This window comes from Mustela lutreola, chromosome 9 (assembly GCF_030435805.1).
Source record: "Mustela lutreola isolate mMusLut2 chromosome 9, mMusLut2.pri, whole genome shotgun sequence".
NCBI lineage: Eukaryota > Metazoa > Chordata > Mammalia > Carnivora > Mustelidae > Mustela > Mustela lutreola.
In genome coordinates this window covers 66,030,319-66,152,214 of record NC_081298.1, presented here as the reverse complement: position 1 = coordinate 66,152,214, position 121,896 = coordinate 66,030,319, and the positions used below count along the sequence as shown (strand labels likewise).

At 42.3% G+C, this 121,896-nt stretch overlaps 2 protein-coding genes across 2 annotated transcripts; both read right to left on the bottom strand.

Moving 5' to 3' along the window:
* Positions 1-2,236: 2,236 nt before the first annotated feature.
* Positions 2,237-41,571, bottom strand: STPG4 (sperm-tail PG-rich repeat containing 4). The gene is given in 8 exon segments (XM_059134544.1): positions 2,237-2,565; positions 5,170-5,274; positions 27,054-27,108; positions 27,324-27,388; positions 37,035-37,292; positions 38,604-38,663; positions 40,591-40,623; positions 40,625-41,571. Coding segments are annotated over 8 exon segments (726 nt in total). The 5' UTR covers positions 40,658-41,571; the 3' UTR covers positions 2,237-2,448.
* Positions 41,572-45,233: 3,662 nt separating this feature from the next.
* CALM2 (calmodulin 2) lies at positions 45,234-61,841 on the bottom strand. Its single transcript, XM_059134543.1, has 6 exons — positions 61,705-61,841; positions 55,032-55,062; positions 47,411-47,554; positions 47,213-47,319; positions 46,613-46,748; positions 45,234-45,875 (listed from the first exon to the last, which is right to left on the bottom strand). Exons 1-6 carry the CDS (start codon positions 61,705-61,707, stop codon positions 45,847-45,849), a joined length of 450 nt encoding a protein of 149 aa, XP_058990526.1. The 5' UTR covers positions 61,708-61,841; the 3' UTR covers positions 45,234-45,846.
* Positions 61,842-121,896: the final 60,055 nt, after the last annotated feature.

The window sequence follows — 121,896 nt, the reverse complement described above, 5'->3', positions numbered from 1 at the left end:
CTGTTCCCCAGTGGTTTTACCTCCAAGCCCCTGTAAACCTCTCCAACCCGTTCCTATAGGTGGGTGAAGACCTCCTTCCTTCCCTCCTCATTCTCAAGGAGTCTTCATTCCCTTCTAGAATCCAAGAAACTGCCCTCGACCCCAGTTACACACATGCCACACATCTGGGGCCCTGAGCTGTGTCCACAACAAGGGTCCCGGCCCTCTTGGCCACAGCTGAAGGGCCTGGGGGCCAACCCCTGTTCCAAGCTGGCCAACTGAAATCTCCCCCCAGGAACCTAGAACCAAGAGGAGCTGCTGACATTCTTTCAGCGTGTTGGCTCGGGAAATGACGTGAGGAGAGGCTGAGGCAGCCACATTACAACCTATACATGTGAAGAGGCAGTGAAGGTCGGCCTTCTGAGGGAGAAGCAGGCCTGAGAGAGAAGCAGTGGGGAGACAGAGGCAGAGAGGTAGTTCCTGCCAGCCCCTGGCTCCCACTCTTGTCAGGGAGGTACCCCTGTGCTTACACCTCTTGCTGGGATGAGAGGTTCCTCTCATTTTTCATCCACAAGCCCTCACACAGACATAGACCACCTCTTACCTCTCTCGCTTTCTAGAACCAACTGCTTCCCTGAGCACTGGGGCAACCTGAGCCACTGTTTCCTAGAGAAAACCCCCTCTGTCAGAAATGCCCGCTGTTACTTTCTGACCCTGCAGGGGACTCTGACCCACTTGGAGAATAAAATTTGGAACTCTCTGCCCTGCAGTCATCTTCTGATCAAAGTGGAACAGATCAGCCACCACCCCTGAGACACGTCTGATCTTAACAAGTACCTGTTTTCTATTCTAAAAGAATGCAACACAGGGAGTTTCTTCAACAAATGAGAAATTTGAATAAATTCAGTGAGATGACAACCTTCTCTTTTTTGCCTCCAACACCCCTTTTTGTAAGGCTTATAAGATAGGGAAGAGAGATGGGGGTGGTTCTCCTTTTAAAATACAACAAAATAGGGGTGCCTGGGTGGCTCAGTCTGTTGGGCATCTGCCTTCAGCTTGGGTCATGATCCCAGGGTTCTGGGGTCAGGCCCCATGTGGGGCTCTCTGCTTGGCGGGGAGTCGGCTCCTCCCTTTCCCTCTGCCGCTCCACTCCCCCTGCTTGTGCTCTCTTGCCCTCTCGCCCTCTCTTTCTCTCAAATAAATGAATAAATAAAATCTAAAAAAAAAAAAAACCCACACAAAATATAAGCATTTATTTTAGTTTTGTTTTAAAAGTTAGTTTTTTTAATTAAAAAAAAACAAAAAACGATGCCCTCCATTTATTAATGATTCTGGAATCTTTCCAACCAGATACTCGCTGTCATGCGAGGGAGTGTGTCTGGCAGAGGCTGCCTGAGCAGGTCTTCCCAGCACACAGGGCTGCGTGGGGCCCTGGCTTCAGACCAAGCCCGGCCCAACTCCGTTCCACCCTCATGGCACCTCCCACTTTCGTTGGGCCAGGCTCCCTCAGTCCCCCTCCAGCAAATGTTTATCCCTGCCTTTCACCCTCAAGGGGTCTTTGCCCCCAACCTTCTTGCCCCTCCTTTCTGCCCTTCTCAGCCCTCTGGTCACTTGCACGCAGCCATCCTTCACCGCTCATGGCCGCGGTGCCTCATCCCTGCTCTGCCTGCCTGTGGCCTCCTCTGTGCACCAGAACCAGTGACTTCACGGCTTTCTGAGATGAGTGACTGTCTTCCCAGTAGAACTACCATCACGTGAGGGCAGTCCCTGAGCTTAGACACAAGGGGACTGGAAGAGCCACATGGCACAGCTTTCAAAGCCTTCCTGGAGGCAGGCACTACCCCAAATTCCCTCTCTGGCATTGTCTCCCCTATAGCCCTCCCCAAACTCAGTCACATGCCTTATTCATCTTTCTGTGAAGCAACCCACCCCCAGTGCCCCAACCCCAGCACACCTGGCGCAGAGCAGATACTCAAATATTTTTGTTGACTTAAAACCACAAACACCCATTGGGTTGAATCAATATTATTCTTTTCAGGGACTTGAGAAAGAGAAAGAACCACCTGCTGGGATCTTGGCACACCCAGCATAGCTTTGGTTGAATGCTGACCCCCAAGGACACATCCGTGAGGCTGTGAGGTCCTATAGCCCTAATGCCCATGGCCATGCAGAGCACAGCCCGGACACATCAGAGTCTCTCCAAGCTGCCGCAGGAGGAGCCCAGGAGCACTGTCTTGGAATGTATCCTTGGACAACAAACAGAGTGAACACACTTTATTATTCAAGCCAAGACACTTTTGAGAGTGAACTGGAAATTATGCTGGGACTATTCCACAGAAGCGGGCAGGAGGGTCGCCTGGGCAATCCATGATGTTCTGTGTCAAACCCTTCTAAAGAACATAAAACAGAGTGTTCTAAACAGAAGCGCTTGCTAAACTCAAAATAGCTGAGGGCCAAGATGGTTTTATTTTAAAAGCCAATTGTGTTGTTGAAGAAAAGGCTATTCTCTCGGCCCATTTTGGCTATGGTGGGGGGCTGCTTGGGGAATTGCACTGAAGATGTGTATGCTCCTGGGCCGGGGGTTTTCTGAAAACAAAACAGAAAACAGGGACTGATGAGACCATGTCTCCAACACTCAGGGGCCCCCTGAGTCCAGCTGTGGGCTCAGCCCTCACTGGCAAATCCCTACTAGGGAAAATGAGGGTCACGCCCAACTACAATGGGGCACCCTTGACTTGGAGCCGGTCCTTGGAGCAGAGGCCTTCTCCCATCCATGGCTTTCTCCAGGACTCCAGAAGTGTCAAAAGAAGGGCAGACAAGCAAACACTGGCCTGAGCTTGCTAGGCAGCGGGCTCACATCCCACCTGCCCCTCAAGGCACACTTTCTCAGTGGGCACTCTGCCCAGACAGCTCCTGTCCCTGGGAACGCCATTGTCGTCCCCCCGCCAAGCACCTAGTCTCATGATAAGGTACTGGAGAAAATGGACTCTGAACCTGGGTGGTTGACCTCAAAAAGTCCAGACTCGGGTTTCTGTACCTCAAAGTCTGCAGACCCCAGGGTCCAAAGTAGTCTCAAGGGATCTACAAGTTCTCATTTCTAAAAGCAAAATGTTTTCCTTTGGATGAAATTCTTGAAAAAGTCATTTTGCCAATGATGTCAATGAAGATTCTCTTCTACAGTGATCGAATGCAACCGATGTCATTTCCATAGACTCAGGCGAAGACTTTGATTTCTTGGGTCAGCATTTCCCACGCCAGGGGACATGTACGGATTCTGGACGCCTGAAGGGATTTTATCTCGGGTCTATTGGTGAAGCATCAGTGTCTGTGTGTGGGGAGCCCAGGGAAGGGTTTTGACGTTAGACAGGCTTGAGTTCGAGTCCCAGTCTCACCACCAATGGCTTGGTGTGACCCTGGGCCCTGTGCTTCCTCAGCCTCACCCAAGACAGGAGGTAACGAGGCTTGCTGGAGGCCCTCCAGGGCGGAGAGCCCCAGTTTGGCAGCGACAGCTCTCGGCACATTAGCTACCAGCACTATTATTATTCCCTATTATCATGGGCTTGTCATTTCCATCCTTCTTTGCAGTGTGTTATCTCTCCAGGAGAGAGAGAGGGTGGAAATAGGATTACCCTGGAAGTGGGACAGGGTGGTCAGACTTGGGGTGGATGAAGTCAGTTGCCCGCAGAAGCTGCGGTCAGTGACAGGATGTCTCCTCTGCCGAAAGCAGAGGAGCAGCCTGGAAATCTAATCAAGTCCTGGCCAGATGTCAAAGGAAGCTGAAGCCTTTATTAGTGCTATTAATGAGGAAGCAACATGCGGGTGGAGTCCTAGAAAACCAGACCACAGAACAGCAGGTCTGTGGGCCTCCGTCTCACAAGGCTACCCCCCCAGGAGGCTACCCTTGCTGGCTCTCAGACCTTGAGAACACCCGGCTCTATCCCCCAGCCCTGATTTCACTGTCACTGAGCAAACTTTGGATTGTCCTTGGCTTCAGTGAAGAGTTTCCTATAAGGGGAGACACTCTATAGAGCAAGTGGCTCCAAGCAAGCCTGCCTGACTGGACATTTGTAAATTACTCGTAAAGCACACCTTCTGGCCTTTCTATCAGCTTCCTGGGAGTTTGGTTAGCATAACTCCAGCTTCCTGAAGATGCTCAGCCTTGGGAGCTTGGACAGAAGTCTGTGTCTGGATCTTGCTAATGCCACTAGCGTGCTAAGATCTACAGAAGGGACCCACCACCTCCTGCTGTCGGGTCTGTTTTTAATTTTACCAACAGGGACTCCCCAGTAGTCCTCCAGATAAAGACCACACTAACCCCACACCAGAGCTGGTAGCTCCGGAGAGAGATCTTCATGACACAGGCCTGGGACACCCACCCTTCCTTGAACCATGGGGATGGGCCCATTTTTTTATAGGCAGAACTTGTATTTCTGTCTTCCCAACCACCTTCCATAAGGTTACATACCAGTGAGTTCTGGGGACTTTCCAGTTGGGGTGCAGATGGGGAACAACAAGGCCATGGGAATTAAAACTGTCAGGATTTTTTAAAGAAAACTAGCCACCATTCATAAGCTTCATGTAGTGCTTTCGCAATTTTTCTTGGGTCTTCTCTAGGTCTCTGAGGCTCAAACGCTGCCACCATGTACCCGTGTCACACTGGGGACTTGACCCCCTTTGCTGTCTTTCCTGAATTCTTAGGGGCAGGATGACCATTCAGGCCATATTGGTCTCCTTTGGTTCAATAATAATGTTTCTGCTCTGAAGCCACACACACGCCTCCCCCAAAACCGTATACACAAAGAACTGTACGCGGATGGGGTCAGCCACCGCCCACTGCTTGCCTCAGTTTGTTAGATACATGTTCCCACAGAGCAGCCAGGTCACAACACTGATAGCTAATTACTATACTGGATGTTGTCAACTGGACCCCAAATTCAGCCCCCATCTTTGTGTCTGGAGTTCCTCTGAGCCTGAAACAGCCCGGGGGGCTTGCCAGATTTTTGAGCTCCACATTTTTTCCCACCCCGACCAGCAATTATTTGTGTGTATATGTGTGTGTGTGTGTGTGTGTGTGTGTGTATACACACATATACATACATATTAGAATTGTCTAGAACTTTAACCCAAAGCCCACTGCCCTCCCCAACCCCAATCACAAAACCTACAAACATCATCTTTTAGAGTACTTACAGAACAAGCAGGCAGGAATCGAGGTACTTTGGATTGAAAACAGGAAGTAATAGAATTTACTGGAGGTATTTTCAAGTCGTAATGACCAGGTCCTGGGCCTTCACGCTATAGGGGGAAGAAAAAGAGTTTTTTATGATTACTAATATTTGTTATATTTTAATGCTTTATTGACCTTCCACAAATAAACATACGGATCACTTGTGATAGGGTAGAAAAGTCCCTAGACTGGGGCTTGGAAATTATGAAGGTGTGCCCTAGCACAAGCCATTGTCAAGTGGGAATAATACTTGCTTTACCTGCTTTACCTGCCTTGTACGTGTCTGGGACTGAGGCTTAAGTGACCTGTAAAAGCCCCCCTTGGTCCTGCCTGGACCCGCCATCCCACACTGGCACACCCCACTCCATCCCTGTCCTTCAGACTATTAACGACTGCTGCTTTGAGTTGTTAGCTTCTTAGAACTCACGTGTTCTTTCGTAGGAGTATAGTATGTGTTATCTTAGTCCAAACAAGTCTTTATAGCGATTTGCTGACAAAAGCACAACGCTATGATATTCACATAAAATGAACACAATTTTTAAAAGACAATCATTCTAATAGAAAAATTAGTAAAAGGCAATTCACAAAGAGGAAATATAATTATTCATTTAGGAAATGGGGGGCTTTAACCTCATTAATAACCAAATAAATTTTCATTATAATAAGGATATGATTCTTGTTTCTGGGTCTAAAAAATTCACGAAGAAAGAAAAAGGAAGAAAGGGGAAGGAAAAAGAGGGAAAAGTAAAGAAAGAAGAGAACCCCCAAATCTTAACCACCAGCATCGACACGCCTCTATGATTCTGGTGCAAGCACAAATTTGCTTAGCTTTTGTGGAGGGCAATTTGGTAAGATATGAAATGGCTTGTAAATGTCTAGACCTATCCAGAGGGAGAGAAAGGAGGTTGGTTACCAGACTGCTTTAGGAATCAAGAGACAAATGAAGAGCCCTGAGCCCACATACAGCAGGGAAAATGGAAGGGGCCCAAACATCACAGTGGATCATGTGCACAAGACGTTAACCTCTTTTTTTTTTTTTTTTGGCAGTTTACTCTTTCTCTCCCATTTTATTTTATTTTATTTTATTTTTTTAAAGATTTTATTTATTTATTTGACAGAGAGAGATCACAAGCAGGCAGAGAGGCAGGCAGAGAGAGAGAGAGAAGGAAGCAGGCTCCCTGCTGAGCAGAGAGCCCGATGCGGGGCTCGATCCCAGCACCCTGGGACCATGACCCGAGCCGAAGGCAGCAGCTTAACCCACTGAGCCACCCAGGCGCCCCTTTCTCTCCCATTTTAAAATACCTGTACTATTTGATAGAAATGAGTCATTCTGCATGATGTCTGGGACCTGTTCTCAAATAATGCAGGGACTAGGGGAAGTAGGGGGAGAACACACTGACCAGGAGCCACAATTGTTCGATGGGTACGCGGGGGCTCGCTGGAGGATTGTGTTTGTGTGGTTATACGTCTAAAGTTTCTACAGTACAAAGAGAGGATGTATGTTTATTATTGTGACCCAGCAAGTCCTACATTTAGGAGTTCGTCTTAAGAAAACAATCGAGAATGGATGCAAGTATTTGGAAATCAACTAAATCACCAGTAATGTGTGTCTGGGTAAATACATCGTGATTCTTCCATCCAGCTGTCTAGTGATGAATTGTTACAGACATAAAGCTACTCCCAAATACTGTTAAGTGCAAATGCAAACTTAAAAAAAAAAATGTGCCCCAAAACATGGGAAATGGAATGTTTGCTGTTTTCCCCAGGTGGCAAGATATTGTTTAAAAAGAACTTCTTTTATCATAAGAATAGTAAGAACTATTCCTCTTACCTGCATTTTCTAAGTTTTCTACAATGGACTTGAGCGCTCTTGAGATATGAAAAAAAAAATTACACCTACCGTATAGATAAACGAATGTGAAAAATGAGCAAAGGAAAGAAAGATAAAATATACAGTAAGGCTAGAACAGAGAACCGTGTCCTGTGAGACCTTTCTCGTAGGTAAGGCTGGGTTGCAAATGAGCCCATCAGATACAGCGAACAGGTGCCCAGCTGCAGACCCACCGAGGGAGTTCAGAACCAGGCTTTCCCTTGTTCCCTCCCGTGGGTGGCAAAGCCGTGTCGTTGGGGCTGCCATTCTCAATTACTCCTCCGTGGATGGAGTCTGTTATTAACAGTCAAGTGCAAGTCGGAAAAATCAAGGGATGGATACGCCTCATAATTTTACAGCTCATGGCAGAGATGAAAACAGTAATACTTTGAAACTGATGCCTACGTGGGACAGAGATCACTACGGGGGTGAGGCTTTCTGTGTGGACTGACCTGTACACTCCTGCAGGAGAAATCTGAGCTGCCATAAAAGCCAAAGCATGGAAATCCAGGGGAACCCGATAGGAACAGTCACTGCGACACCCTCCACCCTCGGTTTGGCCATAATAATCACAGTACTTTCACATCAGAATGGTCTCTGCGGCAAAAGATGCTGCTAGGTGTGCTACCGTTGACTCTATGCCTTACAGCAACCCCTTAAAGGATGGCTAAGAAATGCCACTGCATGGCCCCGTTCCCCCAAGCCTGATGTGGCTTCCCTTTCTGAGTTTCCAAATCATGAGCTCCTTCGGAGTTCAGGTGCCAGGTTTGGTGAAGCACTGATGTAGGCCTGTGCCACCCAGCAGCCTCCCTATACAGGCTTGGGGGCTGGGTTATCTAAATCCAAGGGCCTAAGACTTGGGGCAGAAAGAAATGACTGCATGCTATTTGCCCCGCATGTGTCTGATGCAATCTTTCAAAGAGGCAACATTAGGGAAGTGGATCCAGGCCCAAATTCATATTCCAGAAGCCACAGGAATGTTCTAAGTGAAACGTTAACGATTGGGCCAGCATCCTGCAGTGGGCGGGTGGCAGCTCCGGCAGACTCCCTACTTTGGAGGTAAACGTGAGTGGGCAGTGCAGGAATGGGGGGAAGGGGAACACCCAGCATGGCTCAGAATGTGGGTTGAGAAAATGGATCCAGATCGATGGGAGGGTGTTTAAAACAAGAATATTTGACTGGTTAGGAGGGTTACTCCCTCAGTTACTGGGGATCAATGAGCATGACCTGGAGCTTTGGTTCACATTATGTGGGATGCATGGGTGAAGGGCGGCTCCCGGGTCCATCAGGCAGTACTAAGCACCTCTCACACCAATCAGATGAGCCATTTCTTAACCCTTGTTTTGGTCAGGGTCATGATTTGGCAACTCTGGGTTTCCCGAAGCTATACCATTCAAAGACCACTGACATTCGGAGCCAAGAGCGAACAGAATTGTCACCTTCCTAGAGTCCCAGGACCTTCTTCCAAAATAAACTACAGGAAACCTTTCATAGTTACCCACTCTTCTGCTTTGGGGTGTGATTACATCTCAACCCTCCTGACAAGATGATAATTACCTTTCTCTTCCCTTTGAAAAAGTCATTGAGTTCCTACTCAAGAGCCACTTTAAGCAATGGGGGTTACAGGGATGGCACAAATAAATAGAATACTACCTTCAACCTCAGAGGAGCTTATAGTCCAGGGAGGGATTCTTTTTATCCCAAAAGGTGCAAAGAGCGAGCACAGACCTGAGGGAGGGCTGAGCTAACTGCCTGGCTTCAAGACTCTACACCAGGTCCCACTGTTTCCGGTCTGTGCCAAGGGATAAGTGTGATCTCTGGGCCATGGGATGGTGGAGAGGGCGGCCACTTTCTACTTACTACAAAGGGCTCAGAATGCATGGGCCCTACTGACTTTTCTGGAGTGCTCCTAGGATGCTGTCATACCATGAAGGAGCTTCCCAATGGCCGTTAACTCTCAGTACCACTGTAGGCCTTTGGTAAGCCCTGCCATGCCTACACCGAGCTCACGTCTCCTTCAGGGCTGGGGGAGTGGGACTGGCTCACCTACGTCACACTGCTCTGGAACTAAGAGGTGTATCACTCTGGGGCATCCCAGAGCAGCAAAATGCCAGGTACCTCTGAAAGACTGTGCAAGGGTAGGTGCAATTATCCCAAGTTATTATGTGCTGAATTGTGATTCCCTCAAAATCCACAAACCCTACACATTTTTATTGTGTTGAATGGTGTCCCCCCAAAACTCACAGCTCCTGTCAATTTTGAATTACAAGTACCTCAGAATGTGACCCTCTATGGATATAGGGTCCTTACAGATGTAATTATTTAGGATGAGACCATTAGGATGGGCCTTAATCTGATATAATGCTATCCTGCATCAAGAGGGGAATTTAGGACACAGAGACATGCACACAGGGAAAACACCATGCAAAGACGAAGGTGGAGGGCTACAAAGCAAGGGAGGCCAAAGATTGTCAGCATACCACCAGAAGCTAGGAGAGGGGAATGGAAGATACTTTCCCTCCCAGCACTCAGAAGGAACCAACACTGCTAGCATGTCCATCTTGCACTTCCTCTAGAAATGGGAGACAATAAATTTCTGTTGTTTAAGCCCCTCAGTTTGTAATGGTAGCCCTAGTAAATGAATACATAAGTGCTCAGCTCATTTCTTCATTCGGTCATTATATTGTACACCCCACGGTGTGCTGGGAGTCGGGAATAATTCCCTACTCCCAATATCCATTGTCCATTGTAAGTCCATTATCCACTGTAAGTCTCCCAATATCCATTCTATCCTTTAGTATTAGAACAATTTTTAAGGGGCGCATGTCTACCGAGCACAAAGATTACATTTCCCAGCTTCCCCTGAAGCTGGGTGTAACTGGATGACTAACTTCTTGGCTATAGGACAGAGGTGAAGAGGTGTGTATGAATTCAGAGCATCCCTATGGAGAGGGCAGCTTATCCATCTGCCTCACCCTTTTGCCCCCTGGTTGGTTGGTCCCATGTTCTCTGCTCTCTGGGACCTTGAGAACGGAAGCCACACTTAGCAGAGCAGCACGCAGAAATGCGATGCTGCTGGATTGCCCCACCAGCCCGGAACTGCCTACTGCAGGAAATTTATACAAGGCAGAAATCCGTTCTTCTCCCATTTATAATGTTATTTGGAGTCTCTGTTTCTAGCAGCAGAACTCAGTCTTAATTGACATGATAGACATGTTCCCTACTCCCGTGGGGCTTACATTCTAGCAGGGAATATATATATATATGCCATGCCAAAAACATGACAAATATGTGGCATATGACACAAAGGGGCATACAGGATGCTGTGGGAGAGAATGTAAGAGGGTACACTGACGGGCCTGAGAATCCCTTAAGGAAGTACAAATGAGCTAAGACCGAATGAGTAAGGAGGGGGTGGAGTTTTCAGGGCAAAGGGCTGGAGGAAGGGTCTGTACAGAAGCTGTAATAGGAAAGGTTAGGGAAAGCTACCCAGGGAGGAAGATGCCATTCATTTTAACCATTCAGTCAAATTCACCACATTGCAGAAATAAAATAAAAAGTGCATAGGCTCCTGTCAAAAAAAAAAAAAAAAAAAAAAAAAAAAAAAAAAAAAAAGTTAGGGAACTGAAATTCAATTTTCTCCAGACAGTTACCACTTCACTGGTTTTTACATGTGTATTAACACTAAGAACCATTTATGGTTTAACTGCATAAAATGTTCAATGTGCAAAATGTTCAATGTCACCCTTGTATTCCCAATCTCTGCAAACCATCCGCCTCTGCAAACTGGGTTTGCGGGATTGGGGGCACCTCTCCAGCCGGCTCCATGGCTGCCCACTGCTGGCTCCCTTGGCTCCCTCACCACTGCCAGGGCAGCTGCCCATCCCTGCCCTGTCTCTAGCTCAGTACCCACTCTGGTCACCAGTGCTCATGTAACAGTCGAGAACTTGAGGCTGGGTGAGGGCTACAAACACACACTTGAGCACCTGGGTTGTGGGATCAAGAGCCAGTTACTGACCTTGCTTCTCACTGCTGGGAGGTATCACCACTCAGCTCAAAACTATTTTTCTTTAAAAATCACAAAGTTAAAGGGAACCTAGGAAAAGCACAAAGTCTGTCCCCATTGACCAAGGTACAACTTCTCTTTCCCTTGAAGAGAGAAAAGGTCAGAAATAAAATGTATGGCCCCAAATGTCTACCTATACACCTGTAACACACAAGTAATAAGCAGCATAAATTGAAATTATTAGATGGGGTGGTAAAAGGATCTCCCCTAAATTTGGCGACATGCATGTAATAGCTGGAACACGTTCCCCGCAAAAGAAAATAGGTGCCCCAGCAGGGACAGCAGACTCTTGTGTGTGGAGGTGGGCACAGAGACAAGCCAGAGCTGCCTGTCTGGGAATTCAGGAGGAGGCCTGTGGCAGAGCGTCTGCAACTCACGAAATTCTAGAATTCTGTAACCGCTGGTCTACAGGTTCACAGGAGAGAGAAAGGAGACATGCGTGCTGTTGAGTAGGGTAGACGCAAAACTTTCAGGCCAAAAGTTATTCACATTTGTGAAATTAGGAATTGACCATACCTCTTAAGTGTAGCTCGGTACTGTTTACTCCTGCCGAGTGAGAAACCACAGCAGTCCGGGGTTCCTGGCATGGGCCGGTGGGCAGGCAACACTCAATGATCACCAACCTGCCCACCATAAACACGCAGCTTTTACAGGAATGCACCTGCTGGGGACCCCCGGGCAATGCAGCATGGCTGTAGGTGTTCACCGGACCCATCCTCCCTTTCCTACCTGATCCCACGGCCACCGGACCCATCCTCCCTTTCCTACCTGATCCCACGGCCCCACCGGCCTTAGAAATCTAAGGCGGTACTTGCCTACAGGAACTTCAGCAAAACCGGCCACTCCTGGTTGCAGGAATTGGCCCAGCGCAGACACGTGACTGTCGCCTGGCCAATCCAAAGAGCCTGTATTTTCACACTCAGGTGGCTAGGCAGGCAGGTGCGCACCTGGGACTGCTCATGGGTCTTCTTGCCCAGCTCATAAACAGAGTATGCCCAACAGCCAGAGGAAGGTAAATCAGTGGCAAAAGTCCTAGAGTCTGTGTGCACCAATAAAGTCCATCCCACTTTTATGTTTTAATTGTTTGCTTAGCCAGGCCAGGATGGGCTTCTGTCACTTGCAACTGAAAAAAAATCCTACCAATTACATTCTTTTTCTTCTACCCAGTCAAGATACTGTTATAAGAAAGGAGAGCAGGAAATTCTTCACACTTGCAGCCGAACAGGGGTATATGACTCTCCTGGTGTTAATACCACTAAAAAAGTTGCACAAATTTTTTAGAAAGAAAAACTGCCAGGATATGTTTTCATTAAAAAAAAAAAAAAATCCTAGTACATCTGTAGCTATATTTAAAAGATTATATTTTTCAAAAATGTTACCTACCAGTGAACTCATCTTTGAGGAGATTGAGACTAGGACCTGCTTTAATCATCTTTCAGATTCCATTCAAGCAGAAATCAGTTTATGTTTTGCTTGATTCAATCTGACCATGTTTACTAATTATTTTTCTGTTCCTTGTGGAATTTCAAACTATCAGCTTAGGTTTTTAATTGAACTAATTTGGTAAATGCAAAAGCAGCTGGAATGATTCAGCAGTCTTTCAGAGTGCTAGTCTTAATGCAGAGAGTATGGCACAGATCTGCTATCCCCTTTTCAAAATGCTATTAAATGTGACTAAAACAGACAAATCATATAACGCTCATTCCTATTTCTACAGGCTCTTTCCTGTTTATCTAATCCTTTCCTTGTTCTTTATAGGCTTGTCAGGTTTTAAGAAATACAGAAACATGTTGAAATATTTCTGACATCAAATAAAAGAAACTCATTTTCACTTGATATTCTTAAGATTTTATTTCTACTGTCAGGAAAGGTGTGCATGTCTTGTTTTTCACTTTATATACAACTGTAGGAATTAATAACTGTAAAGAATCTGCTCAGCAAATCACTGGAAGTCCCAAATCATGTGAATGACTGAGTCCTAATTAAGTAGTAGTAGTAAGTGGTGCTGTTTTTATTTAAGTAACAAAATATTTTTATGTTGACTATTTTGATGGCACTTATTCTCAGATACTACTACCTCTGTTATTTTTTTTTTAATGCTACCTCTTTTCTGACTTCTTCTTTTTCTTTTTTAAGAGGGAGAGAGGGTGTGCTCATGAGTTGGGGGAAAGGGCAGAGGGAGAGGGAGAAGGAGAATCCTAAGGAGGCTCCACGCTGGGTGCCAGCCTATGCCAGGCTCGATCTCTCCACCCTGTGATTGTGACCTGGGCCAAAATCAAGAATCCGTCGCTCAGCCAACTGAGCCACCCAAGTATCCTGCCTCTTCTCTGGCCTCTAAAACTTGTATTTTCAAAAACTATAAAAGCAATGGAAAAGAAAGGAAGTAAACAACCGCCCTTAATCACAACACCTCAGCACAGCTACTAAGTGGATTTTGGTGCCTTTCCTGCTTTTTACACTCATACTTCTTCCTACATTGCTGCTATTTTCATCTAGTTATTAAGAGTAATCCCTTCATGAATTGGGATGATGAATTATTTCTGCACAAGATTATTACTTTAGAAGAGTTTTCTCAAAATATAATCAGCAGGCCACAAGATAACATATTGCCCAATTACCTTTCAAGGGGTTGTATTGTCTATGCTGCCACCAACAATAGATGAGAGAAGCACTGGTCCTGTACAGACCACATGCCTAGTAGATACTGGGGGGAAAAGGCTGGGAAAAGACAGAATCTTCCTTAGTCCCCTTACACTAATGGGAATATTAAGTAAAGTCATCATTGTCCTCAGTATATTCAAAGAAGTTGTGCAGAATCTCTGATGTCCTTAACGCCCACACTTGGAAACACATTCAAGAAGGAACAAAATCTATGCAATCTTTTGGTGGATCTAGAGATTTATTTGGGTCATTTATGAGAGCAATTAAATCAATTAAATAAAGGGAAGGGTAAAGGGAGGAGAAACCATAAATGACAAGTGTTACTTTGTCCAATTCCCTTGGTTGAGAATGATTGGGATTTGTTGCAGTTTTCTCCTCTTTAAAACAATCCCACTATGAAGCAACTGTACCTTTAGGTCTTGGGATTTGTGGAGCTTGGTCATTATTATCAAGGTGCTGAAAGGTGGCAGAAGTTGCCAATACAATTCTTTTCATGGATGCAAAAAGGCCCTTTTTATTTATGATGGGCCGTGACTTCTGGCGTCTATCCCAAAATACTCACGTAAGTATCTTCCTCACAGTCTTGTGAACAAAACAGTTGTGCCGATCCATAACCAATTATTATTACTTCAACAATAACTGAAATAGCCAAAGACTATACAACCTTACATTGATAATCTGAAGATGAAAAACTATTTTCCAACCCAACAGATCCCTTACCAACAGCTTCTCTTGAGAGCTACCTACACTTTGGGGACAAAACACAATTCACCAATTGAATCCGTAACACAAACAAGAAGACTGCGGGTTTTTATCGTTGTTGTTGGTTTGGTTTGGTTTGGTTTTTTGTTTATTTTTTTAAGATTGACTTACTTATTTGAGAGAGGGAGTGTGTACACATGGTAGGGGGAGGGGCAGAGGGAGAGAGAGAGAATCCCAAGCAGACTCCCCACTGAGTGTGAAGCCTGACACAGGGCTTGATCTCACAACCTGGAAATCATGACCAAGAGATCGTGATCTGAGCTGAAATCAAGAGCTGGATGCTTAACACACTGAGCCACACACTGAGCACCCAAGCTGCTGTGTTTTTTAACAAGGGAGAATAGCTGAGAGGCCTTCAGGCACTTATGATCCTAGAAAATCTTCAAATCCAAAGTTAATGTATTTTTTACAACTAAAAAACATGTAGTGATCTGATATGCATTCACATGGTCATTTACTTTTTCATGGTCTTTTAATGGGTTGCTCCTGGAGATTTTATGCATGAATGATTAAGAAATTTGAATGGACTACTTTTCTTTTTTTAAGATTTTATTTATTGGACAGAGAGAAAGAGACAGGGAGAGAGGGAACACAAGCAGGAAGAATGGGAGAGGGAGAAGCAGGCTCCCTGCTGAGCAGGAAGCCCAATGCAGGGCTCAATCCCAGGACCCTGGGATCATGACCTGAGCCGAAGGCTGACACTTAACTAACTGAGCCAACCAGGTGCCCACAATGGGTTACTTTTCATATAGGGCATACCTATATGTATCCATCTTTTATAACTTGCCTCATTATCAAAAGGTTTAGAGTGACTCAATGGGTGTCTATAGGCCATACTATATTGCACCAGATCTACAGGTCATATTTCTGGTGACTGTAAGTATCAGGTATACCAACAATGAGGCAAACTGTCCTAAGTCAGAAGGACTCAAATGACACCACAGCCTTACCATGCAACTGTATACAAAACACATTTCCGAGGAACCAAAGAACTATAAATTTTTTAAAGAATCAAAATGCCTAATACATGAAAGAAAATTAAAGTGAACATGTGGGGCACCTGGGTGGCTCAGTGGGTTAAGCCGCTGCCTTCGGCTCAGGTCATGATCTCAGGGTCCTGGGGTCGAGTCCCGCATCGGGCTCTCTGCTCGGCGGGGAGCCTGCTTCCCCTCTCTCTCTCTGTCTGCCTCTCCGTCTACTTGTGATTTCTCTCTATCAAATAAATAAAATCTTAAAAAAAAAAAAAAAGTGAACATGTATCTGGGAGGAATTTTTTAAGTGGTGGAAAAGAAAGATTTCATTCATTCCTTCAACACATTTTCTGAGCACTGTACTAGGGTCTGGGCATTGATGAATAAGAGAGGCCCCCCACCCCGTTCATGGAACTTACATTCCAGAAGGTGATGACAACCTCTCTAATTTGATGACATAACATTTTACACTTTAAATTTCTCTCCATATAAAAACACAAAACTAAAAGGCAAAATCCCTGGAAAGCTTCACCAAATACAAGTGCTAATATCTTTTTTGTTGATTTATACAAACTCTATAGTGAAAAGAATGTTAAAACTCCACCCAGTAGATAACTGGGTAAAGACTTCGACCAGAAAGTATGCAGGAAGGACCACAAATAATTAATTAACAAATAATTAGAATGTATAGTCTCAGATCCTACAGAGTAAATTAAAATAATGAGATACCATTCTTTTACTATCAAGTTAACAAATATTTTTAAAATTAAAGATAAACAAAATTTATACAAATTTTATGTAATGGTCACTCCCTTGACTGCTGATGAAGATGTTAATGGATGTTAATACTTTTTTTAAAAAGTTTGGTAATATAGATAGATGAAGAAGTCATATATCATCTCTAGTAAATACCATCTGTGATAATCCATAAAAAATGATGCCAAATCTTAGAAAAGATTTTATGAATTTTTATGTTAGCATTAGTCTCTTTTTTTTTTCAGCAAAATAATACTGAGTATTCAGTATTGTCCTTGCATAGCGAAGTGGTGAATATAAACAAAATTGTCATAATACAAAAGAGTTCTCCAATAACTGATCTCTTACAAAATTACATCCTATTCAAACATCTCTCTCTGCTTAATACTGGAATCTACCACTGCAGACAGATCAGTGTCTTTGTAAGTCAGTTTTTCTCTGTCAGCGTTAAATGATATTTAATAATACACTGCAAATAAAATGCAAATCCAAATTCAAAATGATAATGTAAATTTTACTAAAAATGTAAGATTTCATGAACTTGATGAAAATGATGGAGAAGTGCCCAAATCAACAGGAAAAGGCTTTCATTGCCCAATGAGGATCCAGCAAAGTTAAAGTAGCTACCAAAAAAAAAAAAAAAAAAAAAGACGATGACAAGGATTGTGACAGTATCAGCATTTCAGAAAAAATGATTTCAAATGTTAGAGGAGCTGCCCTTGGGAAAACTAATGATGCTTCAAATAATATTTTTTTCTAAATTGTGTTGTCTGTAATTTCATTGGAATGTCAAACATGATGTGAAGGATGTCACTATACTATCACAAGATATTGTCAGAAAAACTAAACACAGCCTCCTTTTTAATTTAGGAATTAATACATAGTTGTAATTATAGGATATTTTCCTAGTTTTTAGTTCAATTTCTTTTTTTTTTTTAAGGAAAGACTAAATCAAACTTTATTGACTACTTTGAGATTTTGATTCTACTTAAAGTGGGTTCACTTTAATAGGCATTTTTTTGGGTCAGGTTATACTTGGATACTAAAGACCCCTGCATATGGATGGCTCAGTGGGTTAAAGCCTCTGCCTTCGGCTCAGATCATGATCCCAGGGTCCTGGGATCAAGTCTTGTATCAGGCTCTCTGGAGCCTGCTTCCCCCTCCCCCCACTGCCTGTCTCTCTGCCTACTTGTGATCTCTGTCTGTCAGATAAATAAATAAAATCTTTTAAAAAAAGACCCCTATGTATGGAATAATGGAAAACAAGATTAGCCCTCAAGAGGGGAGTGGTTGAGGGGCATGTGGGTAGCTCAGTCGGCTAAACATCTGACTCTTGATCTCAGGGTTGTGAGTTTAAACCCCAAGCTGGGCTCCATGATGGGTGTGGAGCCTATTGAGAAAAACAAAAAAAAGAGGGGGATGGTTGAATAAATTATGATCTGATAACCAGATTATTTACCTAGTGAAAATAAAGTTTAAAGGAATTTGTAATAATATGAAAGTGAAACATGTATTAAGTAAACAAAAAGATATGAAATTGTTGTGCACCATGATCACTATTTTTAAAATTGCAGAGAAAAAAGGAGAAAATTAACATTAATGACTGCATATAAACAAGGACAAAATTTTTAACATAATTTTCTATATTTTCCAAATTACCTATAACTTATTCATTTATTTTTACTCTAAATTTTTATATATTTTTACTTAAATTTCATGACATTTTATTAAATTTATATAGAAATATAGTTTTAAGAATCAATCAGAACTAGGGTACCTGGGTGGCTCAGTCGGTTAAGTGCCTGCCTCTGATACAGGTCATGATCCCAGGGTCCTGGGATCAAGCCCTGAGACAGACTCCCTGCTCAACAGAGAGCCTGTTTCTCCCTCTGCTTGCCACTCTCCCTCTCCCCCTGCTTGTGTTCTCTCTCTCTCTCTGTCAAATAAAAAAATAAATTAATTAATAAATAAAATCTTCTAAAAAAATCAATCAGAACAAAAAGACATAATGAAAAAGAAGTCTGGTCTCATGTCTCTCCAATTTCATTCCCTAGGACAACTGTTATCTGTGTTTCGTGTTCAAGAGTGTGTAAGAGCATAGGATGGTGAACGTGAATATAGCATTTCACTGAAATAACACTATACTGATCCATTCAGGCAACTGGCACTCTTAGAAACACCTTTACACATATGTCTTAGGCATACATGTCTCTGAGCACATTCTAAAGAACCTAGGACAGGATGCCTGGGTAGCTTGGTTGGTTAAGCTCCCAACTCTTGATTTCAATTCAGGTCATGATCTCAGGTGTATGAGATCGAGTCCCATGTAGTGTTCCAAACGCTGGGCATGGACCCCGCTTAAGATTCTCTCTTCCCCTTCCTTCTGCTGAACCCCCTCTATAAAGAAAAAAAAGAGCCAAAGACAACTATTTTTAACTCTTAACTGCTCTTACAGATGTTATCTTGCGGGGCCTGGGTGACTCAGTTGGTTAAGCATCTGCGTTCAGCTCAGGTCATGATCCCATGGTCCTGGGATAGAGCCCTGCATTGGGCTCCCTGCTCAGCAGGTTCTGCTTCTCCATTTGCCTCTGCATCCCCACTACTGTGTGCACTCTCTCTCTCTCAAATAAATAAAATCTTAGATAAAGGGGGCACCCGGGTGGCTCAGTGGGTTAAAGCCTCTGCCTTCAGCTCAGGTCATGATCTCAGGGTCCTGGGATGAAGCCCCGCATTGGGTTCCCTGCTTGGCAGGGAGCCTGCCTCCCCATCTCTCTCTCCCTGCCTCTCTGCCTACTAGTGATCTTTGTCAAACAAATAAATAAAATCTTTAAAAACAAAACAAAACAAAAAACAGGGGCACCTGGGTGGCTCAGTCACTGGGCGTCTGCCTTCAGCTCGGGTCCTGGTCCTGGGGTCCTGGGATCGAGCCCCACATCCAGCTATCTGCTCAGCGGGAGGCCTGCTTCTCTCTCTTCCATTCCCCCTGCTTGTGTTCCCTTTCTGGCTGTCTCTATCTCTGTCAAGTAAATAAAAAATCTCCCCCCCCCCCAAAAAAAAGAACTTACCTTATCAGTAAATAGTATGTTCATATTGTTATTTCTTAATTTATATTTTAGAAATTATCTATTGATGGCCTCCTGGAATGAATGAAGATATGGCATTTGCCCTGTCCATTATTCCCCTCTCCTTATCCACTCACGGTAGTCTTTCATTTTCTTTTTTTTTCAAATTAGCATTCCAATTGTTTTTAAAGATTATTTATTCATTTTAGAGAGATGGAAAGAGAGAGCTCAAGCAGGAGGAGAGACAGAGGCGGAGGGAGGGAGAGTATCCTCAAGACTCCCCACTGAGGGCAGAGCCTGACTCAGGGCTTGATCCCAGGACCCTGAGATCATGAGCTGAGCTGAAATCAAGAGCTGGATGCATAACCAACTGAACTACCCAGGTGTCCCCAAAGTAGCATTTTAAATCCCTAAGCTATGTTTACTAAAAAAAATATTATTCCTTGCAGAGCCAAGTTACATAATAGAATTCCTTTTCTTAGACAGTCTTTTGTTTTATCTGTGGTTAATTAAGTGCCTTGTCTTTTTCACTTGCACATTTTGCTATACATATATATATATATACATATATATATATATATATATATATATATTTTTTTTTTTTTCCCTCCATGATATCAGTTGTTCTTAAATCCTTTTCCCTTAGAAACATTTCTTCTGGAGTTTGCTAGCTTCTTTCTCAATATGGATTGGCTTCTCAGCTGCACAGTGATTCGCCTAGAACATCTTTTAACTGCTCTCCCAGTCTGGACCCACTTTGTCTTAGATCCCATGCCTCCCTCCTTCTGGATTTACTCCTTTGTTTAGCTGGGGTTTTCTGTTTGTTTTGTTTGTTTGTTTTTGTTTTTCATCACCAGTGGCATCTTTAAAAAGGGTGTTCGGAAGGCAATTTTTAGGAGTTCTTGCATGTTGGAAAAATGCCTTTATTTTGTCTTTACAGTTGATTAGCTGAACACGGACTTCTACGTTGAAAATAACTTGGCCGTTTTCCTCTCTCTGTGCATGCTAACTGGATTTTTTTTTTTTTTTAAGATTTTGTTTATTTATTTGACAGACAGAGATCACAAGTAGGCAGAGAGGGGTAAGCAGGCTCCCCGCTGAGCAGAGAGCCGGACATAGAGCTCAATCCCAGGAACCCCGGGATCATGACCTGAGCCGAAGGCAGAGGCTGTAACCGACTGAGGCACCCAGGTACCCCGCTAACAGGATTTTTTAAAAAAATCTTCCCTCTATGCCCTGCATTCTGTTTTTCAACCAGGTTTCCATCCTTCTGTCTGCTTACTTCCATCTCTCATTCATGTTACAGGCTTTTCATACTTGCCTGGTAGAAGCTTGGGTATGTGGCTGGGATATGTGGAAATTAGACAACTGGATGGTGAGCCACTCTTTTTCCTGGGGTCCCCTGAATATCAGGATGTGGTTCTCTTTCCTCTAAGCTCATTTAGTTTTTCTAGAGGATAAATTCTACTATTTTTTTGCTTGAGGAGCAAATATCCAAAGGCCAGCATTTTACATTAGGAGAAGGGAGGGAGCCCCAAATTAAATGACTCTGTATGTACAATTTCAATGAATTCCCTGGTGTTCAACTAATTCCCTCTGCCTCACCTTACCTCCTCCCACTCAAGTCCTGAGACTCCCTGCAGTTCTAAGGAACAAATAGGCTCCCATCTCTTCTGCAGCACCCCCTGGGTGCTTTTTAGCCCGTGGCTTCCTCTACTTTGTCCAAAATTTGTTGAGATCTTCTGTCTGCCAATATTTCCTTTTCTCTCTTTATCCTTGTAGATGTATTTATTCTTTTATTACCAATTTTATGGAGATTTGAAAGTGAGAAAAGATTGATGTATGGCCAATTTGCCATACTGAGCAGCAAACCATGTATTACTTTGAGAATAGAGAACATAAACTTTAAATTCAAATAGCTATTATGACCATAATTACACAAAGCAAGGATATATATTTTTTTTAATTTATCTGATAGACAGAGATCACAAGTAGGCAGAGAAACAGGCAGAGAGAGAGAGAGGGAAGCAGGCTCCCTGCTGAGCAGAGAGGCCACTGCGGGTCTTGATCCCAGGACCCTGGATCATGACCTGAGCCAGAGGCAGATGCTTAACCATTGAGCCTATTTAATACTCATTCTTGCAGACTTGTTCTGAGACTGGGCTACTTCCGTTGTGTCAAAGTTGGATCCTCTTTTAAGAATCAACAGACTTACAAATATTATATGGAAAATGTCTATAAAAATTCCCAACTTAACAACTCTTTGTGAATTTTATTTTTCCTTATTTTGTAGATTCTTTTATGGAATTATCTTGAGGTTAATGTCAAAAAGTGTAACACATGTTTTGTGCACAGAACAGTTAATGATATAAATATCTAAAAACTGGAACCCCTTCTTATAATTCTCCCTCTTTTCAGTTCCTTTCCTTTATCCCAGGTACCCTAATTCTTGTCATCTCATCTATATTCCTGAGGATGGGGGGGTGGCAGAGGGAGAATTTAATAAGTCACTGTTTCCTTAGTATGAATTAAAACAATATATTTCTCCTTCTCAGAGCTTTTGGCTTTAAAAGAGGACTTGTGAAAAGGAGAAATCTCTCCAGGATTTTCCTACAGTTAAATCAAGAGTGGCACATGTCTCATGTCTTAGATCTTAGGCTCCCATATCAAAATCCTTACTATGAGGGTGCCTGGCTGGCTCAGTTGATAGAGCATGTGGCTCTTGATTTCTGGTGTTTTGAGTTCAAGGCCCACATTGGGTCTAGAGATTCTTTGAAAATAAAATCTTAAAAACAAATCCCTACCAAGGAGTTTCAGGCATTGCTGCCGTGGGTGGGAAGGTATAAAAACAAATTTACCTTCTTACCCCATCAACTAATAAATGACTGTGGAAAAGCCTTTGGATCCAAATCCTGAAAGGGCAGCTTGCCCTTTGGTTTCTTTGAGTTTGGCTTTGGATACAGGCTCTGAAGGGACAAGGATTGGTGTCCCTTTCCTCACTGAAGCCCTTTTTTCAGCCCTGCCCTTACCTCCTTCCTCAGTCAGCCCTTGCGAAGAAGCTTAGCAGTAAATGTATCAGAAAGTTCTGGAGATGGCTCTCCGAAGGAAGAAGGTACATGTGCTTCTATCAACAGATAATATTAAACTTGAGTCATCACTGTCTAATTTTGGGTTCCACGTTTCAAGTTGTACGTGCCAAGCCATTTGGTCTCACACTAGTCAGACACATGCATTGTGAATCCTGGACTCTCATTTCATCTGGGTAAGTTTCTATGTGCTTGTGTAGGGACACCTTGCTTGGGTTATTGACCTTAGTGCGTCCTTGCCCTTCGAGAGGGAAGGGAGAGCACCGGTAAAATGTCTCATTTGTCACTGAATACTCAATAATTCGCTACCTGGCACTGGGCCATACACATAGCCACCCAAAAGAGATGTCTAGAGCACATGAAAGGACTTCTAATGAAGTCAGCTAGACTCAGTTGAGTCCAGCTTTTTACAAAGAGACTTTGCTGAGAAAGGACTGGAAGTTCTAACATCCTAAAAGTGTTCCAGGGAAAAAATATGGCCAGTTAAAAAAAAGCCAGTGTAGCAAAGCTCCCAGCCGGAGCCTAAGCTGCCTCCATCCATTGTAAGGATCTTAGATGATCAGAGCGTAACAGGCAGGATGATAGCTGGCCCTCCCAGGACGGAGAAACCTATGAGCTCATCCTACTGCAAAAAGGGTCAAGCAGGCCAACCTGGGCCCATGAACAAGCCTTAGTCATCAGTGAGAAATGGTGACGCCAGAGACAACACAATGTCTGCCACTTGGATTTGACCCCAGACCAGCTCTAAATGTGCAAAGGCACTAAGCAAGTCACTTGATCATGCTCACACACTAGGCAGCACAGCTTAGAGCCCAGGTTTTGAGGTCACCAGAGATGGGGTCTAAGTCACAGCTCCACTTCCTAGATAACCGTGACGTCTGTAAACTAACTTCTATTTCCTGACCTGTGAAGGAGAGATGGAATATTAACCTGCCAAGTTGCTGTGAAGATTAAATGCACCTGCACCAGAAACCACTCAATGAAGGATGGTGGCCTTCATCATCAAAGCCAACGCTAATAGAATACAGTTGACCCTGTAACACAGAGTGGGTGTTGGGGCGCCAATTCCTGAAGAGTGGAAAATCCATGTATAACTTCTTACTCCCCCAAAACTTAACTACTAATAGCCACCTGTTGACTGAAAGCCTTACCCATAACACATATAGTGGATTAGCACGTATTTTATACGTTGTATGGATTGTATACTACATTCTTACAATAAAGTAAGCTATAGGAAAAATATTAAGAAGATCACAAGAAAGAAAAAATAAATACATTTTCAGTACTCTACTGTATTTACTTAAGAAAACCCACATATATGCGGTCCACACAGTTCAAATCCGTGTTGTTCAACGGTCAACAATAGCTCATTGATAAAGTTTCTTCCAATTCTAAGAGTCCTTAACAGTTTTGGGATTATAATGTTGATTTCTAGAACAACAAAACTGAATGATAAAATCAATGCAATTAGATTACCTGGATAAAAGTTAAGGGGCATATTATCTCCCCAGGCAAATAATATATTCTATGTTAATAAAAAAAAAAAGAAAATTTAAAAAAATTAGGTGGCATATTATAATGGCCTAAAGATTACTACGTTTATCTCAAAAAGGTTTGAGAATGGTAAGAAGTATTTCAGGACCATACCCACACAGCTCACCACCATCTCCCACTGTTGGGATCAAAGGAGTTTGCTTTCTACAGTTTATAAGTTTGTGGATCTAAACCAAACCCACATTCTGCTCTGGGAATGCATGTTTAGGACAGACATGAATCACAGCCCTGGGCTCTCTCTTTGTCTTAGAATATTTTCCATGAAAGTATTCTTTTCACTTTGTTGAAGGACAGGATGTTCTAAATCAGTGAATCACTTTTATTTATAAAATAGAATGGATGAGGTGACATCAATGAAAATGGCAGAATAAGGATCTTGAAAAATCTGCTCTCCACAAAAGCAATGAGAACAAAGGCAAAAACTGTCAGAACCAACTGGCTTGTGCTATTTCACATTCCAGGCTGCTTGTCCTGGAAGCCTAACCTGAACTAAAATCAAATTATTTTTGACTGAGTCCATCCTTACTCATAGTAAACAAATCATTATTAACTCACAGCATTCATTTAAAACCTATATTTCAAGGGAGACAGAGTTATTACCCAGTGACAAAAAATCCAGGTGTCTTGACTGCTTGCTGCCAAAGTCAACTATTTCCATTCCTCCCATTAAATAAGAAAAGTAGAACTAGCCACCTCCCATTCTGTACACACACAGAGCCAAGAGAAGAGACAATGGCCGACAGAGAGAACACACTGGGCGAAGACGTGAAGCACCCTGGAGAAATGGGACCTGATATGGCTCAGTGGAGACAGCTGAACTGCCAAGGGAGCAGGCTGATATGCTCCACAGAACCCAAGAGAAGGTCAGGAATTTTAGGCATGAGGCCCCTGTGAGGTGGGAATGTAAGGTGGAGAACTGGTAGACCTCCTCTCTCCAGGTCCCTCCACCTCCCCAGCTTCCTGCATCCTAAGCGGGGCAGGGGGTGCATTTCTGGGGCAATTGCACCAGACAACTGGATGCAGGAGTCCCAGGTACGCTGAGGGTAGGAGCCTTTACCAAAAACAGGAATTAAGTTAACTTCTCCACACACCAAACGGTGAGACCCCCGCCCCCCCCCCCCCCAGCCTTTTCCCTGACTCAGCTTCCAGAACACTGGCAACTGGCCTATACGCCAAGCCCTGGCCTATATGCCAAGCCCTGGCCTATACCCCAAGCCAGAGGCCGAAGAGTCATTTTGAAGCTACTGACATGTGCAAAAGAAAAGGCCCAGGGGATACCCAAAGGAAAAACCATGTCCTCCTCCCATCAATCCACTGTGAAATACACTGGACATAATCCCCATCTGCATCAGCGTCCTGTGCCCCCAGCTTCTAGGGAGGGCCACCTTCCTAGGCTTGTGGTCGCATCACTCCAACATCTGCCTCTGTGACCACACTGCCTTCTCCCCCTTCTCAAACCTCACCCTGCCTCCCTTTTATAAGGACACTTGTGAGTGCATCTAGGACCCACCGGAGAATCCAGAACCATCTCCCCATCTCAGGATCCTTCATGTCAGCAGGGCGGTCTCTGCCACATAAAGTAACATTCACAGGTTCTAAAAATTAGGACATGGCCACATTTTTGGGGCCATTATTCAACCCAGCACACCACCCACATACAAAAAGTTTTCAGTCAGCCTTTCAGTTTCTCACATTTGATTGTGGGATCAAAATTTTTTCACCTTTGTTGGCTATCTGAACTTCTTGTTACATGAATGGTCCACTTCTGGCCTTCATCTGTTTTACTTTTCTTTTGAAGTTTTTCCTCTAGATTGTTAAGAGAAGTTTAAATAAGGCCATTAGCCCTTTATCTGCTGGATATGTTGAAAATAAGTGTTCCGAATTAGCCTTGTTTACAGTTTGTCTTCTGATATACAGGAAATGTTAAATGTTGTGTGGTTAAATCAAATACTTCTTCTTTGCAGTTCACCCACTGTCCTGATCTCAGAAAATCTGCCTTACCCTAAAATTAGACATAGACTAATATATTTTCTTCTGGTTTTATGCTTCATTTAATTCTTTTATCAATATGAAATTTACTTCATTATGTGGTAGGAAGAATCGAACTTAATTTCTAAGTTATTTAACCAATTGCTCAGCAAAAAATATTCTCTTCCTTTCCTTACTGATTTGTCATACCATCTTTATCAAATACAAAAATCCTATATAGTCTAGGGTCTGTTTCTGAATTCGGTTATCTAAATTCCTCTTTCAGATGTTCACCGTATATCTTTGTCTCCCTGGGATTTTAGCTACAAATAGGTAACTCAAGCCATCAAACCACCCCAAAGTAATTTCATATTGCTTTAGTCCTTCAAAATATGTATATAATTATTTATTTTTTTGGCATTCTACTAGTTAATTATCTAAGGGAGTACATATTTACCAAAACACATGGCCATATATTTGGAAATCTGTAGAAACAGGAAGGCATTTTCACATTTTTGAAAGAAACCAGAGATACTTTTCCTTTTTGCTGTAAATGCAATGATCTATTGAACATCTCTGATGATTTTACTAATTAATTAAATGAATAACTACCATGTGCCAGCCATTTTTCTAGGTGTTATGTATACAGGACAAAAACAGACAAAAGTCTCCTCCTACCTGAAGCTTACATTGTGGGAGGAGACAGATAAAACAGGATAGATTAATGTCTGAGAGTAGTGTATCATATAGTGATGAACAAGATGGAGAAAAATAAACCAAGGAAGGGGGAACAGGAAATTCTGAACAGGTGACTGTTGGTGACTTCACTGAGAAGGGGATATGAGTCAAGACCTACAGAAAGGGAAAGAGCTTTTACTTTTCTTCTATACCTTGACACAAATGGGTTCTTTACTTTGAAGTTCCTGGTATATCTTCAGATATACTTTAAGTATATCTTAAATCAATTACATTAATCATTCATTGCTTATCTACTAAAATGATCAAAACGTTAATCTTGATATGTCAAAATGAACCACTGCATATTTTAAACATCAAATTCATCATGTTTTAATTGTCTGCAATATACTTACAGGAGTGAAGCAGCCTGTTGGAAATCTTTGAACTGTAGAACGAAATACGAAGCTCCTATGTGGAAAAAAAAGAAAAAAAGATGTTCTAAATCTATTTTTTAATATGGGAACATTGTTAATTTATTTCCTGTCTCTCACTAAATATTTGAAAATGCTAATCTAGAGATGATGGGCATAAATAAGGTTTAAAAGCCATTAGTATTGGTTAAATATATAAATTAAAAGGCAAGAGTGAAATTATTAAAAGCAACTTAATAGGTATATAGTTACCTGGAAGCGTGCTTGGGAACCAGTGCAGGAAGTAGATCGTCTTGCCCTGGTGAGAGCTTAACTGACTGCAGAGAATGGACGAGGACACCAAAAATAGATTAATACAGGTCTTAAGCTCACTTTATCTTATTACCTGTCATTTGTAATCCTTTATTTTATGACCATACAGTGTTCTGTCATTTATTCTCAACCTTAATAGTGGGAAAAGTTCATTTTCAAAGATGAAACCTGAAAACATTCAACAAATAGTCCTTCTTCATGGTAAACTTTATGATAGTGGGCCTGAGAGGGTGCATAGAAGAATTCTGTAAAATTGATCATATTTTAAATGTACTAGACCTAACAAATCCATTCAACTACCATTTGTTGAGCCTGCTATGTGGGTAGAGCACTGCTAGGTGTGGTGGGGAACATAAGGGTAAGGGAGATATGGCTCCTGGCCAGTAGGAGTGTGAAAGCACATACATAACAATTTTTTTTTAAGATTTTATTTATTTATTTGATAGAGCAATGAAGAGAGAGCACAAGTAGGCAGAGCGGCAGACAGAGGGAGAGGGAGAAGCAGGCTCTCCACTGAACAGGGAGCCCAACGTGGGGCTTGATCCCTGGGCCCTGGGGATCGATTAACTGACTGAGCCACCCAGGTGCCCCTATGTAAATAATTCTAATATAAAATACTATAAATAAAATGATAAAAGACAAATTGGAGACTTGGGAGTTGGGAGAGATTAAAACCAACTAATGACCCACACCTAATCTCACATACTCAGCGGTGAAAAACTAAAAGATTTTCCTCTAAAGTCAGGAGCAGGACAAGGGTGTTCACTCTTTCCATTCCTATTCAACATAGTATTGGAAGCCCTAACCAGAATAATTAGGCAAGAAAAAGAAATAACAACCTTAGTGTCCACTGATGGAGGAGTGGGTAATGAATATATACATCTGATAAAAATGCTATATATGTGTGTGATCCTATGTATGATCATACTTGTGCGTGTGTTTGTGTGTGTGTATCAAAGGAATATTATTCAACTGTGAAAAAAGAAATCCTGCCATTTGCAACAACAGGGTTGAAACTGGAGCACATTTTGCCAAGTGCATTAAGGCAGAGAAAGACATACTGTTTTGTATCACTCATATGTGGGCTCTAACGATCGTACCTCAATAAAGCCAGGGGTTGGGGCGGGATAATTAAATAAATAAATCCACCCTAGTGGTTTAAAGATGGCAAAGACTGAAATTTGATTGGGGTTTCAGGGAAGGCAGAACTTCCTCGAAGCGGCCATGGAGGACACTTTAAGGAGGAATGTTGCAAAAGAGACTGTCTGTCCATTGCCAAGCTTGTTGCAAAGTACCTGGGAAGCTCCGTCGTCTCTGGATCTACAGGTATTAACCCAGGAGTATGTGACTGAAGGGAGTGTCAGGAAGTGGTATGCACAGAGAGGGGTGTGTGACAGAGAGGAGAAAGAGAGGGAAGGAGAACTAGGAGCCAGGGGAAAGAAGACTGACCCAATCTCCAGAAATACCTAGGTTGAAGGAGCTGGCAAGAAGGACTTGTGTTACAAAATCCTGGAAAGAAGCCTCCTGGAAGTGAACAATCTCCCCCACCCCTATTATTTTAAAACCAGGTTTAGAAATACAAGGCTGCCTCTGCTGAAAATGAGGCATCCAAACCCTGGCATAATCTGCTACAAGGAAGTTCAGCTGTTATATTTTGTCCCACAGCTGTCTTTCATATATTAATACCGTTTTGATTGCAGGGGCAGCTTTTTGTGGCTACAGTGATAATATCAGTAAATACAGATTTTATGATGAAATACATACGTTGTCCTGATGCACCTGTGCCTTGTTAATTGTTCACTGGACATAATAAACACCAAGGAAACATGAGTTTGTTTGTTTGTTTAATCATACCATGGGAGCACAGGAATGTATTTTAAGCCAGCGCTTTCTTTGGGGTCATAGCATTTCAGTTCAGGTCACTATCTCAGAGTCCTAAGAAGGAGTCCAACCACAGGCTCCACGCTCAGTGAGGAGTCAGCTTGAGATTCTTTCTCCCTCTGCCCCTCCCCCTGCTGGCACACTCACGCTCTTCCTCTAAAACAGATAAATAAATCTTTTTAAAAATACACAATGAGTTGTTCCATCTACATTTTGCATTTCATTATCCTAACATTTAAGTCTCTAGTTCCCTATAATATTATTTGTCAGCCCCTCTTTGGGCACAAGTTTTCTCTCCTTGGATATTTTGTCAATGCAAAACCATTCTGTTGAAAATTCCACCAGCCATTATTTTTACCATGCAATGCTTTTCAAATTAACGTGTCTTCAAAGACATCATCTTCACAGCTATAAACACAGCTAACAACGATCAATGAATCACCATATTTTCTCAACATTAGTCGGCTCAAGTCATGATCCCAGGGCTGCAAGATCAAGCCCTACATCGAGCTCTCTGCTTAGCAGAGAGTCTGCTTGGGATTCTCTCTCTACCTCCCCACCTCCATTCTCTCTCTCTCTAAAATAAAAATAAATAAATCTTTTTAAAAATTAAAATAAAATAGGGGCACCTAGGTGGCTTAGTCGGTTAAGGGTCTGCCTTTAGCTCAGGTTATGATCCCAGAGTCCTGGGATTAAGCCCTGTGTTGGGCATCCTGCTCAGTGGGAATCTGTTTCTCCCTCTCTTTCACCCTCTGACCCTCTCCCCTGCTGTGCCCTTGCTCACTCTCTATGTCTCTCTCAAATGAATAAATTTAAAAAAAAATTTTAAATAATAAAAAATTCAAAAATAAAATGGATACTTTGGCTCATTTCTTCCCTTTGGCTCATTTTCTAAGTTAATAGGGGTGCCTTTCCAGCCTGACAATCCCCCTTTGACCTGAGAGTTGGAAGAGGCGGAATCGCCAAATTTGTTTCCTTTTATGTGAGCTTCATCTTCCAAGGCAAAAGCCTGGACAGAAGTTTGAAGCAATTTAAAAATTTTGTTTCTGATTTTCATGGACATGTTCCCAACCTATGAAGTAAATAAGATAAGTTTTAAAATGGAAAATGTAATGAGATAAAATAGAAAAAATGTTGGAAAAAATTTTGATTTCTTTACAAATGAGCATGATTGGAAAGAATATTACTTGCTTGCATTCAAAGTCTACAGAAAGAACAAAATAATGGGAAGTCTCCTTGTGCCCTATGTAACCCTTACTTCTCAAATGGAAATCACTGTTAATGATTGCTTAAATAACTCTCAAGAAAGGAAGCATTTAATATCATATATAGGTATATCTGTTTTCATTCATACAAATGAATTACACTATAAATATTGGTTGCTTGAGTATTTTATTAATATGTATCTTGGAGATGTTTCCATATCAACACATAGATTCACCTCACTATTTTTATTTATTTTAATTTTTTCTTAAGATTTTATTTATTTGACACATAGAGAGAGATCACAGGTAGGCAGAGAGGCAGGGAGAGAGGGGAAGCAGGTTCCCCACCAAGCAGAGAGCCCAATTCGGGGCTCGACCCCAGGACCCTGAGATCATGACTTGAGCCGAAGGCAGAGACTTAACCCACTGAGCCACCCAGGCACCGATTTATATGCATTTTTAAAGAGATTTTATTTATTTATTTGTCAGAGAGAGACGGAGACACAACACAAGCAGTGAGAGCAGCAGGCAGAGGGAGAAGCAGGCTCCCCCACTGAGAAAGCAGCTTGATGTAGGACTTGATTCCAGGACCCTGGGATCATGACCCAAGCTGAAGGCAGACACTTTACCAATGGAATCTCTTACTATATGCCTTTAAAGCTGCTAGGAATTACCAAATTACCTTCTAAAATACTTGCAACAATTTGTATTATACAAAAGAGTGTGTGAGAATATGTTTCCATACCCCGTTTGCCAATAACGGGTATCATCAAACTTAAACTGTTGATCATCTGACAGGCAAAAAAAAAAAAAAAAAGTATCTAGCTGCTTTTGTTCCTTTGTAATTATTTAATTATTAGCTGAAGCCAAGCATCACTTTGTGCCTTTTTTTTTTTTTTTTAAGGAACTGGTATGTCTCTTTGTGAATTGCCAGTTCATAGCCTTTCTTCATTTTTAAGCTAGACTATCTATTTCAATTGGATTATAAGAGAACGTGACTCTATTCCAGGAAACAATATTGTACTGTACGTTAACTATCTGAAATAAAAATTAAAAAAAAAAAAAGAACATGACTCATTTTTACCCTTCAGTGTGAAAGTGTGGAAGCCGCATGGTCACTGACTCACTGGCTATAGACAGGGGCAGAGTCACTATCTTCTTCCTTTCCTGTGCATGGTCAGGAGACTGGCACAGACATAGCGGGCTTCAGGTTGTTCAGGAGCTCCCCAGCACGCTGATTTCAAGTTTATACTTTAACATTTCCCATTTCAGTCATATGATCCATGTTTTTAGTTGAAAACATAAACAGTGGATGTAAAATGGTACCAGATTTATTATATTCTGCAAGAGAGAGATGCAGGATGGCACAATTTTTCTGTAAAAGCATTTGGCAATGCATCTCTAAAGACTTAGCTGCATTCCTTTCCCCAGCTACTCCACTCTGTGACTAACAGCAGAAAATGCTGAATACATCAGGATATGTCCTTCTAGTAGAATACTATGCAGCTATTTGAGATGATGTAGAGAACACATAAGGGTGTGGAAAAGATTCACAGTATATTTCTAAGAGGAAAAAAGGTCTGGTTTCTATTAGTGGTGAGCTAGGTTATTTGGATGATGAGCTTTCTCACTGCAGACAACTACTAGAAATGAGGAATAAAATATTAAAAGCAAATAAGCAAGAGTTTTTAAAATGACAAGAAATTGCTAAGCAGAGAATAAGGAAATTTAAGAACCCCAAAGCAAGTCATAGCAAGAAGCCAGAGAGGTTAAGTGGCCAAGTTTTGCCCAGAGGATGTTTGCTGGTTCAGACTAAACTCAGCAGAAGAGCAGAGCTGCATTTTCTTATGAGGATCCAGAGGCCAAACCTTAGGCCCATCAGTGATGGTGATCTAATGGGGGTCCTACCCACAGGAATTAGAGACCTTGGAAGAGCACTTTCTGAAAGTAAGCCCTCCCATATCACCCAATGCTAAGAGTCTGTACACAGAGTTGCCTTGGTGCTAAGCAGAATTGAAAAAGGGGGAAAAAATTTACTACTGAGAGACTGTAACTATGGACTGTTCCCTTTCACAAAGTGCCATCCCTGGAGTGCCCCAAGAATGCATGAGCAGTGTATTTCAAGTGGCCTCAGATTGGCAGCTACCCCCTAAAGCAGAACCAAAAGCAAGCCTTCCCTGATGGAAAACACTTTCATTTAAGTCTTAGGGTTCATGAAAATCAGTTTTGAGGATCAGTGAACAATGTACACAGGGTCAAAGAAAATCACACATCCAAAGAAACAAATAGAGTAAGACCCAAACAGATATCAAAGAGCTGGATAATCGTTCATTCATTCCACATTCAATGCATATTAATCATCAGACACTGCTCTAAAGGCAAAGATGTAACAGTGAGTAAAAAAGATAAATACTCATGTCCTTATGAAGCTCAATGGGGGAAAACAGACAACAAATAATAAATGCAAAGTACAAGTAAATTATAAAGTATATTGATGGCTACAGATGCTAAAGAAAAAATAAGAAGGGCAGGATTCCCTCCTAAGGTCAGGAGTGTCAGGTGGTAAATTTAAATGGGGCTTATTGAGAAGGTAACACTTGAAGAAAGACCTGAAGAAGGAGACGGAGTGAGCCACGCAGATAGATGGAATAAGAGCATTCCAGAAGAAGGAAGATCCAATGCAAGGACAGGTGCAAGTGGCAAGCTCAAGCAGCAGCCAGGAGACCAGGGGCAGGAAGAGAGGGAGATGAAGCCAAGTCCCAATAAACCTGCTGACCCTGAGAACAGCCACTCAGAGGTCACACCCACTGTCACAAAGGTTCTCAATCAGGAAGGAGATGGGTTTGGTGGTTAGTTGGTTGGCTGGCTGGCTTTATTACCCCCTTCTCACTCCCAGGGAACATTTGGCAATGTCTGGAGACAGTTTGGGCTGTTACAACTGGGAGGGGGATTGCTAATGGCATCTACTTAGTTTATGGCATCTAATTATCCAGGAATGCTGCTGAACATCCTACAAAGTTCAGAACAGCCCCCACGACAAAGGACTATACCATCCAAAAATGTCAATAGTGCCAAAGTTGAGAAACCCTGACTTAGACATACAAGTGTAGAGGTCAAGAAAGCAGTTGGATACACAAGTTCGGAGCTCAAGAGAGAAGTCTGGGAAGGAGATATAAATTTGGAAATCTCCAACAATTAGATGGTGTCCAAAGCCTTGGGGCTGAATGAAATCACCAAGGAAGTGAGTGTAGATGGGGAAGAGGGTCACGGGTGCTCCTACATGAAGAAGTCAGGGAGAAGGGGCTGAAGGAGGTGAGAAGAGAGAAGAGGGAGGGCTGAGGATGAGGACTTGGGGTTTTGGAAAGAGGGGAGATGTGAGATAATGCCACTTGCAAGAGTGGCCGAGAAAACACCAGGGAAGTCTGTTCAGTGGCAGGAAAGGTGAAGAATTTAAAATGAGGCCAGTCATTCAGCAACATGGATGCAGGGACTAAGTTCCTAGAGACTTGGACTTAACCAGTGTGAAAGCCTTGCTAGACAGGTAAGATAAGCCCCCTGGGCAGGGACTGCGGGTGTGTGCATGGGGACTCTAAAGTGACAAGGACCTGAAGCTCCGCAAGGAAGGAAAACATCAGAAAGTCAGAGGCACTGAAAAAGGAGGTCAGATTCATGGATTAGGGATGGGGAGGACAGAAAAATTTGGGGAGGGGTTAGGGTGCTAGGGTGAGCGAACCAGAAGATTAGGAGAGGGTGAGAAGAATGGGTTGCCTGCAGTTGAGACTGTGGAGGGTTAAAATGATTGGTCTTGAGAAACTCTAAGGAGTGTAAAAAACAAAAAAACAACAAAGCCAAGAACCCCAACCGAACAAACAAAACAACTCTAAAGAGCGAGTGGCTGAGGCAGAGGAGAATTCAAAAAACTGAAAAGCCAGGTTGTTGGAAGATCACACACGGGTGTATTGAAATCATGACAGGCGCTTTGGAGAGAGTGGGGGCACGAAGGAGCTGAAATCATCCAGAAATGATTGGGAGAAACCCAGGGGCCACTGGAGGATGGCAACAAGGCCAAGAGATGCTCATAACACTGTAGACAGGGAGAGACACAGCCCCACATCTGCACATATGTCCTACAACAAAAACCTATTACTCCTCCAACATAAATACAGAAAGAATTATTGTAAAAATCATAGGGCCATCTCAAACATTCTTTGGAAAGAGCCAGACATAGATGAGTATACACGCATGCGCGCGCGCACACACACACACACACACACACACACAGACATCCACATCTGATCAGTCTTTGATACAGATGCTCCAGTGAGTTACATGCATCAGAATAAAGGTGTTGAAAATAGCAAAAAATTTCTTACAAATAAAAAAGCAGCACTAATGCGGGCATACAGTGAATTTTCTATTAAAAATTGTGAAACTGGAGAATATAGTTCCATATTAATAAATAACAATGTCTACTCTATCTACTTCAGATTCAAATTATTATTTCACTGAGCTTTGCGTTTAAAAAAAAAAAAAAAACACAGAATTGTGAATTTTATTGGTGAGTAAACAATGCCACATCTGAATGTCTCTCCTCCTGAGAACATTGTCGCAGATCCTTTGAAAACAGCAAATTAGGCAAACATCTAATTCTTCCATTTTCTATAGCACAATCCTTTGCGGGAAGTCGGGAGAGAGAGGAGAAAGAAACAGAAAGAGTTTGTTTTCAGGTTTTATCTACCCCTCTGGTTAAGCCAAATTCTTATGGTCTTTTAAAGCTTTAGATTTTGCCTAATACCAACCTTCTATGTTTTCTCCTTTCATCAGTGGGCCTTGACCTACCCTCAATAACCCCTAAAAGCAAGAAGAGAGGAAACAGAAGGGCAGTAAACAGTGGTGCAGAATGAGGAAGGAGGATTCTGCCCTGGGGGTGGCCAGAATGATTTCACATGTAGCATGGTTACCCGATACTGAGCCATAAAAGTCAGCATAATTTAGTGTTTGTATTCATCCACTAAAGCAAACAGGATAAGATTTACCCAATGAACATTTATCACTCTGCCCTGTTTCAAAGCCATAATTTGCAAAACAGTAGAAGGGTTTCCCTGTTAGCTATGACAGGCTCATCCTGCTGAAAATGTCTTGTCCATCTCCACAACCACAGCCCTTGCATATAATTCAACCTCCAGTGGCAATACATTTCTTCTCATGTTATCACAATATTCTGATAAAGTTGTAGGGGTTGATACTAATACTAGCTTCTTTATAAATGGGAGGCCTGGGCCTCATGGGTGGCTCGGTCAGTTAAGCATCTGCTTTTGGCTCAGGTCATGATCCCAGAGTCCTGGGGTTCGAGCCCCGCATGGGGATCCCCGCTCAGTGGGCATTCTGCTTCTCCCTCTGAGCCTCCCTTACTCATGTTTTCTTACTCTCTCCCTCTCTCTCTCTCAAATAAATAAATGAAATCTTTACTAAATGGGAGGCTTCAAGTCCCCAGTCCCAAAGGCCAAGTTATAAGTCTCTCTCTGCCAGCCTTCCACAGTGTTACGCCCCTCCCTTGAACACCTCCCTTTATACACCCCCGAACTCTGCCGCTCGTTCACAGCTGGAGGCGCTCTGGACAAGGCACCAAATTGGGCTCAGAAACTCAGTAGGTACTGCCTTACCTACCCTATCTACGTGCCTCTGAACAAGTGACTTAGTATCTACTCACTATGGTTTTCACATAAAAAATAGGGGTAACATCTGTTCTGCCTATTTCAGAATGCTGGGGAAGAACAACTATGAGAATACGTGGGGAAACTCACAGTAAGCTATTAAGAGCCACATAAATGTCATGTATTATTCAAGGTCCGGCTTGGGTCCTACTTAATCTCGGGAGCCTTCCAGCTTTTCAACTCAGCCTACACTGAATACCCCTGGCATTTCCTGCCATGCTATTTATCTTAGCACTTGATATATTTGTTCTTGTATTCTTACTCAAATACTCCCCAGTCAGGAACATCTTCTCTGCACAGAACCTAGCCCAGGACTGGAAGCACAGCAGTGCTCTTATTTCCAGTGTTATGAATGAACTGGCAGAGCAGAGCGTAGAATGTGACCTTCCTGGTACCGCAGGGCTCACTTCTACAAGACATTTTTAAAAAGCTTTCCCTATGGTATCTGGTTATATTCACACTCTAATTAAAGGGCACTACTTACTGGAAAAATTTTCTCTTTAGAAGAAGAGGGTACACTGTATGAACTGCCTGAGGAAATAGAAGTATGGCCCAAGCACAGATAAGTTTCCAGAAGCTCCCCCAAGTCAGGGGAATCCCTCCAAGAGTGCCTGGAGAGGGAACAGTTTTTCCCAGGTATTCTCAGGTTAAGGAGGCCTCACAGGGGAAAATCATGCTGGACGTGACGTACTTGCAAATCAGGAAGCCCTTGTTTGATTTCTGTAGGCAATAAGGCATCCTATAGGTTTTCAATTTCCCCTGGGGAAGAGGCACTCAAAGTTCATAGGATATTCTCCTCAGGGGCTACTGGTAGCTTTTCCACAAAAACCCAGCTGCTAGGAACACCTTACCTGATCTTTGTAAACTGGCGTGCTGGCACTTGACCTTGGTTTGTCTTTAAATGAGTATGAGGCCAGCTGCTTCTTTAACAAGTCCAAGAAGTCAGGAGGTGCGTACAGGGGAAGGTCATTTAGTACCAGATTGTTTCTTTGCACAAGAGGTGGTCTTTTCCTTCCTTCGTTTTTAAAATTGTAGGTTGCTATCACTGGATTTAATAGGGATTCTTCAATGAAAGTTTTCAAGTGGTAAGTGCCAGGGATAGGAGTATTCTGTGGAAAATTGACATCATTTTTCAGATCAGTGTGCAAACTGGTAACAGCTCCTAAAACAGCATTCTTCGAAGGGTCACTCTTAAGAAGCATTACTTGCTGTTTTAAGGTTTAATAAAATTTTATCAAATATAGTAAACACTCCTGACAACCCTATTTCAAGAGAATCATGATTCCTTTCTGAGACAGTTGCTGGATGATAGCAAATGGGTTGCGGCCATAGTTGGAAGTTATTAACTTTTTAAAAAGTAACTTCAGAGATACAAAACCTTGATATGCAATTGGGCTATAAATGTCAGGTCTCTCTTGAGACCACTCAGGATAGTTTCTTGACTAAAAAAAAAAAAGTTAGCCTACTTCTGCTGGGTGGGTACTACATGTTTCTCTCTAGCCCTCAAATGAGAAGCTGAAAAATAAGAACATGAGACTGAGGAGGAGCTGGCAGAACACGTGGTTTCATCAGCCCAATAGGAGGTTTGGTACTTTCACAGCACAGCCACAGTGTGGCTGCATGGCCGGACCTACGAGTTTAGTCCCTGCTGCTTTTGTGGCCGAATTTCCACTTAGCACCTGGCTTGGTTCTACCATTAAAATAAGTTCCATTTCAAAAAAGTTTTGGCCCAGGGGCCCCTCTCTTATGAAGGGTCTGGACAGGAAATACTTCTACAATATGGAAATGCTATCTCTTGCATAGGGGATCCTCTGGTCTTTTTTTCATCTATTACCACCTTGCTTTCCTAAGTTGACCATCTTAACAGAACTTCTCACAAACTCGATACCATCTAAGATAAAAACTGAAACTCAAACCCCTTTTATAGAATGGAGGCGTTTTCTTGTGTAAGCTCACAAAGATCATAAACTAGATTGATCTTATCTAGATATCCTGTAAAATACCTAGATTCCTGGAGTTGTTTTATTTTGTCCTGCATCCAAATTTTAAAGTTAGTTTCTCAGTCAGATGCTGGTACTAAAAATTATAAATAGGGGGGTGCCTGGGTGGGTCAGTCATTAAGCAACTGCCTTGGGTTCAGGTCATGAGGTCCTGGGATCGAGCCCCGCATGGAGTTCCCTGCTCAGTGGGAAGACTGCTTCTCCCTTTCCCTCTCCCCCAGCTTGTGTTCCCTCTCTCACTGTCTCTCTCCCTGTCAAACAAATAAATAAAATCTTTTTTAAAAATTAAATAAATAGATAAATAAAATTGTAAATAGGAAATAAGGTCCACTGTTTTCTTACAATTCTTAGTGACTTAAAATTTAAGGCTGATTAAACTATCAATGGAAATATGAATAGAAAGAATAAAAACACACATACTGTTAATGCTATTCTCCACCATCCTTCTCTTTCAACAGATGATGTCTTTCGCACTGGTTTCTATTAACAAACATAAAATGTGCTTACTCATTTGAGAGGTGATCCATGATAGTTAATTATAAATATATTTTATAAAACATTTGCTTGACGAAATCAATACCTGTGTCAAATTGGTCAGCCTGAATTAAAATAAAACTACATAATGATAAATTTTGCCTGTCATATTTCCTTAAATTGCTATTTTATGACTTGAAGTGCTTCTAAGTTCCCATCTAAATTCCCTTTGGAATTAAACAGCCTCATCTCAAAAGACATGTCATAAGGAAAATTAGATGTGACAAAAAAATTTGGTGTTCTTACGAAGGAAAGAGTCATGTAATTGACCAAAATTGTATCATAATAGATTTACGGTTAAGGTTATTGGGCTGGAAGTTCAAGGTGAAAGTGCATAGTCATCAAATTAACGTGATATTGGGATACAAATTCCTAGTGATAGGGCAAATGTTGAAAACTGCCCTTTCCTGTTTTTATACACACTATCAAACATGTGTAATACAAATATGATACAGCTAGTTCTCTCAGCTTGTCTAGCCAGATGTGACACTAAAGAGGCAGAATGACAGAGAAGCCAGATCACCTTGGGCTTGAACTTGAGCTCTGTCACTTACTAACTAGGAGCACTAGGTAAGTTACTTAACCCTTGCGAGCCTCAACTCCCTCTTAGAAGTATAAAAATAAGGCATAAGAAGGTTGGCATGAGAATAAGTCATTATACATTTAAAGACTTGGATCCAAACCCGGTGCTCAATAAATGGTTCCCTTTATTTTTAGCACCTCACCTGCCCAGTTAAAAAGCAGATGATTTTCGTATTGCTCAGTTTCCAAGGACGCTCTTGGTTTCCACCTTAGGTACCTTATACCTATTTATTATTATCCCACATTTGTTTCAGCTTCACCACCAACAGAACACAGTCGTATAGTTTTTTCCTTTTGTACTACTTTCACTAGGGTAAAGTCATTAAAACAATAAATTGTACTTCCATTTATAATGCTTTTGTTATTACTATAAAATGTTATTTTGAGCAACAATGCATTAGAAATAATAATCACTAAAACTGATATAATTCATTCTTCCTTTTTAGCAACTTATACCCACTCTACTTATGAGTATCTCTGGGCTTTAGTTTTACTATGAAATGTGCATTTCTCTAAAAAACAAAACAAAACAAAACAAAACCCACTGTTTCTTACACAGTGCTAAGTCTGAATTTTTCCCTATATGTTCCCTTTATTAGATTTATGTTGAATCTTCTCTGTCGCACATTTACAGTCACAGAAATCAAACTTTCTCAGGCAGGTCAAGACAAGTCTCCCACCTCTACCGGGGACCAGGAAAATGAAGTGGGAAGAAGGGAGAAGTAAACAGTACTTCTAAAGGAAGGTCAATGGCAGCTGCTGTTTTGTTTTGCCCAAGGCAAGCCAGCTAAACTCCACCCACTCTTCACCGCAAATTCATCTTAGGGCTGAAGCACTTTACAAAAGATAGGCTAAACATCTCTTGCCCAAACATATTTAAAAACTAAACGAAGGTAGTTTAAGATATTTTATAAATACTAAAATACCAGACAGGGCACAAATGTGTGCGTTCCGCTACGTTAAAACCCATCCTCTGGGCAGAGGGGGAAATGAAAGCAGTTGTCCAGAGCAGTTGGTAGTATGGAAGAAGTAAAGGAAATACAGAAAATAAAGGGTGAATGGAAGGAGGAGGAGAGCAAGGGGAGAGGAAATAAAACCAAGTACACTCAGATAAAGATCAGGACCACTGGACCGCTGGGTAGGAGAGGTGTGAAGCAAACCAAGGGGCGCCAAGGCCCAGCGTTAGGGAGACGAGAGAGTTCGGCCACCGGAGCCGAGGGCGGGGCGGGGGGGGCATGGCAGTCGGTATTCGGGGCCGCGGGAAGTCCGTCTGTACGGTGGAGGTGACTACCATACTGCCAGGTGCTATGTCTTCCCTTAGAGAAATTGGAGGTGATGGCGATGATTGGCTGATCCATTGAGGCCTCCTCGCTCCGTCAGCGTCTGGTTGCCAGGAGGCGCCTGGGGCCCTAGGCTCCCGAGCGTGCGCAGGGGACCCGCCAGCTTTGTGTCCGGTGGTGTGGAGGGGAGGCGGGCGCACCGAGGCCCCGTGCCTTGCCGCGTGCACAGGAAATCGCTCCCCGGGTCACGCACACGTGCGGTGAGGGAGGCGCAGCAGAGCCCTGGGTGGGTCGCTGCCACAAGGGAGGCTTATAAAAGACGGTTTGTGGGAGCCTGAGAGTACCACAATCCCCACGGGCCTTTTCCAAATTACTCACACCCCCCAAGCTGGGAGACAGTGTTTTGTAGGCGTACTTCGCTTTAGCGCCAAAAATCAGCCCTAGCACCCACTTTCTAAGGCGGTTTCTAAGCTCCTCCGGATGGAAATTTTGGGGGTGTCTCTTTTCCTGCCTCTGGCGTTAGGAGCACTAGACACAGCGGGCTTCCATAGCTGTGAAACGCAAGGCCACCCCTTTTTCCTGATAGTCCTTTTCACTTTCAAGCTTTTAGCTGTAGCTTCTCAACCTTTACATAAACATTCTCATCTTTAGAAACAGACCCACCCGTCAATGCTAATAATCCCACTTTATGGAGTACCTGCGGTTTTCTAAATACTTATATAGAGTAATCTAATTTAATCCTCACAACACTGCAAGGGGAGTAATTCCATTTTATGGGTGAGGAAAGAGGCTTCCTTGGACAGTTTAGCATAGATAGTTGACTGGACATCACATAGAAGTGGCAGAGGCAGAGTCCAAATCCAGGTTTTGCTCCAGCACCCCATTGTCCACTATACGGTAAGGTTTCTCCTTCCTTTCACAAGTTTCAAAAGTAGACTCCATTCTTTCAACTCCCATACTTTCCTAAAGACATCATTTTTTTTTTTTTAAGATTTTATTTATTTATTTGACAGAGATCACAAGTAGGCAGAGAGGCAGGCAGAGAGAGGAGGAAGCAGGCTCCCTGCTGAGCAGAGCCCGATGCCGGACTCGATCCCAGGACCCTGAGATCATGACCTGAGCCGAAGGCAGCGGCTTAACCCACTGAGCCACCCAGGAACCCTCCCAAAGACATCTTAATCTCACACGTGTACACACTTTCTATTCAAACTGCTCTTGGTAAACTAGCCAGTGATCCGATCATCAAATTCAACGCGGATTCTTCCAACTATCTTGACCCCTTTTGTCACTGCTGTATTGATTACTCCACTCCCTCAGTCCTGAATCCCTCTCCTCCACTACCAGGGTTTGACCACTCCCTGCTGTGATTTATTGTTTGTCTATAAATGTGATAATAAACCACTATCTACCCACACAGGGTGATTATGAAGACCAACCTGAGTGAAATGTTTGGAACCATGTCTGGCACAAAGTATTAACTACAATCATTCCCTTTGGAACAAAAAGCAAAATTCACAATCCAATTTAATCTCCTTTCCCTCATTAAAACCTCACACTCTGATGTATACTTGGAAACCCCAAACATGCCATCTTCACGCTTTTGTGTGCCCTTATGCTAAAATGCTATTTCCTTCTTCGACAGCCTGGCAAACTCAAAAGGCAACTCCTCTGAGAAATCCTCCCTGGCCTAATTAATCCCTTGTAGCCCAAAGGACCCTATGCCAATCTTTACGGGAGGATTCATTTTGACCAATGGTTTCTCCCCTAATTTTTAAACACTTCCCAAACCAGGTTTTTGTCTTAATTCTGAGTTCTCTGAACACAGGAGGGATTAAAATATTTGGATAAATGACTAGTTTAGAGGATGGACTAGCACACTGGTTTTCAAAAATTAATGTGCATACAAAACATTTGGGGATCTTACGAAAATACAGATTCAGATTCTGAGGCAGGGCCCAAGATTCTGTAGGTGATTTTTTTTTTTTTAGTGAGAGACTACTCAAAAGGGAAAGGCTACTCCCATTTCATTTCTCTTAGTGGGATTCTAAATTCAACATATGAAAATACGAGGGGAAAAAAACAACCAGACACCAAGTTTGAAATCACAACTGAAATTATAAGGCCAAGAGGCTAATAACCAGTTTCCACAAATGTATGAGATTCAATCAAGTCACTGTTCCTGATTTCACTTTCTTATTTTGGCTGAGCCTATAAAACTGGCCCAGCTGACTAGGGACTTGTACTCTAGAGACTAAAAGAATATGATGAAAGGTACAGAGAAGTCTAGAAACCCATACAAGGTGTGAAATAGAAAGAACATCTAGATGAGAAAATAGTTTTAAGTATCTCAAAAATAGAAACAGCATAGGTCAATGACTTCAAGGACTTCACCAATAAGACAAAGCATGCAGGATAAACAAAATGTCCTCTTAAGAAAGTCTTGCAGGGGCACCTGGGGGTGCTCAGTGGGTTAAATCCTCTGCCTTTGGCTCAGGTCATGATCCCAGGGTCCTGGGATCGAGCCCTGCACTGGGCTCTCTGCTTAGCAGGGAGCCTGCTTCCTCCTCTCTCTCTGCCTACTTGTGATCTGTCAAATAAATTAATTAAATCTTAAAAAAAAAAAAAACCAAACAACCTTTTAAAGTATCACTGAAAAAAATTTAAGATTTGTTTTCAGGTTAACAGCAGTTTTAAAAGGGTGGGGAGGCATTTCTCTCTGGGACTACACTAAGTAGAAGTCAACGGTGCCTCTCTATGCATCAGATCTTTAATAAAAATTCTGTAAAATACACCCTAAAGAATGGATTATTTTTAACTGCAGTAGTGATTTTTGTTAGAATAATCTGAGAGCAAACATGCTACAGACAGTAGAGGGAAGATTACCAATTACCACAATCTGGCTAAAACACAACAGGCAATATGGTTAAGATGTGAAGATACCCAGTTTAACACTGTTGTAGGAAATAGAATTGAGATATGAATCCAGCTCAGTACGTACCCAGTATGACAAGTTACATAGGTAACTGCTCTGTACTTCAGGGGGCCTGGGTGGTGCAGCTTGGTAAGTGTCCGACTCTTGGTTTCAGCTCAGGTTGTGATCTCAGGATCAAGCCAAGTCAGCCAAATCTGGCTCCACGCTCAGCAAGGACTCTACTTGAGTTTCCCTCTCCCATTTCTCTCTGCCCCTCCTCCCCAAGTTGCCACACTCTCAAAAATAAATCTAAACAAAAATGCAGTATCCTTCAATTTCCTATAAATCTAAATAATGCCAACTTTGTGACTTTTGTGAATATAAAAATCAGCAATTAATGTGATATACAAAAGTACCCCCCCAAATAGTGTGCCCCCTTCTACCTTGTTAAATACTTGAAAATGTAGGAACTGGAACTACTGAAGTGAGAAAGTTAACTTTGACTCGTATTAGAGTCATATGTGGCTCAACAGCATAGTAAGATAAACTGAACTCTTCTTATTGTAAATGTCAAGGACTATGCTAAGTGTTTTACCTTCACTACTACAAAAGACAAGTTAAAAACCAGTTGGGTAAATTATACCCATTTTGCAAGTATGATAACTGAAGCGTAGATAATACTGACCTAAGTTTACTCAAGCAGGGATCTGAGAACTTGTTGAAATAAAACTCCAAAGCCCGTGTGATCTTGCTGGCCTTCCTTTTGACTCAACAGTCCCATGTAATGAAGGTCTTCCTATTTAACTGATTGTCTGCCTAATATGTAACAATGTAATTCCCCATTAAGATTATCAATGCCTATAATTTCCCTTTAAAACCCACTTCTCTCTCTTGTCCTTCAATAACCAGTTTTTTATTTTCTGGTAGAATAAAAATGGTATTAAAATAGTCCAAGATGGGCAGTAACCTGCCAAAGGGACTTCCCCCCGGAAAGATATACCTGTGGCTACAATAATCAATGTATTATACTGTTTTAATATACTTTATATGAACATACTTTATATAAATATACTTTTAGTATACTTAATGTTTTAATACACTTTAATGTTTTAATCTTGGCTCTGGTTTGCTCTGGAATCTTTCATTAAATATTGTTAAGTATTTAAAATGCAGCTAAAAAACCAAAAACCCTGATAACCACTTTTTGAGTAGCTTAAAATTACAGAGAAAGCAATGGTTTAGAAGAAAGCAAAACCTAAAGCAAGGTTTAGTTACTGCCAGTCCAATTTCTAAAGATACCTTTCTTTGTAAAACATGTCCCAGATAGGCAGGACAACTGAAAATTCTCCTCTGCTTTATGAAAAAGAAAAGGCACCATTAGCAAATAGAAGTAAAAACATAGTAACAACCCCCCACCTTGGATTGCTTATAACTGAAAATATTCCTAAAATCATTGCCTGGCTAAAGTTAATATGGACAATTGGATATGCCAAAGTTGAAAAATATGTAAAAAGACTGGAAACAATAAACATCTACATTATGTCAGCTCCCATGCTAGGTACACTTACAAAAGGTCTTAATCTTTCGGAGAAAGTATCACAATTTAAAAATGAAACAAAATCTAGGTAGTAAAACAACAACAAAAACGTATCTAAATTACACCAAGTAAAAACCACCCCAGTATTTGATTCTCAGAATTGTTCCACCTCAAGGTAATTAAAGGACGCTGATTCAGAGCAACAGTTGGGTAAATTGTAATTTTTTTATTGGAAAACAAATATACAACTTGGAATGGATTTGAGGCAAATTGTGCCATAAGCAGATTTTCTTTAAGTGGCTAAACAAAGTTTAAAAAGCAAGTAACAATAAAAGAAAATGTTTCTGGTACAGGACCAGCAGTACAAAAAAATAGTGTACGAGTACCTGGATAATACACCCGTTTTGCAATAGTGCAACTTTTAAGTACATATTGTTGACTGTCCATAGTCCACGCAGAGTTACAACTCCACACTTCAACAACAACATGCTGACAGTTCCTAAAGAAGACTACTTAAAAAAAAGGCATAACCCAGATGTTCCCTCATTTGACCAACTCCATCTAAGTTTAGATGTGCAGAAGGGCTTAGATATATCCAGAGTAAGCCACATGCAACATGTTACTTGATCAATTTTCTAAAATAAGGTTTCAGGACAATGACAGTAAGATAAGGGAAGAAAACATGGAGGAATGAAGTCCTAATTACTATACATGCATATTTTTTGACAGCAGGGGGGAACCTTTTACAGATAAGTTACAAACAAAGAAAAGGCAAATAAACAATTTTGTACAAGAAATTTAACACATTCTGTACAGTCTTCACTTTGCTGTCATCATTTGTACAAACTCTGAAAAAGAAGAAGTACACAAAAAGTTGCATCAATGGTAAAAGAATGACAAAACCAATCACATTATTCAATCTCAAAGCAATTTCCAATTTCCCTTTCTTTCCTCAAAAATATACAGTATAGAATTGTCAAGCTTTGTCAAGGCCAGAACTTCATAAATCAAAATTACTTAGGATTGTTAATCAATAAACCAAATTAATGGTTTAGACAAGTTATTACAAAATAGAAGGATTTTTGCTCTTAAGTTTATTACAACATGGTAATTTTGAACTGACGCAGAAGTAAACGGTCTTAGACTAAAGCTAATTAGAGGGAAAATAAATCCAATGAAGGAAGGAAAATCACCTTACTTTAATTTTGAGGTTTCTGAAATAAGCTTAAAGCTTTTCAAATTGTTCCACAATCATTATAAAAAGATTGTTTTAGCATAGTATGGAGCACCATGCTTCTCAAACTTTAAAATGCGTATGAAACTGTCCAGCAATCTTGTTAAAATGCAGAGATTCTAGGTATATGGTAGGACCTGATAGCAAACAGTTCTAAAAAGTCCTCAGATGATCGTGATTTTCCCTTATCTGTAGAAAATACTCTGAATAGCAAAAGGTTTGTAAATATAAAAACTGTTTTAGCATCTTCATTTGGCAGGATTGGAGACACTAATTTTGACCTAGGATATATATAAACACATACCTTGTACCTTAAAATCAAAGCACAGAATGAGGTAGTGAAAGATTTACCTTCATAGTTTACTTGACCATCACCATCAATATCTGCTTCCCTGATCATTTCATCGACTTCTTCATCTGTTAACTTCTCTCCCAGGTTTGTCATCACATGGCGAAGCTCTGCTGCACTAATATAGCCATTGCCATCCTAGAAAAAATTTAGTAAGATACCTAAGTAAAATTATAGACTCAGAGTTGGGTTGGAGGTTTAGTAAGTTTACAATAAACTTCACATTAGGGAGAAAAAGATACTTCAGACATACCAACCAAAACCAAACTATAGTTGACCAATAGATGGTCACTGAAAACAGCAGGATATCATACATTAAAATCACTGTTTCTGGTGCACCTGGGTGGCTCAGTCAGTTAAGTGTCTGCCTTTGGCTCAGGTCATGATCCCAGGGTCTTGGGATCAAGACCCAGGTGTGGCTACCTGCTCAGTGGGGGCATCTGCTTCTCCCTTTGCCCCTCCCCTCTCATGGGTTCGCACTCTCTAATAAATAAATAAGAACTTAAAAAAATAAAATCGGTTTCTTAGTTCCAAAGTCAGTGATGCCTCCTTTGCCAAGATTCACCCTCAAAATTTAACAAATCCAATCCCCAAATACCTACCTTATCAAACACACGGAATGCTTCTCTAATTTCTTCTTCACTGTCTGTGTCTTTCATTTTTCTTGCCATCATTGTCAGAAATTCCGGGAAGTCAATTGTGCCATTACCTGAAATGATTTGTTTAGTTGTAAGAGTACTAAAGAATTTAAATGCCCTCTTCAATTCCCCCTCCCCCAAAACCCAGGTTAAAAAACTTACCATCAGCATCTACTTCATTAATCATGTCCTGTAACTCTGCTTCTGTGGGATTCTGCCCAAGAGACCTCATTACAGTTCCCAATTCCTTTGTTGTTATAGTTCCATCACCATCCTTGTCAAATAGTGAAAAAGCTTCTTTGAATTCTGTTTAAGAGACCATAATCCAAACATAAAGGTTAACAATAAAAACCTCCTAAATGCTAAATATTAATCAACTATTAAAGCAAAGGTATATATGGAAGTAACACTTGAAACCAGCCTTTGATTCCTGAAGAATTATGTGGGAAAAACTTGCTATATTTCAAACATCTTTAGCTAATCATACCAATATATGCTCATACTGATCTATCAGCAAGTTTTTTTCACCTAAAATATTACAAAAGGACTCCAATTCCTAGACCAGATAAAAGTAAAAATTATTTTAGGTTGAAGGAGGCAAAGAATCAAAGCCCCAAATGAGTGGCTTCCCTATTTTCTATTAAAGCCCAGAATATAAAAATAAGATTGGTACCTAACTGGCACCACCAGTACCTGGTACCCAACATCTGTTTCTATAGAACTATATGCATTATACTCAGAGTAAGCCTCAAAAATTAAATCTCTTTAAAATCTACTAATTTAGGGGTGCCTGAGGGGTGGCTCAGTCATTAAGCGTCTGCCTTGGGCTCAGGTTATGATCCCAGGGTTTTGGGATGGAGCCCCGCATCTGGTTCCCTGCTCCACGGGAAGCCTGCTTCTCCCTCTCCCACATCCCCCTGCTTGTGTTCCCTCTCTTGCGGTGTCTCTGTCAAATAAATAAATAAACAAAAACAAAAAACAACCTACAATTTAAGGGGCACACCCAGGAGGCTCAGTCAGTTACACAACTGCCTTCAGCTCAGGTCTTAATACCAAGAGTCCTGGGACTGTGCTCCATGTTGGGCTCCCTGATCATCAACAGGGAGTCTGCTTCTCCCTCTCTCCCTCTGCCCCTGCTCGAGCTCTCGTTCACTCTCTCTCAAATAAATAAAATCTTAAAAACAAAACTACTAAATTAAGAACAAAAAAATACACCTCTAAACTTCAGAACAATATGCAACAGACCAATTGCCTTTTCTGACCTATAAAGAACTATCACCAAAAATCTACGATGATATTAACAATGGGATGATCAAGATATGAATGGCCAGTTTTAGCTAAGTATCGTATCACTGACAGCAAAGGTAATTTAGACCATTTTTAGGAATATAAAATCCCAAACTTTTAATATAGTTAAAACATCCTATTACATCTTAAAAATCATCTTGTGAAATTATGTTCCTTCTAATTCACCACTAGATTACATGGAAAGCTGTTGAAGCAGCGGTCTAGAATACCGGCATCCCCATTTATTTCATAAACTAAAGCAGAGATTAAATTTGGTAGTGCAAGGTCATATAAATGAACTAAAACACAATGGCAGTATTTTCTGGTAGGGTACTTTTAAAAAGCTATTAGACCCTTTTTAAGCAAACCCAAAACAGTTCCAACGTTCACAGGGCTCAGCTTCCTCAATATATCTATACATTTGAAAGTACATACCTGACACGTTTAATAGTTTGCTTCCTCTTATATAGTCCAAGGCTATTTATTCCCCCCTACCTTTCTATCCTTTCTCCAATTCATATACATCCCAGTTTCAATCCATCATAATCTCTTCTCTGGACTCAACTACTCTTCCATTGATTTGCCATTAACATATGTCTCTTAGCTTAAAACGAATTCAAACCTTGTGTTTTCTCTTACATGCCTGCCCTTATCTCCCCAAATCTTGGAAGCATCATTACTCATATATATCCCTTTCTTCTACCAATCCACTATTAAAATTACTTCCAGCTCCAACTCATCAAGTTGAGAATCCCAAGTTTACCAATAACAACTTAGTTGCCCAATTAAACAAGTGTCTTTAAGTACATGAGGCCATACAGCATATCTAAAAGTAGACTTTGGAATGCAACTGGTGTTTAATAATCCCAGCTCTGCTACTTACCAGTAGTGTAACCTAGGCAAGTTAAGTTAATAAACCTTTCCTATCTTAGCTTCATCATTTTTGTTAAATAGGAATAACTATACCTACCTTCCTAAGTTTATGAACTTAATTAATTACCAAGCATAAAGCACTTAGAAGTAGGTCTGGGGGCGCCTGGGTGGTTCAGTGGGTTAAAGCCTCTGCCTTCCGCTCAGGTCATGATCTCGGGGTCCTGGGATCAAGCCCCGTATGGGGGGGGGGGGTCGTCTCTGCTCAGCAGGGAGCCTGCTCCCCCCCCACACCTCCCTCTCTGCCTACTTGTGATCTCTGTCAAATAAATAAAATCTTAAAAGTAAAAAAAATTAAAAAAAAAAAAAAAAAAAAAAAGAAGTAGGTCTGGCAAGTAAATACTTAGTTAAGTGTTAAGAAAAGATGACCTCACTTTCCTGCAGGATCCAAAACTATACTGAGAAACTCTAAACTTCTCTTGGCTTTCACAACAGTACCTCAGTTTACCTGCTTTACACTGCCAAAGACTCTTGCTCCTATTTATCTCTCACAGGTAAATGTGATTAATTTTCTTCCTCTTTTCCACCACCTCTTATCTATGCCTACTCATAATGAAGCCTTCTTTAGTCTACTCCTCTATCTCAACATAATACAGTAGTTCCCTCACCCTTACCACAGTTTCGTTTTCTGTCTGTTCAGCTACCCCTAGTGAACTGTAGTCCAGAAGCAGAAGATCCTTCTGGCATACCACAGGTCAACAGCAGCCTAACACTGTATCACAATGCCTACATCATTCACCTCACTTCATCTCATCTCTGAGGCATTTTACCATCCCACATAGTCACAAAAAGGGCAAGTACAGTATATGGTAAGAGACCACACTAGTATAACTTACATTATAGTATACTTTCACAATCATTACTGTTGTTCATCTATTATACCTAATTCACAAATACTGTATCATATGTGTGTGTGTATAGGAAAAACAAGTTTGGTACTGTCAGTGGTTTCAGGCATCCACTGGCATCTTAGAGCATACCTTCCCACCACAAACTGAGGAGGCAGGGTCTACCGTACCTTTATTTCTGACTTCCTACAGGATATGCCCCTTGGCTGACCCCAAGCGAGACTTATGAAAGTGAATTATGTATTCCCTAACAACCCTAGGAATGCAAGCAAAACACGCTTTAACTTTCCCTGTGAAATCTGTCAACAAGTCCTGTTGCATCCTCCCATTTCAATACTGCCTGATTATTTTTATCTCAACAAGCAGTATCTTATTTCATGGTCCCTCCTCTTTTGCCTAGACTATTACAATAGCCTTCTAACTGGGTTCTTTATTTAAAATTACCTACACAACTACCTGGGTCATATTACCTTTCTGGATTACCACATTCCTTTCTTACGTTTAAAATCTATTAACTGCTTAGCTTTAGACCAGGTTATCACTGACTAGTTGGTAGTTTACTACATTCAGTATTAACATAGTTCCATTCCATTTAAAACCGTTTGTTTTCAGAGGCACTCCCCTAATATCACAAGCTTAGTAGCAAACTACTGATTGATTTTATGAAATTAGCCTACATTAACTAGGTTGACTCAATGACAAAAACACATCAATAAATCCCACAAGTAGAATTTGATGAAGACATTCCCATTTTACTCAGGGTTTTATTTTTCTTTTTTTCAACAGGATGTAGAAATATTGTCTAGAAATCCAAAAAACTATTAGGGTTTGAACACATGCCATTTACCACCTAGTAACTTAGGCTACAAGAAAATCAAAGCACTGAGAAACATGGTTTTGTTTACATTACATTCGCTGCTATTAATACCTAGCTACAGGTATTAACACTACCATTACCAGCAAAAGTTTCCAATGTGTAACTAACTATAATCATTTTACTGTACAACTTAATTGTTAAGATGTAGAGTAAGTTTACAAATATGTATTCTTAATTTCAAGGAGTTTCACAGTATATTAACTTAAAAAAAAAAAAAAAAAAAACTCCACACCCAGCATGGGGCCCAATGCAAGGCTTGAATTCACAACCCTGAGATCAAGTCCTGAGCTGAAATCAAGAGGTCAGATGCTTAACCAACAGGGCTACCTAGTTGCTCCTAAAATACATTAACTTTCAAAATGCTTGCTAGAGGGGCACCTAGGTGGCTCAGAGGGTTAAGCCTCTGCCTTCAGCTCAGGTCATGGTCTCAGGCCCCACATTAGGCTCTCTGCTCAGCAGGGAGCCTGCTTCTCCCTCTCTCTCTCTCTCTCTGACTACTTGTGATCTCTATGTCAAATAAATAAATAAAATCTAAAATAAGTAAATAAATAAAATGCTTGCTGAAATAGTGAAAAGCAGAAAGACCATATCTATGCTATAACTATTAGTTATAAAGGTACAAGAAAGGAACAAATGTCAAGCATTATTCCAAATTTTTATCTGTATTTTTACACCAGAGCCAGAAATACCTGTAAAATTCCTTGAAATAAAACCCAAAAGTACAATTTAGGGGTGCCTGGGTGGCTCTGTCATTAAGCATCTGCCTTCACAGCTCAGGTCATGATCCCGGGTGTGTGTGTGTGTGTGTGTGTGTGCGTGTGTGCGCGCGCCTGTGATCAGCCCCGCATGGGGCTCCCTGCTGCTCCCTCTCCCACTCCCGCCAGCTTGTATTCCTTCTCTCTCAAATAAATAAAATCTTAAAAAAAAAAAAAGTATAATTTAAATTCACCTGTCCTTACAGCTCCCTACCTTACTTTATAACTGGTATAATCTTTATGTATAGAAGCATGCCATTCTTAACTATAATTCCCAGGAATGACTTGAATCAAATGTCTGTTTACCAACTTCCATTTATTTAGAAAATTCTGAACCTAATAATCTCTTAAAGGACATGTATCAGACTTTTGTTGGCACTATGTAAATTGAATAAGGTTATCTTTCAAGTTAGGTTTTACTCCTACACTGTACCTTTAAGAAAGAAAAACTCTTGTAGGTTTTTCCTATTAGACCCCTAGGTGTCAAGCACCAACAACTAATGACATCATGGCAGAATTATGAGCAAAATTAACTAGTGATGTCACAGTGGACACTTCTGGATTGCTCTTTAAGAGTAAGTAATATAAACAATTCTAGTAACTTCATCTAAACAAAATATGCTTTTTCTAGACCAAGTTATTTGCTGTTAGTAGACTTTCTAAACAAATCTGTAGAAGTAATGATTATCATATAAAGTTAAAATAGTTTAAAAAGAACCTTAGTATATTCAATGCTGATTTATCTATGAAGTTTGTAAGTACTTTGTTTTTTGGTAAAGATTCTAAGATGCTACTGATTACCACCAATTACAATTTATCAGAATAAAGAAAGTAATTTGCCTCCACCTCAAAGGTGGACACAAACAATGGAGGCAGAATAATTCTTAGGACAGGGTAGGTAGTGTTTGTTGTCACACACAACAAAGAAGTGTATCCATTTTTCAATCCCTACTATGTGGGAGGCACCGGGGATAGAAGAAGCAGCAAAAAGATCCCTGAGAGCACAGGGTTTTACTTCAGCAGTATAAAAGTTTTGACTCCTTTATAAAGGTTCACTAAAACCTGGGGTACCAGGAATGATTTTAAAAGCCTAAGAAAATGCAGGGTAAGGAAAGAATCCAGAACAGATTTTCCCCCATCCCCACTGGAAATTTAAGTATACGATGAGAGCCAACAAAAACACCAAATTTATCTTTAAATAAATGTTCCATTAACTAGTACTAGTATTCTTTATGAAAATGCTATCAGTCTTTGAAGACTGATTCTCTTGAATTTAAAAGATACATGGTTTTTTAAAAAAAATAGTTGTATGTGTTTTTGGGAGTGCAATAATGGGCACCAACTATGTAACATACCTTAAAGATACATTTTCTACCTTAAAGTGAAAATGCTGTGCTATCTACAGCAGGGACAACTACCTGACTGGGAACACCAAGAAATGAAAAGTAAAGAGGGAGGCCAAAAGTATTAGAGAAGTTAATAGTTTAAGCCTGGATATATGAATCAGTTTGTCACTTCCGATAGGCTACATTAACAAATAACAAAATAATTTTTTTTAAGTTTTAGAATTTACATGTCACAGATACATTAAAATAGTATAAAAGAACAAAGAAATTAGTTCCAAAGCTCTGCTTCGGTTCTTCAACACTCATTACATGCAATTTATCAACCCTAGAAACCAAATCCCAGATTTAAGTCAAATTCACACAATCAGTAAAAATAAAATCTGCTTACATTTGGTCCTTCATGCTAACAGCTTCCTACTTTATATAGTCCTATCGGGTTGTATTTGTAATATTTGAGAAGATTAGTGATTTCTGGGTCCTCCAGATTTGTTTATGTGGAGAGGAGGGCTTACTTTAAATGGGCTATATATAGTTGAGTTCCAACTGGGATTTTCAGTATTCTCTATCATTAACAAAAAGAAAAAAAGAAAAAAAGAAGAAAGAAAAAAGAAAGCTTTAGTGCTTTTGAACACTTCTAACTTCTTGCCTACCAGGAAAGCTGTGGTAGTTAAAACTGCTTGATGCTTGTGTTAATAAAAGTCTAAAGAGAGTAAAAGAAGAGTCTGAAAAGCATTTCAACACTACAAGGAACTAAAAAAGGAAGAAAATCCTTTAGTGAGTTTCCCTAGTATTTTGAGGTTAACCAGCCATCTTAAAAAAGTGTTAGAATAAAATCAAAAGTACCAATGATTAATGTTATAGCATAAAGACAATATGACATCAAGTTTTACATAACAACTTCATACATTTCCATGACAAACCAAAGGAGACACGATTTAATTATTTTTTTAGTTTATTTTTAAGGATTTTATTTATTTAGTTGACAAATAGACACACAGGGAGAGAGGGACAGAAGCAGGGGGAGTGGGAGAGGGACAAGCAGGCTTGTCTTATGTGGACGGTGATCCCAGGACTCTGGGATCATGACCTGAGCTGAAGGCAGAAGCTTAACAAGTGAGCCACCCAGGCGCCCCAGGAGACAAGATTTAAAAAGCTCATTTCAACAGATGCTACTGTTCCTTCCTTAAGACAAAATTCAACATACTATACATTTAGAAAACAGAACGGTAACTTTTGCATCTAAGTTTTTCTCTAGAGATAATGATTATTCCTGAATGATTCTACATACAGTTCTAAGGTTAAAATATTAGCTACTTTGAACTGGGGTAAATTCAATGTTCCCTCTGGGATTCAACACTTCAAATTACCTATTAATTACTACTCTTTTTTTCTTGTGAAGAGTAGTTTGGAGTTGCAGTGTTAAAAACTGCCCAGAATTCATGTTTTCAAGATAATCTTCAAGAAAAACAAAGACCACCACCACCAAGTTCCAAAGTATACCCGCACGTAGCCTAAAACCTTGCCTTTCATTACAGTCAGCCCCATATATCTCCCAAAGGCAAGCATACCTTCTCATTTGTCAAAGCAGGTTGAATTATTATATTACATTACACCACTTGTTATTATCTATTACATAGACTAAAGTCTATCTAATTTTTTCATAAAGGTATCTTACTTTGACACTGGCCATTCGATTTATAATAAAATCCAATGGATACCACTTAGCAAAGTATTTCTTACCTGCAATCTGCTCTTCAGTCAGTTGGTCAGCCTACAAAGAGATCACAAAGACAGGTATGCAGATGAGCAGTTAAATTAAGAATCAAGTTTAAAAACCTTCAAGGTTTACCTTTTACCATGAATTCCATTTAGCATAACACTCCTTAGTACTAGCAACATACATAGGTAGAAAATGAATTATCTTTTAAGGTAGAAAACACATATTAAGTTGATAGGTTTATCTTCAAAGCTAAGCGACGCTGACCAAGTTTAATACTTAAACCCCAACTATTATTTTAGAATACACACCAAAGTTTCAATTTCACACAAATTGGGGGGGAAAAGCAATTTGGCATAGTAGAAAATTTAAAGGAAGTTGTTATTCTTCTAAAGCAAGGAGAGAATCCAACAAAAACATGGTTTCCTTTCTCAAAGTTAAGATACCTAAACTTTTCACCTTTTTTGGTAAATAAAAAACAGTATTAACAGAAATTATCAGAAATCTTCACTGAACCAAAAATAATGTCCAAGAATTACACTCAAAATTACCCCTATAAATGGTTAAACACATCATGTGGACATGAGAATGGTCTTCCAAACCTGAAACAAAAAACAAACCTGTAACACTAAGCAAAAATCCAAGCTGTCCTGGTTGGGGAAACATGAAAGCTACCAGTTTTTACTTCTCACCGGGCAGGCAAATTTAAAGAATCAGGATTCCCAACATTTGAACTAAATTATTTACTAAATATTAAGTCCAGCCGTTCATTTTCTCTTGGACTTTTGGAATCCCAATGTGTGTCTAAAGTTTGTGAATTTTTAGCACAGAGAGAAGAGTTATTTTTGCTAAAAGGAAAAAAAGACCAGGCATTTGCTAAAGCCTTTTATAGATACTGTTTTTATTTAATCTTCACAATAACCCTCTAATGGTATCATTATCCCCTATAGGTTCAGGTTAAATTTCAGGGAGGTTAACAAAATTAGTAACTAGTTTTAAATACTAGAATTAAACTAGAATTTAAACACAAAGGTGTCAGATGTATTCACTGCCTGTAAGTTTTAAATGCAGAGTACCACAATACATAATAACATATCTGCAAAATACCAAGGCTCCTTTTTCCTCATGTGGCCTTCATCTTTGGACATTTCACCACTCAGCAGTACAAAAACCCATGAGCAACTGCTTATATGGTACTAGCACTAATTAGACCCAGTCTTCTAATATTCTTACCTATATGGAATCAAGCATTCTGTGATTAATCCATTCATTTATTAGTATGAAAAAATAAACACTGCCTGGTTTCATTCTTTTTTAAAGACTACCTTAATGAAAAGTAGCATCACATTTTCCTAGGGGACAACATGAGAAAATTTGGGAAGGAACCCGCAAAGCGCAAGTTTCTTTCCCCACTCAACACATTTTTGATTTGACCTCAATGCAAACTCAACTTGTTTCTATTTTAAAAAAGGGGGGGAAAAAAAGGCCCCAAAGGCCTGGTAACTTAAAATTGAAGAGGCAATAATTAAGTTCAAATGCAGGAGTTAAAGAAAAGAAGATCTACTTTTAACCTTCCAAATCCCAATCTTCCATCTGATATAACATCAATCATCCAATTGTTTTCCCTGAAGAGTTAAGATTTAAAACACGGTAAATCCAGACTTGATACCTGCTTTGTTAGAGGCTATAAAGGATTTACTTCTGATTCCATTTTGCAAGACTTTTATCATTTCTGGAAAAAGGGCAACATGGCAGAGTTGGGGGAAAAAGCATAGCGTTTTGTATCGTTGCTGGACATACTAGTATCCTAGCTCTTCCACATAAAAAGCCACATGACCTTGGACATGTTATTCTACCTCTCATAAGTCCATTTCATCCATACAGTATTAGTATCTACCTTACAAGGTTATTGTGCAGAAAGAGAAGCTACTTTTACATACAGTAAAACTCTTTGAACCCAAAGAGTTCAGTGATAATTATTTTATATATATTAACTAATAAAAGAACCTACACTGTTAAATATGAACTTAACTAGTTCAACTTCCACACAGTAAACAGAAATGCAGGGCATCATCAACTCTTGCTTCAGAGAGTAGCAGGGTCCACATTAAAGATCTTAAAGAGACTGTATTATATGCAGGAATTTTGAATTTTATTCTTCTGCTATACTTTCGTCTTTTATCCCAGTTGTCTGTATACCAGATCTCTTCTTACGAAATACTTAAGGGGACCAAAATATACAAATAAACATGTGTGCTTTGCTTCTCATATAATATGGAGATGCCTATTTTAAACTTACCCTTTCTAAGAAGTTATTAAGTTTAAAATGTTTCACTGCTACATGGAAATTTATTTCTTAATTTCACTCTTACCATTCATTTATAACTAAGCATTGCATAACATTGTCTATTGTCTTTTCTAGATATCAGAATATAAAATTAAACATCATGAACAATAAATATTTGTTAACCACCTTAAAAACGAAACAAAAACCCAGCAAACCTACCACTGTTCCATGCTATCTTTTTTTAAAGATTTTATTTATTTGAGGGGCGCCTGAGTGGCTCAGTGGGTTAATCCTCTGCCTTTGGCTCAGGTCATGGTCTCAGGGTCCTGAGACCAAGCCCCGCATCCGGCTCTCTGCTCAGCAAAGAGCCTGCCCACACCCCCCCCCCCCCCCACCAAACTGTCTCTCCATCTACTTGTGATCTCTGTCAAATAAAATCTTAAAAAAAAAAAAAAAAGATTTTATTTATTTGATAGGAGAGAGAGAAAGAGAGATCACAAGTAGGCAGAGAGGCAGGCAGAGAGAGTGGGGGAAGAAGGCTCCCCGCTAATCAGAGAGCCCCTTTGGGGGTCCATCCCAGGACCCTGGGACCATGACCCAAGCCGATGGCAGAGGCTTATCCCACTGAGTCACCAAGGCACCCCTGTTCCATGTATGATTTAAGATGAGAATAAATTTTCATGAACTGAAAGCACAAGGTGCAGCAGCCCAGGGACAGATGTGGCAGGTGAAAACAGTTTAGGAGACTTAGTTAAGCAGAATGTATGGAAGGCACAGTATGTATGAAAGCTGAAGGAAGGACTGCTATGTGCAGGAAGGGAAACAGTGTTGTTCTCTCAACAGGGGGGGTAGGGGTGGATTTTGGGAAGATGCATTTATATTAAAGTTAGGAAGAAAAGGACGGAAAAGGATGCTAGCTATAAAACAAAACTTTAAAATTACCCAATTTTGCTTGGAAAGTCAAAATTTAATGGTCCCACACCATCTTGTCCAGCTCTCCGCCTCTAGCCAGACACAATCTTAGAAAAATTCACAAATGAACGGTAGCCCAGTTGGTTAAGTGACGGCTCCTGATTTCAGCACAGGTCATCATTTCAGGGTTGTGACTGTGTCCCATCTCACTGCTGGGTATGGAGACTGCTTAAGATTCTCTCCCTTTGCCCCTTCCCACCCAAAATAAAAGAAAAATTCACAGAAAAAGCTTCAAGGAATAAGCTATCAAACAGAATGCTAAGTTACATACATAGCCTTAAAAATGTTCCTCAATTTTGCTTGCAAAGTTTTTTTTTTTTTTTTTACAACTAATCCAGAGCTCAAGGTTTTAAAATAAACTTTACCAGCAGAGTTAAGATTAAGGCCTTTAAGAGGCAAAACTACACCACTCCCTAGCACTCTAATTTTTAAGTCTGTTCCAACTACATGCAAATAAATTTGGTTTTTATTTCTGTCTATGGAGAGTGCCATTTTCTTAGTTAGAAGAACTGGAAGAATTATACTTCTGGGAAAACTCGAGCTCATTAACACGTGTGTTTATCTCCGTGAAGAATAATCCACTAGAGAGATGACTAGTTCTTATTCCTGTATTTCTACAATTGATAGACTTCCTTCTCCTGTTCATCACTCCAGAGAAAGCTTCCAGGCATTAGTACACTCGCATGTTCCACACCAGACCTACTGAGCTAGAATCTCCATTCTGAAGAACCCTACTTGATTTGTAAACACTGAGAAACATTAACCTATCTTCACGTGTGATCTGAAGAGTGAATGCATTATGTACCTATCAAAGCAGATATGGATATTCCTGGAGTTTATCTAGTGAATGGCAGTTAAAAAAAAATCCAAAATTCTTATCTGAATAAATGTATGAAGCCACAGGTTTAAATCGGAACACTAACTTCTAGCTTTCATTCATTCCTCTTTATTTCAAAGTTCTATTTAGATAAAACAATGTCTTCATTAATTTTTATTTATTTATTTATTTAAATTTCAGAAGTCAGGATATGTCCTACCTGTATTAAAAGCAGCCTTTAAATTATTTCAGTAGAATTAACAGATACCTTAATTCTGACAGAACAGAACGTACTATAGTATCACTGATCAAAAGAAAAACCATCAGGACAAATTAATTACTTCACAGAAATTAAGACCTTTACTAAAGGCCTACTCTGATCATTGTACCTAAATCTAGAACTTTCTATATATTTTTGATAGGGCCACAGTGAAGTTCCTCAGTGTAACACAAACTGATCTACTTGCAATTTGATACAATAATGATAACTTTGACAAGCACAAAACTTTCTACTTCTTCGTATCTCTTACTTATCATCTGGGCCCCAAATCTTAAAGTGATCCTTGGCTCTTTCAATGCACATGTACTTGTAACACTTACATGTAAACCCAAGAGCTATCTGAACAATCTTGTTCTGCTTCCACACAAACTCATTCTTTAACTTAACAGAGACTTCATTTTAAATCTCCAAATCTTATAATTATGAAGTTACCTTATGACAACTTCCAACTTAATTTTACTTAACAATGACTAGCAACTAGCAATGAAAACCCCCAAAGCACCAATAATGTAAACAGTAACTACAGAAGCTTATCACTGGTAAAGGACCATGAAAAGTGTCGATACAAACTATATGCAACATATGAAAATCTATTGAATTCCCGGTTCAAGTATCAGACTGATTAGGTAAAAAATTTACCATTCATTTAGAAATATTTTTTAAAAATTTACTGCACAATTCAGTACCTTGATTACATATACATAATGTATACCTTGTTTCAACTAAAAAGTAAATTCAACTAGTATATTCAAAATCAGAATAAAATAATTTAAAATATCAAAATAGAACAAATGCATCAAATTTGAGTGAACACTAACTAGTTTTATCCAAGGTGAACTCCTCTCCCCACACCCATATAGGCTGGAGGTTTCAGTTGGCAAGGATTCTCAACTCCTCTGTTTAAGATGTCACCTTGCCTTCTGGACACACCCATCGCTGTAACCACTTGGCAGACGGAAACAAAAAGTAGGTACTGCAAATTACCGCCGTCATTAGGGTAAAAAAACCAGGAGTTCCGGTCTCAAGTGACAGGAAAATGCTTTTTAAGATTCCCTGCTCCTTCTGCCCCCGGTATACTCTTCTTATCACCACAGTACTTGACAGCCATTACTATTTAAGAGAATTGAACTGCACGTTACCATGGTCTGGCGTTTTCTGGAAGGAAATACGACTCATTTTCAAGGGAAGTGGAGCAGGGGCAATGCTGTGATTATAGTTCTTTAACATTAGGAGTGCACGTGAGTACTTAAGAATAGGATATAGACACTGGCCTTTTCAACTGTTACGGCAGGATAAAAGCGACTTTCACAACAGAACGTCAGTCACCCCAAAGCTTGCTTTTGGCAGGTGACTAGAAAAAGCATTTCAGACCCAAGCTGGAGCTGACGACTTTCTCTAGTCAGATGCGCACTCTGAGCGTGCGCCAGACTTCGGGTATAAAGCTCGTTTCCTTCAACGACAAAGCCACATTTTTTCTCATGTCCAGGCTGGGTAGTGGAAGGCCCCAGGGCCCCAAATGGAGTGGGAAAGATCAGGGTCCACCGAGCTTCCTTCTCGCCACCGGAGGGGGATGGGAAACTGCCGAAGCCGCCCTCCCCCACCCATCCCCAACTCACAGGCCCCGCACTGCCGCGGGCAGCCGAGACCTCCGCAGCCCTGCAGGTGCCAGCACAGCAGCTGGGGCGCGAGGCAAGCCGAGCGGGCGGGGGCCCGGCCCCGCCCCCCGGCCGCTCCCCGCGCCGCGCGGGCTCGGCCCACACAGCGCGCCGCGCCCGCTCGCGCGCCCCCCGCCCCCGGCACGCGGGGGATGCGGGCTAACGGCGGCGCTGGCGCTCGCCCGGGGCCTCGCGCTCCCTTCCCGCCCCCTCGGCGCATGGCGGCCAAAAGCGGACAAAGGCGCTTCCTGGCGCCAGCACAAACCGTCCGTTGGGCTTTTGAATCGGGCCCCGGCACCGACCTTTCGAGATGCCCGACCAGCAGCTTTTGCCCTCCCGCTCTCCCCCGCCCTTCCACTTTCGCGTCTCCACCATGTGCTGGGCTGCCCCCCACCCCCCAGCTCCGATTCATCACCCTCACCCAGCCAAGCCCCCGAGGAGCTTCAGCTCCTCGAAGGCAATGATCCCGGCCCCCGTAACGCTAGGGGACTCCTCTCCGAGGAGAATGAGGATGGGAGAGCACCTGCGACGCAACCGCCGCAGTGCCCCGGTCTCTTTCGCGCCATCCCTCTGGCGAAGACCACTCCTGAGGGATGTAGGGGAGCAGCGTCCCCTTTCTTTAACAAATCTGCTTCAGCCTTGTCCCCCCTCCGGCCAAGCGCCGGCAGCTTAGCGACACACTCACCATGCTGCAAGCGCTACCGGTCTCCAAGAAGCGACCACACAACCACTCAGCTCGCTCGACCCACTCGGACTAATTCTCCTCCTCCGCCCCCAGCGCCTCATAAACACCTCCCTCCGCCAGATCCCTCCGCCGCATGCCAGATAACGGAACATCGCAAACGAGTTCCGGCAAACCCCCTCCTCTCTAACTCTTCTGGGGACTCCTTTATCCACTGTTATTTACTCGACGAAGCAAGAGATAAAGGAAAGCGGGAGAACGAATGACGTTAGTGGGTTTCACTCCCCAGCGAGCCAGTTTAAAGGCCGAGGGAGTCGCGCCTGAGGGGCGCTACTTTGCGGCGCGGAGGAGCATCATAGTGGTGACTCGATCCCCGATGATCGTTGAACCGGCCTCTGATTGGCTGGTTCGTACCTGCAATGCGTCACTCGGGATCGCAGCAGCCGCCGCTGGGACGCGGTGCGGCTTCTGCCGTTGCTGCTCTGGCCGCGCTGTCCTGGCAACTGCGCCAGGCGGCAGAGTCGCTTCCCTTGCGTTTGGCCGCAGGATCTTCCTCCTCCATCCCTCCTTGCCTCCCGCACTCCTACACACACTTTCCCGCCCCTTCTGCAGGGGTAGGCGAGAACGCCTAGGGCAAGTAAAGATTGACGCAGAAAGACCGCAGGGAACCTGTACCCCGCGCTCAGCCTCTCGGCCTTGTGGAGGCCACAAATTTTTCATTTTACTCCCTCACAAAACCAATAAAGGTCTAGGTAAGGATAAATGCAGTTGCTTAGCTGAGAGACAAATCCGAAAGCGTCTTCTGTTCATACTTGGCCATTCTCCTTTCTTACCTGGGGTACTTTCCCAGAAAAGTCACTCAGAAACCACGGTATCCGAGATTCAGTGGGATAAGTCACTCCCATTAGCGTTTTGATATTGTGAGAAAGCAGGGTCCTGGTTTGGAGCTATGGACAAGTGTTGGTTGGTGCACTTTCTTAGGTGTGTGACCTTGGATGAGTCATTTCATCTTTAGCCTCATTTATAAAATGGAGGTAATAATACTTCTCTGAAAAGGTTATTGTAAAGATGAGAATAACATAAAGAGTTAATGTAAAATGTTGAAGTATCTGGCACATGGTAAGGGCCCAGCAAGTGGTCACTGTAATATGCCTACCCCTCAGAACAAATTTGCCCTTTTGGGTCTCTTAACCTCTCAGATTTAAGAGGATGTTTAAAAAACATGTTGAGGACTTAGCTCCTTGGAACTAGAACCTTCGCTGCACTGTTGGTGGGAATGTAAAATGATGTGGAAAACAGTATGGCCGTTCCTTTAAAAATTAAAAGAGAATTATCGTATGATCCAATAATTCCACTTCTAGGTCTGTACCCAGAAGAACTGAAAGCAAGATCTTGGAGATATATTGGTATGCCCACCTTCAAGGCAACATGATTCGCTATAGCTAAAACTTGGAAGCAACCCAAATGTCTATCAGTAAATAAATGGTTGAGCAAAATGTGGCCTATACGTGCATTGGAATATTATTCAGACTCAAAAAGGAAATGCTACAACATGCTGCAACATGGATGAACCTTGAGGACATTATGTGGTAAATGAAATAAGCTAGTCACAAACAGATACTATATGATTCCATTTATATAAGGTACTTAGAGTAGTCAAAATCAGAGACAGACAGTAGTTTACCAGGGCCTGGGGCAGGGGGAATGGGGAGTTATTGTTTAGAGGGTATGGAGTTTCAGTTCTACAAATGAAGAGTATGAGATGGTGGCGATGTTTGCACAACATTGTGAATGTATTTAATATCACTGAACTGTTCACTTCAAAATGATTACGATGGTCAATTTTATGTGTATTTTGTCACACACACACATTTTTAAAAATTGGCTCCTTGGTCCTACCCCAAATAAGCAAGAGTAGGCATAACCTGGAATATTTAATAAGCACATTGTGAACGCGTCCTGTATGAATTTGATTTGACTACAGCGTAATTGTTACCATAGAGGGGGTTTATAAGGCACAGAGTTTCCCAAAAGGATTTCTAAAGAAGGTAACTGCTAAACTGAGTCTGATATGATAAATAGCATAGGAGACAAGCAACAGGCAAGGAGGAAGAGAGAAGCAAGTTCCAGATGAAAGAACAGAACAGAGGCCTTAACATTTCCCAGTAAAAAACATAGGCTTGTGGACCCTTGAAACCTAAGTGAGCAGCATTTTTAGCAGGCCAAGGTGAAATCTTGCCTACTGAGAAAGTTGCCCAGCAAGACCAAGACGTTCTGTAACTGCTATCTGCACATACTTGGCAAGCTTCAGTGGAATGTAACCTCTTTTAGCCTATTTAGACATTTCTTCATACCATCGAAAGTATTTCCTAGGCCAGGGAGGGATCCTCTTTCTTTCAGTCATGCAAATCAGACATAAAGTGCTCTTTTAGTTAGTGTTGGCAGCACTGTGACCTCCCTTTCAGATGAATAACTCAGGACCCCTGTGGCTTCTATTGTCCTTGCTAATATAGTGATGTAAAGAGGTGGGGTGAGAGAAGTTAATTAGCTTTATCCCACAAATGAAATACCGTAGAGAATGTTACTTAAAAGTGGGTACCTCTGCTTCAGAATCTGAGCTGGAGTCAAGAGCCCTAAGGCCACATTTCCACTACCCTGTGTTTTGGTAGCTCCCAACTCTTTGCAAGGTATTCCTCAGAAATTTGTCTTTGATTCCTCCTCAGATGGAAAAGCCATCAACAATCTTTTCTCTGAGTCCCGAAAATTATTCTCTCTTCACACAGAACCCATAAGTATGCATGATTTTACATGTGAAGTTTTTAATGATAGGAAGTTGAATGGCAAAATGAATAATCACCTGTTCTAGAAAATAAATTTTTAAGAGGATTGATGTGTGATGAATAACAAGCACAGGCTTAAATCTAACATACAGGTGCATGCTTAGCATTGTATGTATTGAATCCAGAAGCTTTTAAACAAGTATTTGGTAATGAAATATGCCTGTTAAAAAGACTACGGGAAAGTTCTTGGTTTATTAGGCTGAATTTCAGTAAGGCCTCTCTTGCAGAAACTTCCTTGCTGACCTCTCTGAGAAAGAAAATGAGAAAAAAGTTGACTTACATTTAAAGCCATTGTGGTTTATGTGTATTTGAGACTGTTCCAAGTCACTTTATTTATAGAGCATTTGTCTTCCACAAGATGACATACAGTGCAGCCTAACTTTGGTAATTGCCAACTGAGAAGCAATGTGGGTGACAGCCACCATACCACGGCCTACGAGGTGGTTTTTTGACTTTCTGTAACCCTCTCCTGACTGGGAGCTCTCACAGCTTTCTACCTTTGGCCATCTTGGGAAAATGAGAATGCACTTCCTCTCCAGGCCCCAGTTCCTCAATTTGCAGAACACAGATAACACAAGCCCTATCCTTTGATACTTCCTTCCCATACATAGCTCTCTTCTCCATCCAGCTGTGCTAACCAATAAGGGCAGAGGAAGATAAGACCAGCATTCTGGATTGTAGGGCCTTTGTAATTCTTGGCAGGTGAAAGAATTAAGCCCTAAATGCCCTAAGGTGTCAGTATTATGCATCAGCTTCCCTCCCTTGCATCTAGAATGGCACTTGTTGAGTGTCAATTTTGAGAGAATTGAGAAAATAGTACTTTATTTTCTTTTATAATAGTACTTTATTTTCTTTTAATTATAGTACTTTATTTTGTTTCTCTGTGGATTGGATAAGAAGCCCTGGTTGAGAAAGTAAAGCTGTCCTTTTCTGGGATCATGGGACAAAACAGAGCTGGAACAGGAATCCAACCAGGTCATGAGAATGTCTTGCCTATAGCATTCTCAGTTCAATAAGGGATGGAGAGAATATGGAAACAACATCCTGCACGGGCTTATACTCGTATACACACAGGAAAAATTGAGGGTCATTTGCTTTGATAGTGACACTCTGCCTTTTATTCATTTACTCATTCAAAAATTCAAAATCCAGGTTTGCCTAAAACTGAAGGATTTGCTGGGAACCAGGACTGTCAGTGCTAAAAACAGATAGTACCAGGCAAACCAGGGTGATTGAGCACCCTAGAAACTGTGACCATTCAATCAATAAATACCAGTAGCCTATTATTTGCTGAATGTGCAGTGATAAGAATGAGCATAGGAGACCATGGAAGCATGTAGGAGGACAACCTAATGGACAAAGTGAAGTCTTCCTAGAAAATATGATCCATAGCAATTTGAGTAGAGATAGAGAAAAAGGAAAAGATATTTGAGGCAGAGAGAAGAAGCACAGAGGAACGGAGACATCAGCATTGCCACCTCCATCATCGACATCATTATTACATTCATAGCCACTGGTGATTGGGTGCTCACCGTGGACCAGGCACTGCACTGATCATTTTACATGCATCATCCATATTGTTGACCATTCCATTCCCCTTGAAACACTCTTCTCACTTGGCTTTGGGAACAACCCCTTGCTGGTACTTCTCCTACCACTCTGGCAGTTTCTTTCAAGCTCCTTGGCTCCTTCAGCTGTTGCTTAAAAGATGGTGTGCCTCCAGGTTTAAGTCATAGCGCTCTTCCTTCTGACTTCTGATACCTGCCCTGGGCAAACTCCCTACTTTCACAACATTGGCCCTGTGCCCATGACCTCTAAATATGGATGGGTAGAGGTACAATCTTTCCTAAACTCCTGATCAGTATTTTCAGCCACTCAGGCCAGCCCTAACATTTATGGGCTCAGTCAAGAATACAAAATGAGGCTTATATAGCACATGTTATATATGTTAAAGTTGTGTGTCAAGCTAACGAAGAAATATGTTCTATTCTCCTACCTTGACAGAGAAACTTTCATAATAACCTGGATGGCCAAAACCAATTTTAGAACCTTGGATTTACATATCAAACTATGAAAGTGTAAGGAAGCCATCCTTTAACTCATAGCCCACCCTTTTCTCCTCTTACCCCAAGCTCTACCCACACTGTGAGAGGTCTTGCATTCACTTGTATGGACACTCTAACCCTAAGCAGTCTCCCATCAATAGTCCCACCAAAAGCTCCTTCTCATCCATCCCTCAGGGCCTAGAGGCATGCACCCTAGAGACACAGTTTGCTCTTTGGAGACACAGTTGCTTTCTGGACCTGAGGAAAAAGCCTACACAGGCCCTGAAAACAGCCTCAGTGCTATTTGAACAAGGAATCCTGTGATCCTGGGGACAAAGAGTAGTCTTAAAGGGGTGGGGGAATGTGGGCTCTAGGTAGGATGTCCCCTTAGCCCTTTGTGTAGAGGTGCATCTGAAGGAGGGCCATAACCAGACTATGAGGGAGGCTAGGCCAGGGCCCTCGCTTGCAGTCCTGAAAACGCCTACTGCCAACTCCTCATGGAGGTCCTCGGGCCCTAAAGCCACATCCAAACTGAACCCATCATATTTTCACCCCAACTTGCTCTCCTCTCTCCTGGCTTCCTTGAAAAGCACCTACCTCCATCCTAAGTCATGCTGAATAACTTGGAGATATCTGTAATGTACTGTATTGTTTTCCCAGTCCTCATCTTTCCTCGTGCTCTTCCTTCTGCCTAGAACATTCTTCTTCCCTTTCCCACTTACCCCTGCACATCCCCTCATCCTTGGCCCAAGCATCATCTCCCCCGTGATGTCTTCCTAATCCACTAGCCCTCTCCCTTTTGCCCACAGAGAAATACTCATTCTCTTTCAAAATAACCTTATAATACCTCATGGTACTAGATCCTTTTAAGTTGGTGGTACCAACTAGTCCCCTTGAGGGACTGTAATTATATTCGCACCCTCACCACCTTGCTTAGTGCTGGGACACAGTTTATGCCCAGTAAATTTTGTCAAATGAGTAGGTGGATGAAAGAACAAAGATATTTTTATTTTGCATATGCCTTCTTCACATGGCTCTTAAAAAACAGAAGAGTATTACAAAGTGTAAGTTGTCTTATAAATAATAAAAACAGAGAAAACAGCCAGCAGGACAATTCTCATCTTCTAATGTAAGTTATTATTTAAAGTCAAATTGTGGGGCACCTGGGTGGCTCTGTGGGTTAAGCCTCTGCCTTTGGCTCAGGTCACGATCTCAGGGTCTTGGGATCAAGCCCAGCATCGGGTTCTCTGCTCAGCAGGGTGCCTGCTTCCTCCTCTCTCTGTCTGCCTCTCTGCCTGCTTGTGATTTCTCTCTGTCAAATAAATAAATAAAATCTTAAAAAAAAATAAAGTCAACTTGAAAATACTAAATATATATTTAATAAATATAGTTTTCATCTTCCTTAGAATTTTTGATGTCATTGTATAATAATTGTTTATGCAATTTTTAAATTCTTTTTCTCATCTTATTTAGAGAATTTATGGCTCAGACTGCATTAGCTTGATGAAATAAGATTTAAAGCAATTTACCACCACATAATTAAGTTTAAAAAATTGTACTTTAAAACTGTGAATGGTTTCACAGAAGAGAGGTGATTTATGTCATGGTTGGTATTGTGCTTGCAACATGGGGACCTACGGGGGGGGGTGCAAATTCTCTGCCACCTCAAATTTTAACCTCAAATCTGTACCTCCTATTTTAATTTCATTTTCTTCATACTAGCTTGGTTTGTGATTATCCTTTGGTTTAAAAAATCAGCATTCCCGTTCTCAAGACTAATGTTGGCACTATTACGGTCCTCTCTTCCCTTCTACACATTGTTCCCAATTCCCCCATCTAACCATCTAGCCAGTATTTCTAGGTTCTTCTCATGGAACTTGTAGTAAATCATTGTCTGCTTTGAAAAAAGATTTCAAAATGTTCTAAACTTAGCTATCTATTTGCCTTTTTTCTTTCCTTCATTTTCTGTATTTCAATTTTCTTTATGGTATGCTCTGAATCATACTATCTCTTATATCTTCCATGAAACTCTTGGTAATAATTTCATTTGGGAAGCCTGTCTGCCATTTTGCTCTCTGTGTGAGATTCACTGACCTCTTTTCTGTAGAGAAACCAAGAACCAGGGGCCAGTCTGTAAAGCAGGTACACAGTTTGATATGGCTATGGGATCAGATACACCCCACTAGAACTTAATTATGGATTAGTATCTGGATTTGCTAAATTCCCCATATTACTTGTTTTTATTTTTGATGCCCTGAAATCATATTAATAAGAGAAAGTATACTCGCTGGGGAATTATTATCTCTTGTGACTTTCTGGGGTCTTTCCTAGGAGGGAGGTCAGTGTCCCCTCTACATGAGAAAATGGGAGTTGCATTAAGGGAAACAGTCATTTTTATTTTACTGCCACATTATCACTTTCATTGGTTCCAAAGTGAAAAGAGTCATAGCCCCTGCCACTCATGGTGGGGAAGCTGGCAGAGACATAGATGTGCTGCTGTTACAGTAACAGAATTGATTAGGAATGAAAGAGCTTCTTTTTTTTTTAGATGTAAGCTTTTTTTTAAACTGAAATATTTCCTCAAAAATTTAGTTCTCAATTTATTTTGAAAAATTTCAAATGTACAGAATAGTTGAAAGAATAGTACAATAAACCATTCATATACTCTCCACTTTCACTTTCTACCACAGTGGCTAGCATTTGCCACATTTGCTTTCTCTTTCTCTGTCTCTGCGCGTGTGCACACACACACACACACACGTGTGCGTGTGTGTGCACACCAATCTACAAATTATTTTTGGATGAAACATTTGAAAGAAAGTTGCTGGGATCATACTTTAGCCCTGACTTTCAGTGTATTTCTCCTATGAATAAGGATATTCTCCAACAAAACCACAACACTGTACCATGCTTTTTAAAAATTCTGTAATATTATCTTTGATCCAATCTATACTTAAGTTTCCCTAATTATCTCCAAAATGATTTTATAGCTTGTTTTAGTTTTTCTAACTAGGATCTGACAGGGGTTGCACTTCTGCAAGTTTACATCTCTTTTTTACTCCTAATTTTAGTCTAGATAGTTCTCCTACCCTTGTTGTTCGCGACGTTGATATTTTGAAGGATCCAGAACAGTTTTCTTTTCCATGTTCACATCCTAGATTTGTCTGATTGCTGTCTCATAGTATTATTTAACATGCTGCTCTATCCCCTATATTTCCTATAAACTAGAATTTAGGACTAACAACTTGACAAGATTCTGGTAGAAGACTTTTGGCAAAAATACTTCATAGGCGATATTGTGTATTTTATACTACATCATTTCAAGAGCACATAAGAGCCATTGTTCCATTCCTAGAGATGATAAATTTGATCACTTAGTTAAGATGTCATTTACCAGACCTCACCATTGTAAGGGTGTGTTCTCCATGTTTATTTGATAAGGAACCTGTGGGGGACACTCTGCTAGCATGTAAATATCCTTTCTCTAGCAGCTCTTCACCTAGTGATTTTATCATGCGTTGATGATCATTGTCTAATAATATAGTTACACTGAGGGTTGCAAATGGTTTTTCTAATTCTATGATCCTTCCATATGTATTAGCTGGTATTCTTTTTACAAAATAATTCTTTCCTCCCCTCTTCTCATGTTTTCTGAGCATTACTATTTATTGTGTTTTTTTTTTTTTTAATTTCAGTGTACTATAATAAATTAAATTTATTTTAGGTTTAGGTGTTCAAGTTGTCCCAAGTTTAACCAATATTTCCTGTTTAGGCCAGGTCTTAAGTTTCTTTGACCTATCTCCACCAGTTTTTGAGTAGTTTGTTGCTTTCTGACACAAAATATTCCAGGCTCACCTTCCACTCTCTCTGCCTGGATCTAGAATCAGCCATTTTGTTCAAGAATCCTCGGAGAAGTTCAATGCATCTCATTCTGAACTTGTAAAAAGTCATCATCATGTATTTGTTGTACTCAGCCTGTACATAAACACTTCACTGGCTTTCTAGATCCTCAGAAATTTTTCTTCTCAATGCAGCTTTTATTCTGGACCCTGCTCTTAGTGCTGGGTTCTTTGTGTTTTCTCTGTGTAGCTCTTAGCATCTCCTTAAGTACTTTCCAGAGGTGTCACATTTTATCATATTTCCCAACATGGTAAATCATGAGTACTGGGTCAGACTGGAAAATGGATAATATCTCAAAGCTGGTTTGGAAGCTGCAAGTGAAAGGCCTAAATAGGCATGGACAGGACAAGAGAAGAGCAAGACCTTCAGCCCGCAGGAGACAGTTGCAACTGCCCTCAGCAGTGAGGCCACAGCTTCCCGCAGTAGCCCCTCTCATCCTCACATTTGCTTACTTCCCCGAAGGCAGAGAGGAGTTGGGGCAGAACAGGACCTTTGTTTTAATCTCAGAGTTCAATGTTGGGGTAGAATGACCCCAAGGTCAGAAGAGAAAAAAGGAGGTAATATTATTCTAGCTCCCCAAAGACCTTTCCAATATTATATGAACCCATAGGACTATCATTTTGACTACTCATCCAAGAAACTCTCATGTTAATTTATCTCTTATGTTCAATTTTCTTTATTTGAATATATTCTGTCTGGGTATACTATATCTTTTAGTAATAAGTAAAATTATTCTAATTTTATTATTTAAAGTGATTTCTAGTTACCTTTATCATATTAAAACTCTTAGACCAGAGGTCTACTTCAGCTGTATCTTCTGTATCTGGTGGTGGTATCTCCCACAAGCCCTGCATTATACTACCACCATCACAGCCAGTGTCTCTTGGTTTATACTTTCTCCTGTCTCCCAGTCATTTGACATCATATAGAGGACACATTACTGCATAGGGACTCAGAGGTAGGTATTTGTATTCAAGTCACTACCAAATGCTGTGTGATCTTTGGGTAAGTTTCATAACCTCTCTGGACCTCAAATTGCAAATCAGTTATGAGATCTCTTGATTTTGAGGTCCCTTTTAGTAAGGGTTGAAGAGGAGAAACATCCTTAGAATGTTTTTCTTCAAGATTGTTTTGAGTGGGAAGGGATTTCACCGGTCATTTAATATAACTGTCTAATGAGGAAATTTAGTCCCTGAACATGAGGGAATTGCCCCAAATCCTACATGTAGTTGAAGTTAGAAAAGCAGTTCTAGAACCTGGTTTCCCTGACTACCAAACTAGTCCCTTCTATACTATACACAACTGACTTCCATCCCCACCCTCTTTAAAAATCTGCTAACTCTCTAACCCAGCCATAGTAATTCCAGTAACCCCTATCTCCCACCCTTCTCACCTCTTTGTATGCATTTTTATCACTTCTGATTATAATAGTAGTAGCTAACATTTTTCAAATACTAAATTCTAATTTCTATACTAGCCATTTTACATTTCGTATTACATTTAATCCTCATGGCAAACTTGTAGAGTCAGTTCTACAGTCATCCAAGTTTGCAGATGGAATAGTTGAGGCTTACAGGATTTACATAATTTGCCCAGTCACACAGCTAGTAGCTCACAGAATTAGATTTCTAACTCCTCTCTACCTGACTTCCACACCAATCCACAATGCTTTTCTTTCTGTGAAGACAGTATAAGGTTACTCACCCATTCATTGTTTACTAAGCACCTACTAGTACCCAATGCCATTCTAGGCACTATGTGAAATGAAAAGGAATGGAAGTCCCTGTTTTAACTGGAGATCCAAAATCTATCAATATGGAGAAACAACTAGAATACAATTCAAGGCAACATGTATGATACAAGAATTCCAGGTCATTATTTTTTATGCCAATAGACTAAAAACTTTCTGAAGGCAGTGTTCAATCCATGGTTTCTGGAATACAGTGGACTCCGGACGGCTAATGGAAATAATCTCTTGTCAGATAAAAAAAAAAAAAAAAAAAAACTAGTGGTTGGAGTTGAGAAAGCAGATTTGTGCTGCGAGTCTAATTAAAGTCTTAAATTTTTATCAAATTTGTAATTTCCACTATGACTGTGTTAACTGCCAGCCACAGGTAAAGTTGAGTACTATGTGGTAGGTGCAGTGATGGGTACCTGAAAGAATCAAAGACAAGGAGGACAACTGGGACATTCAGACCAATCAGAGGTAAGCCTGGATTGAGGTCCATACAGTGCCTTTTTGCTGATGTGACCAGAAAGGGCTGGGCTTTAGGATTATTTGAAGCATCTTGGGAAAAGAGAATTATCTTCCAATAGGAGGTGGAAAATGACAAACTTTGTTGTTGGGGTAGTTCAAAAAGAGGAGAGGAAGTCTGGGGTTTAAGTAGGAACTTAGAAAGTAGACCAGCAGTCTTTCAGCCTTCTCACGACCCTCCCATCAAGGGGCAGGCTCCCTCAAGATGGGAATTTGACTTGCTTTTATTGTACTGCTTTTTCTAGACTGACTCAATCTTGAGGTTGCTACACATTTATGAGTGAATAGTTTATCTTTGCTAGTCTTCAGAATTATGGAGTTGACTTCAAATCTTAATGACAATAAATTTAAAATCCGTTTAGTCTGTGACCCAATTTAGTTTGCTCTAAGATACTCAAGTCTCTTTGTTGGAGACTGCTTGAAAGTTCCTGCATTATGGTGTGAACATACTACTGTCATTAATGGTGGAATCATTTCTTTCAAAAGTGACATTGGGTAATGACTTCCTCTCCACCAGAACTCTATCTTTTCAGTCTGGAGTTTTATGATATAGTAAAATAACAGCAGCAACAGACAGGGTTTCCCGGGGAGAGGTAGAATCTATTGTCCTTAAGCAATTAGCTTTCCTAGTTCTTCAGACAGTAGCTTTAGTATATGAAAATATGCCAACTGGCCTTGAGACAATGAAAATAAATGGGCTCTCAAGGTTCTCCCCAGCCTCAGCATTCTGAGATACTTCACGTGGATACTAATTCCCTTTACAGTGTTTTCATTTGTGCAGTGCATTATTCTGATAGGCACCGGGCTATAAAAGTCACAATCATTTTTTTTTTTTTTAAGATTTTATTTATTTATTTGACAGAGAGAGGGATCACAAGTAGTCAGAGAGGCAGGCAGAGAGAGAGGGGGAAGCAGGCTCCCTGCCGAGCAGAGAGCCCGATGTGGGCCCCGATCCCAGGACCCTGGGACCATGACCTGAGCCGAAGGCAGAGGCTTTAACCCACTGAGCCACCCAGGCACCCAAAAGTCACAATCTTTTTGTGAAGGGATTGAAACTGAATGGGCTTTTACAGTATGGCAGGCTCTGGAGGGCCATCTTCATCAGAGGCTCCAGCATTACTGACTGGCTGCCCTTCTGCAAGGATCTGCTATATCTGGTTTTCTAAATTGTAAATACAAAATGTTCCCCTTTGAGGGCAGTGTGTTGATAGTTCTGCAGTATGCAATGATCTAATATCCAGAGAGAGTTTGTTACCATGCAACAAAAGCTAAGGTCAATTATGATTCCCCACCAGTGACCTACAGCATCCCTCATGTCTTTCACAACAGTCTATTTTGAGAGCAGACCCTTTCACATTTTTAAAGGGAACCAGAATTATCATTCAAATGATAAACTGCCACACAGACAGACATTCTCTTAGGATTCATTGAAGTGCAGGTCATAAGAGGTTATGTATTTGGTCTCAGTGTTTATTAAAGAAAGTGAAGACAAATAGATCAGAGAACAAATCAGACGTTGCACATCATAGATGCCAAGCTCAACAGAATGATGTTCCAATATTAATATGTGGCCCACATAACCCCACTGGGCAGAAACATGTTTTATTCAGGAAAACAACAAATCAAGTAATCTCTCTATAGAAAGCCGTTTATAACTCATTTGGAAATTAAATTCATAATCTTTAATAAAGCCTGTTAATACCAACTATGAAGGAGTTTCAAATAAATCAAACTGAAAGCAATGATAAATTAACTCTCTAGCTTTTATGTGTTTATTACATTGTAATCATTCAAACCCACTGAAGTCAAATTTGTTTTTCCAATTTCCCAAGTTCAGTCCAATGAACTCCTGGTTCTTACACAAAACCAATTCATATTGTCGAGTGACAGTAAGAAAAATTAACATTATGTTGATTCTTACTATCCAAAGGGACTTTACTAAGTATAAGTAATAATATAAGCTCTTACCCTCTAAAAATCTATTATTTAAGTAAAATTCTAGCCACATGCTCTGATATCCTTAAAATGGCAATGAAATAAAAGGCTGACCCTAGGGATTATGTCATATCCAGCATGTTAAAACAGATCCCTAAGACCTCGGTCAAGAAATAAAGAGCTGTGCTAGAATTTTATTGAAAAATTGTGATGACGAACCCCTTTCCATTTAAAAGTCACATTTTATCAACATCATCAAATCAGTGGCTGGAAATATATGGACAGGTGGTCTCCTTTTGCTCTCTGCTTAGCACTCGGCTTTAGGTAATGCAGTCACATCACTCATTACAAATCAGGTCAGGAGACTGCTCAGAAAATTCCCTAGGATGACAGGGTTCCTCCTGGGCAAGAGGCCCAAGCTGGGCTGATGCTTCCCTGCTGCTGTCCGCTGCAGACCTACTTTTCACTGATCCACTGTCAGTCTCTAGGACAGACTCTATATAATCCAGGTATGTCACTCATTCCACTCTGCCTTTGTTTTCAGTTGAGGGAAGGGAGGGATGATGATTCCTCATGGGAGAATGTGGGAAGAAATGTAAACAGTACACGTGAACTGCCTAGAGCTGCCTAGAGCACTCTCTCCTTCCTGTTCAAGGAGCAAATATTTACCAAGCCTGGATTCTGCGCATAGCATTGTATGCAGATGGTAATGGTGTCACAGACCTCAGAGTGCTGGCCTGGATGGGGAATGGGGAGAAAGGATGCAGCAGACCTGATTTGAATGACTTGGTGCCACATTGCAGCTGTTGCCTCAGTGAATCACTACCTCTCTGAGCTTCAGTTTCCTCATCATACAGGAAAGGATCCGAGCACAGACCCTGGAGAGGGATGTGAGAGTGAAACCTAGTGTACATCAGGTACCTGCCACTGCCCAAATGTTCTTGCCACCGTCCTGCCCTCATAACCCCCACCCTTCTGGACCCTATATTGGACGGAATGTTCTGCATCCAGAAATGCAGCGCCCTCCCACTCTCCTTCCTGGGGCTTGTCTTATTTCATGTCCAAGTTGTGCAGTCTTTGAGAGCAGGAGCTGCATCTTGCCCAGCTAGGCATGTCCCCCAGGACCAGCCCCAGCTTCACTGTGGGCTCTTGAATAACACACAGACTGCCTGCTTAGAAGGGACACTGCCTCCCCCACCCGCCTCTTTCTCTTCTCTGCTGCAGTCAGGCCTACAGCCAGAAAAAACCCAGGATCTTCCCCATAATTTCCTGCAGCCTCCACACTCCTGAGAAGCAGCAGAAGGGAGAAGACATGGAGCTGCTTCAGGCCGACACTGCTACACAGGTTTCCTCCCCAGCTTCCTGGGCTGCACGCAGCCCACATTCCTATAGGAGAGTCTTATGAGGAGCAAGGGATGGGGAGAGGGACCACCTATCCACAGAGTTGGTAGAGAGAGCTCCCAGCCACACCTCAGTCTGTCCCCTCCCACAGCATTAAATTCACAGTACTCCTGCTCCTCCTCCTCGTGGGTGGGATCAGGGGAATGAACTACCTTTACTGAGCATGACTATGGCCGAGGAACTATACCTAAATTAACAAAGGTTGGCTCAGTTTTTCCTCAGAACATGGAATATAGGATGCATCTTATTGGCCCCATTTTATAAATGAAGAAACTGAGGCTAAGAGAGGTTAAGTCGGTCCCCCAAGTCATAGCCAGAAAGTACCTGAGGCAAGATTTGAGGACCCCAGGCTGTCTGACTCCCAGCTCAGCCTCTCAGCTTCAGCAGGCTGCTTTGCTGGCAGGTGGCGGGGAGGGAGCTGACTCATGGCTTTTGATTCATTCAGTCCTTTTTTCTGCATTAGCATTGCTGCAGCCTCATGAACAAATGTTGTATTATGCATTTCTCACTTTGTGAACATCCGCACAAGGCTGCTTGCCTGCAAACCCAAAGAGACAACATTTTCAGGTGACATAGCCTTTCAAGTGACAGGCTAGCTTGTGGGTAAGTTAAAAAGAATGTTAGAGTACTTAGAGATCATCTAAACCATGGATTCTTAAGCTGTAGTTCAAGGGAAGACCTCAGGGAGTCTGGAAGACCCTGAATACATTTTTCTAGACCAAAGGTTTAGAACTTTTACCATATTCTCAAACAGGTTCCAAGTCCCGAAAGGTTAAGGTTAAGAACTGTGCACAGTCTGGCCAAACCAAACTGCACGTTCCTAAACTCACTCCTGCCGTTGCTCTATGAGGTAGCACAATTTGTGATAGAGAAAGCCCAGAGCTAAATACCAGAAGCAGAATCTGAGCTCTGAATCTTCTGGCAAACATTTTAAAGACTCATTAATTACTAAAATGGCTGATTAAGTCAACCTTCACCAGAAAATATTTGCTTTTTCGTCATAATGGAGCTCACTGTGAAACCTGATTTCATTCCATCATTTGCCTAAACATAAGGTCAGCTCCCCTGGTTCTGTCTTTGCTGGTCTAGGAAGAACTTTGAGTGGTTTGCCATGTTAAATAGCAGTAGCCACTGTGTGTTACCTCAGTGTACACAGCTGGGAAGCTTTAACCCATTTTCTTTTCTTCCTCTGCAATTCTCTCCTCCATTGTCCACATCAACCATGCCTACTCCCACATCTTCCCTTGTACCAGAAGAGTGCTCCCCGCAGAACGCTGTGAGTGTTCTAGAACTGAAAATACATAAGGACCCTCAAGTCAGGATCCATTGTAAGGTTGCGCTAGAAATGGGCAGGCAGAAGGAGAAGCAGGCTCCCTGCTGAGCAAGGAACCAGACATGGGACTCGATCCCAGGACCCTGGGACCATGACCTGAGTCAAAAGCAGACACTTAACCAACTGAGCCACTCAGGTGTCCCCATTTTTGGAGCACTTTTACCAGCTATCTTCTTCCCTCCCTTCCAGACTTAAGTGCTACTTTCAGGACTCCTCTCTAATTCCACATCCTTTATGAAACCTTGTTTTATCTATGTCAATTTCTTCTATTTCCAACTAGATAATAAGCCCCTTGAAGGCAGGAACTTATTTCTTATTTCTTTTATTAATTAAAGATTTTATTTATATATTTGAGAGAGAGAGTGAGTGAGTGCATCAACAGGGGAGAGGGACAGATAGAAGGGGAGAAGTAGACTCCTTGCTGAGCAGGGAGCCCAATGGGGGGCTCTATCCAGGACCCTGGGATCATGACCTGAACCAAAGGCAGACGTTTAACAAACTGAGCCACCCTGGCGCCCCTTATTTTTTTCTTCTTATAATGTATTTACCAGCAAGTTTCGTACCAAGCTAGATGCCAAATAAAAACTATATTGACTAAGAGGTAGGGTTCTCCCTACTCCCTTAGTCTTTGAAGTTGACCATTTGCTAACAGGGTCCATTGCAAAATGAAAATATAGGACCTAAGCTGGGAGTGGAAAGAAATCTCCCCTTTATCAAGGGCCCTCTACACCAGCCTGTGATCAATAGGTGACTCCCTGCAAGATTATAACCTTCATGCTGGCTGCACTTAGTACCTGGGTCAGAGGATGCTTCTAGGTTGCTGACCAAATGCACTGTGGCACTGCCAGTCCAGGGCAGGAATTGCTACCACCTTCCCTACCATGAGATACCCTAGAATGCACACCCAACCTGACCCTCCTCATACCTATGCCCAGGCCGGTGCCATGAACCAGAGGGCAGTAGTGGCACACAGGCCTCCCCTCCACTGATGTGAATTGGTCACCACTCCAGGGGGAGGGTGGCAGCAATCACGAGGCAGGGATGGGGGAAGGGAAGCCAGGTGAGGCTCAGGGCATTAGGCAATAGGGAGCAGATGATCAAGAATCCGCCCCAAAAAGTCAGGAAGGTGTAGGAAGACAGGACTGCAGGAGAGTCAAGGCTCTAAGCCCCTGGGCACATGCTCCATTGTTCCATTAGACTTCACTTACAGAACACAAATTCAAAATTAACTTACTAACAGTTTCAAGATGGCAAATGCTGAGCATTAAACCCCAAGTATGGAGCCCTTCTGAGTGAGAGGCTGAACATATGAAGCCAGTCTTTCTGCTTCTTAAAGTCTTTGGCATAACTCGACTTGTAAAAATACAGAGGAACAATGGGTAAATTCACTTAGGGATTCATTTAGGGATTACCCTAATGGCTGTGGATACTGCCACTTCCCTCATCTGCTATATTGTATGTGCACAAGGATTCATAACTTGGAAATATATCCATAGGAAGTTGAGTAAAATTGGCTAGTAAAGGACTTAATTTAATGTTTAGCAACCAGATAAACAAATTCTGTTGTTTGGAGGTTGTTTTAGCCATGACCTGCCTCCCCTTTTCCTACGGAAATCATTCCCCTTCTTAGTTTCCATGAAATTCAAGAATCCTTAATGTTTATCAGAACAGAGATGGTTAAAGCAAGTTTTACTCAATTCATATGAGGCCTCAACAAGAAGATTAATGCAGCATCACACTTTGGTTTTAAACCCAGTGTTAACCACTGTAAGTTGTGTACTATTTTTCTCTCCCTCACATCTTTAATTCATGACTGTAGCTGAATATTTATCCTAAAAAGATTTTTAAAAGGTTGATTGATCCAACTGACATTGGCCTGGATCAGATCCCATGATGGATAATGCTTTTTTTTTTTTTTTTTTTTTTTTTGGTAACACAAGCAAACAGTCCCTTTCCACAATAACTAAAGACTTTGTAGAGTAAAGTGGCATTTGAGACCTGAATTTTTGAGCTGGACTAGGGCAGGCTCTGCTGGGTATTTGCACTGATGACATCCTGAGAAGGGAACTGGGTGCTTCAGTTGACTCTGAATTTCTCTTTCTTCTCTTAAGCATCCTCTGACTTTGACTGGGTGTGTGTGCTTCACCCAGTACCCAGCTGCTAGAGTAACATCTGTGAGCTGCTAATTAGTTGGGGAGTTTTGTAGTCCGCAGGAGTGAGCTCTATTGCCTAATAATTGTAACTGAGCAAGAGTCTCAGAATGGAAATGAATTTGTGGGTTGCTGGACAGTTTTGCAGATTGGTGCCTGAATTCTGGGAATAAGTTCCTCTGTGGATGCTAGTTCCTACTCATCTACAGGCATTTCTAGGAACAGAAAAGATTTAATTTATTTCTTGTGTCTACTACATAGCACTCAGTAAATGCTTATTGAACTGATACTGCCCCAGCCTCCCTTCCTTTTCTCCATTTCATCTCCAGATTCTTCCCCTAGGAGCTAATGTTAGTATCACTGGCCCCATCTTTGGTAGAGATTTTCCAAGAAAATCTTATTCATTGCTTTATGGGTCTGATGAAGCTGTGGTACTTTGAACAGATTTTCCAAGCCAATGTGAGTTCAATGAATTTCTTCTTTTTTAGGCTTCCCTACCACAGAGGCAACCTCTAATCCTAGGAGCCTCTGGAGAAATGGCAGGTGACCCCTTTCTTCACTAGCTCAGGAGAACACTATTAGGACCATTGGCCCTTTGTCTGTGGATTGTTTCTCTAAGCTGAGACAAGAATTACATTATGGGCGCAAATCCCCATTAAGCCAATTTTCATTTTCCCTCTGCTTTCATGGAAAGCAGTAATAAATCTTGCTTTGTGGGGCCTCTGCCTCCTTATTCAGTCCCTAAGCTAATAAGATCAAGACTGTTCCTGAAATTAGATTAAATAATTGGCTGTCTTGTTTCTAGAAGTTTTGGAGCTCTTCTGACCTTTCTTAAAAAGGCAGAAATTATCTTGTTGGTTTTTTTTTTTTTGTTTTCTCTCAGTGACCTCTGAATATCCTGTCATTCAAAAAACAAAAGTAAGAGAGAAGGCATGGGATAGAGAAGGGAGGAAAACTGAGAGTCGGCTTTCACTAACCAGGCGTATGCCTCAATGTCTCAGGCCTCAGTTTCCTTTCCATGAAATTAAGGACTCAGATGAAAAAGCTATCTTTAAAGGTCCCCTTTGGCTCTAAAAATCTAGGTATCTTAAAATTTGAAGTCATTGTGGGTAGACTGTAATTTGTCAGGCCTAAGGAAATTGTGGGGGTTTTTGGTGTGGGTGTGATGACAACAATTTTATTTTCTCTTTTCTCCTTTCTTTAAAAAAAAGAAGAAGAAGAAGAACAGAGCAGAATGATCACAAGTTCAGCTGATTTCTTTCTAAATCACAGGATTCATTTTCTGAAATTGCTGTCTTTTCCTTCAAAACCCCTTCAAAGTCCTCAGCCTTGTCAGCCAGCTCCATCACTCTTATATTAGGTCTTGAAATAAGGGACCTTTTAGAGTAGACTTGGAAGGAACAATGACAGGATACAGGCATGGCTGAAGAAGCATCTGCACAAACCTCCCCTATGAGGCCAAATTTGGCTCCCCTCCCATCCATTCTTAATACCAACCAGAACCCTCTCTGGAGAATAAAATGCTGTTCATCAGTCAACCTATTGATAATTATTTTTCAGGTGAAATAATCATGTGTGTTAAACTATTGATCCCTCATATTTATAACCCCAATAGTCGTACAGGCCTTAGTTTTTTAAATCAGAGAAAGCTGTGTTCCTGAGATCTAAGCACATTTCCATAAAGTGAGATCATCTCAGAAGATTCTGGAGGTTAAGAGCAGGGACTCTGCACTGATTAGAATAGGTTCAAGTTCTGATCCTACCATCTACTAGCTGTATAAGCTTTAAGTTCCCTAAGTTTCTATATTCTCAGACGTGAAATGGATATAATAATTAATGTCTATTTCATAGGGTGGGACAAGGAATAATTGAAATAAATAATGGAAAGGACTTAGCATAGTATCTGGGACACAGTAAATGCCCAATAGTCAGTTAGTATTAAGAGTGACACTCCATTAATAATACATAAGTAAACTCACCCTTGTTTGTCTTAATCTAGAGAAGCAACTGTGGCCTCGGGCATCACACAACTTTCTGTACTTCTTTTGGGTTCCTGAAGCAGTAAGGTAGGGAAATGCCGTTATGTCTCAGTCTTTGAAAGTAATGGTAAATTTCCTTGAAATGCCTCAAATTATATTTTAATGTAAAAACTGCTTTCTTTAGAAAGAGAATAAAATAATTTAAATAACTAAAATAATTAAGAAGTTCTTAAACTTTAAGAGAGAGAGAGGGAGAGATTTTTCTCCACTGATGACATGGGTGAATCTAAACTCTAACCCTTGGTTCGGATTAACCACTGGCTGTAGCCATTTGGGGAGGTAGTGAACCACAAGAAGAAGAGACAGAAATGAGGACCATCGCAGGCTGTGGCACCACATGGACTAAAACAGATCAGGACTCAGTAGTGCTTGTTTGACCAAAAGCGTTCATTCTTATGTCATCCCCACATACTGAAAGCAGGTGGTGATGGTGTTAAAAATCCTGAGGGCCAAGGCAGATAAAAGACAGTGACTCTTCCTGAGTGGGGCAATGCCCTGGTTAAACCACAATCATAGCTTTTACTTTAGAATTCAGGTCCATGTTGAGATGAAACTCACGTACTCCTTTGGGTCAGGGGGTGACCCACAAGGCCTAAAGAAGATTGTGTTCCGGTTTGAAACTGCTCTAGTTCTTTATAAAAACTGATGTGGTGTCAGCCAGCACCATTAGAGGGTCTCTGATAGAGTTTGCTTAGATTCCAGAATTAGCAGATTCAATCTGGTCCCTAGTCAGGCAGGATTTAGATAAACACAGAAGTGCATAATTGCTTTATCAAGTCTGCCTCCAAATGGTGAAATATCTCAGTCTAAGGTATAGCCCAAGCTAACCAAGCTGGCTGGTTAGATCCAGAAGATGGAGATAATGTAACCAGAAAGAGGGAGATTTTTTCCATCCAGAAGTGAAGGTAGCAGGTAGACAGACCAGCCAGCCACTGAGGGACAGTGAAAGGCCATTTGAATTGGGGGCCGAGGTGGGGGGAGGCAGAGGTATCATGCAAATTATAGCTAAATTATTGGAGTAAACCACAGCAGAACAGGAAATGTATATATGGACAAGTAAAGCTCCATTAATGACTTCACTGCTTTTATTAGAAGGTATTTCAATTAACCTGATGAAGTTCAAGGCGTTCACAGTAGGAAGAGACAGATTTAGGATTAATCCCCTGTTATTTCATATAGCAATTTATAAAGGAAACATTTCAGGTAAGAGCCTAGCTAGGAATTAATCCCCAAATGATTAGAGTTGGATTTTTTTTTTTTTTTCCATGAAAGAAGAGCCCTAAAGGCAGTGGATCCCAAACTTGGCATATATTTGAATCATTTAGGGATCTTTTTAAAATTCCAAAGCCCCAGGCCATACTGTAGACCAATTATATCAATTAAGGTATACCATACACACATATACACACACACAGGCTGTGGTACCACGTGGACTAAAACAGATCAAGACTCAGTAGTGCTTGTCTGACTGAAAACATTCATTCTTCTGTCATCCCCACATACTAAAAGCAGATGGTGATGGTGTTAAAAATCCCGAGGGCCAAGGCAGATGAAAGACAGTGACTCTTCCTGAGTGGGGACAATGCCCTGGTGAAACAGCAACCTTAGCTTTTACTTTAGAATTCAGAGCTATGTTGAGATGAAATTCATGTACTCCTTTGGGTCAGGGAGTGACCCAAAAGGCCTAAGGAAATTTGTGTTCAGGTTTGAATCTGCTCTAGATCTTTATAAAAGCTGATGTGTGTGTGTGTGTGTGTGTGTGTGTGTGTGTGTGTATGTGTGTGTGTGTACCTTATATACCATACACCTTAAGGTGGGACACAGGGGGAAACAGGCATTAGTAAATTTCAGTGTTCCTCATTGATTCCAAGGTGCAGACAAGTTTGAGAACCACTGTGTAATGACCAATATGCACAGTGGAGACATGTTAGGCAGTGACATGTTAGGTTAAAGGAAACTAAATGCAGTCATTAGGAAGTGGCGAGAAATTAGCCTGCTTTAGAACAGGATACATGTCTCATGTTTCCTTTATTTGTAATTTTTAAAAAAATTTATTATTTTAGAGATGGAGAGAGAGCACTAGCAGAGGGGTTGCAGAAGGATGAGCAGACTTCAGACTTAATGCTCAGTGTGGAGTTGGACACAGGGCTCAATTTTAGGACCCCGAGATGATGACCTGAGCTGAAACCAAGAGATGGATGCTTAACTGACTGCACAACCAGCACCCTATTTGTAATTTTAAACAGTGTTTATCACTGTTCAAGAGAAATGAATGAAGATCCAAAGCCACCTTTTGGCAGGGGGGCTGAGGGAGAGAGAGAATCTTAAGCAGGCTCCATACCCAGCACAGAGCCCAACTTGGGGCTTGATCTTACAACATTGAGATCATGACCTGAGCTGAAATCAAGAGTCGGAAACTAAACAGACTAAGCCACCCAGGCACCCCACAAAGCCACATTTTAAAAAGGAAATAAGCAGGGGTCCCTGGGTGGCTCAATGGGTTAAAACCTCTGCCTTTGGCTCGGGTCATGATCCCAGGGTCCTGCGATTGAGCCTCATGTCAGACTCTCTGCTTGGCGGGGAGCCTGCTCCCCTCACACTTCTCTGCCTGCCTCTCTGCCTACTTGTGATCTCTGTGTGTCAAATAAATAAATAAAATCTTATTTTAAAGAAAGGAAATAAGCAGCTAGAGTTAAATTCAAGTAATTAAGTGAGGACCTTGAACTTGGTGTCTGGGAGTGGGATAGATAAAAAGAGAGTTCATTACCATTATGGATACAGCAATTTATATATTTTTGCCTCATAAAATGTTCACATCCATGACCTAATTTTAGCTTGCATCTCTGTGAAGTAGGCAGAGAAAGTATTATTTTTCTCTCCCACTTCCACAGATGGGAAAACAGATCAGGAGAGTCTCATGATTGACTCAGCATTACAGAGCAAAGCTAATGGAAAGAGTGGGTCTAGGATTTCGTTCTTCAAAACTCCCAGTTGAATGTCCTTTCCTCCACACCATGTTGCCTTTTTGCCCTTGAAAAACTCTAAGAGTAAGAAAAGTTATAGTGATAACTTAAACAAGAACACATGACACTTGGAGAGCTGAAAGAGTTCTGCCATTACAGGAAAAAAATCTAGAACAGATGCCAAAAGACACATCAAGGTGGTAGCAAAGTGCTGGACACCCTGCCCTTGAGGATGCCTCATGAATATTTGATGATATTAATACACTGGATTTGCCTCCAAATTTACATTGGGTTGGGGGGCAGGGGTAAGGTCATTGAGGTCACAAGAAATCATTTTTGAGACACACAAAAAATGGAAGTAGCCTTACAGCTACTTTAGTCTACATTTGAGGTCCCCTGTTAGTCAAGTAGATTGCGAGAGAACCAATAAGTGGATGCTATTGTTTGCAAGAAATAGAAATTCACTGGCATTGGCTTATCCACAATAGGAAGGGTGACTTAAAGGCCTCAAGGACAAGAATCATATCTGGCTTACAGAAAGAATAGAACTGGGAACTTGCAGACCTTCAGAAACTCAGAGGAAATGTGTTTTGCCCATCATTTTTCTGGAGAATTCCTTTTTCTGCTCTGTCCACCTGTAGGATTAAAGACAGATAACCACAGCTCCTTACTTCACATTCCAGCCGTACGAACCAACTCTGTCTCTCCCTTCCCCATTCCTCTCTCTCAAATACAAAGTCTCTTGGAAGGAGCTCTTTTGGCTCAAATTGACTCAGGGATCCATCCCTGATCCAATCAACTATGAGTAGGGGTCAGAGTCCTGTTAGTCTTAAACAGCTTTGAAAGCCACCCTTTGCAGATGGCAATAAGGAATTTATAGATAGAAATCATTTGAGCTGAGCATATACCTCAAAATATATCTACCACTCACACCCACTAGGATGGCTATACTAAAAAAAAAAAAAAAAAAAAAAAGAGGAAAGTAACACATGTTGGCAAGAATGCAGAGAAATTGGAACCCTCATGTAATGTAAATGGTAATATAAATATAAATGTAATGTAAAATGGTGCAGTTGCTATGGAAAACAGTTTGGTAGCTCCTCAATAAATTAAGCATAGAATTACCATATGACCCAACAATTCTTCTCCTGGGTATAAACCCAGAAGAATTGAAAACAGGTGTTCAAACAAAAACCATATACATAAATCTTCATAGCAACACTAACCATAGCCAAGAGGTGGAAACAACCTACGTGTCCATCAGTTGATGAGTGGATAAACAAACTGTGGTAAAACCATGCAATGGAATAGTATTTAGTCACAAAAAGGAATGAAGTACTGATACATGTTATAGTGTGAATGAACCTTAAAAAAAATTACACTAAGTGAAAGAAGCCAAGCACAAAAGACTCTGCGTTTTACAATTCTACTTATATGAAATATCCAAGCTAGACAAAACCTTAGAGACAGAAAACAGATTAGTGATTGCCAGGAACTACAGGGACACAGGAATGAAGAATAACCGCTTAATAGTTACAGGAACTCCTTTTTGGGGGGTAATAAAAAATGGTCTGGAATTAGGAGGTGGTGATGGTTGCACATCATGTGGTTGCATGAAGATACTAAATGTGCCTAAGTTGTGCACTTTAAATTTTTATCTTGTATGTGTTTTACCACAACTGTATCTATACGTGGTGTGTGTGTGTGTGTGTATCTTATGTTTGTCAATTGCTCTGAGAAGACTGATCACATTCACTACCCTGTAGTAGCCTTGTTGCGAATAATAACTAATACATTAATTCATTCACTCATTTGGCAAACATAAATGAGTTGAGCATTCATTATATGCCAAACTGTGCCAGGCATCAAGCATATGGGAACTAAGAGGTCCAGCCCTTTGGGGTGCCTGGCTGGCTCAGTCAGTTAAGCGGCTGCCTTCAACTCAGTCATGATCCCAGGGTCCAGGGATTGAGTTCCGCATCGGACTCCCTGCTCAGCAGAGAGCCTGCTTCTCCCTCTGCCTCCGTCTGCTGCTCTGCCTACTTGTGCTCTCTCTGTGTGTCAAATTAATAAAATCTTAAAAAAAAAAAAAAAGATTTAAGAGGTCCAGTCCCCAGCTGTGAGGGACTGACAAATTCGTGGAGCAGACACATGTAAATCATTTCACATAATGTGAAGAAATGCTCAGGGTGTTCTAGAAATTTAGATGAGGTGGGATCATGAAAGAGGGGCATAGGGATGAGGCAACACCAGATCCCTAAAAGATAAACAGGAGTTCTGCTGGTGAGACAAAAAGAAAGAAGGGAAGAAATATACTAAAGGTACAGAGATGGAGAGAATGTGGCGCATGGAGGAGGGGATCAATCATATGATAGGGAGAGGGAGAAGAGGCGGGAGCAAATGGTGAAGGCCCTTCTCTGCTGTCTAGAAGAACCTGAATTTCATCCCAGAGCCCATGACCAGTGCCTGAAGGATCATCCACAGGAGAGTACCAGCAGGGAGAAAGAAGAGTTTAACAAGATTGAAATGGGAGGTGGGGGCAGAGCAGGAGAACAGAGAAGGGAGAGAAACAAGAAGAATAAAAGGTCAGTAGTGTCATAGCTTCAGCAAGGTCAAGTAAGATGGGCTGCAAAAGTGGCTGTGGACTTGACAATGAGAAGGTCACTCATGTCCTTTGCACACATTTGCAGTCATGTTGGGCTATGGCCTGAATGAACATACTTTTCTGTGGACTTTGGCTGGGGAGGAGAAGAATCTTAACATGGTGGAGAAGCAACATGTTTGTGTGCTCAGGAGAAACAGGATGAGATAGGGACAGAAGGCAGAGGAGAGGGGGGAGTCTGGGGAGGCCACAGTGGTGGCAAGGCTGCAGAACACTCAGAAGGGCTTCTTTGCCCAGATAAGGAGATCACAGCCCCCTCCCAGGGGGAGGCAAGGACCATGAAGGAGGGAAACACATTTTTCCTGCCGGGGCAGAGGTGTGGATACGTGAAGATAAGGGAATTCCTACCTTACGGCCTCTGTTTTCTCAGCAAATCTGGAGGGGTGGGAGATCCTTAGAAAAGCTACTCTGAGGAAAGGCTGAGTTTGCTGATGGTGATGCTAAGAAGGATTTCCAGGCAGCTCAGCAGCCTGCTGAGGCTGCAGATGATGACTTTGTAGTAGCGCCAATCTGCGTGGGCTGTGATTTTCTCCAGCGGAGCTCAAGAGCCCAGGAGCCCAGATGTCAGAGAAGGAAGAGCTGCCCTGATCAGGCTAGGGCACAGCCAGACAGGAGCAGCAGCAGGACTGGGCAAATGGGAGAGTGATGAGATGCTTCAGGAAGCTTGGGCTGAGTGGGGAGCGAGATGAAGAAGGGTGATTTGATACAATAACATAAAATGGCAAGGGAGAGACTAGAGGAGGTTGAAAATCCAACATACTGGGAGGTAGGAGGGGGCGGGCTGGGAGGTGGGAGGCTCTGATCAGAGTGGGCTGGAGAACAATTCAAGGCAATATGTAATCAAGTGCTAAATAGGATGGTATGAGATGTAAGTGGGCATAAGTGCTGGGGAGGAGGGGAGCGGTCCGAGACTGGAGTGCTCAGTGTGGATGGGGGAGAAATCCAGGGCCATTTCCTGCCTGTGCAGCACCCCCAATGGGGAATTCAAGGTGACAGTGTAGCAAGGGTACTGAATCTGGAAGCTTAAAAAATACTGGGTGGATCAAACCTTTCAGAGGATGCAGATTCTTTGGACTTTGTAAAGGCAGAAAGTGAACAGTAGGAGAGAATGTTAAGATTCTCTTAATCCTACCTGTGAAATGCTATTGCCTTCCCTATGTGCCCTGTAATTTATGTTCTTTTTCATACTTTGCCTGCCTCAGTCACTCCCTGCTTCCAGCCCCCCTCTGACACCTCGTCTGCATTTCCCTTCCCCAGCTGGTCTCAAAATTTCAAGAAACCTAAAGCACATTGTACATTTCTAAGGCTATGAATTAATGTGGGTTTTGAGGGGAAGGGCTTTGAAGAAATTATCTGGGTGGATTTTGGTAAAGACAAGGTTTACAGCCTTTGCTGTAGTCCATGTGAGTGTGCCCAGGGCAGGTAATCACAGACCTCAATAGCACAGTGAGGGAGCAGCAGAGCCCAGACCAGGCCAGCACTCTGAAGCCAACTGATCCTTCACTGCCCACTGGTCAGTCAAAACCTGAGCTTCCATTCCTTTCACCTCATAAACTCTATGTGCTGGAATCAGGTACTTGATTCCACTCAGCTTTTTCCCTGTTAAACACCCATTTCCCCTTGTTCCTTTTGATCTCAGAACCCAACTTGACTCTAGTGAAGTATCTACCCCAGCTGTCCATCTGAGTGACTCTGTTCACTGATGACTGTGTGGCCCAAGGTAGGCCTACTCATTGCTCCGTCACTAAAATTTGAGTCCTCAGTTGAAGCTGCTGGAACTCTTTACCCATGAAGAGGGCCTTATGTGAAGGATAGCTTCTTATACTGCTATCCAAGTCCCTATACTTTCAAAACCCAGTTCTACAGCTATTCCTACTGATCTGCACATCCTACCAGAAAAATACCCATTTGTAACTTTGTGTACATGGGGTTTGGTGCTTCTGCCCCAAAACCTAGAGGTCTAGTACTTGTCATTAAATGAAAACACAGTTGAACTAAGTTAGGACCTGGTAGCACCACACATTTCATCTGTCAGCAGATCTTACCAGCACTTCAAAACATGTCTGAACTGGGGCACCTTGGTGGCTCAGTCAGTTGAGTGTCCAACTTCGGTTTTGGCTCAGGTCATGGTTTCATGGATCGTGGGATCAAGCACCACATTGGGCTCCATGTTCAGTGGGGAGTCTCTTAGAAGATTCTCTCCCTCTGCCCCTCCCCCCACTCTGCCTCTGTCTCTGTTTCTCTCTCTCTTTAAAATAAATAAATAAATCTTAAAAGTGAAACAAAACAAAAAACAAGTCCCGAACTGGAATAATACTTCTTCTTCTTTTTTTTTTTTTTTAAAGATTTTATTTATTTATTTGATAGAGATCACAAGCAGGCAGAGAAGCAGGCAGAGAGAGAGGAAGAAGCAGGGAGCTAAGCAGAGAGCCTGATGTGGGGCTATATCCCAGGACCCCGGGATCATGACGTGAGCGAAGGCAGAGGCTTTAACCCACTGAGCCACCCAGGCGCCCCTGGAATAATACTTGTAATACTGCCACCATCCTGGTCCAGACAGCACTGTTTTGGGCCCAGACTCCTACAGCAGCATCCTCACTGGAGGCACTGTTCCCACTCATGCTCCTGAAGTCTCTTCTCCACACAGGAGCCAGAGGCACTCTGTTATAATGTGGGATGGGCCCAGTCACTCCTCTGCTTCCATACTCCCAGTGGCTCCCCCAGCTCACTCAGAGTAAAGCCAAGCCCTGACAGTAACCTTCCAGGCCCACATGGTCTGGCCCCATCACTTTTCAACCCTCCCACTGACCTGTGTACCCTAGCCACAGAGGCATCCTCAGGGTTGCTGCAATACCCAGAGCACATTCCTGCCTAGGCCCTCTGCCCATGCTGTCTCCCTTACTAGAAATTAAACTCCATGAGGGCAGGAATTTCTGTTTATTCGTTGCTGTATCCCCAGCACCAGGCTGAGTACATGGTACAAAATAGGTGCTTACCAAGGATTTGATGAATGAGGGAGGAGGCAGAGAGGAAGGAAGGGAAGGAGCCATCAGGTGTGAACTGGGCAGCCTGGTGCTTTTTGCTCCTTTCTCATGACTGCCATCCCCATCCTGCGATCTTCTGTAGATCTTTGTAGAACTTCAGGCAGATGGTTTTAAAAGTGAAGTGGTCTGTTTTGTGCTATTTTGTTGTTGTTATTGTTGTTGTTATAGCCGTGAAGACCAGAATCACTTTTTTTTAAAAGATATTATTTATTTATTTGACAGAGAGAGAGAGAGAGAGAGAGAGATCATAAGTAGGCAGAGCAGCAGGCAGAGATAGAGGGGGAAGCAGGCTCCCTGCTGAGCAGAGAGCCCGATGCAGGGGCTCAATCCCAGGACCCTGAGATCATGACCTGAGCCGAAGGCAGAGGCTTAATCCACTGAGCCACCCAGGTGCCCCCAGCATCACTTTTTTTGAGAGACTTCATATTTTAGAGCAGTTTCGGGTTCACAGCAAAACTGAGAGGAAAACACGGAGATTTTTCTATAGATTCTGTACCCCCACACCTGCATAGCCTCTCCCATTATCAACCTCCCCCAGCAGAGAGGTACATTAGTTATAATTGATGAACCTACATTAGCATATTATAATCACCCAAAGTCCTTATTTACAGTAGGGTCCATCCCTGGTGGTGTACATCTTATGGGTTTGGAAAAATGTATAAAGAATTGTAGCCCCATTAGGGTATGCTACAAAGTGATTTCACTGCCACAAACCTCCTCTGTGCTCTACCTATTCATTCCTCCCTCTCTCTAATCCCTGGAAACCACTGATTTTTTTACTTACTTTTTTTTTTAAACTTTACTTGTTTGTCATCATAGTTTTATCTTTTCCCAAATGTCATATAGTTGGACTCAGGCAGAATATAGCTTTTACAGATTGGCTTCATTCACTTAGTGATACATATCTAAGTTTCCTCCACATCTTTCTGTGGTTTAATGCTGAATTTAAGTGCTGAATCATGTACCATTGTCTGGAGGCACCATAATTTACTTATCCATTCATCTACCAAAGGAAATCTTGGTTGCTTCCAGGTTTTGGCAACTAGGAATAAAATTGCTGTAAACATGCACTTACAAGTTTTTGTGGACATACATTTTCAACTCCTTTGGATAAATATCAAGAAGTATGATTGCTGAATTATATGGTGAAAGGATATTTAGTCTTTTAAGAAACTGCCAAACAGTCTTCCAAAGTGGCTACACCATTTTATATTCCCACCAGCAATGAATGAGGGTTCCTGTTGCTTCATTTCCTTGCCAGCACTCGCTGTTGCCAGTGTTCTGGATTTTGACCGTTTAATAGGTGATATAGAATGACTCTTTATATTCATTTCTGAAGTGAAACTCAGTCTATTGAAATATATGTAAAAAGTAATAATTTTGAAATAAAAAAGAAACAAACCAAAAAAATGCATAAACATATGAATAAGTCTTCCTAAAGCGATAAAAGCTCAAATGTTATGACCTTTGTGGGGCTTGGATTCTTAGGGGTGCAGGCTGGCAGGAAGAAGTTGTTTGTTTGTTTGTTTTAAGTGTAAGATCTTTGGAGACGCATTACACAAATTTCCCAGAACTCTTTCTCAGAAGGTTTTCACTTTGCTTCAATACTGCCTTACATTGGAGAATTCTGCAAGCTTTCTGTAATTGCCCTCAAAGATGTTTGCTTCCTGGAAGAAGCTTTATAAGTTATGAGAACAGACAACCAGAATACTTTTATGAGAAGCTCAATGTTTGTGGCCTGTGGCAAGCACCTGAGGGACAGCCCTCCCAGGTGCACACCCACCAGAAGATCTTCAAGACACTACTACCGGGGCTGCCTGGGTGGCTCAGTGGGTTAAGCCTCTGCCTTCAGCTCAGGTCATGATCTCAGGGTCCTGGATCGAGTCCTGCATTGGGCTCTCTGCTAAGCAGAGAGCCTGCTCCTTCCTCTCTCTCTCTACTTGTGATCTCTCTGTCAAATAAATAAAATCTTTAAAAAAAAAGACACTACTTCTGGATAATTTTGTCAGTTTCAGTATCCCCCCCACCCCAACACTGGAGTCACCCAGAGTAGAAGGTTTTGAGTCTGGGTTGAAGTAGTCAGAGACCTCTCAGAGATAAGTTTTGCTCATTGCTCTAGCAGCCCCTACAGAGGTTCACTTGGATTCAGGAACTTCCATTTCCCTTATCCCAGGTGCTCCTTAAAATTCAATGACAAAGAACTCTCCTGGGCTCTCTGTGACCCCCCCTTTCATCCCCACTCAACCAAAAGTGAAAACAAATGTACAGAAAGTCCCCTATTGGCCCCTGAAACATCATTTTGAATCTCCCCAACTCTACTGCTGTGGGCGATTTAGGCCGGGCCAACAAAGTTTATCTTATTTACCCACTCCTGCCCCCTCTACCCTTCTGCATACCCTTCCCCTTTCCTCTCTGGATGGGTTCTATCATCAGTCATTTATACTTTGGGATTCATTTCGATATCAGTGTTTGCTCTTTTCCAGAGATGATTCTGTTTTCAGCCACATTTCTCAAGTTTTGGCATCTATAGCCTGGGGAAGAGGGAAGTAAGAGGAACAAGAGGTCCTTCCTTCAATCACTGAAATAATGCAATAGCAGCAGTTACCATTTTCTGAGCATCTACTTTGTAGTTTACATTGTTTACAAACATAGAATTTTATAAACAAAATAGTTTACAAACATACCATTTAAATAATGAGTTCAGACTAAATGGTTTAATACATATAAAGTATTTAACACAGTAGCTGACATATAATAAATAATTGATTAAAAGCAGGTTTATTTAAAAAATAATAATAACCCTTGGGGCATGTGGGTGGCTCAGTGGGTTAAAGACTCTCTTTTGGCTCAGGTCATGATCTGAGGGTCCTGGGATCGAGCCCCGAGACGGGCTCTCCGCTCAGCAGGGAGCCTGCTTCCTCCTCTCTCTGCCTGCCTCTCTGTCTACTTGTGATCTGTCAAATAAATAAATAAGATCTTTAAAAAAAAAAACTCTTTTAATAATACAATGAGATAGATATTATTCTATTTTATAGATGAATAAACAAAGCCAAGTGACTTCTGAGACTCACTCAAATGATAGCTGCAAAGGCCAGGATTTAAATCCAGATGTATCTAACTCTAAAGATGTGCTCTTCCCATAACACCATTTGGGTTTCAAACCATAAAATCCTCAGCTTAACCTGCCTACCTGGGAGTCTGGCCAGAAATTTGGGCATATGGAGAACTATGTCCTAAAAGTCTTCATTTTAGACTGCATTTAGACATTTACCATAAGAAACTTCTCTGTTTCCTCACCGTCATCATTGTCCACAGCAGCAGAAGTTATGTCTCCCACATGGTATGCATAGCGCCTTATGTTGGGGAGGCAACAGCCTGAGAAAACATGTAAGTCCCTAAAGTCCTGTAATGTCAGAGTCGAGTATCAGCATAAGCCTTTTCTGTTTGCTCCTGTTCAAGCAGGCCTGGGAGAGGGATGAATCTCAGCCTACTTTCCTCTAGGACAAAGCCCATGGCAAAGGGGCTAATGAGGGTGATGATGCTAATCCATGCCTTGTTCCATCTGTATATTTCCCCAACCATTACACCCATGCATTCTGTTCATTTGGCACAGCCCACTAGGGAGGCAGCCTGTGTGCATTTCTGTGTGACATTTCTGTGTGACTTCCTGCTAGGAATTGTAGGGACTTTAGTTAGGACCAGTGTTAATGGTCCTAAATTTAGTCATCCCTGAGTGAACTGGGTAGAACAAAATAAAACTCTGCCCCTATGTCTGACCACCTCCCAGACTAGAGTTATTGGCTCACAAAGGCAGAGCCTAAGGGTGGCTAGTGGCTGGAAAAACAGCGCAGGGCCTGGTGCCTGTGTAAGCCAACATGTGCATTCATGGTGCCTGCCCTTTCAGCCTCTCGGGAGTGGAGGGATATTTGTGCTAGGAATGGCTTCTCTCAGGTGCTCCCCTGAGCACGTGCTGACTACAGGGATTCTTTATTCCTTGTGGAAAATGTTTTTGCTACATAATAAAGCTTCACCTTTGATTTGGATGTCCTGTGCAATAACCCCTCTCGGTTGAATTAAAAATAAAATCCTTCCAAAAGATACTCCCCTCACACAGGCTGCTTTGAGGCCCTAACATGAACCAGTCTGGGAAGCAAGCTGCATAGTCCCTGCTGAGATCCACATTCCCTGGGTCCACCCTGATGGGTACAGAGTGATATCTCCCAGAAAATTTGAGCCATTCTCCTCTCATCCAAATTGGTAGAAAAGTCCACCCAATGTAAGGAAATCATTCCAAGTCCTCTCCCAGGTTTTGTTAATCAGGTATTATGACTGATGAGTCAGGGATCACCCATTGTGGCCCTTCTGCCTCTAAGTTATTAGGGTCCATGGACTCCATAGTGCTGTCTTTTAAATGATTTTCTTTCCTTGTGGAAGAACACTGATGTGCAAGGTTCTGCATTTCCCTTTTTCAGTTTTATCCATCAGTATTTTTTCTTCAAATCTCATTTCTTGTGATCTAAATAGGATTCACAACTGGGGTGATACCAATGACCAGTGAGGTCTCGAGAAGTTCAGGCTATGTCATTGCTGTGAAGGCTGCATCTCTGGTCTCCCAAGTGAGGGTTTCCTTAGAAACTGGCTGGGAAATCTTATGTGCTAGAACAGGATCCATCATCTGTAGCTCTTGCCCTCTGGGACTCTGACACTATGAGGACTATGGGCAGCAGCAGGTCCTAGGTCCCAGGCATAGAGCCCAGATAAGGAGGGCAAGAGCAAGGCTGAATGCAGCAGATTAGGGGATAGGGAAAGGTTAGGTTAGCCCTGGAAAATGCCACTAGAAATCTGTCAACTAGCAAGGAGGGACGGTCAAGATCCAGGTTGGAACAGAGTGGCCAGTGGGGGAGCCTATCCAGAAAGACAGTATGTGAAAATCTGAAGGCAACCTGTCAAGAGTTGAGTTGAAAACAAACCAGCAGAATTGTCAAAAATCACTTGATTTTTTTACGGAAGTGGCCATGTAACTTAATGGGAAAGGATGATTTTTTTTTAATAACTGATGCAGAAACAAAATTTTAACCATATGCAAAAATGAACCTTGACCATTCCATACATCAGATTTGACTTGAAATTGGTCTGCAAAGGCTAAAACTATAAAACCTTTAAGACAAAATAAGGATAAAAAGTGACCTTGAGTTTGCCAAAAATCCCTTAAAAGGATTAAAAAAGTATGAACTATAACATGTGGTTATATTTAATGTGACTGTACTGTACACTGAAATAGTCAAAATAAAAAAAGTAGTCAAAATGGTAACTTTTATGTTATCTATATTTTACAATAGTGAGAAATAAAGAGAGAATACCTTCCCTTCAGGCAATTGCTAAGGAAAAAACCCTGCAAACTATAAAGAAAATTCAAAATTTAAAACTTGTACTTTAAAAGACACTATTATAGGTATGCCTGAGAGGCTCAGTTGGTTAAGTGTCTGCCTTTGGGGGCTCCTTGCTCAGCAGGGAGCCTGCTTTTCCCTCCTCCACCTGCTTGTGTGCTCACACAAGAGAGATCTTTCTCTCTCTCTGACAAAATCTTAAAAATAAATAAATAGGGACAACTGGATGGCTCAGTTAAGTGTCTGCCTTCTGCTCAGGTCATGATCCCAAGGTCCTGGAATGGAGTCTCACATAGGGCTCCCTGCTCAGCCGGGAGCCTGCTTCTCCCTCTGCCTGCCGCTCTCCCTGCTTGTGCTTTCTTGCTCTCTCTCTGTCTGACAAATAAATAAATAAATGAGTGAATGACATGGTTATAAAAATGAAAAGGTGAGACATGAAAAGTTGCAAAATCTTATGTGACAGAAGACATGTTCTAGATTGTATAAAGAACTCATACAACTTGGGGCGCCAGGGTGGCTCAGTCAGTTAGGCATTTGACTCTCGATTTCAGCTCAGGTCATGATCTTTGGGTCGTGGGATGGAGCCCCAAGTTGGGCTCTGCACTCAGAGCAAGTCTGCTTCTTCCTCTCCCTCTGCTCCTCCTCCAACTACTATGCTCGCTCTCTCTCTCAAATAAAAAGAAAAAAGAAAAACTATTATATACCTACTAGAATGACTAAAATTAAGAAAACTAATTATACCAAATGTTGGCAAGGAAAGGAAGCAACTAGAACTCCTCATACACTGCTTGCAGGGATGTAAAATGGCACAACTATTTTGGAAGTGGTTTATCATTTTTTGTAATATTACGCATACACCTAACTACGTAATCCAGTCATTCCACACCTAGGTATTTACCCTAAGCAAATGTAAGCCTATGTCCACAAAAAGACTTGCACTTGAGTGTTCATAGTAGGTTTATTTATAATAGCCCCAACCTAGACATAAGTCAAATGTCCATCAAGAGCTAAATGGATAAACACATTTCAGTGCATCTGTACAATGAAATACTGTTCAGCACTAAAAAGGAATAAACTACTATTACAGCAACATGGATGAACCTCAAAATAATTATGCTGAATGAAGTCAGGCAAAAAAATAAATAAATAAATAAAGACTACTTGCTATCTGCTTCCATGTATAAAATTCTAGAAAATGCAAATCAATCTATAAGGACAGAAAGCAGATAATTGGTTGCCTAGGAACAGGAGGCAATGGGGGGAGTGAGGGATGAACAAGAAAGCTTTGGGGAGTGACAGACTTACTCATTATCTTGATTTCAGCAACAGTTTTATGAACATATACATACGTCAGAATGCCTCAAATTGTATTCTTAAATATTTACAGTTAATTGTATATCAGTTATAATTCAACAAAGCCTTTTTTAAAAAAAAAAGGAGAAGTAAAAAGGGACCCCCTCTCCCCCCATCAATAAGCAATACGGAATCATGGCTACAGTGTGAGCTCTGAAGACTTCACCAGAGTTTGGACTTGGGCTCTGTGTGTGACTTACTAGTTGTGTGACTTTGGCCAAATCATGTAATAATCTCTCCAAGCCTTGGTTTCTTCATCTGTGCAATGGGGATAATAATAATGTTGTGAAGACAAAATTGTCTGAAATTTGTAAAGTACTAGGAACAGTAGCTAAATAATGTGAAATGTTGGCTATCATCACCAATCATCATCATTTGTAAAGGTGATGATTGAAATACAAGGCAGACAGCAGAGATCCTCTATGGCTAGAGGGGCATAGGTGAGAAGTCAGGAATTCAGGTCTGAATGGAATACCCAGAAGTCCCACTACCCAAAGGAATGGTATTGTGAGGCAAACTTCTGACCAGCCTGAGTCCAGACTCCAGATTTAGCCAGTCTCAAAGCTGCAAGGGAGAGGTAAGTGGATGAACCTGGATGAAAGTATGTGGAGAAAATACAGTTTGACAGACTACATAGGGACTCTTCCAGAAGTTCCCAAGTGTCTAGTCAATACCTTGCTGGTGAGTCTTAGACACATTGCAAGATAAACTCTTCCTTATCCTTCTCTTTCAGAAGGTGGTTCCCTAATATATGACAGGGGCCACCTTTCCACCTTCCAATACTTTCCATGCAGTCACCTCTCATGGCTTAATCAAGCTCACACTAGATCTGGGCGCCACCGAGAGAATCAGTACAGTGTGAGCTTCTTTCTGGTCTGGGCGGTCAGAGCAATCACTCAGTCCCTGCCTAGAAAAATGGTGACAGGGCAACGATAATGCCACCAGAGGCTGCTAAGGACAGAAGAATCTGTAGAGAATAATGCAGAAAACTTAGGTAGAAAAGGTAGAAACACTGAACTAACTGGTAGGGGTAGAGGTTGGGGACGAGGGATGGCTGGTCAGAAATTGAAGGAGAGGGGTGCCTGGGTGAGTCAGTCGCTTAAGCGTCTGCTTTCAGCTCACGTCATGATCCCAGGGTCCTGTGATCAACCCCTCATGGGGCTCCATGCTCAGCAAGAAGCCTGCTTTTCCCTTTCCCACTCCCCCTCCTTGTGTTCCCTCTCTCACTATCTCTCTGTCAAATAAATAAATAAAATCTTTAAAAAAAGAAAGAAATTGGAAGAGATTTCTCCAGGATCCATTGCTGGGCCAAGTAAGCACAACCCTCTCCTCCTTAAAAAAAAAAAAAAAGGTAAAAGAAAGAAAGGAAGGGAGGGAGGACGGGGAGGAAAAGAAAAGAAGACAGAACCAGCAGTCAGAGCTGTGGTGGGATCTAGTTGGCCAGAAGCCTGGGTCCACGCAAATTCATTCCCTGGGAAAGGTTCCTACAGGAACAGGGAGAAGGAAAGAAGTAAGAAAATGATCATTCAAATTAACAAATAGGTGAGCCAAGTCAGAGCCTTAGTCTCTTAACGGGGCTGTGGCAGAGTCAAAGGTGCTGCGTGGTGGAAGGTCATCTCAGCTAGAACGCTGCGAGGCATAAGAGCTCGTAAGAACCCATGACTCAAAATCCAGATCCAATACTATGCTGGTAATGCTTCATTTGTGCCCTGCCAGCCCACCAGCATGTTCCCTCTCTTTCTATCCTGCTGTGTGTCCACGTGACTGACCTCAAGACTGTATCACCTGGGTTTTAGATGGGTTCAGCAAATGGGAGGCATGGGAAAGATAGGAAAGCTGGAAAGAAAAAAGGTCAGGGTATTTCTCCTCTATTGCCTCTTGCTTTGAAGCCTGGTCCTGGCAGTGGCTGTGTCCCTCTGTGACTCTCGGTCCGCCCCCACTTGGTTCAGTTCCCTCCCATCTTTAGTCTCACTCTTTTCAATCCTTGATCTTTCAGGCTTGTGGGCAGTCAGAGCTTCCCGCTGTTGCTCATCTCTGGGTGCCTCACCAGCTTTTGCTTGTCCCTGAATCCTGCCCTCACCTCTTTAAATGCAACCCTTCCTTTGAAGCATAGTCAGCAGATCCTACTCCCTACCAGGACAGGCCTGATACAGCCACTTGTTAGCTGTATAAAAACCCAGGGTAGTCAAAACTCCATTCCTTATCACAGGGCAGCATACCAGAAATTGTGAGCATCAGACAAGAGAATGCGTACAGTTTCCCTCTGCTGTTATCCAGGTGAGGCTCCACCCTAGGGCTGTCAGGATGGAGACTCGCAGATTCTGTTGGTCTCCCCGTCCCTTCTCCTGCGTCCCTGAGACTTTCTTCCCCTTGGATACACCCTGCTTGCTCAGACTGAAAGAGAGAGGAAGAATATTCCTCTGGCTTCTCATCACGCAGGCCTGGGAAAGCAAGAAGGGCATTCTGCCAGCCCAGCACATCAACCGTCTCCACTTCCCCCTCTCCCCAAGCTCCTCCAAAGGTCAGCCTGCCCGGAATAAGGAAGTACCCACAGCCGGGAAAGGTAAATCCAAACCTGAAAATACAGGAACTGACTGTTTCAATCAACATGGGCCTGCAGCGTCCTTGCAGAACACTGTTTATGAAGCAATAAACCATTTAAATGACTCTATTTTGGAACCCACAAAGTCTCCTTGAATGGCTTATGGGAAGATACTGCTAATAAGAGTCTAGGAGGACTGGAGGACTGGAGTGTGAGGCTGGGGCACCTTCGCCTTGAAGCTGCACGTTTTCTTTGGAGGAGGAGGAAGGTTGGGAGGATCAGCCCCTGGAAAGATAGCCAGGAAGTGGATGCCCCTGGGGAAAATCCCAGGGTGCAGGCAGGGCAGCCCGAATCACAGATATTAAGGACCAATTTTGTAAGAAAAAGTTGTAAGAAAGAGATACATAATTTTTTGTGGGGGGGGGGCAAGAAAAAGGAGGGCTATTGTGGTCGTCAAAAGCATGGCATGGAGTCCTGTGTTTGAATTTTGGCTCTGCCATTCATTTGCGGTTTGACTCTGTTAAATGTACTTAGTCTCCCTAACTCAGTTTGGTCATCTGAAATACAGGGATAACAGTAATACTGTGCCTGTGTTATAGAGTTTTTTTGAGAATTAGGTAAAATCATATGTGTAACGTGCTTAGCATAGGCCCTGGCACACGGTAGCTGCTCAAGAAATGAGCCATTTTCAAGAATATTACCACCACACTCATCTCTTTTCATCTAGCTACCCTCTCTCCCAGCTGCAAAGAAAACAAGGGTCCATGGGGGATTAACAGTAATAAATGGCACCTACTTCTGAGAGGGTTATACAGTAACAAATTCCAGACCCAGATCAACTCTCCTAGCTAGAGGAATTCAGGGGTTGGTGGAGGGAAAAGGCAGAAGCTGGGAGAGCTCAGTGGCTGGTGCCAAGTATATTGCATGCAAATGGTCCACAGAACAGTGCCAGGGACTAGTGGTCTCCTCAGGGCAGTGCCTTGGGTACTCTAACACAGGACTGCCAAAGCTGGACATGACTTCACACCCCTTTGTAGGCAGAATACTTGGGAGGAGGTCTCAGTTTCTAATACTCACCATCACTTACAGGAAATTCAATCGGTTAGAAAATAGATACATAGCAAGAGAGGGCATGATGCCAGCTGGCTTCCAAGAGCATGCCCAAGGCCATAGCATACCTTGACAAATTTTCCAAAGTCTGGGGCTGCCCCTTATTGGGCTTCCAAACTTAATGTTGTCAACAGGCTGAGGGGTGGATTTGTCTTTTAAGAACACACTAACATTAACCAAAATAATAAAACACTGATATACTAGTTCCCTGTGTCTCTCTCTCTTTCTTACTAATATTTAATGAATGCCTACCATGTGCCAGGCAGCTATAAATAAAACACAGTCTCCAATCTCATAGAATATGCATTCTCATTGGGGAGATAAAAAGTAAATATCTTCCAAGAGAATCAAAAGTCAAGCCACAGACTAAAGAAAATATTTATAAAAGATCTATCTGAAAAGGAATGTTAGACCAAAATATACAAAGAACTTTTGAAACCCAACAAGAAAACAAACAGCTCAAACATTGGGCATAAGATCTGTACCTCACCGCAGAAAATACGGTTGGCAAAGAAGCGTATGAGAAAATGCCCAACACAATGTGTCATTAGGGAATTGCAAATTAAAACAATGATGAGATTATACTGTATACCTTTTAGAATGGCCAGAATCCAAAACATGACAACACTAAATGTTGGCAAGGATGTAGAACAACAGGGATTCCCTTTCATTGCTGGTGGGAATGCAAAATGGTACAGCCACTTTGGAAGATAATTTGGCAATTTCTCACAAAACTAATCATATTCTTAACCATACAACCCAGCAATTGTGCTCTTTGATATTTACTCAGGGGAGCTGGAAAACTTATGTTCACATAAAAACCTGTACACAGGAGTTTATAGCAGCCTTATTCATAACTGCCCAAACCTGGACGCAACCAAGATGTCCTTCAGCAGGTAAATGGATAGAAATAAACTGTGGTACATCCATACAGTGGAATATTCTTCAGCAGTAAAAAGAAATTAGCTGTTAAGCCATGTAAAACATGGAGAAAAGTTAAATATTTATTACTAAGTAAAAGAAGCCAATCTGAAAAGTCTCCATACTGTGTAAGTCTACATGACATTGTGGGGAAGGCAAAACTATGAAGAAAGTTAAAAGATCAGTGTGGTTTCCAGGTTTTAGTGGGGAGAGAGGCTTGAATAGACAAAGCACAGAGGATTTAGAGGGCAGTGAAACACTGCATGATACCATAATGATGGATACATGTCATTATAAATTTGTCCAAACCCATAAAATGTACAACAAAAAGTAATGACTCACATAAACTGTGGTCCTTGGTTGGTGGTAATACATGGGAGAGGTTGGGGGATGGTGAGGGCTTATGAGGGAACTCTGTACCATCTGTTCCATTTTTCTAGGAACCTAAAGTTACTCTAAATAAAATCTGTGCATTAAAAAAAATCTATGTAAATAATGATGAGAATTATAATCACCATGAAAGAAACTTAGGGTTAGGTGTAGGTAATAGGAGGAAGTGGGGACCACTGAGCCAAGGTAAAGCCATCTCCACAGAGCAAAGGGGAGAGGGCAGGAAAGGCATTCCAAGACAAGAGAATAGCAAGTAGGCACAGTCCTGAGTAACAACTGCCCAGCAGGCTGGGATCCCTGTCTGTGCAGACCTGCACACCTTTTCCCTGCAAGCACACAGTACAGGGAAGTGAGCTACAGTCAGGAGGCTGCTTAAAGAGCCAGAGCAGGGGAGGAAGTGATCCTGAGTAGTGACCCCACAGAAGGCTGCCAGTCCAGCATGTTTGTGAATCGAGGCTGCTTGCCAGAGGTCATGCCGGAGAATCTGCCCCAATGCCCCTGCCATCCACATGTTCTTCCCCCTAATTGGTTAATATCATGTCGCTGGCTACTGTTAATCTTTCCTGGGCCAGGTATTCAAACTTTCCAACCTCTCTATATCTGCTTCCTCATCTGCAAAATGAGGATAATAAAAGCTACCTTGCAGGGCTCCAGGGTGGAGATGAAGAATCTGTGAGGTAACAAAGCTGTGTGAAGCTCCTAGCCCAAAAGTAGTAGCTGTTCAATAGGTGGTCAGTTTTAATTGCTGTTACTCATATTTTGATTTTTCTTTACCAGCCTGTGAGCTTTGCCATTCTTTAAGGGACATCAGTAGAGCACAGGGGTGGCCTATGAAGGATGGTCTCAAGGCGCACAATCTGTGTAATCCCAGGCAAGTACAGTGAGAACTAGAGAAGAAATTACAGAGAAAAGTTTTTTTAATGACTTACTAAAGCGAACTGAGCATGTGTGGAGCTGGAGGTGGTTCCTATCTTTCATAGGGGCCAATCTGTGGTGCCTCACACAGTCTCCAGGGTAGGGGGTCTAAGGGAAGATCATACTCCTTTGCTCCACTAAGTTCCAAGTGTGGCTGTAACTTCTTATTTCCTCTCCAAGGAAGGAAGTTCACCCCAGGAAGGGACTTTGGTTCCTAGAGCAGCCATGACATTGATGAGCAAGATGACATGACTCCATCTGTCCCAGAAACAGACAGTACAGACAGGTTGGGGGGAGAAATGTTCTGTATTTCTCCTTTATTTCCTTTCTTCCAGGCTTCCCAGATTTGACGGTCTCCATTTTCTTACTAGTAGAGAGAAAAATGACAACTAAAATTTCTCTTGAATCTTGGCAACAGAGCTCAGACTTTTATTAGTGTGCAGTAAAAATGGCATTGACCTCAGTAACAAATAAATTAAATCCTGGTTGGCTTGGAGTTTAACATCTTGGCCTTTCTAAGTTCACTCATCAAGTTATTTACTTCCTTAGCTCCTTGAACCCAATATCCCCAGCAACTGACTTTCCAGGGGATACCATTTCTCTTGCCTCAGGGATACATACTACAGATGAAACTGAAAACAGATCTTAGATTAAGTATGTTCTAGAAGAAAATTAAGTATGTTTTAGACATGCATACCATGGAGGGGTGAGAGCTAGTCCCCCTGTATCTATGAGACCCAAGTCCTGAATCCTTCTAATCAATAGAGTGACCTTGAATGGGTCACATTACTTTTCTGAACCTAAGTTCCCACTCATTGAAATGGAGGTTGGAGGGCTGGCCTAGGACACCCAGCCAGCTTGCCATTTATTTACCGTGTCGCCTAATACCTGTTCAGTTCTTGTCCTTCCAATCTCCTCCATGCCTAGTCTAAGGACACTTCTTTTCTTCATTTCACTATGATGAAATACAGTGCCCCAGAACTGTTCAGTTTCCTCACCTGCAGCAGGGTTGGCAACAATGACCTAAGGTTCAGTGCTGCCTCTAGTTACTGGCTCAGGGCTCTGCAGAGCAGCTGGTGGTGACGTGACGATCCTGGGAAATGAGCTGGAGGCTGCTACAGTTTGGCTGTTTCCCTGAACAGCTGGTGTGGAGTATAGAGAGGGCAGGACAACCTCTGAGACTCTGGCCAATTGCAGTGTATATTAAGGGCAACCCAGATGGCTGCTAGCCAATAACCCAGGCCCATGTAATTTGCACATTGTAGTTTCTCCTTCTGAAGGTCTCTCTCTCTCTCTCTCTCTCTCTCTATTATATGGTGAAGGAGATTTGTTTCACTCTCCCTTCTGTACCTGTCTACCTGAGCAAGAACTCAACTTGAGTTTCTCTCTTCACTTGGATCCTCATGAATCTCTTCCTTCCTCAGGACCAATCTGTGGTGCCTCACATGGGCTCCAGGACCACTGTGCTTCCTTCAACAGGCTGTAGGTCAGGGGTCTAAGGGAAGATCACACTTCTTTGCTCCGCTATGTCGCAAGTGTGGCTATAAGCTTCTCATTTTCCTAAGGCTGTAAGGTTAACAAAATTTCTAAAAGCTTAGGTTGGCAATAGAGTTACAATTGCAGAATAAAATCAGTTAAGTTGGAAGCTGCCTATAGACTTTCCTAGAGGCACCTGCTCCATGGCCTGGGTGCCCTGCTTGCCTTCTTTCACAGTCTTCGGTCTGCTCTGACTGCAGAGCTAACCTAATTCCCATAGACAGGAGGACCCTTGGCCAGACTCCCCTACCTGGAGTCCAGGCCCCAACTCTGTGTTTTCCCTGAGAGAGAAGAGGAAAGCTTCTCTTCCACCAAGTGAACACTAGAATAATTCTGCAGTGAGTGGTAGCTCTGTCTGCCCACTGGAAAGACAGCCCTCTATATTAGTATACACAGCCATTTATTTCCTCTTTTCTCAATTTGTCCATTCTAGAATCAGCTCTTGAGTTTTCCTCTGCATAACCAAAAACCCAGTGTTTTTCCCAAAACAAAAACAGTCTTCCTATAGGTAGATTTTCCCTCTTCCTTTACTAAACAGAAAACAGTTGAGGCTTTGGAATTACTGCATCCCCTTCTTCAAGCCCTCTGGGTTGCAGCGGTGCAGGGGTCTGGTACGAGAGCACCCCATCATATAAATAATAATCAGACATGAATTACCATATTTGGACCAGTCATAGTTGAAGGCAGAAGGTGCCAGGCACCATTTAGAAGTAGTTCCTTCTACAAGTTAGGGTTTTAAAGGTTTTAAGCTAAGCACAGAATGACCTTTGAGTCTATAGCACACGGCTTCATCAGCCAGCAGGACCAAATTACCCTGTGTTTATTTATTTATTTTTAAAGGCATTGACCTATGCATAAACAGCACTTGACATTGAAAATTGCCACATTAAATACCCTGCTCTTCTCCCCAATTACAACAGCTTCTGAGCTCTTCTAAATTGTCACCTAGGATGAATATGACAGCAAACAATGCTTTAAAAGTAAGTAATCTGCTCTATAATTATTTTAGTGGCTGCAACTGCCAACCAGCAAGATCACTTATGAAAAAGGATGCAGTCGTTCCTTATTAAAAATGCATGAATATGCAGTCTCTTGATTGTGGAAATAATCAGCAGACTATCTAATGTAACAAGACTTACCCACAGAAGAATTAATTAGGGTGAGAGTGATTAAGGAAAAGAGGGTAAAAATCTATCTTTGATGATTCAGGCTCCGAATAAACTCAAGCATTAATTCTCACATTCTTTTCAGATTAAGAGCCTCATGTAAATGCTCTGCATTAATATTCCAATGTACCCCACCCTCCCTTAAAACCAAAGAGAAATGCAGACGGTTCCCATGAAAGCATAAGGTCATGTCTTCGTTGACTGTAAAGCCTCTGTCTTAAGCATTTCAGGAGATTGGAGTTTTAATTATTACTTTAAATAAAAGACATGGCAGGGAGTTGGAGTGAGGGTAGTGAAATCCTGCTTTTGAGCACTCAGGACTTTCATCAGGAGATTTCTCAAAAACCGAAGGAAGCATGCAACACAAATAATTATGTGACAGGCTCCTAAACTGTCTTTGTTTTCCAGTAACCTGCTCTGGTACAGATAAGGGGACCTTAAAGGGGTCATATAGTCCATTCCTCACCCTGAGGCAGAGCTGTATCAAACCGGAGACCCAACTGTAATTATCTACCATCTCCTGAGAGGCCTCTGGGCACTGGGACTCCTCAACTCTCTCCGTAACATGATCAGGCAGCTAATATATTCCCAGCTCCAGCTAGCCCCCCCCCCCAACCCCCCGCGCTCCCCCTGCAGCCATTTGAAGGATGTGAGTGAGGAGAAGCTTCCCAGACCACTGATTTTTCTCTTTCTATATTTCCTCCATTAGGAGCCCACTCTGCGGTTCCTGGCTCTTCCCATCCAAACTGTGCTTACATTTCACAGGGTCACTGCCTTCCTTGCTCCTCCAAGGACTGCTATCTTTGTGGCTCTTCTTGTGTCTGCTGCCTTGTTTTTTATCCCATGGCCGTTATGATTGAGTACATCCTTTGTCTGGGTGGGGGCAGGTAACTCATAGCTGAGAAGCATCCCAGAGGGCTCTGAGCTGTCCTCCTGTGCAGTATGCAACCTCTTAACACCCTCTGGGGATCCCACTAGTCAAGGTGCTCCGAGGTGGGGGGTACTCAGGGTTGCCAGCCTATTGGTGAAATGTGGGAAGATAGGAAGTAAAGAAGCAATTTCAAGCCCTTTTTTTGTCCTGAATATGAACTTCTTTTCTCTTTGCCACCTTGGGAAGTAATCATGGTCCCATTTTACTTGGGAGATAGAGCTGTTCACAGAGGCCTGCAAGCAAAGTCCAATTCCACCTTGGGAGTCTAATTTCCCCCTGAGGAGTTTGTCAAGCAGTGGCCTGGAAGAGGGCATTCCAGGCAGAGAGGGCAGTGTAAGGAGATCTGGGAACAGCATGAATGTGCAGGCTTCACCTTCCTGCGCCTACGAGGGAGGTGTCATTTACATTTATGACAAAATATCCATGATGTCTTCCTCCCTCACAGCACTGCTTTCTGGTCTCAACTGCTTCAAGCATAGCAGGGCAGATGTCATTGGCGGAATCCAGGGCAGGCCACCAAAGAGCCATATGAGGGTTATCACTGAGAGCCTCAAGGAGAATTCTGAACACTGCCTCAGGAACAACCTTAATACCTTATAACCTGACTCCACTACCCACACCTCCAGCCCCAGGCTCACCATATGTGACTTTGAACAACAAATGAGGAATATGGCAAGGTGTCAGGGCCCTGTCTCCCCTCTCAGGAAACTCCTTCACTTCTATGTAAATTTGTGGATGCAAATTGTCATGAGGAGGCAGAGACCCCAAAGCAGCCCAGCCCCAAATGCAAATACTTATGGGGGAGGGGAAGGATGGTCATCCTAACAACACCCATCCGCAGAGCCTGGAATCTCAGACTCAACCGAAAGGTCCTGTGCCCTGCACAAAGGCTGCCATGACCATCGCCAATCCTCTCCCTCTTCTCTCTCCCCTCCACACTCTCTTTCACGTTACTCTTTTCCCATTTCTCCCTCAATTCGGTTATTAGCAACCTGGTTCAAAGGACCTACCCAGGACTTTAACTTTATCCTTGGTACTAAGGAGGATACAAGAGAAAAAGATGTGAACCCTGCTCTCAAGTATTTCACAGGTGGCCAGGAGAATGATATGAGCTCAACCAAAGTCAGCAAAAAACCATAAAAGGTAGTTATATCATAGAGGGCCACCTGGTTAACATTGAGTGAAGTCAGAGAAAGGGAGCAATGCTTGGGACATGGGCTGGGGTGATCAGGAAGACCCCAGAGAGTAGATGGGACTTAAATCCAGTCTTGAGGCTCAGTTGGCATCACACAGATTGAGGGCAGAAACATTCCAGTGATGGGTGGCACAGCAAAGGCCCAGGCTGGAGGGAAGTTTAGGGACACTTTAGCCTGGTTAGAGTGGAAGGTAATGCTAGGGAGTAAGAGAAGCCAAGCTTTATAAGACCTTGAATGCCGGCTATAGAGGCTTGGATTTTAAGTTAGGTTGTTGATTCTCAAACTTTGGTGTGCTGCAGCACACCATTACCTGGGGTATTGGTTAAAATGAAGGTTTCTAGGCCCCAGCCTAAAACATTTGAAACATTTTAAATAAGCACTTCAGGTGACCCAGATGGTGGCTCACAGGCACATTTGCTGAAGTTTCTTTTCTCACCAGCTTTGTTCCTTCTGTGAGTGAAGCTGAGCTTTGTTTGCATCACGGAAACCATGGCGCCAAAGAGGGTTCCCAGCTGCTGCAAGGACATTGAGCCTTGTCTCCTAGGAACCTGGAGGCTGGGACAGGGAACTATTTTGACTACACGATAGCCAGAGGAAAAGCAGCTCTAATGAACAACTCACTGCAAGAGCAAATTCTACACAGGAGCAGAGAAGCTGCCCCAGACCCTGGGACTATGTGGGGCCCCCTCTTGAGCTACCCCAGTGATTAAAAGTGGAGACAGTGAAGAAATACATTTGCTGGAGAAGTTTGTATATTATAAAAGTGCTCAGGGGTGCCCGGATGGCTCAGTCGGTTGGGCATCTGACTCTTGATTTTGGCTCAGATCATGGTCTCAGGGTTGTGGAGTCAAGCCCCACATCAGGCTCCATGCTCAGTGGTGAGTCCACTTAGGATTTTCTCCCTCTCCCTCTCCTTCTGCCCCCCTCCCTTGCTCACACATGCATACTCTTTCTCTCTAAAAGAAAAAAAAATGTTTTAAATAATGAAATAAATAAAAAGTGTTTAGCTCTAGGTTCCTTTAAATAGCTCTCTCCCCTTAGCAGTGTGACATCTAGTGAACCCTGGATCTGCCATTTAATAAATGTGCTTGATGGCAAGTTACTTGCCCTCTCTGTTAAAACTTGTTTGCTCAAGTCTCACTCAGCTTTTACTGGATAATTTTCAAATGTAGAGAGAAGTTAAAAGGATCATACAGGAAAACCTATAAATCTTCTTTTTTAAAAAGATTTTATTTATTTACTTGAGAGAGAGGGAGAGAGAGTACAGAGGGAGAGGGAGAAGCAGACTCCCCACTGACCTGGAAGACCAATGTGGGGCTCAATCCCTAGACCCTAAGATAACGACCTGGGCTAAAGGCAGCCACTTAACTGACTGAGCCACCCAGTCACCCCAAATCTATAAATCTTTCATCTAGACTTACCAAGTGTTAATATTTTGTCACTTGTTTTTTTTCTCTTTATCTAAAGAGAGTATTTACATACTATAAATTCATATTTATAATATATATACTTTCTTTTTACAAAAGCATTGAAAGTCACAGATATTACATTTCTCCTGAAATACTTAAGAACCAGAACATTCCTCTTATAATTTCTCCTATAACCACAATATCATTATCACACCTAAGAAATTTAACGTTGAGGGGCACCTGGGTGGCTCAGTGGGTTAACTGGCTATCTTTGGCTCAGGTCATGATCCCAGGGTCCTGGGATTGAGCCCCACATCGGACTCCCTGCTCGGCGGAAAGCCTGATTCTCCCTCTCCCATTCCCTTGCTTGTCTTTCCTCTCTCACTGTGTCTCTCTCTGTCAAATAAATAAAATCTTAAAAAAAAAAATTAACATTGAGGGCTGCCGGGGTGGCTCTATTGGTTAAGCATCCCAGCTCTTGATGGGTCATGTCAGGGTCATGGGATCATGCCCTGTGTTGGGCTCCATGCTCAGTGGGGAGTCTGCATGAGGATTTTCTCTCTCCCTTTCTCTCTGCCACTCCCCCTACTGGTGCATGTTCTCCCTCAAATAAATCTTTTTTAGAAAGAAATTTAAAAAAAAAGAAACTTAACATTGATGCAGTAGCATTAGCTAACTTATAAAACATTTAAATTTCTCTGATTCTCCCAAAATATCCTTTATGCCTTAAAAAAAACCAAAACAACACAGGATATAATATCAAGGTTCACAAAATATATTTAATTGTCATGTCTCTATTTTCCTTTAATCTAGTTCAGTCTCCCTGCCTTTGTTGTTTATGACTGGCATTTTTTGAAGAGTCCAGCAAATTGTCTCATAGAATGTCCCACAATCTGGGTTTGTCTGATTGGATTCAGGCTGTCTGGTGGCAAGGATATACTATGAAGGTGATACTGTGTCCTTCCCATGGCATCCATGCTGTCAGGAGGCGTGCCCTGTGCATTTGTCCCATTCGTGATGATGCTAAATTGAATCACTTAGTTAAGGTGTACACTATGTATTTTGACACTTGGTTAGATTTACCCAAGCACTGTGCTGGTCTTAGTCATCAACTAAGTCAGATTATAAAGTGCTAGAGGGCAAGAACTGAGTCTTCTCATTTGGAAAATAATACTTTACAGTTTAACAGATTCTTTCTTAGAGCTTATCTTGTTTCCTCCTCAGACACTGCAAAGGGACATATTTTTATTCCCATTTTACAGGAATGCAAAATCTCATAGTGTTGAGGAACCTTGACATCAAATCTGAGGTCTGCCCTTTAATAAATGTGTCTTATGGCAAATTACTTGACCTTTCTCTTAAACCTCTGTTTACTCAACTGTAAAGGGGAATAATAATATCTTCTTCCCGGAGTCTTCATGAGGCATAAATAGGGCATTGAAAATAAAATGCTTAACATAATGCTTAGCACATAAAGAATGCTCAAAAAATGAAAGTGCTATGCATTTAGAGCTAAACAGATTATGCACAGACATACACATACACATTCACACATGACAATGCTCTTTCTTCCAAGAATCTGCTAGTACACTGCCTTCAGTTCACTTCTGTGTTGGCAATCTCACAACATCCCAAGCTCACCATATAAATAGTAGTCACCGTACACCCAGAAGCAACATATTGTGGCCAGAGATCATTCTGTCTTTGACTCTAAATATTCGCCAGCCCTGCCCTGCAGAGTATTTGGTCTGGAGGGTCTGGAGTAGGGATAAGACTAGGGAGTAAACCTTGGTTGAAGTAGAAGCTTTATGGACCCAGGCCAGGTAGATGTCCCTGAAGCTCCCATGGATTTTCACTGGAAATTCTCATCCCTGCTTTCCACTAAGTACCCCAGACCCAACCCCAGTCTATGGAGGGGAATCCATAGTAGCAGTAAACCTTCATTTTGAGTCAAGGTGTTTATCCCATATGAACTCAAGAACTAATTCCACCTGTCTGGAATTGTGAAATGTGGGTTTGCTGTTGAGAAGCATATCTGGGGTCCATGGCAGGGAAAGATCACTTCCAAATATGACCTCACAGAGGTGGTAGGCTTTGGAGTTGGATAAGTTGGAGTAGGATTGGAGTTGGATAAGGAGGAGGAGGAAGAGCAGTCTTGATTTTTGGGGTGATTGGGGACAGAGAGCATTAGTAAACACAGAGAAGAAGAATAACGAAGACCTGATCCAGGGATTGAGGGACAGTGTGTGCCTGGGAAGAGTGGGAACCAGGCACTGAGAGGCAAGAACTCCTCTCTTCCAGACACAGAGCAGATCGTGGCTGCAGAGCAGCTGAATATTTTATTGATGGAAAATTGGATATAGCTATGGTGCTTGGGATGTGGATTCTGATTTCACGGCTGGATGGACTAGATGGCTGATTAGGCTGCAGGAGGGAGGCCCACCCCCCCCACCCTGGGTTTCCCAGCCCAGCAGGGCACAGATACTGACCTTCCTAGCCAGCAATATCAGTGAGTGTACCCGCTCTGGTTCTGGAAAGGTGAACAACCCATTACCTCACAGGCCCTCAGTTCCAGTTATTCATTGGACATGTATTTAGCACATACTGTTACACCAACTGTCATGTTAAGTGCAAATGAGATACAGATGCTTCTGCCCTAGGGATCAGCCTGGGGACACAGACCCCCTAACAGGCTTCCAGCTGTGGCCTGATGCATCCCAGAAGAGGGGCTGTCTGTGCTGATGCATTCACCAGACACTACCCAATATTTAGTGAGGACTCTGTTTTGGGCAAAGCATGAGCCAGGAGCTTGTTCTCTCCTACAGCCCTTAATCGTCATAGTCACTGTAAAAGTAGGTATCACAGTTCCTAAGTGCATCAACAAAAGGCATTCCAGGTGGGCACATATGTAAAAGAACATGTGGGAAGGAATTTTGGAATGTGAGGACACTTGGCAGTTTGAAGAACCTGGAGCATTGGAGGCTTACAGGGACGGGTGGGGGGGTGTGCAGTAGGCTGGCAGGATATGAGCTTAGGAGGATGGATTGGGGCTTTGCATGTCAGGATGACAAACTTGAACTTCACCCACCTAGCCACGTATCTTTGAAGGGTGATGAAAAGGATAGTGCCAAATGTTCCTTTTACTCCTACCCTGATGGCCACTCTGGTCCTGGCCTGCTCTTCACATCCTAACCATTCCATCATATCAACAAATAATAAGTGTACACATTTACTGGGAGCCATACACTCTCCTGGGCCCCAGAGATGTGGCAATGAACAAGACAAGGTCCCACTTTCATGGAGTAACAGAGGAGGGAATAGAAAGAGACAGACACTATCTAGGTCACAAACACACAAATAAAGGCAAGATTGTAATGGGCGCTGTGACAAAAATCAAACACATAAATAGGAAAGAAAGAGATGGGAAGGGGTAGGGAGGCTGCTTTAGTTAGTTGTTTCCTCTCTTCTCCATGGAGCTGTGGTTCCTATGGGGTATGGGGGTCTCAGGACACAGAGTTAGGAGGCTGTTCAATTTCCCCCATTTCAAATCCTTTTCTGAAAGTAAGTTCACTTCCTAGAAAAACATATCCCTTGCTTCCCAACATTTCTGGGCCACTGATGCTGCTCCTGGCCAAGACCAAGAGAAAGGCCCCTAACTTCAGACATAGTCTAACTTGATTCCAGTGGGGGTTAAGCAAGTGAGAGGCATGGCATGAGGCATCCTGTGCCCTCCCTACCAGGATTAGGAGCCCAAAATGCAGAGTCCACTTTGAATCCAAGAGCTGGAAAGGAGAAAATGCCAAGGCCATGTAGGACCAACAGAAGATGTTTGGAGAACGTTTCTAGGGATGGATTTCTTTCCCTTCACCCATGAGCCATAGCAGAATATCATCTTCTTGGCAGCCAATAGGGTCCTTTCCCTGGAATGACCCCTCTGCTTCAGTGCCCCTTCTTGGCCTATGGGTAGGTAGAAGACCTATTTAGTCCCAGGCCCAACAGTCCTCAGAGAATAGTTTCCTCCCCAGTTCAGAAAATATTAGGCCCTTCTGATGTCTCTGTTTTCCCATCTCAGTGGCCAGATTGATGTTTGTCCTAAGAGTAAGGGAGAAGCAAGTGGGATGCTGGCAGGGTATCTTGTCATGCCCCAGTTTCTGGACCTTGATGCTGAATACACAGGGAGGGCTGTGGTGTGGAGCTAGAATTGACCTCCTTGGATATGAGCCAGCCTGCTAGGGCCCAGGCATGACACACCCAAAGGGGATGGTGAGCAGGTCATACCAGTGGAGCTAGACCTAAAGCTGTGCCATCCTGGAAAGATTCTTGGGAAACCAGGCAGACGCTAGGAAGGGTTGGAGTGGGAGCCTCGCTCGTGCCTGCACCAACCTAAAAGGACTTAGGAGGGGGAAAGTGAGGGTGGGCCTGGATCAGCTACAAGCCAGAGGCTGTGCTGGGATCTGAACTAAAGCCAAGACATACTCCCAAGTTCAGAGAAGGAAGCAATCCATGTTGGGCTGCCTTTCAGTGTCTTCCATGCATCAGAGGAACTCTGGCTGGATCTGGTTCTATTACAACAATTTTTCCCTTTTACCTCCCTCAAGGAATCATGGTAGCAACTAGAGGCCCTGGGGAATAATTTGGTAGCCACTTCCCTTGCTTAGATGACCTTTTCTACCTTTCCACCCTCCTTTGGGCATTTCCCAAAGCCCAGCCTCCTGAGAGGTGACAGAAAGAAGTGTGTTTGTTTCAATTTCACAGAGCAGAGCATTATTCTAGCCAGAGCTCAAGATGATGCAGAATTTGAGGCCATGTGTGTGAAAAAGTGCAAATCCATCCAATACTCTATCTTAAGCATCCTAAAGCCAAATAATGGGAAATCCAGTGCTCTTCCCCCCATTTTTCTCTGCCTCTACACACACACACACACACAAACACACATACACACACGTGTATGCATGCACACACACACATGCATGCACACACATGTACCCTCCCCCACACGCATTTTGGAATGTTCCCCTTTTCTGCCAATCTCTGCCTCCTCCTCCCTATCCCCACCTCTCCTCTTAGCAGGAGCACACTGGAACAGGAAAATGTTACCACAGGAGCCTCCCAGCCACAGAACTGGTTTCTCAGGGGGAGTTAATGCAGACCTGGCCAGAATCATTGCTGCCCTGAGCCCATTTCTCAGACTCAGCATGTCTAATATAACCTAAGAAATGATGTAGTTGCTTGTAGTGGCCTTCACCAAATGGTGCCCAAGGTTGCCCCAGGGAAGCATCTCTGCTGTTGTTTTAGAAGGCTAACTCACTTCCTGTGACAGGAGGCCGCTGATACAGTGACTTCCCAGGGATTAGCAGCTCTCAGGGGCTTGGGAAGAACACTTACCAAACATGGATTCACAAGTGGGCTGCTTAGGGTCTGGGAGGGGCCTGAAACCAAATGCACAAGTGTGAATGTGAGTGTTTTCCCATGAATGAGAATGTTTGTTCTGGAGTCAGAGACCCTGCCCAAATGGTTACTAGTTTGGGGCGATAGGTAAAAAAAATTGAAATATTCCTTCTCTCATTTTGCTGCCTGATAATTGTGTTTTATGCAGCTCTTCATGTAAAATAGAAGCCTGAGCCCTTAGAAAGCAGGGGTTGAACATCTTGAATGTGCAGTTCCTTGGATAGTCACCAAAAGAAGATCTGAGCAGGAGACATGATGTCACCTCTGGGGAGGAGACTCTTCAGTCATCTGGAGTGAGGGGAGGAAGTAGGAAGAGAATCAGTGGCCTTGAACCCCGAGAAAGAGACCAGAGCACCTTTCTGGGACACAGTCCAGGCTCTGCCTTGAATATACCGGCCTAAAGGAGATACTGTGCAGATTCTAAGCTGCCCAATCCTAAGGGAGAACTCAGCCCAAACCAAGCCAGATGGTGTCTGGGCATCCTATACCCTGCCTACCAGGATCAGGAGCCCAAAGTGCAGAGCACATCGCCGAGTCAAATCTAAGACAGCTCAACACCAAGACCAGCTCCACTGATCTGCCATGGGAAGGAGAAGAGAGAATAAGGGCCTCCACCCACCAGCCTTTGAGTCTCTTTAGCCCTTGGCATGGTAATTAATGGCCGGGAAGTTATGCATCAGCCTTGGCAAGCTAACATGGCAGGAGCTCCCTTCTGACAGCAGAGCTAATAAGAAATTTGCTAATGCAATTTATCACTTTAAAAAGCCATATGTCGGTGAGGATGAGCACTTCTCTGCAGCAGCCAGTCGAATTGTCAGAGCAGAGCAGCAGGCAGCTCTCTGAAGGGGGTGAGGATGATGTCTTCACTGAATCAGTGGCGCAATGCAGCAGACGGGGGATTGGGAGGAGGGGTACTGTGCTGGACCCCAGGCCCTCACCCCTTCCTGCTCCCAGGAAGCTGGTCTCTGCAAGATTGTTCCAAGGACCTTTTAAGAACCTGATGTGCCCTGAGCTCTAGCCTCTGCTAGAAGGTGCACTTGCAGCTTCTCAGTTCATGCCGCAATATTAAAATAAGAAACAGGTCTGTCTGCAGTGACAGCTGATCTAAGCCTCAGCCAGTGAATTTCAACACACCAGACCCCACTCAGACTCTTGGCAAATTTGCTTTTATCTCCCAGACCTCTGCAGTGACTTCATTCAGGCCAAGGACCACTAGTCCTGAGTCAGATGCAGAGAAAGGACTAGAAATTCACCTCTGACCCAATATGATCTATGCTCCCAATTTAGACAAAAGGCAACTTGCTTTGAATGCCCAGTGTTGAGCAAAAACAAACAGTGGTTTCTAGAAGGAGAAAAAACTGCTGCCATGGGATTTTGTTTCATTCACTCCAAACCATCTGCCCCCAAAGCAAATTCACAGAGAAGCAAGTAAAGCAAGCGTCCCATGTGGGAACAGAGCCCGTCGCTACCAGTAATGGTATGGGAGGGATTAAGAATGTCCACATGTCTGGGGACACCTGGATGGCTCAGTTGATTAAGCATCTGCCTTTGGCTTGGGTCATGATCCTAGGGTCCTGGGATCAAGTTCCATATTAGGCTCCCAGATCAGCAGGAAAGTCTGCTTCTCTTTCTACTCACCACTTCCCCTTCTTTTAGATACACACACAAACACACACACACACACTGACAAATAAATCTTCTTCTTTTTTTTTTTTTTTAAGATTTTATTTATTTATTTGACAGACAGAGATCACAAGTAGGCAGAGAGGCAGCCAGAGAGAGAGAGAGAGAGAGGGAAGCAGGCTCCCTGCTGAGCAGAGAGCCCGATGCGGGACTCGATCCCAGGACCCTGAGATCATGACCTGAGCCGAAGGCAGCGGCTTAACCCACTGAGCCACCCAGGCGCCCCACTGACAAATAAATCTTAAAAAAAAAAAGAGAGAGAGAATGCCCACATGTCTAGATCACCATCCTTTCTGGAATAGTACTCATTCTCAGTTATCCCTGGGAATGAAGGAGAGCTGGGCAGAGTGATGAAGGAGGGGTAGCCACCAACACCCAGAGAAACATCACACCCAATGTCAATTAGTTTAGCTTTCCTCTAAACCAAATATTGATCCTAAGGTTCTCCTGTCCTTTAATTAATGCTTTGAATTTTGGGTGGAAACACTCAAGGAAGACAAAGCACAAGGACCCACCAGGTAGTAACTGCTGGAAAGAAGCAATGCTGTGCTAGGGTTCTGGAGAGCTCTGTTTGTGTATACCACCCCTGATAAATGAGAGGAAATTAGTTCCATGCATCAGCCAGTGCCTAGAGTAGTAGGCTGCTTCCTTGTTTAAGACCTTTCTTGGCCTCTTGACTCCCCAACTCTCAGGAGTGACAAGTGAGGCCAGGCACCGGGAACTGGTGCAAATTTCTTTATGAGTCTAATCTCCTGGAGGAGGGTTTTGCAACAAGGCCCCTCAATGAGTTCAAGCCGCCTATGTGTGTGCAACCCAGAGGCAGTGGGCATCTTCCTCAGCTTCTTGTTGTGTCTGACCAGTGCCTAGGCAGAGCAGCCTCAGTGGTCTGGGATCTGAGGAACCTAGGCTTTAGGCCTTGGCCCAGAGTTCAGCAGCCAGGTCTTCAGGAGCAGAAAGGAATATCCACTGGGTCTACCTGAACTGAAGAGGGCCCAACCTTTATGTGCTCTTGAAAATGTATTTTAATGTCTGAGGTCCTATCCTCTTTTTAAAGATTTTTTAAAAATTTTGCCTGGTTCTCCTATCTTTATTTTTCCTAATCAATCTAATACCATTTTTGCCAAGTTTAAAACAAAGATTATCCTATTGATATTTCATTGGGCTGACATTGAATTAACAGATTTATGTAGGGAAGATTTTTCACTTTTGCAAAATTGAGTCCTTCTATTCAATTTAGAGTATATTTTTCCATTTAAATAAAGCTCTGCTGTTCAAGAACTTTTAAAAATCTCTATATTGGCTCTGAATTACCTCTTTTGATAGCTCATTTGCAAAAGATTTTGTAGACTCTTACTAATGGGACAATGTGTTCCCTCTTTCTTGGTGGTGAGGTGAATTATATTCTAAAGGGGACTTTTTTTTGGAATAAAATTAAATTGCCTTATTACAACTGAAAGGCACAGGGACTAACAGTCATCTTAAGATTTCTTGGCCTTTTGACCTCCAACCTAGACTCCAGGTCTGGAGCCTCACTGATTCTGGATCTAGACCACACACAGAAGGACAGTCTGGACCCCAAGGCCAACTAAACTGAAACTTTCCCCCAATTGGTAGTGAGCGCCTCTGGGTCCCAGGGAGGAGACCCAAGGAAGATAAAATCCCTGCCTTCAAGACACATGAGTAGTAGGTTAACTTGAGAGCAGTTGCTGGTGCAGACTCTCCTGGTTATAGCCCCACTCACAGTTTCCTCAGGTAACCCCTCTGCAGGGCCAGATCCACAGAGGCAGTGGTACAATCACACACATGCTAGTGCATAGCTATATAGTGGCCTGGGCTTAATGCTCTCTAGTCACCATCTTGTAATTCTTACTTTTGAACAAGGGACCACACAGTTTCATTTGCACTGGGCCCCACATGTTACATAGCTGATCCTGTTTCTCTGTAACAGCTGGGGGCTCAAAGACAGGAAGAGTCCAAGTCACACTCAGAGTCGGCTGACATTCAAACACAGGTAAGTAAGCCTAGGTGCAAAGCTGGGCCCTTCAACAGGCTCTGTATCCAGCAGCAGGCAAGGCCTCACTTCTATCTGCAAATAGGCCTGGATGATCAGTTTTTAAGGGGATACATCACAGGGGACTTAGCATTTGCTTCCTCTGTTCCTCCTCTCAGCCTGCCTCCTGGGGTCTTGGCTGTAACAGCCCACTTAGAGAATCCTCAGCACAACTTGCTGCCTGTCATCTGGACTACCTCAGGCATAGGCCTGCTCAGTGTTTTCCAACTTCTCTAGACTTTTGCCTCTCTGAAGACGTCCTGGGAGTCCAGGCCAGCAGAAGAGAGCACTTCCAGACCATTAGTAGCAGACGTACATCCAGTCTTCTGGCCAGAGGAAGTCACCATGGCAGGAGAAGAGAAGGGCCTGACCTTCTGGGCCTCAATCCATAGATTTAATTAGCCACCAAGCAGTGCAGTCAGAAGAAGGGAGTGGTAGGGCTCCAGTCTGGAAAACCCAGGGCCACATGTGCTCAGAAATTTTGAGATCTCCCCTCCTTCAGTCCCCTTGGCCAGGAGGGTGAACCAGCTTTGGCAGTAAACCTGTCAAGGCATTTCTGGTAAGGTAGAGGCTCGGGGAATTCCCCATGGACATTCACCTGTCTAGGAAGCCTTTCCTCCTGAGGCCTGCCTGTAAGGATTCTGGCAACAAGAGGAGGAGTCATTGGTAATTTCTCAACTGGAGAGGTAGAAGGAAAATATTTAACTATTTAACTCTATCCATCCATTTGTACATCCACCCCTTCATTAATTAAGCAATTGTTAAATGCTTATTTTGGGGTCACCTGGGTTAGGGGCTGAGAGTACTGCTGAGAAATGTAAGACATGGTCTGACCTCTAGGAACTTGGAATCTAGATGTAGAGTCAAAATTCGCACTCATGAAACAATTGGTGGATTACACTAGAGTCAAGTGGAATATAGTATGATCAGTGTTAGATTGTGCGAAAAAGACAGTAAGTGCTAAAGTGGAGTTTAGTAAATGTGTCCTGAGGGGATGTTTTGCCAGGTTTTGCTAAGCTCTAAGAGATATAGAGATAGACAAGACATAGTCCCTACACTGGAAACGCTCAGTTCTAGTTGGGGGAACCCATGTCAGTAGGCGATTTTGATAAGCACAGGGTGTTGCAGAAGTGCAAAGAGGGCCCCTGAGCCCAATCCATGTGACACAATGCCTGAGATGAGTGAGGGCAGGCACCCAAAGGAAGGTTGGAAGGATGCATAGGCAAAGAGAACAGTAGAGAAAGATCCAAAGGTCTGGTATGATTGAAAATTACAGGTAGGGAGTTCTCCGAAGTAAGGAGAGGCAGAAAATGAGGATAGAGAGGCAAACAGAGATCAGATCATGCAGAGCCTTATTAAAGAAATTTGCCTTGTCTTGGTAGATGGTGGAGACCACCACAGCACTCTTAATAGCTAACTCTCATGGATGGGAGGAAGATAGACTTGAGAGAAACATGGCTGTAGGCTGGGAACCCAGTTAGGAAGGAATAACAATATTCTACATGAAAAGTGATGGGGGTCTGCATCAGGGCTATGAGAGTCAGGATGGAGAAGAAAAGACGGGTCTTACTGTTTTCACAGCCTGGAATGCATTTCCCTATTTATTTTCTTTACCCAGTTTGCTCTCTGGATCCTTCAGATCTCAGTTTCTCTGAGTTGTCTTCCCTACTCCCAGGCTAGTGAAAGCCCCCCTACTGTACCACAGTATAGCTATGGGTACCTCCATTCGTTACTCTTCCTGTCGTTCTAGATTTATTCCTGAAGCTATTTGACTAACATACAGGATACCCAATAAAACTGAGTCTTAGCCTCTTCAGACTGCTATAATAAAAATACTACAGATTGGGTGGTTTAAACAACAAATATTTATTTCTCATAGTTCTAGAGTCTGGAAAGTCCAAGATGAAAATACCATCAGATTCAGTGTCTGTTGAGGACCTACTGACTGGTTCATAGATGGCAGTCTTCTCACAGTGTCCTTACATGGTGGCAAGAGAGCTTGCTGGGGTCCCTTTGATGAGGGCACTGATTCCATTTGAGAAGGCTGCACTCCTGTGACCTAATTACCTGAGGCCCCACTTCCAAATAGCACCACACTGGGGGTTAGGATTTCAATTTATGGATTTTAAGGAAACACAAACATTCAGTGCATAACAGACTGTAAGCTCGGTAGGGGTGGGGACCATGTCTTGCTCCCTCCTATATCCTCAGCTCTTACCCAGAGTCTGGCACAGAAGATAGGCTCAATAAATATTTCTGGAATGAATGGATGACAAGATTTGGCTGCTATTTGAAAGCTCTATAAGAATTCAGAGAACATTTATGTGGGATGGAAAAGCTGGTATTATCTCCACAGACAAGATATAACAGAAAAAGTTAAATAACAACATAAGATGACAACACAATAGAGATGACAATTGATGTCATATTTATTAGGAATATAGTACACATACTATATGTTAAAGGAGGGAGAACATATCAACTATGAGGCTTTTGTCAGCCAGTAACAACAACAACAAAAAAATCAACTCAAGTTGGCAGTGACTGCAGGGGAATTTATTATCTCTCAGACCAGAGGCTCGTGGTGCTTGGGATAGCAGCTCAAGAAGTCCTCTCCTCCTGCTGTGCACCCTTGAGTAGGCTTCATCCTCAGGTGGATAGCAGGATGCCCCCAGCAATTCCAGGCACAGAAATATCCTACCAAAGAGTGAGAGACTGTCTCATCCCATGTCTCTTTCCCAGGAGTTCTCCAGCAGTCTCTCCCCTCATCTCACCAGCTAGAACAGGGTCATGTGTCCCTTCCCAGGATGACCACTGGTGAGGCAGTACGATTTCTGTGACTGGCTTAGACCAACTGCAGTTCCCTCTGGGCTGCGGTGGGTCACTGTCCACTGAGTGAAAAAGTAGTAAATATCCCATAGATATCAGGATCTGTTAGACATGAATAAATGGGGTAATGGATATTGGCTAAAAATGTCCACTACTGCCCATCCCTTTGCATACATCTACTCATACCATTCATCCCATACAAAGAGGTTACTCTGTGTCAAAGCTATCTAGGAAAATCTTGATGGTGGAAATAGGATTTAAGGTCTCTTTTAAGAGGGTATGACTTGGGGTGCCTAGGTGGCACAGTTGGTTAGGCGTCTGACTCTTGGTTTTGGCTTAGGTTGTGATCTCAGGGCTGTGAGAGCAAGCCCTGCCTCAGGCTCCACACTTGGTGGTGTGGAGTCTGCTTATGATTCTCTCTCCCTCTACCACTCCCCCACCCTCTGTGCACGCTCTCTTACATGAGCTCTCTCAAATAAGTAAGTCTTCAAAAAAAGAAAAAGAGAGTAGGACTTACACATCTGAAGAACAGGCAGTGAGAAATGGGGACATGGAGGTGGCAATTAGCCAGGCTTGCTCCCAGAAAATGCCCCTGCAAGAGCTACTGTACAGGCCAGGTAATTCTGTATAATGGAAAGTCCTAGACTTGAATGGCAAAAAGGCCTGGGTTTACATCTCAACTCCACTACTCAAGTTTCTTAACCTCCTGGAATCTCAGTTTCCTCCTCAGGAAAGTGGTATTGGAGGACCTGCCTTCCTGCAA

What these genes read in the sequence shown, in the direction of transcription:
- CALM2 (XM_059134543.1), bottom strand. An exon ending in CATTCCGTGTGTTTGATAAG is followed by an intron (nt 46,749 to 47,212) that starts GTAGGTATTTGG and finishes AATTTTTTCTAG; the next exon opens with GATGGCAATGGCTATATTAG. An exon ending in TGGTCAAGTAAACTATGAAG is followed by an intron (nt 45,876 to 46,612) that starts GTAAATCTTTCA and finishes CTTCTTTTTCAG; the next exon opens with AGTTTGTACAAATGATGACA.